This window comes from Limanda limanda, chromosome 12 (genome assembly GCF_963576545.1).
Source record: "Limanda limanda chromosome 12, fLimLim1.1, whole genome shotgun sequence".
NCBI lineage: Eukaryota > Metazoa > Chordata > Actinopteri > Pleuronectiformes > Pleuronectidae > Limanda > Limanda limanda.
In genome coordinates this window covers 15,461,066-15,582,961 of record NC_083647.1, presented here as the reverse complement: position 1 = coordinate 15,582,961, position 121,896 = coordinate 15,461,066, and the positions used below count along the sequence as shown (strand labels likewise).

The 121,896-nt window shown below is 41.7% G+C and overlaps 4 protein-coding genes across 9 annotated transcripts; 3 read left to right on the top strand and 1 right to left on the bottom strand.

Moving 5' to 3' along the window:
• The first annotated feature begins 296 nt into the window (after positions 1–296).
• Positions 297–19,483, top strand: impg1b (interphotoreceptor matrix proteoglycan 1b). Its single transcript, XM_061082139.1, has 17 exons — positions 297–363; positions 4,000–4,200; positions 5,552–5,718; positions 5,833–5,861; positions 6,197–6,231; positions 6,361–6,404; positions 6,543–6,683; positions 8,461–8,519; positions 8,715–8,914; positions 9,008–9,406; positions 10,622–11,169; positions 11,569–11,658; positions 16,400–16,619; positions 17,117–17,327; positions 17,991–18,176; positions 18,278–18,464; positions 19,349–19,483. The coding sequence occupies exons 1-17, from the start codon at positions 297–299 to the stop codon at positions 19,481–19,483; spliced, it is 2,919 nt and encodes a 972-aa protein (XP_060938122.1).
• A 2,334-nt stretch (positions 19,484–21,817) lies between these two features.
• Positions 21,818–54,874, bottom strand: myo6b (myosin VIb). 5 transcript variants are annotated; one of them, XM_061082678.1, is made up of 34 exons: positions 54,758–54,874; positions 52,102–52,171; positions 51,564–51,637; positions 51,006–51,135; positions 50,508–50,613; positions 50,095–50,150; positions 49,910–50,007; positions 49,655–49,819; positions 48,286–48,366; positions 47,038–47,046; positions 45,900–46,080; positions 44,538–44,682; positions 42,998–43,155; positions 42,592–42,683; positions 42,067–42,139; positions 39,573–39,700; positions 38,725–38,820; positions 38,299–38,469; positions 37,234–37,272; positions 36,946–37,039; positions 35,826–35,956; positions 35,504–35,581; positions 35,197–35,326; positions 34,138–34,228; positions 33,089–33,239; positions 31,828–32,036; positions 31,644–31,722; positions 28,712–28,901; positions 28,388–28,394; positions 26,746–26,760; positions 26,178–26,281; positions 25,231–25,365; positions 24,106–24,324; positions 21,818–23,528 (listed from the first exon to the last, which is right to left on the bottom strand). In XM_061082678.1, exons 1-34 carry the CDS (start codon positions 54,872–54,874, stop codon positions 23,329–23,331), a joined length of 3,822 nt encoding a protein of 1,273 aa, XP_060938661.1. In that variant the 3' UTR covers positions 21,818–23,328. The 5 variants fall into 5 exon arrangements, with proteins under 5 accessions (XP_060938661.1, XP_060938660.1, XP_060938657.1 ...); XM_061082677.1 differs by lacking the exons at positions 26,746–26,760; positions 28,388–28,394 and having other exon boundaries at positions 28,741–28,901; XM_061082674.1 differs by lacking the exons at positions 26,746–26,760; positions 28,388–28,394; positions 47,038–47,046 and adding an exon at positions 28,594–28,644 and having other exon boundaries at positions 28,741–28,901.
• A 6,511-nt stretch (positions 54,875–61,385) lies between these two features.
• On the top strand, positions 61,386–64,444 carry colec11 (collectin sub-family member 11). Of its 2 annotated transcripts, none has more exons than XM_061082621.1 (7): positions 61,386–61,489; positions 61,985–62,152; positions 62,233–62,304; positions 62,729–62,800; positions 63,126–63,179; positions 63,295–63,390; positions 63,567–64,444. In XM_061082621.1, exons 2-7 carry the CDS (start codon positions 62,005–62,007, stop codon positions 63,956–63,958), a joined length of 834 nt encoding a protein of 277 aa, XP_060938604.1. In that variant the 5' UTR covers positions 61,386–61,489; positions 61,985–62,004; the 3' UTR covers positions 63,959–64,444. The 2 variants fall into 2 exon arrangements, with proteins under 2 accessions (XP_060938604.1, XP_060938603.1); XM_061082620.1 differs by having other exon boundaries at positions 63,549–64,444.
• A 3,172-nt stretch (positions 64,445–67,616) lies between these two features.
• On the top strand, positions 67,617–89,555 carry LOC133014921 (doublecortin domain-containing protein 2). The gene is made up of 12 exons (XM_061082138.1): positions 67,617–67,903; positions 68,085–68,133; positions 68,999–69,075; positions 69,209–69,340; positions 69,836–69,988; positions 70,124–70,172; positions 73,844–73,976; positions 76,077–76,177; positions 77,648–77,762; positions 78,257–78,276; positions 80,778–80,847; positions 89,482–89,555. The coding sequence occupies exons 1-12, from the start codon at positions 67,617–67,619 to the stop codon at positions 89,553–89,555; spliced, it is 1,260 nt and encodes a 419-aa protein (XP_060938121.1).
• The last annotated feature ends 32,341 nt before the right edge of the window (positions 89,556–121,896 follow it).

The following is a 121,896-nucleotide window of genomic DNA, read 5'->3' as shown; positions in this document are numbered from 1 at the left end:
GAGCCAAAACTCCAATCCGTTCTTTCCCCGTCTCTTCTTCCTCGACCTCTCCTCCCTCCCTCGCTCCCTATGCTCATCCATCCATGCAGCCACCTCGGATGTCAACAGGGATCCAACAGCAATGAGGAACTGAGGGCTGCTGAGGAGTGGAGCTGGAGATCAGATCGGAGCGGACTGGACCTCACCCTCTCCGTAGTGGACCAGCCATAGAACAGTTCTGGATCTTGTTGTTGTTTTACAACCATCACTTTACAAATGACAACTTGGGGCTGGAAAACCACATAAATTAGCCCATCATGCTTTGGAAGTCGGGACTATTCTTCACTTTGTGCGTGTTTACCCTCCACGCAAGTCAAATCAAAGGTAAGAATCCAGGCTGGAATCCAAGTTTTTATAAAAAGTTTGAGTAGTCGCAACTTTGTGAAGGAAGTTAATACAATCTAACTCTTTAACGCTGCACTTTGGGTACAAATGCAATTCTGTCAATCTCTGCACAGCTCTGTCCCACCTGGGATCAAGAGGAAATTATAAGAAAGTAAGAATCAAGGACACTGTGCACATTGCTTTCAGTAAAGTAGATGAGAAATCCTCCAGCTTTTCTATCAGTGAAGTTCTGCTGGACGACAGAGGTGGTGACTCACTTCAAGGGCAACAGCGTTTTCCAGTTTAAAGTGTGTTTGAGCGACCTTGCAGTTGGGGGAACAAAAATTGTCTGAAATCTACGAAAGCTCGTCCTCAAATTCCGTTTTTTAGAAAATGTCAAGCAGCCGACGAGCCCCCTTTTAATGTTGTGAATATTCACCATTTGAATTTAATGGGCGATGACATATAATGGATGTGCGCTGGGAAAGATAGCATCGTTTCGCCAGTGATAACATTTGCGTCCGCACGGGTTGTCTCGTTCAGTGTGATGTGCCCGGGTGAGCTCATTATCCCGAAGGAAACAAAAGCCATTCTGTTTCCAGTGTCGCAGGACGCTAATCTTTTCTGGCTTGTAGTTCTGCTGTGAGGCCTTTTTTTTTTTTTTTTTTCTGCGCCCACACCGGGCATTAGGGGCCGTGCGCTCTGACGCCCCCCCCTCCTCCCGCTCAGGCCCCCGTGTATGAGCAGTCATTCTTCAATCTCCCACTATTCAGATGTTTTCTTGATTCCTAACGAAAACAATCAGGACTTGGCTTAATTTCAGGCCAAATTCTGACCGACTGGAGGGGGGGAGGGTCAAGTTGGTGAGCGGTTCTGCCTGACAGACGCTAAACAGGGATGGCTTTGCCCACAAGTCTACGTCGATGGCCACACATTCTTTGTATGTTCTTGGTCTTCAGCCAATTTTGGATTTGAGGGAAACAATTTTGTTCATTGTTGAGGTTATTACTGATATGTAATTCAATGATTAACAAAAAACGTTTCCTGCAAAACGTGACTGAATCTGAATAAGTGTTTTGAACAGTTTAAAATTTTAAGTTCGTTCGTCACACGTCAGCAACACAAACCTGTATGAGCAGTATAATGCAATGCAACAGCCACCAAATACTAAGTATCTCTAAGAGGTTGAACACTTCAGTCATCATCATTCTTAGTTCAGTGTGATGGCAACATAGAGATGTCACTCTGACACTATGATAAACACACAAATCATAATCATTTGCAACAATAATACATGAGTAGGTTAATCATACAGCATGGTTAAACAAGACAATATGAACACACAAGCTCTGAGAGAACACATCAGTGCTAACTATGTGTAATTACACTCTAATTATACCTTCACATACTCTTACTTGTTAGCTCTGTCCATTATCTATACCGCTGATGCTTTGAGGGTTGTGGGGGGGGGGGGATGCAGCCAATCCCAGCTGAAATCAGGAGAGCGGCTGGGTGCACCTTCGGACAGATCGCCAGCCAATCGCAGGCTTTACATACAGAGGACAAACAACTGTTCACACGTAGGTTCACACTATTAATTCATTTAGACTCTCCAATTAACTCTAATCCCAAACCTGCATGTGTTTGGCCGGTGGGAGGAAGCAGGAGCAGCCGGGGAGAACCAGCGCTAACAGATGCAAACTCCGAACAGAGAAACCTTCTTACTGTGAGGTGACAGTGCTAACCACTGCATTGCCGTGCTGCCCGTCCTTATCAAGAACTTTAGACATTTTTGATTAAACCGACAGACAAAAAGAGTTTCTCAGAAGACTATGGTGATATTTTCAAACTGATCAACACTCTGAAGCCCAAAGATTTTCAATCTAAAGTGATTTAAAGCAAATAAACCAAAGAAAAGCAAATTCAGTTTAACTTCTGTACTATTACAGTTCAATGGTGCAGTTTTAATGAAAATATAACTATGTTGTGTGAAGTGTTGCGTTGCATGAGCGTGTCTGGGTGTTTGTGATATTGTTACCACCTCCTGCAGATGCGATAGCACACACACTTGCAGCTGTGCAGCGTGTCCTCGTGTGACACCCTGTGTCTGTTGCCGTGTGATGTCGTCACTTGGGGTTCGGCCTCCGCTCAGTGTTACTGCGACGTGCTGAAGATCAGATAGCGCAGCTCAGTTGTCTTTATGTACGAAGATTGCTCTCTTGTTTATCTCCTCCCTAAAAAAAAATCTTCCCCGGCTCAAAGCTCCGACGCAGATATAACTGTGATTATATTGTTTACGCTCCATTGCTCTTTCTTATTTTTTCCATTACCTTTCCTCCTCTCTCATCCGGAGGAGGCATGGTTTGTTATCTGAGCCTGCTGACCTCCGGCCGGTGTTTCGGGGCTCCTAAATCCTGGCTTATTGTCTTAAGAAGCCCTCTGAGGTTTTGCCACCTGGCACCACAATGAGGGCCTTTCTTCTAAAATAGCTTCATACAATGGGGTGACTGGGTTAGACAGCGTCGACTGGCACACTGTGTAATGGTGTGGGGTTACCCCGGTGAAAGGCCTTACCAGGGCAACTGAGTTTGTTGTCTTTATTAAAGTGATCAGACAATTTGGTCAGCTCTCATCATGTCGGCAGCATCTCAGTGACATGGAAACAGGTCTGAAGAGAAGAGAGAGCTTTTTTGTCATCGCACAAGTTTGTTGCGCGGCACCTACAACGTACATGTACACATTCCTGCACACACATCTGTCAACGTTCATGATGAATAAATAATAGAAGAAAGATAAAAGCATCCTATCGTACACAAGGGCATTGTAAAACATATATAACACATATATATATATATATATATAAAACACAGGAAATAGTTCCACCTGAGATATTCTGATGATGCAGAGGTGGTGGTAACGATGCATTATCACCTGTATCTGTTTTTAATCTCTTTAACGTGTGCTGTGCGTGCACCTCATGCATGCGTTTCTGCACATTAACACCTCGACGCCGCCAAAAACAAACTCGTCCTGGAACTGGTCATGGGTTAAGTTGCCCAAGGGCGTCTCATTGGCTGATCCACAGGGAGGAGAGAGTGTTGCTCCTTCGCTTTCTCAACACATCTGTGCCCTTTTACCAGTGTTAAAAACCGTATCCGTCCAAGCAGCAGCTCAAAGCTCTGGGCCCCAGGTGTTTTCACACCACAGTGAAGTGTAAAGCTCAGATAAACTCATCGCTCCAACACAGTGGTGGTGGCAGAAGAAGCCAGCAGTTAGTTTACAGTAAGAGGCAGATGCCATGATGTAACTTGTTGGATTAAGTGACTGTCACATTAAATACTCCTTAGTGGAAGCTGGTGTTAATTGCCTGATACCTGGATGCACACTTTAAGAATCGAGCTGCTTTCAGACCTGCTCTGAACTCTGGACATTTTCCGGAGGGCTTGTATGTGAGAACGCATATGTCAGAGTCAATTGCTCTGGATACTTTCTGCAACTTTTCCTGAAAAACCCTTTGTTAAATGTCCGGAGAGTGTCTGAGTGAGTCTGTTTAAGTCAAATTTTATTTTCTGAAAAATGTAAAGATAAAGAAAGGTCCCTTCTTCCTAATCTTCTAACATCACGTTTGTCTCGCAGACCTTCAAGACCCCAGTTTCTCTGGACTCAGGGATGTGAAGTACAGACACTTCCTGGAAGCCTCTCGACCAATCAGACACTCTGCACATGTCGGACATCGGACCAGGAGGTCAACACTGTTCAACACGGGGGTCAAGGTGTGTCCCCAGGACACAATGAAAGTGGTCTTGGGCAGCCATCGGGCCTATTACAAGCTCAGAGGTAAAAAGTGATGTCCACTGTTACCATTTCTATGTGAATTTTTGTTTGGTCCCTCCACCAAGACCCAACAGTCCCCTTGATTTAAACCAAACCACATCAAACTTCATAAACACTTAGATATCAGATTTGTTATTCATAATTGAATGGGTTCTTCAAGGACATGCACCACATCCTTCAAAATGCAAACATGCAATCCAACCAACAAACAAACGGAAAGGGGTGAAAACCTTCTTGACGAAGGTTATAATCAAAGATTCCTTCCCTAAACACCAACTTTGTGTTGATAAGAATCAAACTTTTAAGCCCCTTTTCCACTGGTTGAAAAAAACCCTGTAACACCCACTAGCATCTGGCTTTTGTCTGCCATGTGAATGGATTCAATCAGCAATTGCCCCTGGGTCAAATGACTCTGCAGCAGACACAGGTTTTAATCAGCTACGGCTCCTGTGATGGAAATATGAGACCCAGGTGACCGTGCTAATTTGGCAAGACAGCGAGGTGAGGGAGTGCCTCAGATGTCGGTGCGTTTGCGACGTAGAACATGATGCACTGGGGGGAAAAACCAGAACGGCAAACTCCTCTACTGGCAATGGGAAAGGAAGTAATTGCCTTTTTCCAAGGTTTTAACCACATAAAAAAAACCTGCGTTTACCTGCTAATTCAAGAGATGTTTGCATTTGGTAGCTGAATAAATAATCTTATTTCTATTTCTGTCTTCACAGATATGTATAATTCTCTAAATCACATGTAGATATGCAGTGTTTGTTTTGCTGTTCTAGAGCCTGGTGACGTCAATGCGATGCCACAGGATGAAACTGTTCATTGCTGACTTTATGGATGCACACAAAGAAAACAGATATAATGAAGCTTTATGCAAATATCTTTTGTCCAAGAGAGATGGGTTGTGAGTGATTTAACAGGCCATTGCCTGCCTGCTACATTTAGTTGGTAATACAAATTGTTCCACAACAGCTGTTGTGCATCGTTTCAAAATGCGGCTGATTAATTTGGTGTATTGAACCTAAGCACTTTGTCATTTTTCGAGAATAAATTTCCCACAGGCATCAATATATTGGACAATGCGGAGCTTGTTTTTGCCACAGAGGTAGATGAAGCACACTGTTGCTTCAGGGCTGCTGATTTTAATATTCGCAAAAATATCACAACATGAAATACAGTTTGACATTTACTCAAACAGGCATTACTGTGCTGTCCAAGTTACATGATATCGTATTATTCACTTTGTGATTTATTGTATCATTATGTGCTCTGCATTCATAACTGTTTTCTGATGCATTTACTCAGAAAAATCAAAGCGAGACGTGTGTAACGTTACATGATTTATGTGCAGTTTGTCAGGAGGCCATCTGGGAGGCGTTCCGGATCTTCTTTGACCGGGTCCCGAACTCGGAGGAGTACAGAGCCTGGGTTTACACCTGCCAGCACCAGAACCTCTGCATGGATGAGCTGGCCCAGAACTTCAGCAGCACCCAGGAGCATCTGGAGTTGGTGGCCAGAGTGAGTCCGGCACAAACACAGAACGATATCTTTTCAGTTCATACTGCACAACTGTTTTCTTATCCTCCTACATTGTACATCTGTGATCTTCAACATCTTGTTTCTAATTTGCAGAGAGTGGCAGAGGAGGCTGAACTTGAAGGGTGGGTGCAGACTTCCCTTTTTAAATGTTGCAATACATTTTTGTTTTCAGTCAATTACATGAACTGCAAAACCATTTAAATCTTTTAAATAATTGTCATTAATTAGCAGTGTTTTCGTTTTCTGAGGCAATGGAAGTATCAGAGAAGGTATTAACGCCTCGGATCAGGGTTCAGAACAGCTAAAGCACTGCCACATCTAACATCAAATTGAGGATTTTATACAAAAATGAAATTGGTTTTTAGCATGAGGATTCTTGATTAATACTAATTTAATCCAGAAAATGTAATCGTCTATGAATACATTGCTTATAATTATGTTCTCTTTTTGTCCCCAGAACTGTCACTGCAACCACAGATCATGGAAGGGAATGTGAGTTCAAATATTGTTGCGTCAATATTGTTAAATTAAAGCAATTCGGTTTGTTTAGGAATGCGACGGCTGTCAATACATTTGCATGATGGCTCAATAAATAATTGGCGAGTTGCGGTTTTGTCTCAGGTACCTGGACGCCGCCTCTGATTCTTCTTCCAACGGACGATGACGTGGTGAGGCGGTCGCCTTTGACCTTATATTTCAGAATCCTAAACCTTAATCTTCTTCTACCTGGGCTACAACACAATCCCCATAGTTTCCATTGCAATGTAATGTCGATTTTGTCACATTTTGCCACATACTCGCAGAATGCCAACATGATAAAGGAGAACAACCAGGAGTACATCGTGATGTTCAGCGTCACCATCGTGGACCCGGCGTACAGCGAGCTCCTCAGCGACCCCACGTCGCCGCATTACAGCGACATCACCCGGGAGCTCACAGACAAGGTGAGGGAGAGTCCTGAGGTTACCTGAGCTTTACCTGCAGACACACAAAGCCCTGTGATGTTATCGATGTGCTGGAGAAGCTTTTAAACATCCCTTCCCCGGGTAATGAAACTCTTCTGGCAAAGCAGCTGTTGCGTTTTATAGTGTGTGTTCTCGTAAACTTCAGCTCTATGCAGCAGCTGCTGGTCGTCCATTCCCTGTTTGCCGACAAAACATAATCGTTCTGTTTTCCTCTTCCCTTATTTTACCCTTCACATCTAAATCATTCTTTGAACTTTTCACATGCAAGATGACTCGCACTGAACTCCGTACGATTGCAGGCTTCTACAATATTGTATTATTAGGTGTCAAACGCGCCCTGATTGATTTAACAGCTTTAAAGTTGCAACCAAGGGTCTTAAGATAAGACTTCTGAATTACCACAAGCCCGGAATAGTCAGATCTAATCGAGTAGATAATCTGTGACTAAGAAGACGTTGGCCATAGCGATTAAGGATGACTTCTGATGGTGAAAAGCCATCGGCGCGTCATAACTTTTGACAGAAATGTGTCTCGACTTTCATTTAGATAATGTAGAATATGAGAGAAAGGTCAAAAGTGTTTCTTCAGGGACGTATCGAGAAATGTAAACTGTGTGAACAAAGGCTGACCAATTCTTAAAAGTTTACTTCAAAACGTAAATGTAATGATTATCGTATTAACACCTCCTGCTTTGGCGGATTCTGGATGAAGAATTAAGAGTAACTGCAAGTGGCTGTTATGGCTACCACCTCTCAATGCTACCTGGATCTTTTGCATGCCAGTAATTCCTCTTTCCCAGCCCTGCAGTAGTCGTCAGTGTTTTCCAGCTCTCGCCATCACCTGACTCCCACAATCCACATAAACACACCTGTTCCCAAATCCCCTAATCCGATCAGGTATATCCAGCTGCAGCCATGAAGGGCGAACGTGAAGCAACTTCCAAATATGGTCAAGGGTGGGAGTAGGTGTGGCTTGAACTCTCCATTGACACTTGTAGCAGAATCTCACACGAGTCCGTTTTTGCAAACCCTCACCCGCCCGCACCCCCAATTATCTCCAAGTCAAACCTGGACCCATCCGAACCCGTTGACACGCGTCTGTTGACCCGACACGTCACCCGTGATTAAACACACATGCTACATACACACAGTCACACCATCCAATGGGTTAATGCGTCCTTAAGTCACTGAGAACATTTTCATGCACTGGCCAGTTTGGTGTCAGTAGTGGTTATTTGAAGTGAAGGGGTAAAAGGTGGTGTTTTAGGCTTTTACGATATAATAAATGCTTGTGGCTTCAAATACGATGAACTAAATGTTAACAATTCAACCCAATTATGTACATTTGTGAAGTGTTTATCTATTGAGGATGACGTCTTAATGTTCAGCCTTCATGTGGGTTCCTGTTCTAATAATAATAATAATAATACATTTTATTTTTAGAGCGTTTTTAAAGTACTAAAAGACACTTTACAAGTGTTAAAACTAATGTAAAAAAACTACTCACTAAAAACCTACGACACACAACAAACATCACACATTGAAACGGTTCGGTAAAGGTGAATTTGAGAGATCTGTGATTTGAACATTGTAAAAGATTATTTGTTTTCCTTATTAACAATATTCAACATGCAATGTCAACAAACTTCCAAAATGTTAAAAGTTTTTTAGAAGGTTTTATTAATCTAAGAAGTAGTCATGTTCTCTAAATATCCTTCCCATTTTCATTCTCTCTTTTTTTTTTTTTCTTTGCAAAGATGCTTCATGTGTTTGAAAAAGTTCCAGGATTCAAAGAGATTCGTGTTCTGGGATTTCGGTGAGTTTCATCACAGATTCCGCACCATAATCTTTGTGTTGTGATTAATTTTGCGAAAACAATCCAGCAAATCGACTCAAAACCTAATTTAGTGACTTTTAGTGAGACATTTTACTACCAGAGTATCAAGAGAAAATACAACATTACCCAAATGTGTGCTTTGAGGGATCCTGACTGATTTGTTGTGTTGATCAGCACGGAGGATGTGTCTATGCGCTACGCTGTGGTCTTTAACGGAGAGACAGAGCTCAATGATGATCCTGAGGGTCTTGAGGAGCCTCAAACGGACCCGGACGAGGATGTAAACGCTCCTAAACTGAAGAGCATCATTAAGAAGGCCTTAAAGCAGGAGCCGTCACTACCGATGGACCTACAGACTCTTAGCTTTGAAGCTGGTAAGATTAATATCAATGGCTACTCACTTTTAACTGAGTAAAAAAATAACAGGAGTTTAACGCGGTGTAAATGTTTGAACTTTTCCATTTCAGTGACTACAATTTATCCAGTCGCTGAGCTCGGCATCAAGTCGGTTGAGAGTTTCCTACCAGAGGCCGACACAAAGACCCAGACAGAGGACTACAGCCCTGCTTACAATTTCTTACCCACTGTGGCAGCGATAGAAAACTCTCTGGAAGTTTCCACGATCGAACCAGAAACACACACTATCGTGCCTTTCCCCCCAAGCGTCCTCCAAGAGGCCAGTCCTGCCGTCCCCGACGAGACCCCTCTGATGGCAGCAGCAGATCTGGCTCAAGAGGCTGGAGACGTTAAAGCTCCAGAAACCACCACACAGGAGGAGGAGGACACAGTGCCAGAGGTGGAGGTGCTGCCGCCAACTGAGCAAGACCAGGGAGGTGAGGCTGAACCTGAAGGACGGGTGACGGACGGTAAGGCTCCGTCAGGTTGAATCTGGTCTTTAAAGCACAAGTTTTCCTTTCAATCAGAAGTGGGACAAGTTTAAGTCTAAAAAACGTTGTTGATCAAAAGTAGACTGTGGTGTTTCTTAATTACTTCATCGTCAGTGTCTGGTTTCAGATACTGCTGACGTCTGGAAAATGGCAGGAGCTAATTATTGTTATTGGCAGGAGACAGAAAAGACGAGAAGATTGAAAGAATTAAAACTGGATTGATTGGATGATACCAAACAAGGGAGAGTGGTTATGAGGGGTAATTGATAAGATAACAGCAGTAAAAAGGAGAAAAGGGTTGTATTAAAAGAGGTTGTGAAAGAATGTAGTGCTTTTCTTAAATTACCATTTAATAGCATTTAAAATGATCGGCCTAGTATTTATCCACACGTACTGGGTGGTGAAAAAGTAAATTTTTTCTATTTTACTTAAGTGTACAGATTATTCAAGTTTGGCACCATTTTCATATAAACTCCAATGTGACAATTTCATTTCACAACATACAACAGTCTCATAAAACAATTTAGCGACAAATTAAAGTTATTGGACTGATAGAGAGCGACCTATTTTTTCCTCCTATTCTGTAAGTACAGAACAGTCGCCTCTCAAGGGAAATGGAATCAGCAGCACAATTAGATTTGCTGGTTAGGTTTTGCCCATGGAGTTTTGCTCCCTGCTGAGGCAATAAATCATATTAAAACCCATTAACAAGCAGTAATTTGTCTGGCGGTCCAGTCATTACAACCTCATGCTGCGCAGCCAAACAAATCTCCCAAACTTAATTTTAAATTCTAGTTGAGTTTCAATAGATACCAAATATCGTCAGGCTTGTTGAACTGAATTTGGGGGAGCTGCGTAGTATTTAGTATAAATGTAGAGCCGTGTTACCAGTTGTACGATAATTATTGTATTCATATAATCATTTTCCCCTCTGTAAGATATAATATCAATGATGCCAAAATAGATATACAATAATTTAGGTTAGTATTGGGGTTACTAACACTAATACTAGTATTATCAGTTGTAATTTGGATAGTGATAGTCAGTTAGCCATGGTCATGTGACATGAACGTTTAGAACCACGTTTTAATACAAATGCGCTTCAACGCTGATGTAGAGTATTACTATACTAGTAGACCTGTTTACATTAGTCTTCCAAGGCATTAAAAACTCTTTCATGATATGTTTTACAAGAACCTGAACCAACTGATGGTTCCAGTGAGGAACAGCCCGAGCTACAGAATGAAGATGTTCCCTTGGAGACTACAGACCCCGACCCTGAGGAAGTGACGAGGGATAATCCTCATGAGGATACAGCCCAAGGTATTGAACCAGGATCAGCTGTGGAGCCTTTGACGCCTCCGGAGGCAAGTGGCGAAGCCCCTGAAGACTTAGATGAGTCGAACGGAGGGCACAGTGGGACAACGGACGTCCCTGCCGAGGGCTCAAACGTTCAAGAGGATGTAGGAACGAGTCAGAGCGGGACAGTGGCAGATGGGACCGAGCCTCTGGGGGAAGAGAGCGGCAGTGGGTACCCCTCAGAGTCGGACGAACGCCCACATGAATCCACGGCAGCACCAGCCATGAGACAAGCCAGCACCCCTCTGTTGACCACAGTGGACAGGAGCAAAGAGTTAGTGGTTTTCTTTAGCTTGAGGGTCACTAACATGATGTTTTCTGAGGACCTGTTCAACAAGAGCTCCCCGGAATATAAATCCCTGGAAAATACCTTTCTTGAGCTGGTAGGTACACAAGCTTTTGTGTTGGATATCATGTTTGTCCACGCTGCATTCTCATACTTGCTTTGGTAGCTGATACGAGTGTATTTACGCAAAGTTTACCGTTCAACTTTGGTTTTAGGTAATGATATAGTTAATGATTTTAAAGCAGCCCCACGTTGGTGCTTGATCTAAGTGTTGTTGCACAAGTGAGGATGCACTTTCTGGGCCTTATCCTCACGGTTGCTTTTTTTCATCGTAAAAATGACAGTTAATTATTAATGAAACAGTTTTTTAATCATAAATATAATTGTAAGTGTTTGATAAGGCTTTAACCAGTCGCCAAAATCTTGATCAATCCAAGCAGAGCCATCGGGTCAACAGTATAACCAAGAAGCTTGTCACATACTCTGTTTCACTTAGACACAGCACTCTGGCTCCAGAGACCCGCCAAACCCTGGAGCTTCCAGTAGATCTGGGCCTAGGAAACAGACGACTTTAGCCTCCATACCGGTATTTTTCTTTCCATATTGGAACTATCCAATGCCTCAGCGAGAGCATAACCTTTCTTTACTAATCCTTCCGAAATGCAGTTACTAACAATCAAGTACCTAACATTTCTAACATACTCAGCTTTGGTTCTTGGCTTTGATTATGTGTATAACATAGACCGCATGCAGTTGCTTTTTGTTGTTTTGTGCAAAGTGTTGTTCTATTGTATTGGCAAGATTGTCATGTGTTTTGCCTTAAGTCATTGAATTGTGGTAGAGTTTTCACTTTTTTAAGGATTCTTTAGATTCTGTGTGACTCACAATTCAATATGAATGTAAATTTGTAAAATCTGTGTCTGCAAGGATTTTTTACTTTTGTAATGACTTCTGTTATTAGGATTGAAATATAAAATATTGAAGAACCAAAAAAGTTAAACCTCAATGGTCAAAAGGCAATTTTACTTCTTCACCTCTAGGTGTGTTCAGAGGGTGAAGCAAAGTTACCACTGGATTACTGTGTTTGTTGTGTGTACAGAGTGTAAAAACTAGACCTGCTTCTGGTGCTTTAGGTTTTTGGCTGTTTTGGTGAAGGCCCAGCCTCTGACTGAACTCAGGACCTTCCAACATCTGCTATTTCACTCCAGTTATCCTATTTTTTTTCTCACTGCTTATTGTATAACGCTAGATTCATAGAGCTCTGGGAAAGTACACATTTTGAAAAGTTATCCTCACCCGGAGCATGTCTATTCATGCTTTCTCACATTTTCCCATTAACTTTTATTTAATAGTGCGTCTTAAATTCCCTTTCTGTCTCAGCACACCTTGACATGAGAGTATTGATTAAATTCTCATACTTTATTTGTTTGTTCAATGTGAAGCTGGGCCCAGCAGCTAGTTAGCTTAGCATAAAGACTGAAAACAGGGGATTTTAAAATGAGGGACTTTGTATGTAGTGGAAAATCTAAGTCTGGTTAGGCCTGTGTGTTTCTTTTCAACAAAGTCCAGAATTTATTTTTGCATTTGTGTTACAACATTTACTTGTGTGTTTGTGCATATCTTTGAAGCCTTAACGATAAAGGAAGTTGAGTGAATGAATGCTTAGTAAAACTAATGCAGTTCAATTAACTCTATGTTTGTAAAACAATTTTGCCGTAAACATGGTAGAGAGCAAACTATAAGGCCTGGTAAGTCTGAGTCATGGGACCTGGGTCTGCCTTAGTCATTGGTTTGTGACTCGTGGTAAGAAGCTTTGAGTAATTCTGGCCAGTTCTAGCACCAGCACGCATTGTGCTATTAATGGGTCCAATCTGCTTAGTGCGACAGCAGCCAGGTTTTGTGGACATCTGTATGCATGTTGCCGAAGACGATGAAATAAAATAGACAACTGATTGGTTGAAGTCGTTCTGTTTTGTAACATTCATGTCAAAAGGTAATTTTAAGTTGATGCATAAATGTCTCGTTTGTTGCATTTGTGGCAAACAAGCAACAGTACGGTTTCTCTGCTAATAAGATTGTTGAATTTGCATTAGCTGCTGGCAAAGCAGGTGACGACTACCTCTCTTTTAAACTGCATCAATTAGCTTACATTAAAGAAAGAAGCATCACATGACATCCCGCTTTAGGTTCAGGGCTTAGTCCGAGGTTGACATATTTTTAGGTTTGCTTAGAGGTTTGTTACGTAAAGGCCTCAGCTTCAAACTGAGGAAGTTCGATACAAATTGGATTGTGTGTTTGCTGCAGTGCAAAAGACCAGAGGGAGCGTGAACTACTGGGGGCAGGTGGGCTTACTTTTTATTAACAGCAAGCTCAAAAGTTAAAACATGTTGTACACGCAGTAAAATATGAAGAGGTAGGCCTGCACAGACAGAAATTAGATGACACATATTTTAAATGAATTACCCACATAAATACAAAGCAATAACAATAACTCTCCATCTCCAATGTTTAATGGTTGCCCAAACCCTGTTTTCTGCAGTTCTCCTCATTAATCAATGTATTTAGCTTCCTGGCAAATCTAATGTGCTCAGACATTTGAACTGGTAAGTATTATATTAACTTCTGTCTATTTTCAACATCCCATTGAGATATCTTCCTTTAAATGGGCTATTTATTCTTGAAGGGATACTTTCAAAGAAATATGTCAAACTGGTCTAAGACAGTTTTTAAATGACAGAAAAATGTCCAGAACATTAATGAAAAGACATTACGCAGCCCATTTAAATGGACATAATGACACACGTAATGTGTCAGTGGATATTGAACACCTTTTATGATACTGTATATTTCTCTCATATATATCCACATATATATGAACCATTAGTGCACAGTATAGTTTTCAGCTTCCCTGTTTTTCCATATTCCTCTATTACTCCTGTACCTACTGGTTTGTGAAGCAACCAATACATTTGGACATGGAGGTTTGAATGACTTTATTTGCCACAGTATATCAGAAACATATTTTCATGGCAGCACATAAGTACTTTGCATTTGGCGTTTCTTTTTTTTTCTGACCTCAGAGAAGGGATGTTTCGCTGGGTTTTCCAAAACAAGAACCAGTAGATACAAGTGTAACCTCTGAGAATGGAATGTGATCGTGCCAAATAATGCCATTATGGCTGTTTTCTTTTCCATGCTGTCTATATTTCTTTACAAATGTTTAGCGTATAGCTAACAGAGGAAACTACAGCATCTCTACTGCGTCAGTACAAGACCGCACTGAAGTCTATAAGGAACTTGGTCTTGGTTTTGACCTTGTGTGAAAGGCAATAGAGCCACAGATTGGTATCTAAACGACAATGAACATAAGTGGACATTCAGCATTAAGACAAATGGATGACCAAACTGCAAGCTGTGTGACCAGGGAACCCTGTTGCCCATTTGTCCTCGATGTTGGACCATCTCGTACTCCCTTCTCTCAGAGACTATTAGCTATAGGGACCTAGTAAACTGTCTGCCAGCGATAAGTGAAGTTACCCAATCAGGGCAGAGCTCCTTAAGGCCTCTTATCTCCTGCTCGACAGCCAGGCCAGCTAAAGCATCGTAATCTCTCCCTCTCACACTGCAGCAGTTTGATGTTTGACTCGTCTGTAGTGAACGTGAAGTGGCTGGAAGGAGAGTGGTTCAGATCGATGGACATCGATGCAGGTCCATTACTTCTAGCAGGTTGCCTCTCCCCCCCTCCGTCTGAATATCACCACCGTCATCAGTCCAAGTGCATAGTCTTAATAGAATTGTTTCTCAGTTTCTGAGATGCAAGTCTGAGTCTGAGGGAAAGTTTTTAAACGCAATAATGTGGAAGATTTTGAGATGTGATTAGATTAGAAGTTTCTTGGCTAAACGAATACTGTTTATAAGTTTTAAAAATTTAATTTGTAATGTTTTTAGGCTCATTTTTGCCATATTAATGTGAAATCCAAAGGCTGCAAGGAAATTCCTGCATCCACAAACACCGCCGTACTCTGACGTGCACCTCCCCAGAAATGTAATAACGTGTTGAGGTGATGCACACCGTAAGAGTTGTGATTGCTCCACTTGGAAGCGTCGCATTTCTGTCAGACAAGCCGCTATTTTTTAGTTGAGTTGAAGGAACGAACATGGAGGACGTCTTTCTTTCACTTGTTGTAGATCTTTCAGATATATTAATTACGGTTCAACATCTATCAGCTCCAACTCAAACACGATCCACTTAGTAACACTCGCCATTGACGCCAGAGAATTTCTAAACCACTGACCCAGAAACTATAGGACACACAACACATGCATAGAAACTCTACTGCCACTAGGGTTTAAGCGGTGTAATTGCAGCGCGACTCACAAACACCTACACACAACCATGAATGCTTGGCACCGTGCGTAGGCTACGAACTAACTATGACGTACTTTGGCCGCAGAAGCATGAATCAGCCTTACAATCATCGATTGACTACAGCCAGTACACCAGTGTGTCTTTGTTTCCCCCCGAAACTTCCACATTGTTTAGGTACAATAATTGTTAGCTGGTGAAAGATGTCCAAAAGATTTGTATTTGAGGTTTATCTGGATTCTATATTGTTTCTGTGTTTGGGCTTTACAGGGAAGTGTAGGTCGACTAATGCAGAGATACTTGACACGACACTATAGCATGTGTTGAGATAAAAGCCTGCACCAAACACTATATATTATAGATGTCTTTTGGACGTGACATAGCTTTGATACCATGCAAGACCCTTTTAAGTGTCTGATCTTTCCATCATGTGTTCTCTGGTGCTTCCGTGACTAGAAATAACACGTCCTGTGTTCTTGCACTAACGCTCATAAAACCTAACCCTAATTTTGTCTGAATCTAATTACACTCAGTAATGGCAGGATTTCACGCTTGCATAAAAATTTAATTCTGAACTATTCATAGCGTTCACACTGTAAAATGTGACCTGAATAATTCAAAATCAGCTGAGCTATTAAAACCAAGTCCAAGTCAGTGTGGTCTTCACTGACACTTGACACTGATAGGAATTGAACAACATTACAAGTGAAAGGTCCAAGGACTTACCATGACTCCTTTCTTACCTTTTAGGTTGAAATTAATCAGTGAAGCCTTTCCATGTTCCTGCTGCAAATAACTAATTTCTCTCACTCATCACTAACTGCACAGAAAACTAATCTTTTCAAATGAGAACATTTTAATACATCTGGAAAATTGAAAAAGAATAGTTGAACAAAATGATGAAACGGAACCTGTTGAAGTTCTGCAGAAAGTAATTTGCCCTTCCTCTCCCTCCCCACAGCTCCTTCCATACCTCGAGTCCAATTTGACTGGATTCAAGGAGCTGGAAATCCTCAACTTTAGGAACGGCAGCGTCGTGGTGAACAGCAAGATGAAACTGGACAAGCCGGTACCTTATAATGTCACAGAAGCCGTGCACTGCGTGCTGGAAGACTTCTGCAGCGCTGCGTCGAAGCGGCTTGACATCAAGATCGACAGCCGCTCCTTGGAAATAGAGCCGGGTGAGAGAGACGTCCTTGTACTGTTGATTATCTCTGCTATTTATGTAGAAGTGGAACTTGCCTCTAATCAAAAGTAAGTTCAAAGTTCTTGAAAAAGCGTTTCCTCTGTTATGTGAATGAAATATGACGATCCTGGAGTACGTGGACAAAAATCTAATATTGTGTACTAGCAGTGATTTATGCTTATTCATGCCACAAGGTCAGACACTCCACAACAGGAACCCTCACTCCGCTGTCTTCTGCAGTTTGTCGGTGACGTGCTGTATAAATCTGATGCATCCTTTTGAGTTCATGACTTTTTGTGACTTCATTAAAAACACCTTATTGGAAACAGACACCTCCATCAATCAAAATGCCCTTTAATTTCCCCCCTGAAACTGTAGACAGTGAGAGACTTGTGGACACTGTATTAATATTAATGAGCCATCACCTCTCTGCTCTCTCCATTTCTCTCCTCGTGTGGTTCATCTCTTCTCTCTCCTCTCCCTCCCCCTCAGCCGACCAAGGAGACCCCTGTATGTTCCTGGCCTGCAATGAGTTTTCGCGATGCGTGGTAAACCGTTGGACTGATGAGGCCGAGTGTCTGTGCGATCCGGGCTACCGCACCGAGGAAGGCCTGCCGTGTCAGAGCACCTGCTCTCTGGAGCCGGACTATTGTCTCAATGACGGCCTCTGTGAAATCATCCCAGGACACGGAGCCACCTGCAGGTACTTAACAGCTGACGGATGAAAAAAAACAGAGAAATGACAACATCTAATCTCAGTCTTTACCGATTGCCTGTTTTATATATATAGTTTTTTCCCAGAAGTTGAATATGAAGCAAATGTCGATGCTGTGCAGAGGATCATCTGAATCTAATAGGTTCCTGCAAAAATTGAAGCTGTTTAGAAGCTGAATCTTAACTATAAAAAAAAAGCTGAGATCACCCAACCAGTGAGCATAATGTATTGATTAGAGACGAGAGGCTTTTTTCGTAAAATGATTCTGTGTTTTTCTAGTTCTGGTTTACAGGTGGAATCTGCCATTTTTGGATTCTGTTTTTTTCAATCGGAAACAAATTAAAACTTGTGAGGAATGAAAACACATTTAGAAATGATTCTGCTTCCATAGTATGAAATGTTCATGTTGAAATACTGTAGGATGTTTCATCAAGAGATCATCATTCAACTATTTTGGGAGTTTTGAAATGGGAATCATGGAATTGCAAGAGGAAATACGTAATTTCATGTGTATTTGTAGTTGTTTTCTGAAACTGTAATTATAATTATGTGCATTTCAGGGAAAAAACAAAACTGGGCCCTTTTATTTTAGCGAAGTTTACAGTTTATACAATGACCTACCTGTGACCTATACTTTCTGCTCTCTTTCAGGTGTCCTGTAGGTAAATACTGGCACTACCACGGACACCACTGTGATGAGCTGGTGTTGGTGCCGTTGGACCCTCCGCTTATTATAACCAGCCTCGTGGGAAGTCTCTGCCTAGTTTGTGGCGTCATTGGCATTTTGATATTCTTTAACAAGAAGTGTATAAAGCCCAAAAAGGCTGTGACTGTGGTGTAAGTATGACCGCCCCTCTTTTTTGTACATTACAGTTTTTGTCATTCATTGGCTGTTTCAGAAGCATTTTTCATTCACCTCGTGTCCTTTTACATTGTAGGCACACCCTTGCTCCCTATGCCTTTGAGAATACTTTAAGGGTGAACCCAGTGTTTGAGAATGATGATGGTTCCTTAACTCAAGTGTCCACATTGCCATGTCCTTCAAGCTCTTCTGCATCTTCCCAATCCCAACAGTCTGAGCAAGAACATTTAGTCTCTCTTGAGAATTTACATCTGAGTATTGAGGTATTGTGGCGCCGAAAGTACAGATGACTAAACTGACTAGCTACTAACTTCTAACCTGCGATTAATATAAACTAATAAATTAATCAGTGTAACAAACTCCCTTCTAATATGTTGTAACCACAGACTGTAAATAAACATGGACGACATGATTGTCCTCCTAAAGGGAAGCCAAATCATTTTGATCGCCCCCTTCTGGCTGGCTGCAATATAGTTCATGAACCCCACCTCCTCCATGTTGGTGGATGGGACATGATCAAAATAAAAAGTCATAGTAAACCTCAAATACAATTTTCTCAATTTTTTTCTGGGAAGTTTGGTTTCAGTTTGTTATTTGATGCTAATGTGTCGTCAAGAGTTCAAAATGGGTATCCAGGATATTTTGACTCAATTTTTATACAATGGGAGGAAATGGAGATGATCTTTATATGCTATTGTTGTGACAAACAAATTATCCTCTTGCTTTCTTTTCTTTGTTTGGAAGTTACAATCAAAGTTACCATCAAAGGGGAAAAAAATGTATCTCTTAGTATTACAAAAACAGGATATGACACTATTATTTGCTTATTATTTAAATGCTAATTAAATTTAGATCAATATCCTTGTGTATCCTCAGTAGTTGCTCAGAGGCTTTCTTTCAAAAAATAAACACAGTTTAGGCAGATTAAAGAACAAATGATTCACAACTTTGATAACTTCTTTGTGCCAAATCAAACATATAACTCTGAAGTTGCCTGTCTGCTTTGTTTCCAGCTTATCCTGCCATAGTCCAGTGCTTTATTTCCTTTCCTTTGCATTGCATCTGTTTGTCTAAGTGCCTCTGGAACCATTATATATTATTGAAGCACACTGTTAACGCCAAGCCCGTCTACTCCATGTCTCCACAGATCCCCAGACAACTCTACACAACCAGATCAGAAAAGTTAGTCTCCGGGATTGTGGACTTCCATCACTGTATACCACACAATGAGGTGAGTCAAATTGAAGGAATCAGTTTGGATGTAACAGAAAACTCATATTGATGTGATTTCACACAAGATGTTCAATATTTTTCATAAACAGCATCTTATCTTTTGGTTTAAGACGATCTTGGTAACTGTTACATTAAATATTTTACAGCTCTATGATGCGTGCAAAGGTAAAACTTGAATGCATGCTGACCTTGCTGATTTTCTCTTTCTTCACAAACCAAATCGCTATTTTTTATGCATATAAAGTTAGGGTTGGTAATTTTGTTTCCGAAACAATTTTAATCTTATTTGTGGACATTGATTTCATGTCTCAATAGCCATTAATAGATGAAGTTAATTTCATTCATGCACCCTGACAAGCCGGAGGGATACACCGCAGAAGCAGACGATAACCAGTTAGCGTTCGAGTCATGGAAAATTTGGCGTCTAGCAGCTTTCAGTCAGTGCACGTTCATGTGTTTTTGGGTTGTATGTCTGACAAGAGGGTCGATGGGAGGTTGGGATGTATCGGTTGGATTCTATAACCTGCTCTCGTAAGCTTTTCCAGGATTACCAACCCAAGCTTTAAAGCATTCATATATTTGAATACAAGATAAATCATAGAACAAGTATGATATTCTAACCTTCCAATGATCTAGTTGTAAGTGAATGGCTCGTGTCTCATCCTTTCATTTGATCAAAATCACGATTGATTTATACAATTCAAGTGATGCCTAGGTGTATTTACAAGTCCAATCCTGTCATTTATTATTTTAAAAACGACTCATTCTCCTTCCTCTCTCCTCCAGACGTGGCTCCTGCCAAATGAATACCGAACATGTTGTCTCTTAAGGCCGTTGGATAACGCAGGTTTAGAAGAATCTGTTCTTTGACGACTCCGAACGCGAGAAACAAGAGACTTGCGTTGCTGTTCAACTGTCTATTGATGCACTGACGCAGGTACAGTAGAGCAGTGATTGAGATTATTTTTTCATAGTGATGAAAGTGTCTTCTTTTAGACAGAGCTATGGATGTTAAGGCGGACTTATGTTGTCTTCGAGTGGAACCTAATATTTATTTGATATATTGTCTGGTAGGAACATTTCCTGTATACCCTTGGCAAAGGTTGTTCTTTCCTCACAATGAGGTATTTATTATTATTTACAAACTGATACACATGCTGGTATTTTAACGTTAGACTGTACAATGTTGTTTATTTTACTGCTACTCTCAAACTTTGTTGTGTCCCAAAAAGAGAACGAATGTATAAGCTGTTGACTTTGGTCATGATGTATTGTGTATAGAAACACTGGCTGCTGTGTTGTATCTCAACTTGTCCTGTTCAAAACAACTTCTCCCACTAATCATGTCTTTTGAGTCTTTTTTTTTACACATTTTACATTTAACAACAAAGAATAAAATGTTATTTTGCATTAATAACTTTGATCTTTTATTTGTCTTTGATTGTTTTCGGAGCTTGTTGGGTCTGTCGAAGATGTAAGAAATGAAAAGTAGAATTACCTGTGGTTGTTTGCCTCCGCCAGCCAGTCCAGTTTAAGTCTATTTTTATTTTCCTCATTCATATGGAGTCACCATGACATTTGACCTTTGACCACTTAAATCCAATCATTTCATCTTTGAGTCCAGACAACTGGTCAAAATTTGAAGAAACTCCCTTAAAGACAGACTTGAGATTTCATATTCATGAAGCCAAAACCATGCTAGGCCACTGTGACCTTGAACCTTGACCACCCAAATCTAATTTGAAAGGATTCTCTCAAGACAATCACGAGACAAAAAGGGTTTTGCGGGGTCACAGCGACCTTCAGCTCCAAACTCTAATCAGGTCATCGTGAGTCCAAGTGATGATTGAGCCAGATGCAATTAACCTCTGACCTCCGACCACCAAAACCTGATCAGTTCATTTTTAAGTCCCAGTGAATGTTTGATTCAAATGTGAAGAATTCAATCAAGTCGTTCTTAAAATATCGTGTTCACAAGAATGGGACGGGTGCACAACCTGAAACCATAATGTCCAGAGAGCCACTGGCTGACGCTTGTACAGCAGCATATACATGTATGTATGTTTAAAAAAGTGTTTACAGTCAAATCAGGGACATTTAAATTAAGAATGTTTGTGTTTTTATGGAATATTCGGTGTCACAGCTGCACTGAAGAGACCTTTACGTGTTTATATCCAGCTGATCATTCGACGGCAGTGAGCCTCAGCTCTGTGACGACATCAGCCGTGCATTAGGCTTTGCTGTTTAATTAATCTACACACTAATCTTGTAAGCAGCTATTAGCATTTTGATGTCAGACCTAGTTACAGAACACGGGCCACTAACAGCTGTGTTTCTAACTTTGGAGATATATCCGGTAAGAAGAAAGACGAGTGAAAAAAAGTGGGGAGCATTCGTTTATTTCCTACAGTTTTCCAGAGCAAAGGCCAAAGTACAAAGAGGGAACGTATGACAGTGAGTCATCAGTTACAGCAGAGTCGACTGTATCTCTACAGTTTGTGTGTGTGTGTGTGTCTAAACAAAAGTAGAGTTAAGATGTTCAGATTGTTCATGACACAACCAACAGAGGAGTCAAGTAATCAGATCGATAAAATATTACATGAACAAACACGCACACAACAATTACATTATTGTCTGTAAAACAAACCCAAACCCACATTACTGCAAACAAACCTCTACACTTCTCCTCGTACATATCAAATAAACAACAATACAAAAAACGTGATCAAGGATTCAACAGAGAAAAGAAAAATAATGACGGCTAACAGAGAAAAGCACGATACTTCAAACGAAGACTTTCCTCAAAAAGATTCTCCGGAAGAAAAATACACTCTGCAACTACAGAGAGAAATAGATTTCAAAGATTTAAAAATGAGCCACCAAGGTATTTCTTCAATCTGATGTCATTACATTTGTAGTGGATAGAACAATGGTTCTCAAATGGGAGGCTACAAACTGTCAGGGGATCCGTGAACAGATTCATCCATCGAAGTAACACACTGATGAATTTTATGACTATTTTGATTTTCATACACATCATACACGTCCTGTAATAAAACATCTAAAACCAAAAGTCTTGTCAAATAGTGGTCCTTGGTCTAATTCTAATTTGTGTCAGTCAAGGGGTCTCTGAAATGCAAAAGATTGAGAACCACTGTTGTACGGGGTCCATGGATGAGAACCTGAGATAGAGAATTAAATCAAATACAGGAAAAGATTATATTATGTGTAAATATAGCATTCTGTTTGTTAGTTATATGAGCGTCTATGAGTGTCATGATGAAGTATATAACATAAATCTGAGGAAGAAAACACATCCATCATCATCCGGCCGGGTCGCAGGGGGCTGGAGCCAGACAAAGTACACAAGTGTGAAAAATGAAATTATTGCTTCTAATCAAATCAGATGTATTTATAGATAGTGAATAATAATAGTCTTTATATTCAAATGACAAAAACTTAAATGACTTGAACAACAAAACTATTTCACAGCATGTCTACAGGTTTTCTCTTTAAATCGACTTGTTTGTCCCTATCACAGACGGTTAAGGTTCCAGGTTTAAAGCTACAGGCTCCACACCAGTTAAGACTTCCTTGGTTTTGTGCAGTGAAACTGCATTTTAAGGCCTCATCACTTTCAATCACAGACTAAGAAGAAACAGTGAATGCTAACGCTGCACCAATGAAGTGTTCCACTGCAAAAAATGAAGTTATAAAAAGTGAAAATAAACCTACATTAAAAATGAGATGATTCAGTATCTTTCTCTGTGGTAACCAACAAACCACAGATGCACCGCGCTGCCCTTTACATGTGCATGTCTGTGAGTGTGTGTGTATCGGGGTCATGTTCCAGGACCACACTGGTGCTGGTGTGCTTATCTTGTGCGCTGTGGTTCACTTGAGCAGACTCTGGAGCATGGCGGTAGCGTACGTGGGGCGGGCCTGCTTGTTCTCGATGGCTTTCTTCAGATACTGAATCCCGTCACAGCGTTCCCAGATTTCTTCGAACTGCCTGGGCAGGATCTCCGCCCCCCTCTTCCTGGTCAGGCCCGTCTCCTCCAGACTCAGCTCGCACATCTCCATGTCGTCTTTACCTGGGTGGTGGACGGAAAGAATCCTGATCAACACCGTTGTTAGCCAGAGTGTACATTTATTTAAACAATATATATATATGTAAGTAAATCTCTATGATTCATATCTTTAGAAATTATTAAGATTTTTTATATATAGTTCTGACAGGGAATTGGGTATTTTGGTTATAGACTTCACCAACATTTCCAAACCTGAGATAAATCTGTGGCATCACAAGATGAAAAACATTCTGTGACATAACATACGTTACCAAACAATACCAGATCAGACCGATACATATATTATCACAACCTTTTTAACAGGTTCAACCACCTGATTAGGTAACAAAGGAAGAAAATAAATAAATAGACAAGAAAATTATTTCAATAATATCATTAGATTATTAGGCAGAGAAAGACAGAAAAGAAGAAAATGTGTTTTTTAGGTGGATTAGCTCTAAGGACTAACAGTGCCACCTGTTAGGCAGGAACAGGTCGACTAAATTGAATTTGTTTGCCCAAGGCCAAAGATGTTAGGAACCATTAGCATAAATGTTAAATATAATTGTTTCCAGGATACGACTGAAAGCTGCTGGCTCACCTGAGACCAACACAATGGGCCGTTTGTCTGGGTGAAGCTCCATCTGTCTGGCTATCCAGGGCCCATCAAAGTGGGCATACCACCAGCCCTTCTTTTTATTCTGCGGGTCCTTGAACTGGTCCGCGGGCCGGATGAAGGGAATGCGGAAGTAGCGCTGCTGCCGGTTCATTGCAACTTCCTGATGCTGGGCCGTCATCGGAGGAGCTGGGTTCTGTTCGGCTGCAGAGGGACAGCGAGACAAAGTGCGATCATTTTAACATTTGTTGGCTTGTGTATCGCCGGAATAATATTGTAAGAGGGAGTGCTTACAACAAAACATCTGTTATTTGGTTTCAATTTTGTTTTTTGCGTCTTTTTACTTTCAACAAAAACACACCGAGCCGGGAAGAACACAAAGATTAAAGCTTTCAAAACATACAAGATCACAAAGGACCCAGGAAATGCACAAGTAAACACCGCATGGGAAAAGCAGCTTTTAGCCTCTTATGAAATGGCTCTGATAAGAACCCTGGTGCATCAGCGGAGGCCAAGAACAGGATCCAGATATATGAAGAACAAAGCGCAGCCAGTGCGGCTGTCATATCAAAAGAGAGAGGCAAGTAAATATCGTGAAAGTAGAAGCTACAGGGAATCTAATGTTCCTCCTTCCCCATCAAGTTGAATGTTTGTTTTTCGAGACAAAAAAGAAGGGAAACGCAGAACACCTGTGTGTGTGTGTGTGTGTGTTTGTGTGTGTGTGTGTGTGTGTGTGTATGTGTGTGTGTAATACTCCATGCTTGGTTGAGCTGAGAGTGAATTGAGCGAAGCAGCGAGCTGTCACACAAGCAGTTGCTGAACCTGACGAGCCATGTCTGGCAGTTACTTGCTAATTAAAACAAATATTTCTGACGCAGCCAGACAGAAGGTGGCTGCATTTTTTAGCCGTTTCGGCGTTTCGACGGCTAATTGAGTGTTAGAAAACACAGGCAGGCTATTTGGGCTGAGACAAAAGCGGAGAAAATAAAGGTCACCCGGAAACCTAACGTACCTGGAGGGGAGGTGTGAGGGGAACCCAGATCAGTGCTCATATTCGCAGGTGAAGCATGTAATGAAAGTAAACCACTGAGAGGACTTTGTACCACTAACCATAATCAGTGATAGATTTGGGAGCCCTCTGATCGCTGCCGTCATCGTCGCGTTTCTTGTTCTTGGATTTCCAGGCGTGGTACACCTTCAGGCGACGGTGGAACTCCTGTCTGCACGCCGCCAGCAGCTCGATGTCTGAGGAATCAAACAGCGGCACCGAGCATGAACTCGTGAGGAAACATGAAAGTATGACAAACGTATAATGTGAGTGAAAGTGAAAAGAAAACCAAGTTTTGCGGTAATCCATCCGGTTCTTGTTGTGTCGTCTTGGTAACAAACAAACATGTGAGGTAATACTCATAGGACAGTGTGTTTTCATCCCTGTTAAAATATTACTTGAAGAGAACATAATCAGTCAGACTTTTGATGTATCCACCAGCACCAGCAAAGCAAAGGGGTTCACAAATTAGCCAGCTGTCTTCATCAGAGAGTGTAACACACTGTATACTGTGGCACTTATACGTGCGTGGTGGAGGGAGCCAGCAGAGAGCCTTCTGCTTCTCACACTGACTGACGGGCGGCTTTGCTGGGAACCACTAGTAGAGGGCAGGAGTCTCCCATCCGCCATAATTGCGATAATTTTCTCTCTCCCCCACTAAAGCGAATGCTGATGAGCCGCAGCAGCTGTGGGAACTTCCCTCGAATCGATCTTTTGATTTTCTCTGCCAAGACATCTCGTGCAGACATGTGCAGTCTCCGCTCTTTAACAGTCACTTCAGCTACTCAAAACAAAATTACAGAGAGGAAAAAGTGCCAGAGTGCAGATGGAGCACTTGTGTGTGTTTGTGTTTTCCAGAGTGGGAGCTGCAGGTGGTAAATACATTCGTAGTGAAGCAGGGTGGAGGTGTGTCACTAATATCTCCTCCACCTCAAACTGTTGGCTGGTTTTGGAGCACATACGCTTTATTTTTTTTTGTACAGCTTGAGAGTGTTTTGGGATTTCTCACCGCAGGAGGTGTTGATGACATCTCGCAGCTCGGCATACTTCCACTTGCTGAGATCATACTTCTTCACACCAGCGGCGGCTTTCGTGGCCTGCACCTGGGGACCTCTGTGGCGAGGAGCAGACGAGCACGGGTGAGAGAGGGAAAAAATATGCACGTGTCACTTCTTTCAAATTCACCGTGGAGGCCGGTCAGACAGCAGGGGAGCCGAAGAGCAGAGTCTGTCCATATTCTTTCATCCTGCTGTGTCAACTCCACTTAAAATAATGCAAAGCTATTCTGATTTAACAATTTACCAGATGCCTGCTCACTGTACATCTGCTGGCGTTGTCAGTGTTTTATTCATGTTAACGAAAACGTGAGATGACTGGAAAAAGCACAAACCCTGCATTTCTTTATAAATCAACCCGACCGTGCAGAGTTTCAGCTGCTCACACGACTGCTGCAGCAGCTCTCATCTCATGTCTCCTGCCTCCCTGCTGAGCTGGAGCTGCTAATTCAATAATACAAAGGATTTACCTCCTCTATTTACAGTCAGCATGGCTGCCACTGTCTCAGCGTACAGGATTACGGATCTACGAAGAACCTCAAGCAGATTACCCGGCCATTTAGGTTTAATTCATACTGACTGGAAAGATGGAACTGAGTCTGGCTGAGACTTGCCAGCGAGCGACAAAGAAGTGGAAGTTCAGAGAAGGCCAAAGACTTTTGATTTGCAGGTGATCGTGAAATAGGTGATTCGGGGAAGAGGAATCTGGAGGAAGGGGGAGGTGGAGGAAGAGGAAGGTGGAGGGAGTCTGAGGTCTTTAGGTCAACCTTCAGCTACAATGCCATCAATGGCAGCCAATGCGTGTGTTTATGTGTGTTTGTGTACTTCTGCATGCATGCCTTCGTGTGCGTAAATTGTATGGAGACACATGTTTGGCCCCTTGGGTGCCTGAGCTAACACTGACACGATTACAGGCTAGTGGATCAAATGTAATTCTGTTTTCCCTGCACCTGCAGATAAAGGAGCGCACAGAGAGAGAGGGAACTTCTCCCGGCATTAAACACAAACAGAGCTGTGGAAATTAAGAGACACGGATAATGAGAAAGAATCCGAGTTAAAAGTATGAAGGGTGTGGTTGTACATTCTACTGTGTGTGGGTGAGAAATGTCAGAGCTGTATCTGAAACAGCTGTTTCAGTTTTCAACTATGAGAGCCAAAAAAACGCTTTAATATAAAAGATTAAATACATACATGGAAAAGGCTATTTCTCTATTTCGATTTATTATTTCTTCTTTTGTCTTCTATTTATTTCTACATTTATAATTTCTACTTTTCTACATTATTTAATTCTGTATTTATTTATTTATACATAAATAAGATTTTATTTTTATTTTACTCAACCCTTGTGTTAGGGCAGTAAGAGTCAGGGCCCCTCAATAGCTCCAAATATTATATTATATCATATTATATTACATTTAAAATAATAAATTACCCTATGATATTTATTCTGCATTTAGACTACTGCAGAAAGAACTTGTTTGTTTGCCAATTAAAGGACACAGCTCATATCCTCATTGGGGGGGAAATTATTTCAATCATGAGCCCAAACAGTTGTTGTCAACTTGTTTAAATGTTTTCGGCTCCTCTCTTCTGGTAGATGAGCCTGTTCTGCAATTAATAAAACCCCCCGAGTTGTCCCCACCGTTGTTATTTCTGTCTCTGTCTGGATTTGTTGTCTGGTTTTTGCTTACACACACAATCACCACCAGTGTTCAACAGAAGAAAGTCATTCATCAAATGTAGAGTTATCAGAAACAAACTCAATATTGTGAGTTGCTGTGATTAAGTAAAGATCAAAATTAAAATCCAGTAAAATCACAGATGGGATTGCAGGTTGTAGCAGATGGAGAGAGTCAAGTTACATTTCTCTTGTAAATATTATACAGTTTTAGAGTAGTTATAAACTATGTATATATATATTTATATATATATATATATATCTATGTATCTATCTAGAGGACATGAGTACCTGACCAGCTACATTTGTTAACGGTGAGTGTCAGAGAGAGGGGAATCACAAACATGGTCATGCTCATCAGCTTGTGTTGTGCAACAGCACTGCAAAGGGAACAGACGAGCTTTTAACACTGCGTGCTAGTGCAGATCAGAAATTATTGTTATTATTGTAAATGGCATAATTCAAGATTCTTGCCACATACAACACCAAACATCTTAATTTGACTGGTAATCATTTTTTTCTGTTGGCTTTGCATTGCTGGTGTAATCTTGCATCTATTTTCATCATCTGGGAGATTTAATGCTATGATCGAGTTTAAGACAGACAGACAGTGAGGGGGGGGGGGGTGATCATTGTTGGTGTTAGGTGTGCTTGGACATGGGCGGTCACAGAGCGCCGCAACGATATCTTACATGGCTCTGGCTGAGGATGAGGAGATAGGAAGATCTGAAAAAGTCTCTTCGCTGGGAGAAAACACAGCAACAGGAGACGCGGTTACACATGCATGTTGTCGTGTGCTCGAAGGTGTGCTTGTTGGGTTCACAGGTGCGGTGCGGTACCTGCGCAGGCTCGGGTCCAGCTGGCCCTCCTCGGTGATCAGCTCCGCCTCGCTCTGGGCGATTCTCATGGCTAACTCCCTGTCTCGTCTCTCCTGCTCCACCACAGTGGTGCGTTGGACCTGCTCCTCCCGCTCCACAGCCAGCTGGACATCCAACTCCGCCTGAATCCACACACACACAAAGACACACGCCACAACATTTTTACTCTTATTGTGTTTACTCAATAAAATCAACAAAAATCTAGATCCTGTCTAATTACCGGTGCTGATATGAGCGCCAGAGCCTTCATAACAGTTAGAGCTCTGCTGAGCTGTGATTAGACCTGTTTATCCCGGCTGCTGATAAAGCTTTACTGATCATTTGTCTAGACACAACCGGGAAGCATAAAACAACAAGGAATGTTTAGTTTGACCCATATTCAAACTTCAGCTTTTTAATTTGTGCATCAGAGAACTTATTAATTATTCTTTCCAGTGAAACTTGCCAAATGGACTTGCTGTAAATGTATGAATCAATAGATATATGTATCCAGCTGTATCCAGTATATGCACCTTTCTCCTTATAGAAAATGAAGTGCACAATGGATCCTTTTCTCTGAGGAGCTTTAAATATGAAAACCTTTCCAGTAAAGAATACATTATTCATACTGTAGAATGGTCCGACCATCAGCCCGGATACATGATCAGACTGAACCATGAGAAAACTGAAAACTTGGATGGTTTGAACAATGATCTGCATTTTACTTTAAACCTTTCTCTTGGTTCTTTTCTCTCAGACTATACATACATATACAGTATAAACACATATTTTGAAAAAAAGTCAAAATAAAAGGATCACATATAGAACTATTGAATCAATATTTATCTCTTCTCGCAGACTTTCTATGCATATCTGTGTAATTTGATTGTTTCATAAGGAAACAGCCAAGTCTTTGACCATTACCCATTTACAAAATCAATATCTCTACTGACTACACATCTTCAAATACATCTTTTGCAGAATAAGAGAATAAGGCATGTGGGATGCTCACAAAACAATTAGATTAAAAACAGCTCCGAAAATATGAACTACACCACTGAGGGTGATAAGGGTAACAAATAAGAAGCCTCCAGTTTAGTGGTATTCCCCTGTAAGAAAGTAAACAGTAAAGTGAAGTGCACCTTTCTCAAGCTCTGAGATCCGTTTGTTCATGTGCTTCGAAGTCGGAATGTTGAAAAGACATGAACGCTGTAAACAAAATGTGTTGTATTTATTTGTTAAGAGCGTTTAAACAAAACCTTGACAGCTCTTTTTAATATTGTATTTAGATAATAATGAAGAGCAAAGAAGAGGTTCAGGGGTGAAACATGCACTTAAAAATGTTAAAACAAGCAGACAATAAAAAATGATCTAGTTAAGCGCGAATGAAAGAGATCGAGTTTGCAAAAGACAAAAGAAAAACATTTGATAAGTTGAAATTAGGAACTACAATTTAGAGCTGATTTTAAAATGACTTAGATTGGTTTGTAAGTGAACTTTACCTGTTTTGAAATGACATTCACCTGAATTTACCCAGTCGAGAACTCGTTTTTCCAATTATTCTGACATCACATGAATGCCCCAACTGCCCCAAACATAACCCTACTTTTAAAGACACCCTTTTTAAAAGTTTGCAGAGAGGAGGATTGCAGTGCCAGACGGACCTTTGACACAGCAGAGAACACATGAAGTGCCACTGAAGTTACACACTGACAGAGTTCACTTCTGCTGCTTTGAGGCTTAGAGCTGGACCGATAAACAAACTTTGTCTCCTGAGACACGTGGCCTATGACGTCCTGGTGCAGAAAGCCCACTGCTGCTGAGTGAATAAAAAGAGCAGTGGATGTAGACAAGGTGGATTGTGCATGTAAAAGACGGATGAACGGATGTCAGGAAAGGCCAGGAGGAGGACCAGGTAGGGGATGAAGTATTTCAGTTATGGGGGAAACTCAGTGGTAGAAGTGGAATCATTAATCAAGACCCCCCCGGGAAACCCTCAGGGAATCAGACCAATGTCATGACCCAGCCGTTGCCATGGGAGTCCAAAGAGCAAATTAATGTTTCAGTCGGAGAGGAGAGATTACCGCTGAGAGGAAACATGAGAATCGATCTGGTGCTGTAGCGTTGTTTTTTTCTCCTGCAGTGGGATTCGTTTGTAAGCTCAGTGCGGTGCCGTGTCAAATTCTTCTTCTACAGTCCTGACATTTGCCTGAAGGTAACTTATTGTTCTGTTGCTGCAGAAGAAGGGACAGTTTTAGAAATATCCTTGGTGTGTTGGGATGCTTGTGGAAAACTACTTGAATAAAAATGTATTCAAACTATTAAACGATCATATTGTCGTCGTGGATCAATTATGTGTCTACCAGTTTTACCGATAAATTAATCGGCTGTTGTTTTAGCTATATTCTTCTTGATATCATATGCTGGAAGGAAGTCATTCGGTGCAGCTTTAAATGTAATAAATTGAAGGGGACTGTTGGGCCTTGGCGGAGGTTTGCACCACTCTGAGTGCCGTTCTAATTTGATCTAACTGATTGAACTCTCATTAAATACTTTTAAAACCCAATCTTTATACCTGAGAAACACAGTCTGTTGCTAAGCCCACTGAACCACTCAGTTGATTTAATGTTTGGCCTTGAAACAGGTAGAAACTTTAACATTTCAGACCCTGTTCACTTTACCAGAAACAATGCGACACATACTGTGGAAACTGAAGCATTGAATTCTGGGAAACCATCTTGTGTAACTGTGATAATACTGTCCCCCTGCAGGGGAATAAGGGGTCCATTATGTCACTGGGTTTCTAAACATATATTGTGTCCTTTTCTTAAACTTTTGTCTTGAACTTTCAACCTTTCAGTCCAACAGTAGAGAAAGATCCAAACCTGTATAACTTTCTCCTCTTTCTCTCGCTTCTTTCTATCCTCTTCATCCAGCTTCCTCTTCAGCTCCATCTCTGCTTTCCTATAATGTTTATAGATATAGATAAAGAAAAACAATCTTAGATGAGACCGACAGCTTATAGTTTCATACATCTCCAATTATGTAGACTACAACATCGTCACTTACAGTCTTCTGTCCTCTTCCTCCTGATTGCGCCGCTGCTCCTCCTTCTCCCTCCTCTTCCTCTCTTTGTCCATCTCCTTCTCAATGTGCTTCAGCCTCTCGCCCTCCTCCTCCTCCTGCTTCTTCTTCTGCATGGAGGAGAGCAGCTGCTCCGAGCGCTTCACCAGCCCCTGGTACTCTGTGTCGATCTCTTTCCAAGTCATCACCGTGGTCTACGATCACAAAATCAACATAGACTTTTAAAATGTACTTGATCTAACTTTTGAATCAATTCTGATCCTCTAGCCTCAGTAGAGTTCAGAACCCTGGGTTGCTTTGAACACCATCACCACAAGGTGTTTGTGGATAATAATATCTGGTGAGATTCCCGCAGGATGCCCGGCACAGAAGTCTGAGGTTTGTTAAATACAAGGTTTGTCTACTGGCATTTAAGAGAGAACGACAATCTTTCACTCATTCTGACTTGGCACGCACCCGTCAGTTACCCTGGCACAACTTTCCCATGTGGCAAAACAAATGGAAGCTGCTGACTGACACTCCGCCGCCACAATGCTGAGCCCCCCCGCTATACTTGTCAGACAATCGTCGAGGGGAGAAGAGGTCACAGCATCGTGAAGATTCATTAGAGTGGCACAGGGAGGGAAGATGACAAGGTCTTGTCCCCAACGTATAGAGGCCTGAATGACAGCCATTGGCACCTCCTGCATTATTCATTCGGCGATGCCATGCCGGGAGCGATTTCTGAGCAGGCACGGTGCCACGCGCGTCCACTGTGGGGCTGCTAATAGGCTAACCGAGGAACACAGGAGAATTGGGGGAGGTAGAGGGTAGAGGAAGGGTCAAGAGTCACTGGTGCGTGGGTGTCAATCAGGATACCTTGAGGAACCCATGAGCATTCCGGTCACACCTGATGATTCCATCCGGGTGACGACAGCAAAATCAGAGCCCAAATCTCTGCATAATAATCAAATGGGTTTGTGATGATCTGCTGCACCTGGAGGGTCCAATAAGACTGGTGCTTATTGCACAGGGAGAGCTGGGATTTCATGAGGCCAGTTTGATAATCTAGCAAAACAGCCTCACTAAATTAAATCACTGGAGAGGAGAGTGTTTTCTCCTCCGCCCGGCTCTTCTTTTGATCCCGGGGTGATTGAAAATATTGATTATGAGAGAATGAACAAGACAGGAACACGGGGTACTTCAGAAAAAGGCAACGTGTACAATGTTGAGGGGGGGGCTACAGGAAGTAAAGGTAGTCTCTCACCTTTATCTTGGCTTGCAGGGCATCAACGGAGGAGGCCAGATCCTGGACCTGTTTGGCCATCTCCTGTTTGCCCTCCTTCAGCACGCTCACCACCTCGTTGAACCGCTCCATTTGTTTCTTCAGATTTCGAACCTTCACCATACCATCGATGCTGTGAGGAGGGAAACATGCTTTTCAGAATTTGGAGAATAACACAAGTTCGATTAAATGGACACGGATTAAAAAAGTGACAAATATCAAATAGAAGAGTTTCTTCCAATTATTTTTGATGACTCATCTTGAACTCAGGTGCGTAAACATGAATTATTCCGATCATATGTGATTTCAGGTGACCAGCTAACCCTGCTTATCATATATTAATAAAATTTGCCCATAGGTCATAGGAGCAAGCAGAGATATAACAAGGGTCAGAGTTATTTGAATGTCAGCTGAACAAAACTGTATCTATATACCCATAAAGACAAAATAAAGATGGACTGAAATGAATGATATATATATATAAATATGACGTACATATATACATAGATATATCTTTATAGTATAGATAGACAGATTGTTTTGTACTGTTAGAAATAACAACCTTCATAACTACATGTTCGAAGTGTTGAAACGTTTCTACTTAAACAATCTGCCACTCACAATTAAATTCAACTCTCAACAACCTTCCTGTGAAACCCATTATCTAAATGGTTGCTTTCACTGGAGCCATGTTTCCAAGTGCAACCCAATACGGCAAGTCGTGTGGTATTTCCCAAAGCAGCAGAGTGACACGTAATTTCACAACAGATGACTTTATAGATTGATTTGAAGTCCTTAATGCACGATGTGGGAAATCCATCAGAATTCACCAAGCGTGAAGCCATTTGAATAAAGACGGAGAGAGTACAGGGTAGAATAAAAAGGAAAAAATATATAAGAGGGAAAAGGTCGCGGAGCAGAAATATGGTTGGAGTGATGCATGTGTTCAAGTGTGTGTATGTGTGTGTGTGTGTGTGTGTGTGTGTGTGTGTGTGTGTGTTTGTGTGTATGTGGAACAGGGGCAGACTCACCGTGGCTTATGCTTCTTCTTGCATAACCACATGCGGACAGACTTCTGAATCTTAATGCAGGCCTGAGCTCTGTACCTCATCTTGTTCCTGACTGTAGAGGACGCAAACAAACAGGTGTAAAAATACTTAAATACAAATGACAAACCCATATCTGCACAACTTGAAAGAATTATATCATTTCCATACTTGTTCTTAAGGGGATTTGAGGCATTTTAAGCCCAATGTAAATTTAAAGATTCATTTAAAATTCAAAAAGCTACAGTCAAACTTTATTTTTTAAGAAAGAAATATTGCAAAGCTGTGGAAATAATAAAGCTAATAACACAGCCACACTATAATACTATAATATTACTGCCATACTGAGTACTAAGAGTTTAGGAATTCACAAAAACAAGCAGTACGGATTACCGTTTGTGCACTTTCCCCTCACCGTGGCAAACACACACGCATACACACACACAAACATATACAGGTGCAAATGAAAGTGTAATAACAAGGTTCAAGTGTTGAAGGTAATAAATGAGTGGGAACTTAAATTTCCTCAGGTCAGGTCATGCAGAGGCAATGTTCTGCTATCAACGCTGATGTAGCTTCATTTGATGCTTCCACACAAATAAGCAGAGGCAAGCCTGCACTTTGTTAAATGGTGGGAATCAATAACCTGGCACAGGGTGTAATGGTTCAAGGAACTGCTTTGAAAGAACTATTCTATATCGCTGGAGGCTGCTGCCTTCCACGGGCAGAATGAACGGAAAAGTGTGAGATATGATTTGGTACGGCTGAAAGAGCCATAAAATACTGTGAGGAAATAAGAAAGGATCTAATCACTGCAAAGTTAAAATAGTTTAAAGGTTCAGTTTGTAAGAAATTGAATATAAAATAATCCTAATGATGTTTTCACTCGTGTGTAATCATCATAATCCAACATGGCGAGACAGGTAATTTTTGTAGATTTCAGAAAATGCTGGTGCATCCGATGTGAGACCTGATCTAAACACATGGAATATGGTGTTCTACTTTCTTTCTCCAGACTGTGGCGTGTCGGGGGATTTCACATACGTTTGATGACGGACAGGCTGCACCACTGGACTTTCTTCCAGCAGCTGCACATCAACCACTTGTTGACTTTCTGCAGCAGCTCTGCGAGGTGGTCTGGGTCCGACTTCATGATCTGGTCAAACTCTGCGAACTGACACACACACACACACACACACACACACACACACACACACACACACACACACACACACACACACACACACACACACACACACACACACACACACACACACACTTGTGATATCAAGAAGTGCAGCATATGGTGCAGATAATGAGCTGGTAATGAGTCTAGAGGACCTGACTTTACCTTTCCAGGGCGGAAGAACACTCTGGTCAGTCCAAACTTAAAGTCAGCGTCATTCAGCCCCAGAGCTTTGAACAACGCCTGCAGAGGAACACATTTACATTCAGTGACACAGCAATATTATATAAATGGTAAAGAATTAGGGCACTGATCTGTTTATGTTTGTTAATCATATTACAAATATCAGTGTTTTTGGCTTCGTACAAAATGCGCAACTAAATTGGATTTATTTCAAACAGATTAACTTGTTATTTCAACCCCACAGCAGTTTAAATGTTTCCACTGAAGGAGAAACTGTTCATCAAAACAGGTTGTGTTATCCCACCTTGCAGAAGAGTCGAGGGTTCAGCCGTGTGAGTTTGTCTGGCATGTACTGTTTATACATGTCGTAGAGCTCGTGGAAGGGGGCTCTGGAGGGGAACCCCCCCTGCATCAGGTCCAGCACTGACACCATGCCTGATCAAAACAACCATACAAACAAAGAAAACAGGGTTTTAACAAAGAAACTGGATCACCTGAGGAATTACAGAAAACTACTGACAGGTTTGTTCTGTTCCTGTCAGTAATGCACATTTTATAGTCACTGTTTTAAATTAGCAGAGTTTTACCTGGTTTTAAAGCTAAATTTAGAATATGACGAATCCCCTTAGGTTATTATAGTCAGTGTCCAAACTGTGTGTTCAGCACTTACAGAAATAACTTAGTATGACTAGGAAACTAAACTATTAAGAACTGTGGCATTACAGTGCAGTGTGCAAAACAGATATACTGCACTAAAATGAAGTACAATAGATAAAGTCAAAAACATTCTAAGGCTTTTTTCAGTCAATACTGTTTTGAAACCACTTTGAGAAGCAGTGCGAAAGACATAAATTTACAGATCCTACATTGCTGATTTCCTTCCTGAACAAGAGTCCAATATTTAACTACAAATCTAAACACTGCTACTTTGCTCTCAGATGTGCACTGTCTGGACATTGTCTAGAATTTTTCCAGACCGGCTGTAAGTGAGAACACAAATGTAAGTGAGCGAGTAAGCCCATGTGAGAATATAGCAAGAAATTGTCCCAACGAGCGAGTGGCCACATTGACGAAGTTTGTTACACGCAAGCAACAAAAAAAAAAGATTTCAACTGGGGAAGAAAACAAGATTCAAGATAAAATTTGATATCTGCAGCAGAATTTATGTTGTGTCATGTCTCCTGCATGTTCTGACCATGAGCCTGAATGTTCAGGACATTTTCTGTTTTTGTGAATTCATCTGACAATCTCCTGCTGCCTTCTTCATGTGTGACAGTCAAACTCAGGAAAAATGTCTACACCCAATTTTCCAGACGTTTTCCAGAGCTCATGTTTGAAAATGGCTATAGAAATATATTTGCACCAGGTTCTTAGGTGTATATGTTCTAGATACAGACTATTATGATATGTTTCTGTGTTGTTACCTGAGCACTGCAGCTGGGAAAGAATCAGAGCTCCTTCAAACTGGTGGCTCACCATCTTCAGGTTGGGTTTCACACAGCGGATGAAACTTGAGCCCTGCACACAACGAACATTAGTCGGGGAAAAATGGATCTGTCTCAACCCTGACATCTCAGGCCGTGCCTGACTAAAAACATATCTACTCAATTATAGTCCTGCAGCATATATATTCCATGACATACTTTTGATTGGGGTGATTCAAAACGAGTTTTCTACTGAATATGAAATTAAAGAAAGTGAATTTGACTCACAGTGCTGCGAAGCTTCTCCAGCAGCAGGTTCAGCTGAGTCTGTGGAAGCAAACAGACGAAACAAAATGCTTCACGATGACTTTTTAAAAATGGTTTCGTCATGAACGTATCAGAGACGGAGGAGGGAAAACTGGAAGAACATACTGGAGAACATAACATGCTTCAAACCAAGTATGCACACAGGACATACCGTGCAAAATGAGTGATTTATGAATGAATTATGTTAAAACTGAGATAAAAAGCCAAAATGAAGGGTGTGTTGCTAACAACGGTTTTAGGAATCAAACATTTAATTAAAATGAACTCATCTGGCACATCATCTTCATGCTTGAGTCGATGTCTCATGCATTTGTGAAGGTACATAACAAGTGATGAAGAAAAGTCAAATCTGAAGGAGACGTGCTTCACATAGAAGTAAGAGACAAGACTGGAAACTGGAGTTGGGTGAACGCCGTGTACTTCCATCTCACTCTGAACACTTCACCTCATTTTTTCTTTCCCTCATTCTTTTTTTCACCACTCATCCTATTTTCTGACTCCTACTCTATTATACCTCAAGCTGACTTTATCCAGCTTGATCCACCAAGGAAGGTTTTCTCAGAGGAAAGAGGGAGAGGGGACTGGAGGAAACCTAAGAGGGGAGCGGTGAATGAGGCGCAGAGAGAGGGATTGGAAAGAGGAGTGGAAAATGAGAAAAGTTACAGAAGAAGATACGAGATAGAGAAAGACACAGAGTAGAGCAGCGTTTTTCAAACACCAATTTTGCATTCCCGGACACAACCTGCGAACATACATCGTTTTATTTTTTAAATATATTGTATGGTTATGTCTTTAAAAAGTCCAGTAGGATAAATACATAAAAAGATAAAATATATTATATAAAGGCCCCTGAAGATAATATTTTTTATTATCTAAAAACGTTTATTCTTCCTTTTCAGACTTTTTCAAAGACAAATTAAAAGGTATTATTATAATGTAAAAATGAAAAAACTTTATTTTTTTTATCAGCTTTCGGGATTTTGACAATGAGAAATGACAAGTGTCGACTTTACCAGTCACACTGACCTTGAACTTGTTGCCGACGCTGATGAAGCCCAGTTTGCCAGCCTTCTGTTTGGAGTCCTTGGCAGTGCTGGAGTTCTCAAACAGCTCTCGAACAAACTTGTCTTTGGATTCGGACACCAAGCTCTCCAGGGACATGTGCAGGGCATCATTATTCTTCTCCACAAACCGGGTCTGCGAACACAGACATGCATACGCACATTAACATTTATGTAGCTACAGAGCTTTAGGGTTAGGGTTAGGGGATAACTTCACCAAAGCTAGTTTTTATTCGTATAGGAGACCTATTTCTGTTTTGTCATTGTGAGCATTTGCTGTTTTGTATAAACTGAATATCCTAAGAGTTTTAAATGAATCACCTTGAGCTTCAGGAAACAATTCATAGCATTTTATGACATTTTATTTGTGATAATTGAAAAACACTGTCACCGTTTCATAGCAGACGGCTCCAGCAAAGTGCCGGACGATGAAGCCCTCGTCATCCCGGAGATTCCTGTGAATGGTCAGCTTGGACTTTCTTGGAACCTGAGTGGGAGAGGAAGAAAGCAAATCATATTTAATGAGTGTGCTGAAACACACAACCAAACATGCTCTGATCGTATCCATCGACATCTCTACAGCAGCAACAAGGCATCACAAACATTCTACAGAAAAATTTAACTTGTTTAATATGTTTACTTGCATGGATATAAAGGGAAACAAGTGCACACTGTCAAGATGTGTAATGTGAGTTTGTGTCACAATCATCTTGTGTCTCAAGGATTATGAAGAACCACTTTACATTTTCTTCTTGAACAGAAAATGTAGCAAGCAGCATTTTAAAGCCCTAATAGCTTAATCAGAGAGGAATCCATACATCTTTTTTCCTTCAAGTTTAAAACTGAATGGCAGAAATGTCAACTCACTGCATATTGAAGCACATTAGAATTCATGTCTTTTATTCTATTTCTATTTTATAAGTGTTTGTATTTGAATGTGGCCGCCGCAGCTCTTATCTTTAGCCTGAATCGGTGTCAAGGCTGCATTTTCATGCTTGCCGAGATACAGCCACTGACAAAGAGGGAGGGAATGGAACTGTGTGACAATCACAAAACCTGCTGTAACGCACAGCCGGAGTGAAAATAGGCACAATGGCAGAACCGCGGTGCGGCTAAATACACAAAAGAAAGTGAATAATGGCAGAAGAGCGGAGAGAAATAAAGGACAAAAGGTGAAAGATAATAAGAAGCGCGGTGGAAGAGAAGGGAGAGGGAGGGAGTGTGGGAAAGAGCTCTGACCGTCAGTCTGAAGTGGTCTTTGTGTTTGCTGTGAACGACCAGAGCAAAGTGTTGGTCGCTGGCCTGCGGGAGTCGGTTCTCTTCATCCAAAATGTCCAGGATTCCCACCAGCTTTGCCTCCACTAGGTCTGGAAACAACAGATATTTATCCATCAATCATAGCGCTAGAATTTGTGTTAATGTACAGTAAATACCGTGTATAAGAACTTCAAGTTAGTATGTCGAAATCCATAAGCATCAATATATGGTTACAGACGACAACAAATCCCATTAATCTCTGCTCTCTCAAAGTATTGAGGGAATTTGTGAGGGAGGAATAACATCAACAATAAGCTGTGTTTCAATTCAGGGGCCGCATGTAGGCTGTTCAATCTCAAAGACTCCTCAACTGATCACCACATAATCGATACTTTCCTTTAATTGGGATCTTTCCTCACAACTCTCTCTCTACCTCTCTTTTACTAGCTAGTGCCAACACAGACACACACACACACACACACACACACACACACACACACACACACACACACACACACACACACACACACACACACACACACACACACACACACACACACACACACACACACACACACACACACACACACACTTCTGTACTCAGACTAGGTAAAAGTGAACACAATTGACATACGCCTTTTAGCTTTTATTGAGCAGGGAGGTGATATCCGCTCACGAGTAGTACGACATTATTCTGTTCATTTCGCCTCCCACCATGAGCGTGATGTCGGAGGAAAATGGCCGCCTTGTCAACACGGTCTATTATAACGTACAAAGACCTTTGACTCGACATTTAGTTTCTGAAAATGAGATTTCTCGCAGATTTCCACTGTTTACTGTTTCTGAATGGGAATATTGAAAGCACTGAGCGTGTTCATCAGGACGCTCATTGAGCTTCATGTCTGAATAATTCATGCGTCTCGCTGTGTTTGGAAAATAATCTAATAGCCAAAACTAAAAATTTGCATGGCCAAGCACCTGTGCATAAATCCCGGAGATTGATGGGTGAATTAATGGCCAACCCAAACGGTCATTTGCAAGTCATAAAAGTTATTCACGGTTGTCAGTTAACCTCGCACCCGAATATTCACAGCCTTTGAAATACAAATCAAACTGCTTCACCTTGATACACTGACGACTTCATCCCATTAATGTGAGGATGCATTCGAGGACGGGGACAACAGAAACAAGGTGCTATCATCTCTCCGGGTTCTCGCGGCACAAAAGGGAACATAAGCCCTCCAAATACTCATCACGCCTGCTCCCTCCACACAGACGGATATGCCAGCATCTTGGATAATGAGCCGTTGGTATTTTTGTCCCTGTGACAGGTGTATTTTCTGTGACGTGTAGCCCAGAGCCCAAAGAATGGCCCAAATGAATGTCATGTGGGTGACCTGATATCACACCTGAACCAACCTCAGTACATTTGTGGCGTGTGGGCTCTGTAGACAGCCACGTCTCTGTCACTACATTAAAGGCAGCACTTCATCTTAATGATGTTCCCGAGTGTCACCCAGTGATGTACCCATGGTGCGAGATACATGTAGATATCAACACACATACGCCAGGACACATGTAGCTTTTTGATCATTTGAAACCACATCAAGTCGGCTGTCGTAGAAATAGACGTGTTCAAGGTTTTTTATTTTCCTCTGCTCAGGAGGGAATGTTTTTTATATTTGGCCACTGTCATCTGTTGGTTTGTCATCAGGATTTTGCAAAAACTACAGAATGGATTTTCACAAAACTTGGCACAGAGTTGGGACATGGGCAGAACAAGACAGAACCCAGTAAATGTTGGTTTAGATCTGGACATTGCATCATTGCAAGACGTATTCACCAATTTACCAGACAATATTCAATTGATCTTTATCTTGACAAATTTAGGGAACTAATATCTATGAGTTTGGGGAATTTGGTGCAGTTGGTTTGAATTTAAGGGGACTGACGGCCCTTGGTAGAGTGGAGATTATGTAAGCAACAGTACACAAAAATAACCAGATTTCCATGAAACTTGGTGGAAGGATGCTGTCTGGGTCAGGAAAGAAGCCACACAATTTTGGTGCAGATCTGGATCAGAGGGCAGATCCAGGGTTTTTTATTCTATCTTTAACATTATTTGATTTTTTTAAAAATTTTCCCCAATTTGTCAAGGGATAATAATCAAGAAATCAGGCCTATTTAGAGTACTCATATCTATGAGTGTGTAAAATTGGGTGCAGCTTGGTGGGGACTGTTGAGTGATCTACTGAATGCCATTCTAGTGATCTGCCTTGAAACTTTTCATTTTCATCAGTTCCATCATTTTCATCATTTCCATCATTTCCATCATTTTCATCAGACAGCGACAGTGACACATCTCATCAGGGAAATCATGAACTTTTGAAAAGAATCTGTCCGCACAGACATGTAATAAAACCAAAAATCGATGCACAGAGTTTGAGGGCCATTAGGGTTTCAGAGAGGAACTTACCTATGCAGTCCTGATTGTCAACATAATGGACCTCATTCACGCCCAGCCCTTCCCTCTGATACAGCTCTTGCTCCTGCACAGACCCAAAGTCAAAAATCAATGCTGGAAATACCGGTTTGAAAGAGAGGTTTAATAATCAAATATTTAGTGGCACCTCAAAAAACAAACAAACAAAAACATCAAACCCGTAATACGCGATTCAGTTAATGAGAAAGAGGCCGAAACCAGAATAGTGGAGCATTAATTTGAAACCTTGGAAGGAAATAACGCTAAGAGATCACAGGAGGAGGAACAAGCCTCGTCGTGTCCCTCGAGAAATTAGCATTCTAATGAAAGAGCGCACGGGAGAGAGAGAGACGCAGGGAAAACATGCACAGAGGGAAAGACAGAAGGAGCTTGCAGCCCCCACCACCTCCTACTGGCAGGTGAGGGTTTGGCTCGTGAGTGACATGACATGGCAGGTTTCCCAGGACTGAAGAAGTAAACCACACCGAACCACCTGAGTCCAGACGGCGGATCACCCACCTCTTTGAGAATGCGCTCGTTGAAGAACTGCTGCAGTTTCTCGTTGCAGTAATTGATACAGAACTGCTCAAAGCTGTTGTGCTCGAAATACTCTAAACACGGGAAGCAGGAACAAAAACACATTTCAATTAAATCCAAAATGAAAAACATTAAAATGCTGTGTTAAATATGGCAGAGGAGGAAATTAATTCTCTAAGCAAAGTGGCCTGGTAATGAAGTGTGTTTGTGTGTGTGTGCGTACATGAGGGTTCGTATATTAGTAAACATGCTGGACAGATAAGTGCATCTTTGGACTGAACAAACCAATGGGAGCACAAACTGCATCTGGAAGCTGCAAATTTACAGGTTGGCAAAACTTCATTGAGCTAAATCTCCATTTTGTAAACCACTGGCTGCATTTCCTTACCGAACCCAGCGATGTCCAGCACCCCGATGAAGTTGGACGAGGTCTCGAAGGGGAAACACTGGTTCACCCGTTTGACCACGTGATCGAACAGCCGGCTGTACACGGCCTTGGCCAGGGCGTCCCGGGCGTTGTTTGCTTGTTCCACCTTGAGAGGCACCCTGCAGGGGACACACAAAGTGGGGCAGACACGGTCCGAAAAAACGGGGTCATTGCCGGGCGCCTATTAAATCCCTCTCTTTTATCTATTTATTTTTAAATCAACCCAATTTCCATGTGACAGCAAAAGTTACGCCGTCTCAACGTGACACATTTTGCAGCTTAATGCGCCATTACCCTTCCGAACTTAACAGTCAAGTTAGGCGACCGCTTTAAAATGAGGGTTTCTGACGACTCTTCCAACACCTTTTATTTTGAATTATTGACGGGGGTCGACTGTTCGGGCAGGGTGCAGATCCTCAGTGGCCCAGAGTTCAACTCAGCTCCCCCAGAGGATGGAGAGGATGAATTTAAAATGATATGGTCTGTATTTTTTTTTGTTGCTATGATTGCTCTTTACTCAGTTTGATCCTTTTTTTCTTTTCCCGTCTCAATGGGGGGAAAAAACACTGTATATTACAAACAGGAATATTCCACCACATCCTGACTCTCGTGAGAATACACAGGCTCTTTTATGTCTTCTTCGTGATCCTTACAATTAACCTCAGTGGCAGGCTTCTTTTTTTTTTATCAGATACAATGCTTCATATGCACACGAGTTAGATACACCCCTCATCCCTGGTACCATCACATCCACCGCCCCCCCTCTGTTAGCCTCAGCCTCCCATTGGGTAGACTGGGACTTAATCACAAAACCCCTAAGCTCCACCTGCTCCCCAGACGCCGGGGCCTCTACTGTACCGCGGCCATGCACGCCTGCCTCCTCAGATACGAGCTGCATTATTTATGTGGAGAAAACACTTCCAGGCCAGGCAAGCATCTGGCCCCCCTGAAATATTAATCCACCAAACGTGCCCCCCCATCACTCAAACACCACATCACCACCACAAGTACAGAGCAGCATTGCCGGTACTGTGCCATATTCCCCCTCTGTACATGAGCCTTTTAACCTGCAAGTAAAACACTTTGCAATCATGCACAAAATAAAATCATTAGCTCTATCATACACCCCTCTCTCATAATAAACCATAAAATAACAGGGTTAATTCAGTGTAATAATTTAATCTCATCATCTTGCTCGATAAATACATCTCAAGACTTTGCAGGCTTGTCCCTGATAAGCACAGGAAACAACTGCTTATCCAGGAACTGTGCCGTTTAAATTCCAGTTTTTCCAATTCCAAGGAGAATTAGCCGTTTTCAGATTATTAACTCCTTGCCTTCACTTAGTTCCGTTCAATTCAGAGATTGTTTTTGTTTGTGAATGACGGCAGTGGCTTCTGCAAATATCCGGATATTATTAAGATGATTTCCTCCATTAAAACCCAAGAGAAGTTGCAAAAGGAGTCTTGAATCGTACAAGGCGGAAAACCACTGCTCTTACTTGATAACTGTTCCTTTGGCGCCCCCTGCTGTGGTGAGCATGACTCTGGTTGTGAGGCTGACGCGCAGATCGTCCTGGTCCAGACCGAGCAGATCAGCACAGTACTCCAGAGACTGGCTGCACTGATTTCTCAAAACACATCCACCTGAAACACACAGTAAATATAAAAAGTTAAGAACCCCTTCATACAGATGTTGCTGAACAATGTGCAAAATTCTTATATTGGCTTTTCTTCCAATGCATTTTCAGGGACATCATTACATACACATGTTATTTAATCTCTACAAAATGTGATTCATAATGAGCTGTAAGCACCTTAGAGCTAATTTGATGTAGAAAAGATCAGAACAGTAGTGTTGCTTTCAGACATGCACTGAAGTCAGGACATGTTCCTGAGATTATTCAGTGGGGCCGTATGTGAGAAAACAGTTGCTCCGGACATTCTCCAGAACTTTTCCCACCGGCCTCCTGGTGAAATTTACTGAGAATGTCTTGAGTGAGCTCATGTGAGAATACAGCAGTAAAATGCTCAGAGAAATCACAGCGTGTGAGTGTGTGGATGATGGATAAGAAAGAGGAGCCGTAAACGTAGAAGACGCTGCCAAAGACGACAACTTGGAAACACAACGAGATCACATCACAATGGACGCAGGTTTCGACGTGCTGTAAAGAAGAAAAAGTACTTTTCCGCAGCAGAATTAAAACATCATGTCCCACTTCCTGCTCCCTCTGCCCAGACCCCACCCCTCACCTGAATGTTCTGTCCTGGATAATCTCCTGCTACGCTCTTCATATAAAAATCCATGATTAACTTAATATCTGATGACGTTTTCTTTCTTTTTATTCTTCTTTTACAAACTAATGTGAGTGAAGTAAAGAGGTGGCACTTTCCACAATCAGAGGTCTAATATGAAGGTGAATGGGGAAATTCAGTTGTGGTCATTCTGTGTATTGAGAAAGGACCTGTTGACAACTTCCCTTTAAAAAGCTGTTGACATGTATTTAGTGAACCCTAAGAGACATCGACTGTCTAGACAGAAATATAAAGATTGAAGAAGAAATGAGAGGGAGAAAGACATTGTGGTTGCCGAGGCAACAGAGGTCTTATTGTTATCTACACTTTGGAGGAAATTGTTACTGAGTTGACAGACAAAGCTCTGGTTGAATAACACAACCAAAAAAACAACTGTACCGACTTATTGAGCCACTGATGTATACCGTGGCATGGAAGTAACATTTTTCTACTTCTACTTTCTAAAATAAGCTAAAACTAAAATACCCCTGAAGTGAAATATGTTGCTAGAACCCAAAATATTGATCATCTCAAGAATTATCCCAAATTCTTTTTTTTTCCTTCCTCACCTGAGGAGCTGCCCGTCTCTTCAAAGTCAATGTTGCCCAGATGTAAAACGCCGGCGACCACCCGGAACAGGTCCAGCTTCTCGGTGTCATCCAGGCCGATCTTCTTCATGGCCCCGCACATCCTGGTGAAGTCGCCCTGGTCGTCAAGGAGAGGATCCTTCAGAGCGCCGACCTTCAGATGCTGCAAAAGACACAAGGGTCAGAAACGGTCGCGAAACAGGAAAAAAGTGTAAAAGCTCAATTCAGATCAGGATTTACTCAAAGAATCTGTGAATATCAATCTGTATTTTATATTATCCAATGTCTAATTAAACCATTTGCCTTCAGATAATGAGTAAATGTGATTCTAAACTATAAAAGCCACACGTTAGAGATGAACAAACCCAAAAATATTTGACCAGTAAAAGCCTCCACCAGCAGCAGCACACAACAAACACACCACCCTATGAAACCAAGGCTGCTCTGCTACAGGAGCCATGTCTCCAAATGTCTGGTCAACTAACGTATTCATACTTTTAAAGAAAGGACAAAACCCATCTGAAACATTTATGTTATCTCAGGAGAAGGTGAAAACGAGAAGAGAAGGAGAAGAGAAACATGCAGCGTGAAAACATGACTGGAACAAACCACTTCAAGAATGGTCAGGGGTCAAGACTGCAGCTTAAACGCAGAGTGAAACAAGGGCTGCACAATTATGACTAATTATGAATAAAGTGATTTATAAGAAAACTTTCACAGTAACTGTATTGATGGGAACACGTTTGTCATGGTTTTGACCCAGTCACACAAATATCATGGGTCAAAGTTCACCAGAGTGGAACAACACATGAAGCCATGCTGCAAATCAAATGTTTCACTGGTGTGACCGGGCCCTGAGACAGCAAGTCTGCTATATCAAAATACTTAAAGTATCAATTGAGTCAACGGCAAATAACTGTGCAGCCCTTCATCGTCCAGTCTGCCTGAAACCAGCTGAACAAGCATCCTTTGTGTTTTTCTAACCCCGCCCGGCCGTGGCAGACACATGCAGAGAAGAGGAAGCGTCCACTACACACGGCAGCATGTGGAAAACCTTCAGGAGGAACACAGGAGAAAGAGCAGCAACACACAGCTCTGATAAAAAAAAGGAACACGTCACCTTGTTGTCCTATATACAGAAACAGAAGAGTGTGGCAGGACACACAGACGTACAACAATGTTTTAATAACACACAGTGTACTCACAACCACAGCTTACAGGGAGTCCAACAATTACTAGACACTGTTAAAGATTTTATTAACACAAAAAAAAAACTGGAGCACAGATACAATTTTTGATATGTGTTTGGGTGCAAATATTCCAATGGGAGAATTTAAAATACATGTTTTTTTTAAATATTAATACACACACACGAGTACAACTCATCTAACATTATATAGTACATGAGTAAAACCTAAGAGCCTGACCGATATTAGTAAATAACAGTAAATCTGGGATGTTATTATCAGACCCTTATTACAAAGAAATGTAATTGTGGCTTGATATATTTCAGTTTAACCATAAACGTTATGATGAATAACTACTAATATAAACAAAATGTAAATACAACCACATATATAGAACTTCAAATAAGAGAATAAACATAAGTGCATATGCTTTCTGTATTGTTGATTCTGTTAAAATAAATATATGGTTAAAGTAAACACAGACAGAAGCTGATATGTCTGTAAGATGGGATGAGAAATCTGTCTGAAAGTCAAAGAATAAAGGTTGTGATTGGCCTTTAAGGTGAAGCAGGTTTAAATCATTACCCTTCTTTGCTAAATAAACTCATTATGAGTACACCCATTAAAAAAAGTGCTGAAATCTCTTTTGTTTACCACCATTTCACCTGGAAGTTTGATTAACATAGAAGGGAGATATTATTCCGTCTTAGAAAAACAACAAGTGAAGTGAACATGTATAATTAGTCCCTGAGAGAGTGACCTGTCACACTTATTTTTCTAATTGTTTCATGATATTAATTACATGTCTCCTGCAGGCTCTGCGGCGCAACTCGTCGAGGGCCTGGCTCGTTTTCATGTCGTACATAATTCATCAAATACGCAGACTTGAACTAATTTCCCGGCATAAAATATTGCGATTGACCAGTTTTTTTTTGCATATCATTTCACCTTGGCAACAAATATTTTCGAAAAATACGGTCTGGGATTTGCTTTCACTCCCATTCTCAGTGATTGTTATTGCATATCTAAATGATTCATCCCAGAGTGTTACATTTACTACCTTTGTCTTCTTGCTCTCAAAAAACTTTGCCCCCACACAAAGACAAATGCAACACAAGTGTCAAAAACAATCATAACAACTGAGATCCTAGTAATTGAACCAGAACAGGATGTGACATTACCTCAGGACTCTTGCGACTCTGCATGATTTGTTTATCCGAGTCTTTACTGGCAAAGTACCTGGTGCATCCGCGGTTCAGATACTGCAACAGAGAAAACAAACTTTTAGAAAACAATCAAACATAATTAGTATTTTGATGAATTTAATTCAGACACAATGCCGGGGATATTTGTATTGATTTCCAACGTCGCAGCGATTCACTCTGCCGTCTTCCAATATTGCTCCACAGCTGACTGGTAGTGAATTGCACAAAGTAATTGCCTCTGTTGATGTGGGCATCACCTTGGGGATCTGATATCATGACACTATGATAAACATCTAAGAGGGAACAGCTCGAGCTGCTTGTTGTTCCGTTAAGTGTTGTTTTGCAATGCGTGCAGAAGAGAAAATCCCGTCTGGGATAAACACCTTCATGCTCTCTGACTCTGCCCCTGCTGAGTTGATAATTGCTTTCGAACGGGACAGAATTCAATTGTGGAATATTTTGTTACTGAGGGGAGTTTGATTTCACACGGGGGGAACTTTCAATTTTCGCTCAAGAAAGTACGAATAAACAGCATCTAATTATGACACATTCCTATTATCAAAGACAAATGAAGTAAGGTAAACGTTTGTTTTAGCTTTCAAAAATGGAGCTTCCCGCTCTCTTTCAAAACAGAAGACCACTGTTTCATTTGCTTTCATTGCATTAATTGTATCCTCTCTCACATTGTCCCTGTTCAGACCGGCTGGTATTAACATCCATCCTGAGAGACCCGATCACAGAGTTGAGCACGTCTGTTCACACCCGATATTAAAATGCGTCCTGCATCTGTCTCGTGTGACCACTTGGAATCGGATATTACTTCCCAGCTCTTTAAGCAAATAAATATACCTATTATTTCTGTAATCAGAGACGGTATTATGTTGTTTTTACCCTGTATCAGTTAACAGATTATCTGATGTCACTGTGTTTTTGTGTGTCTGTGTGTGTGTGTGTGAGTCAGGAGGGGCTGAAAGAATCTCAGGCAGCCGATATGAAGAAAGATTTTACCAATTTTAAGGAAAGTAGCAATCATTATGTTGCGATCAGTGTTGATATTATGACGTTGACCTCAAACAAATCAACATATTGTCACTGAGAAGTCTAAAAATACTATTATCTGATGGTGAGACTGCAAGTCAGAGACTTCAGCTGACATAGCGAAAAGAATGTGTCCCCATGCGAATGTGTCCTGAGTGATGCCTTTGGGTGCACTCATGCCTGCTCTTAGTGCTTTCCACTTGTGATCACACAGGATGGATGTAAATACCAAGGGTGACTGGGTTCATATATGTTTCTTCTGCTGAGAAACATCCAGACTCTCTGGAGTCCCTGTGAGCCCACTGACCCTGAAGCTGTCTGGAGAGTCCAGGTGCAGTTTCTTCTTGATGTCCTCAGATGCTCCGGCACACAGTCGGTAGAAGATGTGGTAGTTCCTCTCCTCGTTGCTTTGCATGCAAATCCTCGACTTCTCCAGCAGGTAGTGGGACACAAATCCTCCCACAACTGCATTCTGGAAGAACACAAAAAAGAGAATGAAATCAAGTCTTAACAGCAGATTAAAAAAATGATGAATCAACTTAGATTGGCGATCATGCATTACCTTTTCATTGAAGTGGATTTCTACAAACTTCCCAAACCGGCTGCTGTTATTGTTCCGAACTGTTTTAGCGTTTCCAAAGGCCTCGAGAAGAGGATTCGCTGGATGAGGGAAAGAATACACATCAGGATCACACAGCCTCAAAACACAACACGCACACAAGGTTTTACCTCATTATAATTTATTACCTTCTACAATTCTCTCGTCAATATCCTGACCGCTTCCATATGTTGTGGTCAGATATCTATAGTATGGGGGGAAAGAATAGAGGGAAATAAAAACAGTTTAAAAGACTAAAATACACTCTCATTAAAACTGAATACAGTTTACACTGTTGAACATTAGTACAGTTGCCTTCCTTATGACAATAACAAAACAGAAGTAGTGAATGCCCTCTTTTGAATTCATGTGATCATGTAAAGAAACAGCTGAGAAGTCATTGCTTTTGCTTGTTTAATGGCAGAATGCATCCAGGTAAATGTCGTATTGTGGGACAAGGCATAATCGTTGGGTCTCAATAAGGTGTGAAGAGTCTTGGTTTGATATGAGGAACACAATTTTGATTTGCGACGGACGCAGTATAGTTCAGGTGAGTTCATACCTGAGAACAAACTTGGTGTTTTCAGTCTTCCCGGCACCAGATTCACCAGAAACTATGATGGACTGACTCATCTTGAGAACCTTCATGTCCCTGTAGGCTTTGTCGGCTAAAGAGAAAAAAATACATTACTTTATTTTCAAGCATAATCAGGATTTCCTCAGGGAACAGATTAAGATAATACAAATATGCAAACTATATAGTGTCTCATCAGGGAGGTTGACACTAGAATAAACAAATGAACTGAACATTTAAGTAGACAACAATGTGACTTTATTGGTTTTTGTACTGCATTATTTACAAAATCTCTTTTGATAAAAAAATAAAACAATGTACTACTAATAATAATATAAAGATCCATTCTCTGTAATAAACAAAAAAAATCCATGTATTCATCTAATACTAAAGATAAACTCAGGATAATACCAGATCTTGCTAATGTTATATACTTATACTTATACTTGATATACTGAGCAGCTGTTAGCAGGTGTTAGCTCTCACCTATAGCATAGACGTGAGGTGGCAGCGTGCCCAGCGACTTCCCCCGGTACGACTTGATGTTTTCTGGGCCGTACAGTTTGGGGACGTCAAAGTAAGGATTCACAGCTATCAGGATGTTCGCTACATAAGTCTGTGCGAGATGCAAATACATGTACAGAAAGAGAAAGTTCATAAACAGTGAAAAAGAGATGCACATTAATTATAGAACAATGCGACTGCAGAGGTGGAAATGAGACACACCCTAACTTGTTAACTTATCTTTCCTTTCTCATCTACCAGCTGTCCCTCATTCCCTAAGTGACGGACCGGGATCAGAGTCGGGTGAGACCGTCTGACTTTGTGACCCTGCGCTTGGTTCCCTTCCCTCTTTACCACCTGGTACTTCTCCACCCCCCCCGGGACTTAAGGATAGAGATCCTCTCTCTCCTTCTGTCACCTAGCTTGTTATTGTATCTCCATATGATGCAATTCAATAGCAATGTCTTTAAGTGATTGCAAGAGGATATGCAAAGGTTTCTAACTCTAGCTACAATAAGACAGGCGAGGAAGAGAACGTACATAAATGTGGTCTTTGTTGTACCGCACTCTAACGTTGTTGAGAAGTGTCGCTTCATTCAAGTACATGAGGGAACCTGGAAGAACAGGGGGAAACAGAGACAATTAATAATAATCTAATTATAATAATCTGCATGTATAGCACCTTTCAAAGCACATTTACAAAGTGCTTTACAAGTTACAAAAGGTCACACGGCATCAGAGCACAGATATAAAAACTGATAGAGATGAGAAAAGAGCAAAAACATTATAAAATGAATACATTTTAACATATCAAGACTCCTAATGAGTCTTTAGGAGGAATTCAAAAGAGGAAGAGGAGTTTCCAGACAGATCTCCACAGGGATATTGTTCGGGGTGGGAAAAAAGGCCCAGTCGCCTTTAGTCCTCAGCCAGGTATTTGAAATGGTGAAGGGATTTTGCTGATGTCCTCAGGTTACGACTGGGGGTTAATATCTGAATTTTTTTTTTTTTTTTAAATAAATACTAAATCTGAGTAATATCCATAAAAAAAGAAAACGCAGGAGAGAGGTTAACTTACAGTTGTCATCTACAAGTTTGTTGACATCGTCCTCAGCCGGGAAGACTTGGCTCATTGGAGCAAGAAAGGTCTGAGAAGACAGAAACAATTTTTCCTTACTAATCAATTCACTTTCAGGACAGACACACTTGCTACATGAATCCCTGACAACTGCAAACACATGATTATTTAATATTTAGTGATTGTTTGAAACGCTTATGACAATAAACACATTTTATTAGCATCCTATTAAGCATGAAACAACAGCTAAACAAGCATGCATAAACAGGAGTCATTCATCAAGCTTAAAGATCACGCTGGTGATGTTTGGTGCGACGACGTGTTCCCAGGCTAAATTAGTTACTGATATTCTCACTCTGTTGTCTGACTTAATGGAAATAAATTCAATGGAACAAGCCGGCTGTGAGAGAAACAACGAGAAGACATGGCAGCATGATGAATAATTTGGTGGGAGAGCAACAGGAGCTGAACACCTGAGCGAATAAGTGAGTGTGTTTGAGTGTGTGTGTTTGTGTGTGTGTGTGGAGGAAAGACAATGGTGGGGCGCTGTACCAATCAAGTTATTAAAAACAACCTCCATTTGAACAAACTCAGGAAATGTACTGATGATAAACAAGACAATGACATCTCTGGTTGTTCCCTATAATTAACACTCTTTTACATCGTTTACATATTCATTAAACTCCCTATAGCTAGAGCCCTGCTTGTGTGTGTGTGTGTGTCTGTGTGTGTGTGTGTGTGTGTGTGTCCCAGTCTGAGCCAAGACCCATGCTTTATTACCACCAACAGCCTGTATGCATAAACAGAATCCGCTTTGTGTGCCAGCTACAATACCTTGGCTCAATCTGGACATGCCCGTCCACAATAACGACCATGTGAGAAATGTCCCACCGATAAAAATTGACAAAGAAGAAGAGACAGGCCGGGCTGAGGGGCCGCGCACAGAGCCGAGCCACTAATGAGTTCAACGCTGCAGTAAAACGACACTCAATGGGCCTTTCATTCCCTCGCTGAATGGAGCAGAGTTACAGTCCTGCGATGGGGCATAAACTCATAATCGTCATTCGAGGGTTTTTACGAGGGAGGTTCGCTTCATACTCGCTTCAAATCGTCTCCAGCTGAGAGTATTTTACCTTGAAAATGTGCATATTTGGAAGTGATGTAGAGGAGGGGACAGTATAAAGCCGTTTCCAGACATACACTTCAGACAATGAGGGGGAAATTGGGTTTGTCTTTCACATATGAAGAACACAGCAGGAGAATGTTCAGGTGAGGGTTCTCATCTGGATGGAGCAGGCAGGAAGCAGGACGAGATGTATCTAGCTGCAGAAAGCACAGTGTGTTTGTGAACAGCACATCAACACGAGCCCCCAATCGTCAAAAACTCTCGTATCTCACCGGCTTTTCAATTTGACATCTTCTGTGGCGTCTTAAACTTGTGTAGCTTCTCTTTTTCAGCCTGAGATAAATATATTCTTTTTCGTTTTCAGTTTTTGCCTGTTGCATGTTCAGACACCATCAACAGACTAACTTTTCGGACATTTTCCTGCTGTGTTTTTTACATAGGCTCACTTGCACATTTACCCAACATTTTACAAAGAAACTAGTGGGAAAAGTTTCAGAAAATGTCTGGAGCAACTGACTCGGGCAGTAGCATTCCAGATAAATATTCTGTACACGTCTGAGAGCAGCTTTAATGCTATGCAGTCAGATAATTGCTTGTTTCCAATTTACCTTTGATTCTCTTGGGTTCTATTTGGATTAAAATGAAGTTTTAAAAACTACAAAATATTGAACCTCCAGGAAAAACATTTAAATAATTCCCCAAAAAGATAGATTCTGGATTCTAATAATAAGACTTTAAATTAGGCAGAAATAGAAAGATGTCTTTCATAACCTTTTAACATAGAAAACTAAAGCAAACAAACGTGGTAACAAACATCAATCATACAAATGATTGACATACGTATTGAGCAGTACCAGGGCTCTCATTTAAGCTGCTTACTGGCCCAACTGAATGTAAATGTTGACATCTCAGCTGCTTCAGACTCAGTGTGGTGGTGTTATGCTTAGTGGGACACCCGAACACAATGAAACCAGACACACCTGCCAAAGGCCTGGGACCCGCAAGCTGTAGCGAGAGGTACCAAATGCAGAGAGGGAACTGCTGCAGTGCAGGTCAGCCGTGAACCTCCGAGGGCCGACGCTTGCAGGGGACGCGTGACGGCTCAGGTGTAACAGGTGGCCTTTACCTCCTAATGAGCAGCTCTCCCTGAAGGCAACACTATCGGCACACCTGCTGCCGCTCGCTTTATTTATTCATGCCGTCATACACGCGGCCTCTCGTGTTTCTCACATTTTACACTTTGCCCGCCGACGCCTTTTTACCTGAAATGGCCCTCAAGACGGACAGAAAATATATAATTACGTTTTCATTGCCTTCACTGCGCAATGGGAATATTTCATGAAACCCTCGTGCATGAGGTTATGAATAAACGCATTTGTGAATGTGGCGATGACCCTCCTGGGATTAAGGTGAACAACAACCAGTGAAAGAAACACAAGCACCAACACCAGTGTTGCCTCAGCCTCATTTCTCCTACCGGACTTTGCCTGTAAATGGAAAGCAGGGGTGAGGTTGTGTGCGATCACCCACCTTGCCCCTCTGGTTCAGTGGTTCTATGGTGAGCGTGTCGGCTCCTATGTCCACGATCATGCCCAGCTGGAACCCGTCGGCCGGGTGGGGCGCCCATACCGGCTTGCCGTCCTCCATGGCTCACCTCCAGTCAGCACGGCTACACAACTAAGAGAAGGAGGAAGACAGGGAGAAGGAAGTGGGGGATTATGAATATGTGGCTTAAAATAAACATGCAAAGCACAGTAGACCGTTTTGCATTTGTAACCTATACAGCCTGTTCCCTATGACAACACAAAATAAACTTTCTTTCCAAGGCTGCATAGGGGTGAAACAGAAATTGATGTTGTCGTTGCTTATTGGAAGACAGAGACTTGTATATCTCTTCACAGTCTTTTCCTTCTCAGTCTTTGACGCCAAAAAACGTTACATTAAAGCTTTTTAATACACTGACGTTTTGCCATAAACATTATCTCTCAACTGACATGGACACTGAAATCAAAGTAGCTCGGTCTGACTGATAGAACTTTCCGGGATATCCCCTCCCAAAAAACACAAATATGTTAAAAAATGCACAATCTAATTGATCTATGATTGGTTTTCTCCCTCATTTGCATGATGTAATTGACAGTTTTGCTTTCCATTAACCTGATATCCATTCTACTGATCCTAGAAGAAGGGATTACCCATTGGAACGGGACTGGAGTTTGTTTGCAGTCCCGAGTAAGGACAACACTCCCCCAAGCGAACTAACATGCAACACCCCAAACAATCAAATTTTGAACTCTCCTGTGCTGCCAATAAGTCAATTGCGAACACCGTGGTTTCATGTGTGTCTCATTAACGGATCTTGACAGTTAATCCGACATCCACTCAGATGTTCATCGCAAAAGTCCTGAGGTTATGCTCACGCATCCAATTAGGTTCAGGGATTGAGTTCAAATGTCAATGAGGATACGGTGCTGAGATAACTGCTGATGCATCCTTGGACGAGGACTCGCAGTTCAACAAGTGCATCGCATCAGCTCAATGTGACATCTTTAGTGTGAATACTTCTACTTTCACGTTATATCTTCTTTGTAAAACTGCTCAACAATTTCTTAAGTCCTGAACAACAGATAGTACCTTCCTCGTAACATTACTTAAAGGTTCAGTGCATATAATTTAGTGACATCTAGTGGCGAGGTTGCATGTTGCAGCCGAACACCCTCACTTCACCCTCCCCTAAACTATAAAAGGCCCATTCTAGGGCTAAAAACCAACAACATTTTGTGCAATTTAGATGAAACACACAGTAAAAACATCATTAGGATTATTTTATATTCAATTTCTGCCAATAGATCCCTTTCACTTAAATCTTACACACTCAACCTTTAATGGAACATCAGAGAGACTTTTACTGCTTTGTTATCAAGCTTGTGTCTCGTCTGGTCAATAAAGCTACATCTGGCAAATACTGTGGACTTTTGTCAGTTCACAACTGATATTTCCCATCAGGCCTTTCACTAGAAAGGCTTTGTAAGGCTCTTGTATTCTAGATTAAATTCCATCTAATGCTTAATTTCTGGGCGGAAGAAAACAGGATGACATGAGGAACCATCTCAAATAATATTGCCACTTAAAAGCAAATTATACCTTCAGAAGGAATGGTAAATGGTTTGTACTTATATGTCACCATTCATACTCACATTCATACAGTGCATTTCAGTTGGTTCAGTGCCCAAGGACCAAGCATGCAGAATAGAGCAGCCTGGGATGCAACCACCGACTTACTTGTTCATGGATAACACGCTCTATCCTTGCACCACAGTGATCCACCATACACCCTTAATAATTCACAATAGTATAAATGAATGATCTTCAGTGGAATAATAATAAAATGTTATGAAGGCCGATTTTTCAAACTGCTTCCACAGAAAGTGAACGTAACTTGAGAATCTGCTGTTATCTCAGTTTATTGCTCTATGGCTCATCTATGAGTAGAGCAATAATCTAAGGTTCACACTCGGTGCCTTTTCTCTGTGGAGGCCATCAGCCAGGCCAGGATAAGAGATCCTACATCAAAGAGCCAGACGCCACTGTCAAGGCAAACAAGAGCAAAAATAAAATCGAACTGTGAGAAGCGAAGAGCGTGAATAGATCATCTGATCAGTGCTATCACTCAGTTTTCTGTAATAATAGAAAAGGCTATGTTCGTATAGTTGAGAAAACTAAAACATGTTCCTTGTTTGCATTTGTAAATTTGTAGTGACACTCATTTGACTATCAAATACTGTACGACTGTTAATGATGAACCTACACAGCGTGTGTCTGTCTTTAAACCACATCTAAACATGCATGTAGCGAGAAAGAGGGAGGACAAGATCAGTTCTCTGTTATCTTCAACCTTCTAGTGTGAGTTCAAGGCTAGTGGGGTCCCTGAGTCTTTGTTGGATCGCTGATAACAAGTGTTTTCTCACAGTTTCCAACTTCTGGTTTACAAGATCTCAGCACAGCTCAAATCTACACGAGCCACAAAGGCCTACATGACAGCATTCATCTTGCCATAAGATCAGGAGTAATCTTTATCTTGTTCAGGAGCATGCTGTCTGTACAGTCTGCTGCAAACAAGGCTCTGCACACAACACATCCATCTTCATCAGACTCGGCTCTGCTTCCTGAGCCAAACCCTTAAAGATCCGCATGCTCCTTTTACAGCAAACCTCAAAAAACAATCTGGTATGGCACTTAAAAAGGGTGATGCCCTTAAAAGTCTGTCCTGAAAGTCTGCACCTGCGAAGCGGAGGCATCTCTCAGCCACACTGAGACCAATCCCTCATGAGTAACTGACTCTGCAGCCGCAAATCCTCTTAGCGTTTGACCCCAATCCAGACAGAGAGGTGAGACGCTACATGTGGGATCTAAGCCCTCACGTATAAAAAAAGGTCAGCTATCAGCGTATTAAATGGCGTCATGTGTCCTGGGAAACAGAAAGAGAGCCACAGTGCAGAGGAGGTGGGAAACATAAACACACACAAAGTACAGTGGAGCTCTGAGTCAAAGAAGGCCGCACACAAACACGCCTCTGGTTTCCTGCCTCTGCTTCCTGTTCCCTGGCAGGCGAAGGGGACATGGGGGGGAAAACACTGGATGTGGAGGTCAACAGGGCACAGAGAGACACACACACAGGTCCCACAGTCGGAGGTGCACTTTTAAAAAAAAAGGATGTGGCGGCTGTGGCAGCAGGTTAGAGACACGAGAATTTGAATAATTGTAAATAATTTAACATATGAAATGAACCGAATGGGAAAACATTAAACATCTGAAGCTAGAGAGCCTGGGAGATCAAACAATCTCAATAATTATCACAATATATATGTTATCAATGGAAATATAATATGATATATAAATAATATATAATATATAATACTTAACACAGCGAGAAGGTATAACACATGATTGATCTGTAGACAATACTTATCAACTGTTTACTAAATCAACCTTCAATCAAGATTTTAAACTCATAATATGAAACTTATCATGATGAGCATGAATTTTTAATGACTTTTTTAAAATCCTTGATATTATTTTTGGTCATATCTTCCAGCCCTACCTTTTTTATATTTGGGTATCTTTGTAAATAGTTTTTTATCATTTACTTTTTGACACTTTCCTACTGTTTGTCTTTACTTTTTCATTTTAAACTAGTAAGCCACCTTGTTAATGTGTTATAAATACTTATTTTGTATTATTAATATAATTGTTCCGGAGACTACTTCCCAACCAAACAGTAATTTGTTTGAACTTCCTGTAGCTTTGAGACTCATTAGAAGACAACCTCATGATCAAAGTGCATTTATACAGACTAACTCCAGACTGACGGTTCTAGAACTAAGCCCCTTAGAAATAAGCCATAATAAGCACTGTGGGACTCAGACAGTAAATAAACACTCCTACCAGGACAAGAACTAGAAGTCGAGGGCTGCAGCAGCTGCACCCCCCCTCCATCCATCCACGGAACCGAGCAAATAACACAAAGTACCTGGAGCTGACTCTTTGCTGTTCACTACAGAAGTTAGAACAGAATCGTTCAGGCACTTACGAGTCGTGTCCTTCACTCGGTGCAGATCAGGAAGTTTAAAGTCCCTCATGCGGACTTGCTCGCTGTTGTTTTTTCCCGTAAAGTCCAACTTCCTCTCGGCGTGTGTCTCCTCCTGCAGCGGGACAGCACAGGACAGGACAGCGCGGCACGGGACAGCCCGGGACAGGATGGAGCAGCAGCGTCTGGACGTCACGCTGCGCTGGAGCCGCGGTGAGCCCAGCCAGGTGACGTCACCCAGGACTGGAAGGTGCGTTGAGGTGCGGCTCGTAAGTTTACGTGTCAGGTAGATTCATGTGGAATCCATTCACTGTACATATCCTCACACCTTACGTACTTTATTTATTGTTTTACTAGTTTTTATTCCATTCATTTATCTATATTTCCTTACACTTAAATGTTATTATCTTTACACTTAACTATTGCATGTTACTTATTATTACTTACTGATGCCTAATTTTGACTCCTGCTGCTGTAATATTGCAAATTTCCCCATTATGGGACTGATAAATGATGATGTTATCTTATCTTAACATTACAGAGAGGTTAAAATATTAATAATGATAATAACAATAATAACAACAGCAACAATAATAGCAAAAAATGCATGGGAATAAAACGACACAACACTAAACAAGACAAAACAAAAAGGAAACTTAAACAAATATTAAAAACTAACTAAATCAATCAAAACCAGGCATTTAAAGGCTTTCCTATAAATATTTATATTAAATAAATCATTTAAAACCAGGTAAAGTGGTGGCAAGTGTAATCACCAAGTTATGACATGTAACATGTTCCACTATTGTAAGCTATTTTGGAAACATGGTCAGTTTAAAATTTGATACGGCATTGAAAGAAAAGATATTCAAAGCAACAAGTTGTTGGTGCATCTGTTCTACACCCAGGCAGGATACAACACACGTATAATGTTTACATGATTATTGTTTAGAGTTTAATCATTATAAAACAGGAGCTACAGTATCAATTCAGTGCCAACTGGACTACGTAACTGGCTGCAATGAAAAGACAGCAAACGCTGCCTTGACTCATGAATATTTGAAAAGCAGGTAACACAAAACTTTTGGGGGGGATTTTTTTTGAAGGAGACACTCGATCCACGACTGAAAGCAGCCTCAGGGTTTGTAAATCTAATTAGGACATTTGATCCTCCTGCATCTGACCCTATCTGATTACACACACTAGATGACAGCATGAAAACTTCAACCCGACATTTTTGTTCAAAAGTTGAAAAGTCAAAGATATTTCCATGTTTCCACTTCACCATATTAGACAATAACGAATAAAAACATTCTTGTCCAAAGCGAATCGTATAGCGATGACTTTCGTAATCAGAATTTCGTAAATTCATAACAATTAATTTACTCTGAAGTCGTTTTCAAGGATGCAAACTAATTTTTGTTATTATCATCATCATCTCATCTTGTTTGCAAACAAAATAGAACGAAGAAACAGAACTGTTACAGATTATTTGTATATTTCAAATTGATCTTGCATGGAGAATGGCTCCATCGTGTGGTGAGTTTGGGGAGAAGCAGATAAGGGCTTCTAAAGCCGGATCCCAAACTCTCGTGCAGAAAGAGACAGAGAACATTACAGAGCAGGGATACGATGCACTGGAGAGAAGATCATCACAAGGAACCCAGTGCACTCTGGGAGAATGACAATGGCAGAACTCCCTCTACAAAAATAAACTACTGTAAATCATATGAAATCATAATTTCTAAATGTTTGACAATAAGTGAAAGGATTACAATGTTTGTAGTCTAGAAAATGATGACTCAACTCTTAGGTACAAAGACAAACAACAGGAATTGTAAGAATATTACAATAAATTAACAATATACTAATATCAGCTATAGTGTACAGTCCTTATAACACAGTCCACAATACAATTTAAGTTGTTAAGTAACTTAGTTGAGTGAGAATTAAATAAATTACTACTCGTGAAAGTTTTGTAGACTTCTGGGCATCAGTGTCTCATATTCCATTGCACAGCTAAAATCTAAACTCTAATGTTCGATATCTGTTTATCGTCTTGTTTATTTATGCGCATCCATTTAGGCTACATTAATTTTTAATTAAAATGAAATCATATAAGATGACAGATACGCAATGTGGCACTTTTTTTAATTACACAGACCCTATACATCAGGAGAACTGCAGTATAGTGCAGCAGCCGAAATAAAATTAGATTCACAAAGAGGTGGACACACAAGTTCAGACAACTCACACAAACTGAAACACAAGCAAATGGATGGTAAAGTGAAGTGAAGGTATGTAAGCCATTGTAAGCCACTTTATTTGTTAAAATAAATAGAGCAATAAATGATATAAAGGCCAATGAAAAGTATTCGCTTCAAATGTTTGTAATATCTTTCCTTTCCCTGTCTAAAGATCTGATAGACTTTGCAGTTCAGTCAGTGTTTTTATCAGAATCCTCCACCGTCAATCACTCGACTGGTTTCCCAGCCAATTATCTGTGGAGCCCCAGCTGCTTTGGACTTTATCTGTGAACTGTTTATCCCACACATTCTGTGCTGCCTGCGGAGGAACATGAAATGTTTCTGTGTGTCCAACACTGTTCAAGGCTCCTGCAAGTCCGTGGACGCTGAGACTACGTTTCCCCTTCTGTCTGGGAAGTCCCTCTACAGGTAAGATGTCCATATTTTCAAATTCAGTTCAGTTTAGTCTTTTCTAATGACTTTTTATTCTGTTTAGTTACTTCTGCTGCCAATATTATCAACATGAAGCTGAACTGGTCTTTGTTTGGAGTAAATATGTCTCTGGATGTGGCTTTCATGTTGCTCGTGAACAGATGTTTATATCAAGCATGAATTCATCTAGTATGAAAAATAAGATTTGATGTATTTTCCTTATTATTAAAAGTCTGTGGCTCCAAACGTGTGATAGATATTTATTTATTTTGTTGAGGGTACTTATGAAATTATTGCTTAATGTAATGGACAACAGGTTTATTTAATAATGATATGGGATTAATTACAGTTTTGGGACTCAAATAAATGATTCCACCATATCAGTCCTAAATTCTGCATTTACTGGGTGATATCTTAAGTCAAACTTCAGATGTTTTATGAATAATTCTCAACAATTCTTAATTCTAATCTGCATTTTCTTAATTTCTCCAGTCTAGCCCGTTGACCAGTCCATGATAAAAATGAGAGGACAGAAGCTGTTTCTACATATGATACAAATGTCTGTCATGATGAGTTTCTTACCGATACAGACGACTCACGGAGAGCAGCAGTATACAGAGGAGCCCTGCACTATTCAGATCCTCGTCCCTGGACTCAAAGGTTCTTCAATAAATGCAATATAAAGTGAATTTAGCCTTTATATTTTTCTGATTGTTTTTTTCTATATTTTCCTCCAAAAGGAGAACCAGGAGAGAAAGGACTGAAAGGAGCATCGGGCAGACCGGGGAGAGTCGGGCCTCCTGGAGAAATCGGTATATTCTCTGCTCTTTCAAAAAGGGGAAGATGACGCCAGAATCTTTTGTTTCTCAGGGCAGAGGAAAACATTTACCATGAATCCAAGCTTAAACATCTCCTTATTTCTTCAACACAAGAAAAAAAAATAACTAGGGTAAAGATCACATTGCTCAGGCCTGATAATGTGCTGATACGCTAACAGGCCACCCGGAGATGGTGGAGTGTTTACATTAGGGTGAGAGGGTGGTGGGGAAAGGATTTGCAGAATCCAAGTGTTTACTGAAGACCTTAATGAGGAGCGGAGGGTGCACTCACACTTTTAAAAGAGATTAACCAGGCTCATCCTTTTCATTTACGTAACTTAGTGGAAGTAAATAGTGGGTCGAGAATTCAGTTATTTTTTTCCCCTAACTTTAATGGATTTTTTTAACTTTCTTTCAGGCAGACCTGGGCTGAATGGACAAAAAGGAGTTATGGGACGTTACGGAAAAATGGGCCCCAGTGGACTGAAAGGTCATTACAAAATGTATTAATGCACAGCAGATGTCGCTGTTGGAATTAAATGTACAATTATTGTAGTATTGTACTGTTGTTTTGACATGAGATCAACTTTATTGATCTCCCGCCAGGAAAATTCACTTGTTACACCAGCAGCTACAAGGTCGACAAGAGAAAGTACAAAATAGGGTAGAAATAGGAATATATATGAATATATGTAAATGTTATCTATATACATTGTAGTCAGCAAACATAAGGAACACTTTAGTTGGCATGTCTATATACTATATAAAGTATAGCCTATTTCATGTTTTATAAATAATGATATTTCATTTCTCAGGGGTGAAAGGAGACCTGGGGGATCCAGGTCCGATGGGCCCTAATGGAGATCCAGGTGAGATGTTATCTTATTCAGTTTGTCAAACAGACTGTAGCTGGATTAAACAGACACGTGTGTTGAAATTTGAGAGTGAGATACGTAGTAAATCCCTACATCTCTTTTCTGTCAGGTGTTCCATGTGAGTGCACACCAATGAGGAACATGATTGGAGAAATGGACATTCTCGTGGCCCAGCTATCGTCTGAACTGAAATTCATTAAAAATGGTAAGATCTTAGCCCAAGTGATTGTTTGCTTAGGTAAGATTTGTGACTCTTCTTATCTGACTTCCTTCCTTTGCTTTACTTGTTATCTTTAAAGAAAAACTGCAAATGCTGGGCATGTCAATGTGAAATTTATAGAAATACAAGTGCTCATTTTTCAGCACTGCCCTCCCCTGCAGCTGTTGCTGGCATAAAAGAGACAGACAGTAAAGTCTATCTGTTGGTGAAGGAGGAGAAACGCTACTCCGACGCCGAGGTCTACTGTCAGACGAGGGGAGGGCACCTGGCCATGCCCAAAGATGAGGGAGCCAACGCGGCCGTCGCCGGGTACATCTCTGAGGCGGGCCTGAGCAGGGTCTACATCGGCATTCACGACCTGGACCAAGAGGGCGTTTTCACCTACGTGGATCGCTCTCCCATGACCACTTTCACCAAGTGGAGGAAAGGAGAGCCCAACAACGCCTACGACGATGAGGACTGCGCTGAGATGGTGGCCTCTGGAGAGTGGACCGACGTGGCGTGCCAGCCCACCATGTATTTTGTCTGTGAATTTGACAAGGACAGTGTCTGAGTGATGATAAATATAATGCAACAAAAGTTAGGAATATATATATATCTGTATGATTTTTCTATGTGTAAATATGACAAAATGACGTGCAAGTCGTGCAAACTTGTATTTTTCCATTTTTATTTCCCACAGTCTAATTAGCTATTTATTTTTATGAACTCACAAAACAACATGAGTTTTTGTTCTCTTTTACTTTTTAGCACAGCCATAAACTCATACACTGTGAAACCCCACTGTTCCCGGCAGTATGCAGGGCAATAACCTCAGTGTAATAGTTTTTATGCTATGCAAACTATACACTAAACAATATTTGCTACAGTCATAAACAAACCAGGCAAATGAGCAAATGCAGAGGGCTGTGGAATTTGTAGAAAATTGGAAATCATTGCTTTTAATCAGAGAAATGGAAAACAAATGTAATGTTCACTTTTATATAACAAGTGAGACGGTGGTTGTTGTGCAATAAACATTCACTACTAATTTTAAAAAGAGAGTGTCTGAACATTATTGTCTTCCCCTGTGATTATAACTGTGTTGTACTGAAACTCTCTGACAAAGGGATGTGTGCTTCGTGGCATTGGCTGCTTCTCACTTAAGACATTTCGGACTTGACAGTGGCACAAATGTTACTAATACTACAAAACACTGGTCTGTTGAAAAGAAAGCAGCTTAATGAATTTATGACAACTGAATGCTAAGACAGGTTCTCTTACATGTTTGGGTTAGGGTTCAATATCACTAAACTCTACACACTGAACCTTTAAGTAGCCGAGCACAAAGAACTCTCATTTATTATCTAGGCAGCAGTGTGACTACATCCGAGTGACCTCACATTCACATTCCAGTTTCTAGCTTTAACCAAGTGTTGACTAGATGACCCTGGAGCAGCAGTGATTACAGACTTTCAAATGGGTGACACTGACTGAGTATTAACCACCGTTACTCACTGATCCTCCATGTGACAAGACCCAGAAACCATCTCTTTGGGTGACCACACCCCGCACTTCAGAGGCACTGGAGAAAGATGAATAATGCACTCACTCTAAAACTAAGAGATTTAACTGTGATGTTTTTATCTACATTTAAATGTTGGATATTTTTTCTATATTAATGTCGCTTCTAAGGAATTGTTAAATTGATCTAAGGGAGAGAATTCCCAGAAACAGAGAAACAGACACTGGGATGCGTGGATTTTTATAGGAAGTTAAATTGGTACAGACATGACTGTTATTAAAAAAATAATGTCATCTTAACACAAGAGGGTTGGCTATAATAATGAATTAATTACACTCGGTAATTGTTCAACGGTGCAATGTTTGCTGAATGAGAAAAACAAGACATTACACACCGCAGGTTCGTTGGACATTATCTTCTTTGAAAATCCTCCATGGTTCATTTGTGTGATTAATAGAAGTTGTCTTACAACCCTGGCTGCTATTGTTTTTTGGGATGGGAATCCCCAGCAGAGATAATATTGCGTCCCTCTAAGACGAGGAATTTGAATATTCACGATGCAGTTCTCCTCATAAAACCCCGAACTGGTCCCTAAAGAAATGAATAATTAATGCAGAGATGAATTATGCATTTAATTGACCAGGAGTTGTCTGGCCTAAACCAATTAGGTGCCATTGTTGGTGCAATCTCTGGTTACCTTTGTGGTAAACAATTTGGACAGCGCTGTCTAACAGTGGACTGGCAGATAATCTGTGGTGAGAGGAGCGGCCTGGGAGTGGGAGATATGGAGACAGAGCAGGAAAATAAGAAAAGAAAAAAATCACAACCTGGATTTGATGTCTGGACCCCTTAGACTTCTATATCCACCGTTGAATTATCAACATTGTGCTGTAGCAGTGGTGTTTGAGCCTGTGCTAGTACTAAATGACTTACATTAAACTATGAAGTAAAATGAAAGAAATAATTTGTAGTCTAGTTTTTGATGAGTGGAAAAAGTTAAAACGGCGCAGGTACTTAAGATATTTGCAAGAAATTTGATAGAAACACATATATCAGATCACATTTTGGAAATTAAAAAAAAAGCTTATTTGTCTCTCTCTGCAGTATTTCCCATCATATCCCACATATTTTGATAGATCAAGAAGAAGGCAGTTGGGTAATGTTTGTGCTGAGGATAAAGTAGGCTTACTTTAACCCTGCTCGGATGCAAGAAAAGTGAATTTGCGTGTGTGTATCAACGGCTTGAAATGTCTTTATTGACAGCCTCGACATATACAGCACAAAGTTGCTTGCACACAATTTGAATAAATAGTGAAGAGAGTTAAATTCCAATAAGATTAAAGGAGGTTGGCAGAGTTGTTTATGCCATAGTTTGTAGTAAATACTGTATACCCGATCTGGTGGCTGCATATTTACATTCAAATCTTTCTGTTCCCAAATGACGAAAATAAATGATTTCAGCTTCAAAGCAATAATGAGGTTATGTTAAATATAAAAACTCACCTCCAGCACATGGTGCAAAATTCAGTCTTCAACATGCACATCATCTCTGAATGATGAATCTGGTTCATTGAATTGAAGTCCAGCAGTTAAGATGATATGGGCCACTGGCCAAGTCCTCAAATAACCAGTCTGTAGCAAAGAAAGAGAGGAAATTAGACATTTCATTTAAAAGGCAGCATCACATCACCCTTATCCTTGCTTGTCATTGGCTCCCTGTCCAGTTTGGAATTGATTTCAAGATTTTACTGATCACATTTGAAGCACGCTGGGGTCTGGCCCCAAACTTCATCACAGAATTGTTGACCTGCACGCAGCCTTAGATCCTCAGGTGGAGGCTGCTGGCTGTTCCAAAGTCCAGGTTGAAAACTGAAGGTGACCGTGCTTCTGCCACCAGGGCCCCTGGGCTTTGGAACGACCTACCTGAGGAGATAAGGCTCACGGAGTCAGTGACTTCTTTCAAATCACTTATTAAAACCCATTTTTATAGTGTTGCTTTCATGTAATGCCCTGTTTGTTATCATTTTCTTTTCACCTGTAATGTTACGTGTTCGTTTATTTGTAGTGTCAAGTGACTGTTTTATGTGTTCAAGATTTCCTGTGACATAACTCTGTATTTATTAATGAAATTTGAACACATCCTTGTTTCCAACCATCTAAACGTGGTTGTCCGGCCTCCTTGTATAATCCGGCTGATAGTTATTTCTCTCATATTTACTTTTCTTGCTTTGCTGTCACTTTCTAAATTATAGGGTTATAAATAAAGTTTCTTATTATTATTTCAACACAAGCAAATGAGTAATTAAACACACAACCTGACCATTTTTATAACTGCATCAAATGCACACAAGCTAAGGTGTCATGTGGGCCTACGTGTCAAATCTGCTGCAGTTAAAGTCACTGATAAGTAAATTAATTATTTCCTGTTGGCTCGTTGCCCTGGAAACGCTTATGTTATGGAACCCAGCCCCAAATTAAAGTTAGCATCAAACAAAGGCAAGGTGCTAACAAACTAGCTCCCAGTTAGGTTGGGTTTCTTAATGCTGCTCCTCTCGTGTGGAGGAACTGGTTTCCATGTCACCTGCTATCTCCTGTTACGTGTCCGGACACACACCTGACACATATATAAAGTTGACAGCGGGCAGTGCCATCATTGTTTGTTTGTTGTTGTTGATTTGTGGACATCTTCTGTAAGCCAGGTTCCAGTATGCCGGGCACACCGGCCAGAAAAGGTGACCCACCTCCAACCAGAATAGTACGAGTCTACCGGAACGGGGACGCCTTCTTTCCCGGAAAGACAATAGCGGTGAACCCGCGGCAGGTGTCGACCTTTGACGGCTTCCTGACCTCCGTGACCCGCAGGGTGGAGGCTCCGTTCGGCGCCGTCAGGAGGCTCTACACGCCGGGGCTGGGCCACGCGGTCCGGCGTCTGGACGAGCTGAAGCACGGGAGTGTGTACGTAGCCGCCGGGAAGGAGCAGTTTAAAATGCTGGGGTAGGTACCAGGCTCATGTGAGGTGTGTGTCTGTGTGTGTGTGGGGGTGTGTGTGTGAGCGTGGGGGGGTTATTTTGCAGAGGATGAGGCCTGAACTCGTGCCTTCGTTTAGCAAGTGAGCTCCAGTCCTTAAACTTCACTGTCCCTTAAACATGTCTCCCTTCATTCTCTGTACTTCCAGCTACAGCGAGATCACAACCAAGAAGCCGGAGAATAAGAAAAGAGAACAGGTAAAACCTCATTTTGAAATGGTTTGATTATCTTTCCACTGAAAAGAACTAAACTAACTTCAAACTTAACTTTTTTGTTAAATATATGATAAGGAGTTTTTCCTCAGTGGTTTGTCATTGGGACCAAACACTCAAACCCCACAGTGCTGATGCTACACAGAAGATCAGTTTGAGTTGAACATTGAAAGTGACTCAAGCATTTCCCTCTCCATATATGAATCAGGTCGGGGATTAAAACTATAACATATTCATCAGTAGCAATTTAACATATGTTCAATCTATATCCATATATCGCTTATTCCTTGTGGAAGAACAGTGACGAGTTATAACACAATTGATCTACATCAGATTTGAAAAATGTTTTGCCATTTCGTGCCCATAAAGTTTCAAGTTTATTTACGTCAATCCAGCCGAATCTGTAAAACAAACAGTGGAACCAAATTGCATTTCCCGGGACCTGTGTGTTAAAATGATTTAAAGTAAAACAAAACATATTGCTAGGTTTAATAAGTACAGGTTTTTTAAATAAAAGAGAAGGGAAGTTTTGTGAAAGCGGATTCATTCGGCTGATGTTTGTCATTCAGGTTTGGTAATAAAGGAAATTTTTTTTGTTGAAAGGTTATGACATGTTGATGGATTGCTGCAACTTTACATGACTGCTTTCTACTTCTGTGTGCTTGACTCGAAAAATAAAGAAACTATAGACTTGTATACATATTTTGCATCCCACAGCTGGGATCTGCTGGAGCCACTCTCCCAGTTAAGGGGTTACAGCCCCTAATGCTCCTACTGTCATTGTGATCACTGTCCCAGTAAAAGGCCATATACGAGAATATTCCCTTACTTTATTTATGTGTTTCTTTAGATCCAACCTGTTGTTCACAGCAGAATAGTAGTTTCTGCTCGCTGGAAGAGAACTGCTGATGAGTCCTGCACAATAAAGTGAGTATGGATTTTGAGCTGGATCTAAAGTTCTTAAGTTCTTAAAGATGTTCTGTGTTGTGGAATGTAATTCATAAAAAATACAGTATATATATAATTCACTCTGTGTCTCATACATTGCTGTGCTTCTTAGTGTTTTTACAAACGGGGATGTCCTGGGGCCACCAGCTCGGATCCGGATCCCAAAGTACACTCTCCGAAGCTGGGAGAATGTTTTGGCCATGGTGACGGAGAAAGTGCATCTTCGCACCGGTGCTGTGTACAGGTGATGTGATTGTTTTAGGGTAGTCATTTAACAGTGAGGATGCAAGCACAGACATTAGAAATATACGTCCTGACTGTAAAGAAAACATATTTTGAATAATTTTTCCATAAAGCAAATGATGCTCTTCATTATGTTTTTCAAATAACTGCAGTTTATTGAAAATAATGCACAGTCATAAAGCGTGGCTCTAGGGACTCAGCTTCTCTAATACGGATGAAGGAATGATTAGTGGAGTCTTTCCTGTCAGTTTAAATGCATTAGCAGAGTGGAAAGATTTCTCTAATTAATAAGTGATCGTGAGGCTTGTGATGTGCTCACCGTAATTCATCTAAAGCTGCTTGATAGGTGAACACTGCCTTAATGGATATTTTAAAATATGCCTGCATTAAATGAACCAGTAAGACAATATTTGGGACATCTAACAATCTAAAACACTTGTATTTATAAAGCAAACACTTAGAAGATGTTGTGCAATTTCTTTATTTGCATTCACAGGCTTTGCACATTAGATGGACAGCCTGTCTGCGCTTCCACTCAACTGGAGAACAACCAGCACTACGTTGCAGTTGGTGCAGAAAGGTTTAAAGCTCTCCCATATGATCGCTGCGTCCCCAGGGCTTATATCAGGGAAAACAACTCAATTGAAAGGTACGAGACCGATGAGGAGAATGACTTTCCACTTCAGCAAATCAAATAACTATTAGATTCCTGTATTGATATAGAAAGGAAAGAGAAAATGTATTTTTTTCCCATCTGGTTTCCCCCCACCTTTCTTCTCTGCAGTCAAGACGTCCTGCCTCCTATTAGAAAGACAAGACATGTAAAGGATGTGGTGAGTAGAGTTGCTTTAGAGTCTTTCCCTGCTTGCATCAGGCTAACTTGTCATATTTTCTCCTCAGTTTATTGTCGTAACACTCGGTTGCATCACGTTGGAAAAGTGTTTCCTTGCGCACACAGCATTTCAATTAACATTTCCCACGTGCGAGACTTGTCGTGGGGGTGTAATTCGTTATGAAACAGTGCTATCATCAATCACTGTCTGCAGGAGGCACTGAGTTACCGTTGCTTTTCACTTTGATGGGTAATCCCCACAGAGACGGGCTGGCCCACTTGATCAAGTGCAGTGAGCCTCACAGACAGATCATATGCACCAGGGGGACTTTACTGACTGAAAAAAAACACACACACACACACACAAAAAAAAAATCTCTTATTCAAACCAGAACCGGGACAATTTGTATTGTGATTAAGTAGACGGTGAAATGCTTTGAATCCATGTGAGGATTGCGCTGTGGCGGGCCTGAGATGAACACCGAATCACACGCTGAAGATGAGAACATGCCCACTCAGCAGGTTGCGGTGGAGATGGCGGGGGGGCCTGTGAGAGATGTGTCTGACATCTGATTTTCCTAACCATGAAAGATGACAATGCTTTGGCAGATGCCTTTTTTTTTTTTTTTTTCCAGACACAGACAAATACCCCCTAACCTTGTCTCCAGCTGTGTATGTGGTTGACTTTCATTATATTCAGAAGTATTATAAATATCTTTAAGTAAGATTATGGAATCATTTTAAATGCTTATGTCTAAGATGGCTTCTGCATGTTAAAATGTATCCAGGCATAAAACAGGAGATAAAACCACATTGTTATCAAACTTTGCTTTGCTGTGGTTCGGTCCTAACACTAAAGATGAGAAAATCTGAATCGAGACTCACAAGACCAGAGCTTGTGCCATTTCACCCAGTACCATGAGGTGGAGACAGAGACAGGGCTATGGCTGTGTTTTGCATCCACCACCTCATTGTATTATTAGTCATTCACTAGACATGATGCTTCTACATTCTACTCCCCATGCCTCTTCGCCTGATCCCTCATGAATTTGTAAACATGATTTGACCAGTTAATAAGGAGCTTTCAGAGGGGAAAGAAACGTGTGACAAATACAGCCCACAGTGTCCCGATCCGTCAGTTGTTGAGCTTACTGATTATACATACATTTATGGGGTCATGCTTGTCATTAATTTCAGTTTGACCTCACAAAACAACAGCAGTCTGGTCTGAAACGCCCCGTAAAAATATCTTTTTAAACATGCACAGCGAGTGCAGTGTAAAATGTAACCTTGCTCTCGCGACCTCGACGTGCGGGAACGGCGTCTGCACCGGGCGGCGGAGCATTTCGACTCTGCCGAATGGGACATCTGCTCTGGAGCAGCCACTGAAGTCTAAAGTGACGGCTCTGCAGAGTGCAGCGTTGAAACCCTCCAGTAGAACGTGTTCCCCGTTGGAAGCGAGCACATATGCTGAGTTCGGTGTTCCCACACATGATGAGGTGGAAAGTTCCCGAGGTAGACGCGGCATAAAGAGAAGATTAATAGGGGGAGAGGGGAATGCAAAGGGACGGAGATAAAAAAGAATAATGGTGTGCATCAAAGCAATGCTTTCATATTACAGTAATCGTAATGAGCGGTGCAATTGTACTTCACACTAAGCATCCTGTGAAAACAGCACCGGGCCTCTGACTAGAGCTTTTAATAGCCGCGCTTCTCTGACATCAGCAGTGACTTGCCGCTGCTCCTCATTTCTCTGCCTCCCCGTGGATGATGTCATTGGTTTTGGGAAGCAGCGATGCCCCGTGGAAAACTACACCCACACCCCTCACCCACCCCCCCGCCGCTGCTGCTGCTGCCAGCATGTCTGCTCGCTGAGGACCCGGGCCATGGGAGTGGCTCCCACTGATACCGCAGCCAGTGTGGCTGGGAGCTGGTCGGTCCAGTTGGTTGGGACCCCCTGTTTTTCCCCTGGCTATCATATCACAGTGTCCTCTTGCTGACTCCTGTTCTCCGCCACTTGAGAGGGGCTCCAGATTACTTGCTGCTCGGTCCCCCTGAGCCCCCTTCACACTAACTCACTTGCTTCTCTCTCGGTCCCCCTCTCTCTCTCTCTCTCTCTCTCTCTCGGGCCTCCTGATACACACAGTTGTCGGCTCCCGCAGGACGTGGTACTGTAGATATGTAATGCAGAATGAAAGGGGGGAGATGACCTCAGCTTTTCCACTGCCGTGTTTCCACTCGTAAAGCTACTTGTACTGTACTCTCCTGGCTCTGCAGCACCCGCCGTCCTCTGCTTTCTCCTCCCAGAGTGAGACGCTCTCGATTTAACTGTGTTGATTTAAATAAAATCTATTGACATCTCACCACCGGGCCGTAAACATTGGAGAACAAGCTGCTCAATTTTGGGGCTGCTCGGATACATTTTGATTTGTGACCTTTTAGCCGTCAAGTTGCCTCGCATCTCTCGCAGACGAGTCGAGGTTGTGAAACTGAATCAACAGCTCACCACTGCGACAGTGCCACTGCTCCTCTGGCTTTGATCTAGCGTCGTTGTGGACACTACCGCGCTGGAGTGTGAACTCCATTTCAACCCATCCTTTTGCTGAACATACCAGACAAACTTCTGCTTTTGTTGTTTTATTTCTCTCCCTCGGCCCACCAACGGCTGCAGAAATTCAAAAGAATATCAACAGACTTTGCCTTCTGCATTAAAGAAAGCAAACAAGTGAAGAAACAATGAAGTTATTCCCCAGACTCCATGTTAGTGAGCTTGCAAACACCATTGCCAGAAGTGTATTCTGGTGGAAGCCTGAGATCACTACACTATCCCCCGAGCCAGCCCAGGGATCCAGCCAGGCAGCTGCAGTAAAGAGCACTGTAGCTGAAAAGAAACATTAAGTCTGCTCTCTCCCGCTCTGTGTATCTGTGTCTCTCATTCTCTGTGAGGGAGACATACCTCACCTTGCTACCTACAGAGGGGATGAGGAGCCTGTGAGGAGAAAATTGCCTTTTGTGGAAGCATTAATTCAGATGTGTACCTTGCTGTCTGAACATCACTCTGAACTCTCCCGACTGCTCTCTCTCTCTCTCTCTCTCTCTCTCTCTCTTTCCTTCTCTCTTTTCCTCTCTTGCTCCTTCACTCTCCCACAATGCTACTAAGTCCCCAGCACCGTTTCCCCCCCCCTCCCCTCTCCATCAATAACCTTCCACCGTCTACTGCTGAAGAATAAGTTATTCCCTACGACTCCCTCCCTTTCCCTTTAAGCTTGTTTTGATTTTCATTGTTTGATCTGGCTTGATAAATAAGACAAATGCAGTTAGAAATTCATGGCTGCCCCATTTCATCAATAAATGATTAGTTTGCCACGCTCCCTAGTGATTGATAGGTTGTGCACGGGATGTATTGGAACCAGATGAATTCAATACAGTAGGAATCACGGGGGAGCTACAAAGCACATCAGCTCAAGAAAAATTGAGGTCAATGGAAAAACGTAAAAAAGGGTTGAAAAGAAGAGAAACAAGTTTCGCCTCAACGTGTTTTGTCTGTTTTTTTTCTTCTTCCTCTTTAGAGAACAACAGCGAAAAAAGTCAATAATGAATCACAAAGAAATCTAAGGATATACGCCTTAATCTGTGGCCTGGTTTTCTCCTCTACTGTGTCTGTCCATGTAGTTTCCTCACACAGGCTTTAGTGCGGACCCCGAGCACACAGCCAGGGGCCAGATGAAGAAACACACGGCCAAGCCAGACGGAACCAAACATCAGAGGCGGGTGTCCAGAAGCACCGTTCTCCACCCAACAGGGGGTAAGCAGAGCAATTCTATAGAAACATCTCTCCTGCCCTCTCCTGTGTATCATAGACACATATATAACGATGGATGACACATCGCCACTTCCTCCCACCTGCCAGAAATCTAGCCGGACTATACCTTATAGGAATGCTGCCATCTTGTGGCAAAGACCCAATTTGGCGCAAGAGTCTGGGCAGTAGCAACGTGGAGATTGAGCGAGGTCCCGCTGATACACATGCTCGACCAATCACGAGTCAGTCTGAGCTGTCAATCATTACCTTTCACTCCGTCAAATACCAATTTAAAACTGAACTTATTGGAAAAAGACTGCCTAAAATAATATTTAGACTTTTTTAGTTTGGGCCATCTGCTAACATGGAGGAGCCAGGGTTCATGATCTGTACAGCAGCCGGCCACTAGGAGGCGATCGAGACAGTTTGGCTTCACTTTTTGGGAGCTGTCATTGCATCCATCTTTATATACAGTTAATGGCGTGTATATGTGTAGGGGTGAAGTGTGCATGCGTGGGAGTGTGCAAGATGAAAGTGTTGTGTGTGTTGGGAGTAAAGAGGAAGTCTACTGTTCTCTTTGTCCTGGAGCTTCCTTTGAATGATCAACCTGTTCCTTTTAAAGTCCAAACAGAGCACAGCTCCCAGTAAGAAACACGACTCTTTTCTGTGAATATTAAACAGAACAAGACTTCAAACACCGTCAAGGGGGCTTAAATCATAGATGAATTCAATCAGGCCATTTTGTTGAGTATGAATCCAGAAAGCACCGCTAACTATGTGGGGGGGAAACAAATCGCTCCAATTTTCTCCTGATGTGGGAATCAAAATGGTAATAAGTTATTAATCACAAATATCGCTGACAGAAGATCATAAAAGTGACAAAACACTGCTTTGGATTGATGGTTTGGAACATTTCAGCAGTTGGCTGTTTAAAAGTCGTACTCTGTTAATAATAAAGAGACGGCGTGTCTTTACTTCTCCTGTTTAGTTATTCAGGAGGTGTTGTTTCATGGCTGTTTGTTTTACCATCTGTGCTCAGTAATACACTGACTCGACTTGAAAGACTCATCCTGTGCCGCAAACAACGTTATGCGGTGGAATAGATTGGATAATTGCCACAGTTTGAAACCTGCCATGTTTTTCATACTGAAAGAGAATTTTTTTTTTTCTTTCTCGTGTCAGGATAATGTTGTCGTTTGTAGCCAGACCAGAGTGGAGTTTCTTGGCCACACTTTTTTGCACCTGACCGTGCTTATATAGTGTGGTTTCCTCTCACAGAAGTCATTAACCAAAGGCCGGTCTGTTAGATAAAAGTCATGACTCTGCTCCAGAATGAAATCACCTCTGAGAACACTTAATAAAGGCAGGTTGCGTTCACAAGCGTCACCAGGTACCGGATCAGAGCTTTTGGCATCCGATTGGTTTCCATCATTTTCTCCTTTTTTTAAACACACTGAGTCTAGTAGGAGATCCAAAAATAATACCTGACTGAAATACATAATCAAGTCTACATGGTTTTGCAGTTGTGTAATTTCCTCCTTGAGCTACAAACCGAATTTATTTTTCTGCACATTTTACCTCCGCCTTATCAGTGATTAATCTGCATGCTCGGTTATTTACTATTTTAATGAAAATACTTAAGGCCATCGAGGTAGATTCAGGCTCAATAGTGTGTTTCATTACTCACATTCCTTCCTCTATCAGATCCAGCAGCCACAGAAAAAAAAGGGAGTTTGTTTTCATGGAGAGAAAACCGCTGTGACATTGCCATATAAGCCATTCCCCACATGCATCAGGAGCAACCTGTCACTGTCAAGAGCTAACCCCCCGGTCCGAAAGTTCACTCTGACCGACCATATTTGTGGCGCGGCAGCTGTGGCTCTCTGTGGCGCTTTTGTCTGCAAGACCGTTTCCAAACAAATAAATGGATGGACAGCGACATTGATCTCTTGTGAAGTTGAACAGGGGGAAAAAAAGGGGAGAGGACAGGAGAGGGCAGTGAGGGATGGAGGGAGAGGAAAGGGGGAGAGTGGATGAGAGTGCAGAAGAATGAGAAGGCGACTGCCAGCAGATGAGGTAATTGTGATTAATCACTTTTCACAGAGGGCAGTGTGTTCAATGCGCAAAACAAAAGGAGTGAGACGGCGGGAGCGGCCGAGGTGCAGGAGGACGGCCGGCTGGAGGTGGACCTGCCGATTGATCAGGTAGAACACCGACCGCACACAGACCTGCAGCCTGTTGATGCGTTCAACATTTCATCTTTGAACAGCTCGGGCCTTTTTTTTTTGTTTCATCCCCAAAGACAAACACTGATTCCAACTTCTTACAACATGCCTCGTAGACAAGCAGAAGCAGAGTGTAAATGTCGATTACGCAACACAACAAGCTATTTAAAGCTGCTTTGAAGTGAGATGAATGGATCGGATGGAAAACGTGTGTCTGCTGCTACATCGGGGGTCGTAGTCAAACAGAGAAAATCTAGGTCGACTGAAATCTTACCGACTCTCAACCAATCAATTGGTCGCAGGAGAGGAAACATCTGCACGTGATAGATTAACTAAACAGTGCATTGAGTGCCATCTACCTGATTGAGCCTTGTTAGCCGTAAATAATTAAAGTTAGGATCGGTAAGTTGTTTCTGAAACTCTTTATATCTTACTTATTAAAATCCTCTTCATTTCCTGATCGCCATCAATGAATAGACAAAAAGCTGGTGTTTGTGGCCCTGACAGGACTGTTATAAACAAAACCCATTGAATAGACTGAATGAAATGATTGGCTGGCGTACCCGTCTGTCTCTCACCAATGTGCCTGCCTGCCCCCCCCTGCAGATGCTCTCTCTGCACACAGAGTCTTTAGCCTGAAGCAGAGACGATGGCCAGAAGTGAGCGAGAAAGAAAAGTCTTCCGGCAGTTTTCAGGCATTTGCACCTTCATGTGTTTTTGGGCGTAGCAAATTACAGTAAGCTATGCTGTTTCTGATATGTTCATCCTAAAGGCCTTGACTTTCTGGTTTTAACAGAATGCAGTCTTTGACATGGTGCCATGTAGTTTCGAGCCAACAACAGTAAACGCTAAACCAGGCGGTTCGTATTTAGTTGTGCAGGTTTTAATTTGTGAAAACAGGATTTCAGGATTTCTGCATTGTTTTTGGTGCTTGTCTATGAAAATGAAAAGTGGAGGGGTATTAAAAACACACCTTTGTTTTAAAAGGTAGTAGTTCTTTATTGGCTATTAATGTCCTTAAGAAGATTAATGCAGAGGTTTTCTTCTTATGAAAGTAACACCTCCGATTGATCGACCAATGAGAATTTGTAGAGCCACCAGTCACCAGTCCACTGCCCTTTTTACTACAGTAGCATCATCTCCTCCTGCTGAGCTTGACCTTTCTCTTTTTTCCACTTCAAACAGAATAAAAAAATACACTCCTCATTTTCTTTTCACTCTTTTAGTTGTTAACTTGTGATTCCTTACAGTAGTTACTTCTCAGCTATTTCTGCCGTCGAACAAGCTCAGTAAGTTTAAAACAACAAAAAAAGGATTCTTCTCCGAGAGGAATAAGGATTATAAATGCTCATGCGAACAAGTTGCATTAATATATAAATATGTTGTAAAATCAATACAGCAGTACAGTACAGTGTAAGCCAAGGGGGATCTTTGTTTCCCTTCCTGCAGGTTGAGGCCAAGATAGTTGAAGAGGAGTACGGAGATGAGAGCGGTTCTGCGAGTCCTTCCAAGGCCCCCCCGCATGATTCACACGGCTGGTGTCTGCAGAGGTCTTTGTCTGCAGGTTCCCGGAATGATGTAAGTACCCTTATTATAAGTTTTATACAGTGAGTATTTCACTTTTAGTTCATTTTTACTTTATTATTACGTCCAATTTTTTCATTTGCTTTTTGATTAGGTCACATAAAAATGGTCTAACCAGCAATTATGGTAATCACCGGGCCCGTAATTGCATGAGCAACACACAGACCTGCTTCCGGCAACTATATACTTTCACCTAATGTGTGTGTAACCTGTTTTTCTGTAGCCATGGTTTTCTCTGTATATTATGTCCTGTGTATTTACCAGTGCAGCCTTTCTTCAGGGCTCGGAGAGTCAGTAAAGAGCATCAGGCCACAGCGCTGCTACTGGAGACTCAGGATTAAAGACGCCTGAGCCTCAGGTTCAAGTTTTCATGTAGTATGATTTTTTTTCTTTTAAAGCTTATAGCTGCAGCCAAATGTACTGTATGTATCACAGAGAAGAAACACATAAAGTGTGTGTCTGTAATTTGTCGAGCTCCACAAAAGCATGCGGCTGTATTTGATGTCTGTCCTCACTCTGGATATTGTGAATGTGCTCGGTGATGGAGTAGGGCTGAGCTGTGCATACAGATGTTTTTGCATGGATCTGTGGTTCCTAGAAATGACACTCATTTAAATGCACTTATTTTGCTCTAATAATCCTAGAGGGACGACAATATGAAGCAGTGTAACTGTGATGAATGCACACAATAGTTGGGTGATATTACTATTCCAAGCAATTTCATTCGGCATTGAAATGAGAAGATATTGAGTCTTATTTAAGCAATCAATAACCTTGAACATTTTCTTTTAATGAAAACTATAATTTCTGGCGGTGGCAATTACACCATAGGGGAATGTTTTGGTGTGGTGATGATTTTGCTGCCGTATGCACTTTTGCAATAAAGATATTCTTATCTGGATAATTATTGACTTCTGGGGGCCAGTTATGACCTGGGCTAAAGACCCCATCAATAGCTTAATTCATTACTTATTGCTTGTAGTCATACCGGAATGTTGCTGATTCAGATTGGCTATGGATTTGACCATTAGAAAATGGAAAGTAATAATAACGATAATAATGATCCGTGCAAGGACTCAGCTACTTTTTGCAATAATTATGTTGTAAAGCAGTTTTTGATTTGTCAGCCAATGAACACTGACATGAGGAGAAGGAAGTGTTTTTGTTGCAAGCTCTCCATTGGAAGACATCATGCCAGAACACATCCTCATCAGGACTAAGTACAGTTAACACTACAGTTGTCAAAGCTGCGTCAGGTCTCAGGACATTAACTGAGCCTGACGTGTAGAAAATTAAAGTAGACATCAGAAAAAGGGGGAAGCAGCGTTCTGAGCCTCACCAAAATCTTTCCCTGCAGCTTTTCTGTTTTATCTTTTATCCGTGTTTTAACAAGACCCGCATCATATTTTTAAACGTTGTTGTCAGACTGGAAATAATGATGCTGCAGGTGAGACCTCCTTACTTAAAGTCTAACCATCATTCACGCGTGCTCTCCTCTTTTCCCTTTGAGGCCAAACAGACTGTCGCTGTCTCGTTGTCGGCAACCTCATCATTTAGAGGGCTGTGAATAATAATGAGGGATAACTGCACCGCTATGACTCATACTTTGAGCTGAGTTTCGGACAGATTTCCTCCCACTCCGCCGCTCAAACGTGCTTGTGAAATGCCCCTCGTCCCCTGTATAGGTGCATGTATATAGTAGATATTGATGACCAAATTCAATTACATGATTACATTTTCAGCCGAAGCTTTAAATGATTTATTGCGTGGAATTTAAATAGTGAATACATTTGCAGACAGTACACCGGCGAGGCAGCTGTGCACGTGTGATATTGACCTGTGTGGTCCGGGCCAAATAAAGAATAACGAGATTCAGCATCTCTGCCAAGTGGAGATGTCCGCTGGGAGTGAAGTCAGGCGATCTGGGCGGAAGAGAGCGAAGGATGGCGGGCGCGAGTCTGATGCACATTTATCAAAGCTTTTCTTATAATCACTTGACTGACTTTTGTTGGGCTTTTCCGAAGGTTGGCTTTTCCTATAGAGTGCACTTTGTTAAAAAGCTGATTGATTTCATGCTGGGGGGGGGCTCTGTCTATGTTCTGGATGTCATACACTTTGAGGTAATGTGGACAAGGGTAGATTTGCGCTCAGCGGTGTCGCATCATGTTTACAACTATCATTTGTTTAGATTTAACAATATTGGCTGATTTATCAACCAGTCAGCTAAGCATTTTTTCTTTATTAATATTGTTAGAAATGCCAATACGACGAGGGATGTCTGATCAATCGTCTTCCTCTTCGGAGGAATTTTGTGATCAAAAATCGAATCGTTATCGAGCAACCCATTGATCCATTCTTTCCTTTCCCAATACAGGTCCATTTCAATTGTCTTTCAGCTGGTTTTCCGTGATCCTATTCCCTGAAGTTTAGGTTAGCCATTTCAAAGGCCCTATTCACCCCCACGCAAGGTCAACTATAATCAACTCTAGACAATGTCACTGCCTGGCTTTTCCAGCGAGCCAGGCGGAGGAAGACGAATCCTCTGGGCTTTTAAGGACTTGCTGCATTATACCATTCAATTACTGTTCATTAGACAGTGTACAGCCATTAATCAGACTGAGATGTTCTGCTAGTTCTCAGCAGGGACGATGAACTGGGGGGAAATTTATTCCGGCTTCCTGTCTGGGCCACTGTTTAGTAGTACGGGGAGAGATGACACTTTGGAATGCACTGAAGCTCTCAGTACAGAGACATCCTAAACGGAGCTGCTACTCCACTCTGTTTTCAAGTCAAGTTCTCCACTTCATGCAGCCCTGTCTTGGCATTTTTTAAAAAACACTACGGCTTTGTCAGAGATTTACTGCATATGTGGGAGAGTATTACGAATCTGATATATCACCAAAAGGGGGGCAAGCTGACAGATTTACTGATTAGAGCTTCATATGCATTGAATATGACTAGATGATGATATGAGAAACTGATTTATGTTTTCCAGGAGGCTAAGGAGAGGGAGGTGTCTTCCAGGCTCAGCAGAATACGGTCACGGATGTCCCGCTTTTTCAAGGGTAGGTTCATCAAAGCATAAAGCCTGGTAGCAGCGGCGGCGTCGGCCCCCGCATTCCCCTCCGCAGCACCTAATGCACCCATAAAGAGACCACTAATACACTCCGCATTACCAGTTCCTCCCTCACATCGCATGTCACCAGATCCGCAACCACCTCTCAACATCTGGGAGAGCTTTACGCCATGCTTTATGGAGACCATCTGGTTGAGTGGGGTTTTTTTTGCCTCTCCTATCTCAGATGACTTATTCCATCCAGTATTAAAGGCACCTGCACATCAAGGTGTGCCACGCTGAGAGCCTGGGAGTATTCACCACTTTTTTTTTATATCCCGTGTCCTTTGTAATTTGGAACCACTCAGACAGAATGAGAAGGATATGCACCTTGTTACTATGAAAATCCTTGTTTTTCTCCACAACTTCTTATTCTAAGTAGAATTACATGGTCCGGCTTTTATTTGATCAATCTGGACAAGAACACATCTGCGACAGAAACAACAAAATAGGTGCTGTACACGTTTGATTATTGGGCGCAGAGAAGATAAAATAGGGATTTAAAACACAAACCAGAGCAGTGATGTAAACTTGACATTCTCCTTTGTTGGGGGAATATGCCTTTCAGTTTGCTCAGGCAATTTCATTCTAATTGCCTACAAAACACAGGGTTTAGTAGCGAGGCCCATTCAGTGGTTTCCCAGCATCTTCTTTTGTCCCTTGTGAAAATTCCAAAGGTGACTAATGGAACAGGATGCGAATCCCTGCAGGTGGTTATCACTGTTTGCCCTTCAATCTGAGGTTCACTCTGTCAGTGTGACACCAGGAAAATCACTGCATCCTGTGCTAACAGCAGGCTCCCTGCCTCACGCACATGTCAGCCGTGCTATAATAAAGGTACACAAATACACAGCCACGTGCATTCACCAAGGCACATTATTGAGGAGGAACGGCAGTCCGCATCGAACGCTTCTGCCATAGACGTGTGCATGATTTTTACGTACAAATATGTATTTGCTCTTGATTATCCTCATATTAAGAGTTCTAGAGGTCGAGATGCAGCCTCGTGCTCTCTAGCGCTGCCTATGATTTCCCTGCAGAATGCCAATGGGCACTGTAGGGGGCATTCGAAATACATCACAGCACATCATTGCTTGCCTACTACAGACTGACGTACTCATTTTTCTGTCCCTATCGCGTTATATATTGTTGTTGCTGTTTATGAATGGTTCAGCATCATTCATGCCTCATAGTCCCTCGCTGTCACTGTGGATCTGCAGATGACACAAATGCAAAGCATAACTGGAGACTCCAGCCACAGAGGCGAGAAGCGGGGAGTGGAAGGAAATTGGAGTGATCTGTAACAAAATCAAACCTGCCTGCCACTTGTCTCGCCTCGAAACGTCTATAGCTTGGGCCAGTTTTTATCCTTGAAAGGCATTTTTCGGCTGAGTGAAAATAGTTGACCTTTTTCTTAAAAGCAAATCTACCATTTAAGTACTTACTGCTCCCTGTCTCCTTCATACACTGTACTTTACAAGGAGTATGCCATCTTGACTCCCATGTATAAAAACAGGGGATACTACTTTGTTCAGTTTGGCTGAGATTCTCCTTCAAAAGTTATTGGCACCATGTACAATGGCCTTGTAATTTATGGGAACTGTTAGAGCCTCTGACAGAAGTTGTAAAGCATCTTGACTGATTGGTTAGATGGGAGATGTGTGCACTCATGGCATATTGTCGCCTGTATGTGCGCGCGACATGCAGGGAGTTGCACGGCTTGCTCTGTCACAGATAAATTACTCCACACAGTCAAATTAAGTTGTTGTAAATCACCCCGCGGACCCGAGACTAGTCCTGAGTGACGACCTTTACGCCTATTTGACTTTAACTCTTATTTATGTTAATCACATCTGTATTATATCGACAGTAAAACTGTGTCATATTGTAAAAGGTCATTGTTTTGCAGCACAGCATCTGACAGACGCAGAAAAACACACTTGTTTTTGTTGATTATGAAGTGTTAGAAGTATGGACATGCTGGAGAAAATATCAAGTTTTTCCCCCCAAAAAAAAAGAAACATCAACATTCCCTATTGGTATCTGATGACTGTCATTCAAATGTGTGTAATATACAAATAATTAGGGATGGATTTAACTTAAAATACCCCCTGATTTCCAATCCATAGAATGTAGTAGAGCTACAGAGCAAAGCAGTGCTCATCAACCATATGGGGATACAGCATGTTCCATGTTATTGTATTGCATTATAAGAACATGTGAGCATTACAGATGCTTGGTGTGGATATTAAAAACTTGAAATCCCGGTACAAAGAGCTCCGGTTTCATTGTATTTACGGCGCTTAAGTAAAGCCCGTGTTCTGTGGATGTAAGTCTACTACACTGCATCTTATCCTATTCTGCCTCTGCTTCATTCATCCCATGTAAAGTTTTTATTCAGGCAAAGAGCAGCCGTTTCCTTGGGGATGGCTTCGCCGAGGGAGTATTAGAGCCTTCGTTAACTGTACTGTAAAGTTGGAATAAAAATGTATGCTTTTCTTCTCAGTCATCATATAGATGTCATGAAAGGCCTTCAAGAGACGGCAGCTCCCAGTAGCGTCTGTTATTACATGTACATGGTGAAAAATAATAAGTTCTAAAGGCCGTGTGTTGAAAATCAGCCATTGTGATGTGAGAGACGCTTCTGCGTGTGATCTTAGCTGCACTCGAGACGACAGGCTCTGTGAAGTGCACCACTGCCCAGTTACACATTAGGCTTTGATTGCCAGTTTGTTCTGCGCGCAGCCTGTGGCTTTGAACTGCGTCTCGAGATGAAAGCCAACCTTGTCCACTGTGTGTCCACTGTAAGCCTCTGCTGTTGCTTATGCCGGGATGAGCATTATGTATAATTTATTATACAATCCATCCTGAGACGGCGCTCCATCTCTGCTCCATTTTAATTTAATGCCTCTTCTTTCTTTCTGCATCATGTGATGACTGTGGTCAATACATGATACCACTGAGGTATGCCTTTGTTGTGGCCAACAGAGAGACTTTGATATCTGCAGTTCCTCTGGCAAGGGGATCGTCGTTCAGTTCTCATTCTCTCTCTTTCTCGCTTCCCGTTTCCTTTAACTACCAGAGTCGGAGAAAAGTGTCAAACTGCTGAGGACCAGACGTCCGCGTTCACTTCTGTCTCCAGCAGCCAGCTGCTCGTGTACGAAATGAAACAGTGTTATAAAGCAAATAAAAATGTCTTGCCTCTTGACAGCCCCACCGTGAATATATAGCCTCTTATTTCAGTGAATATATTGCATAATTATGTATGGTTATGAATATTACATGGAGCCTCACACTGAGCGCATGGTAAGATGCCTAATTGCAGAGTTTAATTATTAAGAAGCAAAGGTCCTGAGCGGATTTTGCGAGAAGCACTTTTGATAAATTATTTTGTGCAGTTTTCTGATGAATTATTTTGGGGGCTTGTGTCTCATCAGCCGGCATAGTGGACGGCGAAACTGCTCTTGAGAGAGACTTATCTTCCCGTGGAGAGGAATTACTATGCTGATTAAATCCACTGAAATCAACTAATAACTTAATGATATTGGAGTGGATCAAAAACAGAGTCATTGCCTCTCGTAGTCGTGGCTACGGCGAACGCAGGGGCACAGCCACGGTACGAGGGCTGTTGCCGTCGACCTCGGGGCACAGCTTTAATATTTCTGTGTAAAATGATGGAGAGAAACAGGCCCAGTGTGTGATGGTATGTGCTAAAGCAAACCTCATTAAGCACTGTGTAGTACTGTAGTACTTTTATACTTCATATGAAGCACTTCAAGGAAAAAAGTCCAGAGAGGCTGACTAAACAAGGAATAATAAACTAGATCTCCCTCAAGAACTGCCAAAGCCACTAAACACAGCTGCTTGCATAACTGCAGTACTATTGCTACTGCCACTTCTTCCCTCAGCGTGTACTTTAACCGAGGCGCCCACACAAAAATATTCCTCTGTAGTTATGTATTCAGTTCAAGTGCACTTAGTATGCAGAAAAGTTTAAGGCTTGACCTCGGCTTTGTATCGAAAGCTATTTGAAAATGAATAAAACAGGCTGCTCTGCATGTTACTTCAAATATAGAACTAGTACAACTGATGTATTCCTCCATAAAAAGCTAATGGCTGTAATGCAGACAATAAGAGTCATTGACCCACTTAAACGCAGTTGTGTGTGTGGCGCTGTGACAGTGCGAAAAGTTGTTCCACCGCAGCCGTCGGATCAAACGCAGGGTAATAGCCGGATCCCCTCCAATCCCCTCCTAAAAGATGCATGGCGGTCTGGCACTTGTGAAAAGCAGTCAAGCAGGTTTTTTTTTTTTTGCGAGCCAGCACAAATATGTGAATAATTGATTGATATTGATGTGAGGATCACCTCGGTGTATCCAGGAGTTGTTTGGTTTGGAAGTCTCCTGTGGAGGGCAGGTGCGTGGGCCATCTGTCAATAACATGTCAGCGGTCTCACATGGCGAGGCACTCTGACCGGCTCAGCCGCTTCAGTGAGCAGCCGAGCAAATGTTCTCCATGTGATGGACGGAAATAATGGGCACATGCTAAATCTGTGCGCTGATGTGATGTGATGTAATTGCAGTGATTATAAATGATTGATCGGACAAAATAATAGTCGATGCATTTAGTGTAAACCATGTTACTGGTTTAAATGTTGTGGCTGATGGGTTTAGATAGGAGAGAGTTTTTCTTATTAACCTTTAGAAAACTTGCCTTTATCAGTCATTGTAAGTTAAAGAATAGATATAAAGTATTTAGAAGCATTAGTCTAATTAACTTGAAAGGGCAACTGGAATGAAACTAGAGTGGATTCCTCTGCCTATAGGTCCAAGAGTCCCTGTATGAAACCCCATTTGAATTCACTGGATCCAGATTTTTATTTAGATCTGCATCAAATAGATTTTTTTTCAACCAGATCCATGATATATGAACTAATTTTTGATCTGCCCACTGATCTGAATCTGCACTGGATGTCGTGGAAATTCGTTGTTTAAATTTTAAACCTGCTAAATAAATAATTAACTAACTAACTAACAAACACTCAAGTAGTCAAACAAAAGCAGTAGGAGACATAACCTCCTTGGTGGAAGTAATTAGTATGACTAAAATTGAGTATATCTTAACTTGAAATCATGAGTTAAGATACTGTTGAAGTGAATATATGTTTATGTAAGATAAAGCAAACAAACCCAATTTTTTAAACAGAAAATAATCAACAGTTAAACAACTGAACTTCCTGAGTTGATACAAAGCTAATCTTCATGTTGAGTTCACTCGTGTTTTTAGGCAGCAGTTGAAGTTTAGTTCCCTAAGTTAAACCAACTTGAAATGTATTACAGTGCAGATAAATTAACTGTACACTTCTTTATTCTGAACAATACAATGATGTAGATGTAGAATGTGGGAGAAGTGCCACCATTACAATAATCCTGTATCACAAATTTAAACCGTTTCATGTTCAAGTCCTTGCTCAATGGCACGTTGTCGTCGTTATGGCAATTTTATAGAAGTCTCAATCGGACAGAAGTCTCCGTGAACTTTTTGTGTCCTTTGTGAGTGAAATGAAAATTGTCGAAGGTCATTTCATACAGAGGCTCCACATGCCTAGACCCCCGCACTGAGCCTGCTCGCACACAGGATGGTCATGTGGTGTTATAAAAACACCTGCTCCACCACTTATATCATCCAGAGCCACCAGGAGGCCACTTTCAATCTCTCTCCTTCTCTGTGTGTTCCAGCCTGGTAGCCACCGACTGTCTGAAGCTAATGGCTGGAAGCATGGCTAAAAGCTCTCAGTGTGATAAGGTAATGCAGAGGGAGAGAGAGGGCGAAAGAGTGCTATATCAGTGGGGCCATATATACTGATTATACAGCGATGAGGAAATGGTCTAAAAATAAAAACAAATGGAGAATGCCACATGATATCACTGCTCACAGATTGCTGACTGCAGTGTTCGGACTCGCATCCAGATGGTTGCAGAGCAGCGATGATGGTGGGAGCGGAGACTCAGTGCTGTCCTCTCCACTGACCTTCCTGATGTCACGCTTAATAGAATAAAAGAGAGTAACATTCTGTTTTGCAGATGCATGAATGGATTATGAACATTACTCTCACAACATTGCATAATTCAGCAGTGTTATTCTCACAGGGCTCCTCCAGTTGCTCTGTGGTGTAGTTGCATCGTGCTTTTTATCTGTTGTAGTTGGTCAAATTAAGCTTTTAAAAGAAAAGTGGGCCCATACGTTGAGTAACAAACCTGACTTTATCCGACTACCTATTATCATTCCGTGCCGCAGAGGCCTTGACGTCAGGCTTTGAAAAGACTGTAAGTGATCACAGCAATATGAGAAAAAAAAAAAAACTACACTCTGTGCTTGTGTAATTTCAGCGTCTGCAGATGATGCCCCAACAGTATACATTTCTGTTGTTCCAGCCTCTCTCTTCCTTCTTCTCTCACCTTGTCTTCACTCGTTTGCTCCTCTGCAGCTTCACCACACACATTTTTACATTTCCATTATTTTTTATTTTGCCTCCTTTTTCTATCTGTTCTCTCAGACTTCCTCTCTCCCTTGCTTTCTCTCTCTTTCTCTTTTCCCCTGTTGTTTTCCTTTATCTGTTCCCAGACTGCTTGTCCTCAGTAAGATGGATGTGTGCATTCCTAGGGCAGATGGCCCTGTTGTTACTCCGTTGTACCCTGCTCACACTTTAACACCCGGCCTGCTTGTCTGGTCTGATGGGCCGTTGCCTGGGGAAAGGACTCGAGTTCTACACTGTGCAGCAAACGTGGGGCTGTGCAGCTGACCGCATGGGTGCTCACATCCTCTTTTTATGGGACTAGACTCCAACAGTCTGTGTGCCAAATACACCGATGGGCTTTTTTTCTGTAAGGATCAGAGGTTTTGTTATAGTAAGCTTCAGTAGTGCATAGAGAGCTATTTATTTTGGTGTCATTTGCTCAAACTTAAATCAGAATGTTTTCAAATTGCCTAAAGGTAACATACATAGTTATTCATGATGAGAAAAGACGGGGCACCTACTGTAAAAATGGAAAATGGAATCGAGTAATTACGATAGATGGTTTTGCTTATTGCAGCCTTTTTGTTTGATTTCTTGCTGTAAGGGAACTTTTCAAAACGGATAAATCTCGGCCCAGTCAGTATTTTAACGCTGGGTTCAGGTTCAGAGACTTGATCCTCTAAAGTCTTTTTAAATAACTTTTTGACTGAATAAATTGTAATACTCCAACCACTTTGGTCACATTTCAAAGATTCCTCAAAGTTCTGGCTAAAAAAATGCACTGCTTTTTCCTTAGTTTTAAGTTTGCATTCTTTTGTCGGTAGCCTTAAGTAAATGTGCATTTTTCTGTCATTTGTGTGACTCAAGTTTTAAATATATTCCTTTCTATTCTGAGAGAAATAAGATATTACACTGAAATGTAAGTTAAATGGAAAGATTCACTGTTATCTGGTTCAGTGTCTGTCAGTTTTCACATTGTGTATTTACAATTCAAAAAAACTTGCTTCAGTTTCCCATATGGACTTTAACCTTGTTCAAGAAAGCTTTAAATAATAACGTCTTGTTTTCTATGACCTCTTAAACACACCTACTCTCCATTTACATTGTTTATCCCAGGGTGTGTACTCACCACCATACTTAAATGAGATTGTGATCAGTGAACTTCAACTTGAAAATTGCATGTGATATTCTTTCTCACATACTTACCAAGTACCTACAGTATTTACATAACTGTCCCTCCTCGTGTTGTATGTATAGTTTTACGTTTCACTCGGGGTATGTGAGCAGCAGCTGGTCTCTGATGTTTGGTGTTGAGCTGACCGGACAGCTGTGTGTGGACATTTTTGATGTCAGTACATGTACGTTAAAAAGAACCAGCAGCACATCTGCTTCTTTGAATATTGCTACTGTCTGAAACTTGCGGTTTTGCCTACCATTATACTGCAATTGAAATTTTCAGTTATATTGAGTATTCGGAATGATTTTAAACAGGAAAAAAAAACAACAACAAATGTTTCCGCATGCATATTGTGCACATGTTCAATCATCATGAACCCCTCCTGCCTAATAACTACCTCTGATTGGGCACCATTTTGCATGACGGTAACCTGGGCCTTTTTGATTGATTCATTCCATTTCATAGCCATGATAAACTTTTATAACAGCTATCATTTACTGGCAGCATGTGTAGAAGCTCTTTGGGAGATCTGGGCTTGATTTCTACATGGCGATCTAAGGATGATAAATCACTGGCAACACATAAATTACATCAGTGAAATCACATGCGGTATTGGCTTTTTGTGGGTACATATGTAAATCCAGCCTGGGATTTTCCGCTGTGTGAAATTGCAGCCTTTGTCTCCCCTCTAACCATACACTTTCTTTCATTTCAATCTCAGCATGCGATTGGAATATTGTCCCTTAGCTGCTCCTATCATATGTAATGAATGTGCTGCCCCAAAGGTGAGAGCGGTAATTGATTAAAAACCATAATGTTTTCCATGCCCCAGTGTAGTCTGATAAGGATATCTGTGCTGTGTGTATGTGTGTTTGTGTGTGTGTTTGTAGGTGCTCTGCTTGCTGGCCTGCACGAAGTGGACATCAAAGTTGCATGTGCCGTGGCTCTGTTTAATCCTGGCTAATGAAGAAGCTGCGCGTGTGCTCGTGGGTCACTGTGGGAACGTGCGAAGCGAGGTCACTTCAAAGGCGGGATAATGGCGGATTAAGCCTAAATCATGGCCGCGCTTTCGCCGCTGTCTCCCATCTAGCCTGTCGCTTTGCATTTCAATAACAAATCATCGCAACATGATGCGGTAAAGTGTGCCCGCCCTAATTTCCCTTGTCCATTTTTCCCAACGCAAATCCTCGACATCCAGATTAATGGCTGCTGGTGGGCAGAGTGGTGGGCCTTTTCATAAACCCTTGATGGTGATGAAATATTCTTTCATTAGTGTCCATATATATCCCCATGTCCGCATGTTTTAATGCTCTGCTGTCTCTGCAGTTCCTTATTGCTTTGTGTTGTGTGCGTGACAGTGATACAGCTTTTCATTTATGGTAGCCCTATCTCATGCAACCGAGATATTCTATCCTTGGCTAGTTCGGCTCCGCGTTCAGAATTAACTAACACACCCGCAGGCCTTAGCGCTCACTCGCCGAATAGGTACAACAGAGGAATTTCTGGTTCGTAAAGCAATATCATTGCTCTAACCCTTAGAAAGGTGTGTGAACAGGAGATGGTTTGGAAGAAGGCGATACTCTGGGATATCTGTGCTCTTAGCACTTATGTGTAAGAGGATGGCACATGAATATACTGTTTTACTGCCGTTCGTCTTGTTTCGGTGTTAACCCTCACACTCTTTGACCTCGGGCCTGCTGTGCTTGTGGAGTTACAGGTATGTAGGAAGTACTCAGGGAAGTGTAATTGCTGGTGGAGTGATTGATCCCCCTGTAGACTCTCCAAGAGCCCTCAAACACTCAGTTACGCTGGTCAACAAACCAGCCCAGCAGTTATAATCAAGGGGCCTTGCTGTGGTTTCAGTCACCAACGTGCTTGTTTGTTATATAGAGATCAGGTCAGGAACAATTAAATACATTTTGTCAGTCATTTGAGTGAAGCAGCTTTGGTGATGTTCAAGGTTCAAGTCACCTTCCTCCTGAATATCATCTTGATGAATAAAGACTAATGCTGAAATCGAGGATTACATTTTTTTATTTCAAATTTATACTTTCTTTTTTAAAGGTCCCCAAAAAAGTTGGTTTCAAATCATGGAACTGTACACTTATATATAGGTAAAGGATAAAAAATGATGTCTCAGGACTATGTGGGTGTAGTTTAATATAGTTAATTTGTTAATGTGACCTATTGGACACATTTACAAATTATAAGGATCTACTTTTTGAGTCAGGTACTGTATTAGTTGATACTGCATTGAAGTAAAGGTATCCCAACCGATTCCATCTCACTTGAGGAGGACATACAAAAACACAAGTACAGCCATTAATTAAAATAAGTGCTTGTGCTTTTTTCAACTTGAAAAATATGAGAATTTCTTATTTCTTATAATAATATGTGTTATTGTTTTGTATTATTGAATATAGTTGCATTTTTTGACTGTGTATTTTGCAAAGACATCAATTGTATTTGTCACTGTTCACTGTTTACTGTTATACAGCAACATATTTTATAGACTAAGTGAGTGATATTTACTGAAACAATCGACAAACACACATACACAGATAATTGAAATAATCCCGTGTCGCAGCGTTAATGCAGTCTACTCTGTATGTTAATGTTAACATTTCTGCTTAAATTAATTCATCCAATACGGGCACTTAATCTGGTTCTGTACATACATTAACAATATACATATAGATGTTAAAGTGAATACATAGTAGAGGATTACTGGAGCTGACTCTGGGTCGTCCAGCTTCTGTCCGGAGAGAGAATTGGCCGAGCTGCGGCGCCTCATCTGTTTGAGGCTCTGTGGCAGCTCCCGTTTCACCTGGCTTCTACCATGTTTAATTGGCCTCATTATGTGATTAACTTAGCAAATTTACCTCTTACCCTCAAGGCACAGCTTTGAACACTCACAGACCACAAACCCTCCCAAAGTCACTCCATCACTGAAACCACAATGTCAGCGTTTAGGCTGGCCATCACATCCCACTGGGAAGTTTTCATTTTCCTGCAGAGATGCCTGTTTGCCTATATTAACCTTTACACCTTTGACTCAACACACCGCTTTTTTAAAATGCAGTAATTCATTCTGGGATGATTAGCAATATATCATTGTTTCCTTATAAATGCTCAGTATGCATATTATGTTGCTTATCATGCTTTATATGCTCGGCGTGATTTCTGCAAGGTCTGTAAATTGTTGTATTATGCATGACCTGTGTTGTATGGTGTGGGTAGTGTTCAGATATCAGCCCCACACTTAAAAAATGTGAGAAGTTTAATGCATTGTATATAAATCAGTTTTATTTCAGGGTACAACCAGCACATATTGTAATGCAGCCGTCTGTCAGTCCTCAGGGAATTAGAACGATTTAGGTTTTGCCCTCGGCTTTCAAATCAAGCCCGACCATGGAGCGAGTGGCAAGAGAAAAACGGTAAATTGTCCAATCCAAATTCAAAAATCTAATATTTGGAAAGCTCCAGTTGTTTGTTTGTGGGTTCATAGATATTGGTTTCACTCCGTTGATGTCCTTGGAGCATAGTATGGAAAATGAAAGGAAGATGAAAAAACAAAAGTCCATGATGTTAATGCATCCTGTCACCACAGGAAATCTCATAGGTCCTCCGCGGGGGCCTCTGACAGTCAGATGAAACAACCAGTAAAGTGCCAATTTTACCACACCACTTGCTTTTTGCCAACAAAGTCAAAGATTTGCTACCTTGTTTAGTAAACAATGGCGGAAAAGGTGATGAGGTGTGCGTGTGTGCGTGTGTGTGTGTGTGTCTGTGAGCTGGTGTAGAGGAAGAGAAGAGAAACAAAGAGAAGTTTCCAAATGGGATCCATCATTTTTCATGCACAGAGGTGACATCCCTCCGTCAGCCTATTTCGCTCCGATAGCCCAGTCCCGTGGTTCATTGATATCTGCATTAGGGACCTTTGTTAGAGGTCTCATCTAAATGCATTGAAAAACGCCTTGCTCCCTCTGTGTACCTCCCTACTGTTAAAAGTGTGTGCACGCATGCATGTTGCTTGTGCGAGGACTTGCCGACTTAGCTTTGTCTACATTAAGGTTGGTCTCTGTGGCAGAGCAATGTGGTGTCACTGGACCTGGAAGGAGGGGGGGGAAAGAAAACAGCCGGTGAGAAACCCATCAACAGTGCCACAACAAAAGCCAACAGCTCAGAGGGCTCTCAGCCCAGGAGCCGAGTGTTTTCTCTCTCTGTTGCTACTGAGTAAGTCTTTAGTGGCTGTTCATGTTCGTGCTGTAATGAATTTAATAAATCTACCCAAATTAAAAGGGTGAAAATAATGGAGCATGGCCTTGAAACTTGTTTCGAGAACAGGGCAGGAGGCATTGTGAAGGAGCTCATTTCAAATTTGTATAAAGATGACAGTGGCTTCCGTACGACGTTGGCTTGAGTACGACCATTAACCACAACACTTCAAAGCCACTTGATTTTATCCCACTAAAAGCAGCGCCCTTGATATCCCGCACTCATACAGACACGCAGTTCAAACCAACCTGACTGTACATCCCTCGCTACTATTAAGACAATTTCATTTGCTATTCCTGTCCATCTATTTCACGGAACCATACTGCGATACGGCAGAGGTGTCGTGGGGGGGGGCTAATGTCGCTGTCAATCCACCATCCCCTCAGCTACCATCTCGTGGCTTAATTTCCACACCGATCCAAGCACCCTCGAGCTTCAAGAGATCTCATTCACACACTTGAATCGAAATTGCCCCAAACTCAACACTTTGGTTATAAGCAATGTTGCTCTTTGAACAGTTTTAGCAGGTGTGCCTCCATTTTGGTTCGGGGACTTTCCAGTAAAAGGCGAACTACACACCCACCCAACCTCATATTTCATTAATATGTTTAATATAAATGTATGTCGAGCATTTCATTTGCAGCTTTTAGGTAGTTAGGCTAAATCTCCTGGCACTCTCATAAGATATATTAAGAATAGTAATTAATAAACTTGATCATCTTAAATTGACTAATAATTTGGTGCTTGAGGACATCCCCACCGTATGGTCCCATAGGGATCCCATTAAAAGTCCTACTAACTATAATCTATAGTTTAACAATTGTGCTATATGAGTCAACTATGTTGCCCTTGCAACATTATTGAAATCCACTTTGAAATGACTTTGGAGTTAATCATTTACATTAAGTTTATAGACCTTGTGGTACCTCACAATAAGTGGTCTAACATGAATGATAGTGCTTCTCTGAATGTTTACAAAGAGAATTGCACTGGGAGCATCTGTCACTGCCTGTCACTGGGTTTAAGAGGAAATGTGAGTGTTTGACACAAGCTATTACTGTTTTGTTGTTGTCCCATTTCCAGATATGGTTCAGGAAAGGACAGGCTTGTGTTAACGTTGTTTAGTCAGAGTCCTTAAATTCTTTGGACTTATACTGAAATATAGTAAATCAAATCAAATAGAGAATCAAAGGGAGCGCTTTCCATTCTTAAAGCTCATGCTGATCTGCTCTCTTTTAAATAAACTTATTGCTGCCGCACTCTTTTATCATGTGAGGCAGAAATGTCAGCACCGATCCAAACAGGCCCCGGCAAGCCGCCCAAACATGGTGAGATTGGATGTGATATCAGTGCAAGGGTCACTGACAAAAGAAATTGGGTATTATGCAGCACGTGCCTCGATACACAACACTTCCAAACCAAAGGTAAAAGCAAAGCCCTTACCGGCTATTTTCGACCCATCATTATTTCTCATAAATCCCAAACTAGCCAAGACCAGTGCCTTTGACAGCATGACTGATGAGTTTGCCGTCGTGAATGTCAAGAGAAATGGTATCCCGCACCTTATCTCCCCTATTTCTCTTTGTGAGTGAGACTTGGGCTTTTTTATGGAGAAAAGCCACGGCCGTTGTGATGAGCATTACCCGGTGATAATGAAGGGCACGCTGCTGTACTGTCAGCCTCCGCAGACGGACAGGCAGGCAAGCGAAGCGGGCAGGGACCTGCCGGCTGCTGAGAGACGTTTTCCATTCAAGCGTTCACGTGCCCTTATGTCTTTATCTGGAGTCCAGGATAGATGAACATATTTATATATTTACACTATGTCAGTGCTGTGATTGCCTTATCTACCGCTGCCTTCATTCACGGAGGGAAATGTCAAGAGGTAATCAAGTCAGATGTGCCTTTTGTCCGCGCTATTCATGGATCTCAAATTGTATACTGAAAACATTTGGGTTGATGGGTCTGAAAAATCCTGCTCTCTGATGTATTTGCTTTAACCGGAGCTGTTTCCAAACTGTTTGATTATTCATATCATCCACCTTTAAGCCACATATAGATCCATACATAATGGACAAAAAATAGAAACCATACATACTTAATGTTTGGGTTTCCACTCAGAAAGTCTTACTCCTCATTGAACAATTACCGGCTCAGAACATTTGAAATTTAACCAACCTTCACCACTATTTTTTCCGGCACTTCTGACTGTATATTATTGAAAAGGGGGAAAAAATAACCTTAATTTGATGAGCCTGGTTTCTAGTCCCGGAAGGAAGCCACATATCCCACTGAGCCCAACATTTAATGGTATTTCTTTTTTCCTGTGACCCCGCCTACAGCTTGGCATGCAAACCTGCCAGTACAGACGAAGGATAATGTGGTTGGACTTTGGTCTGAGCCGTGACTGTGAGGCAGGAAGCTTCATATTTATGACAGCTTTAAGATGCATTTATTGCCTTGTTTCCATCAGAACATTGTCTGCTCAGTCCTGACAGATTTCTTTAGAGATTACCTCCTGTTAGGTGGCAGTCGGGCCTCCCTGCTGATCTGCTCTTCCTTCTTTCCTTTCTGTTTATTTTTCTTCTTCTTCTCCTCCTCCTCACGACTTTTCTCTCTCGTCGTTTCCTCCCCCCGATCTATCCCAGTATTGTCTCTTCCCTCTCTCGGTCTCTTTTTCAGAAGCTTTCAACGTGTTGTGTCACTTTGTGTCCTCTGGTGACACTGATACAAATCAGGGTTAAAACACTTGTTTACTTTCAAGAAGGAGAGGCAGAGAGAAGCAGCGCTCTGCTAAATGTCAAGGATGATGAGGTGGGTCAGGCCGGCAGTGCAGGCGCTATTATGGCTGTCTTTGCACGGCATCATCACAAACTCTGACAGCTGTGAATCGACTGCACAATTTATGCGAGTGCCAAGTCTTCCAGTTCTGCCTGTTTCCCGAAGAAATTAAATTCACATGTTATCTTTGAAAACATCATTACCCTTTTCCATCCCATACCAGTGTCGGGAGTAAAGTGTCATCTCAAACTGAACAGTTCAAACCCAAGAATAATGGATTCTGGCAATCTGTCTTCCTGGCCAAACCACATCCACAAACCTACTCTTATCTGCCCGCTGCTGATGTCTGCTTGCTTCAATAGTTAACCAGATGTATAGGTGCTACCAGCCATTCGAAATACATAAGAAAAGTTTGATATCATTTTTTTATAACTTTAAACCACAGAATACCGAGCAGGTTGTCAACTGTTTTGCCTGCAACATGACGAGTTTGAATGTGCTCACGCCTCCACGCCTGTATGTTTGCTGAGTGCCTTGTGTATGAGCTATATGATTCTTTCATGAGCTGTGTGGTGGCTGGCCTTTCATAGGCGTGTTCTCATTGAGCACTTAATCAATACCTGTCATCTTGAACTCATCCTCTGAAGCGGGCTGCTGTTCTTTGTCTGCCCCATAATCCATCTCCATACAGCTATTTGAATTTGTATTACACACTAAGAGGCCCCCTTTTCATTCTCAAAAGACTTAACAGATTGTTTAAGGACAATCAGTACGCATTTTCATAAGCACAGGACCTGGTTTAAAAAAATCTATACACGTTGCTGAGGACCTGAGGCATTGTGGCAAGCAGGGTTAGCCAGGAACGTGCAGAGAATTTCAGATTCAGCGTTTGGCAATTTCAAATGTCTTGATTTTTCACATTATTTAGTTTGAGCAGCATGGTTTTCATTGAGTTCCCTTTTCAGGGCTATAGTCTTTGTGTTCAAGAGCATTATTTCCTGATTTCACCTTCAGATTTTGCATTGCTCTCCCTCAAACCCCTTCCCCTCGCTCTCAGATAGCACCTGCTTGCATGTAAAGTTTCTCTTGAAGCAATAACCACCCATAAGGGACACCGTAAAGCTGCGCACTCCTGTCCTTGTGTATGAATTTACGCTTTAGCAGAAGCAATGTCATTTCCGTCATCCTTTCGGCTGGTCGCACATTTCCCAACTTTCTTACTCACATTGAATCGAGCACTACATGGACTGAGCTTGAGGCGAGAGTCTGCGAACAGGTCCTTCTCTACGGTCTCTAAGGACATTTTTATGATTAATAAGGAAGCATAGAGTTTCCCAGATGGCTCCTGGAAGGGGATTGCAGAGACTGTTGGTAAAGACGAGGCATTCTGCAGGAAACTATGGAAACTATACTGCTAGAGGAAATAGGCCAGTGCCAAAACTGTTCTGTTCTTCTTTGTCTTTGTATAGCCGGGTAATAGTACGTTTCTCAGTGGCGACAACTTGTGTGTTGAGTTTATATGTTGGGATGCAATGGACATTTCGACAAGCAAAACCTCGGCTTACGAAATAAAGTAAACGTGCCGGCAATGAGGCGTGACCATGGCAGCACAGGACGTTTGTGCAACAGTTTGTGTCTGAGTGGAACAGTTTTGAACAGGAGCGGAGCAGATTTCCATCGTGCAGGTTCTGTATGATAGAGAGAAAGAGAGAGGACGGGGTTTTTGAGGGAAAGCATTTCAAAATCTGAACGTGAGATGAAGAACTAATGCTCTCAAAATGAAAGACCCTTCTCTTGAATGGAGATAGGAGAGAAACTCCAAAGGTTTTACTGCTGTTGCTGGGCTCCTCTGTCTGTCTGTTTGCTTTGGGTTTAAGGAGTCACCAAAGGTAATTTATAGACCCCCCCCCCCCCCAGGAGAGTATAAGATAAGGCACCTCTAAAGCTGCTAGACTACTGGCTCGAAGAAAAGGAAGACTTTGGATTCCACATGAGTCCGCTTTATAAAACACTGGCAGCCTCTTGTGATTGTTCTTATGTGAGTCTATCTGTGGTAAAGACTTATGGTACTCTGGGTGCAAGGCTGGAGTGATTGTAGTTTGCAAGTTTATCTGAAGTAAACATTGATAGTATTGGAAAAACAAAGACACTATGCATTTAAGTGTGTTTCCACCCCCCCCTCCCCCCCCCCCTCTACTCTACTTCTGTGTTCCAGTCTCCCAAGCGGAGCCTCCACAAATGTGCACTGATCCATGCGCTTAACACAGTTAAGAAAATAGTTTTTGAAAATTGGCCCTTGAAGAATTCAGCGCTGGTTAAGTAATTGGAGGTCAATAGAAAGCAATGCTCCACGACAGAGCTGAACCCGCAGAGAGAGCGCGAATGAGAAATAGAGAGACAGAGGGAGGAAGGGAGAGAGAAGAAAGAGAAAGAGAGAGAGGAGCCAGCAGAGTGTCAATCAGCCAGCGTTTTGCCCGCATTGCCCCTTAATTTAATCACTGTTTAATTACTGCTGTCCCCTGAGGGGTGCTCTGCTAGGTTCAGTTACTGAGCTGTTCCTCTCCCTCTGCCTCCGTCTCTGGGAGCATATTTAGCCCTTGGACACTCTCTCTAAAGCAGGCCACTCTCTCAGAAGCCTCAGCAGAATTTCAACCTTACCTCTGGGCCCCTAGCACAAATCTGCTGATGATAATGTCAAGGGCAAGCACATATGCATATGTGTGATGAAAGCTGCCTGCAGGAGGAGAGGAACCACAAACACATAACTTTAACCAGCAGAGCAAGGGCAGGAGGAGCAGCTACCCACCCACTGTTCACTCCTCCCGGTCCGCCCCCTTCCCCATGTAAGTGTCTGCACCCAGGGTTGGATGCAATGCGAGATCCAAGCGCTGTGCAACTCATCATTAAAAATCACTGCTGGAAGCGTTGGTCAGGTTTACAAAATAAGCTCCCCGGCACTGCATAATGTGCACCGCCATATCTGTGGCCAAACACAGAGCACATGTTGTGGTTTCTCTGGATTACCAGGAGCCCACTACCACAGATCCTACACAGGCAACCGCGTTGGGGGAATAACTCACATTTAGCTCTTAAGCTGCAGCAATCAATATAAATTTAGCATGGTAATGATCAGGTGCAGGGGATATAGGTCTCCTGTGCCTCTCTCTCTATCTCTCTCTCTCTCTTTTCCCCGGTACTCGCCATGGCGCCCGAGCTCCCAGAGGCCTTTGGGTAACACAGCTAAGGCTCTGCAGTGCACGTCAAACCTTAGCTGAGGATTACAGCAGGGGAAACAAACAAACACGGCTGTCTCAGGGTCTTAGCGACAGGCATAAGCAATAGCCTATGCTAGTAATGAATCCACTGAAGGCACGCAATTCGGCACACACACCCACAAAAAACACACACACACACACACACACTTGTACCCACCTCATCAGCCCTCAACCCTCCACACTTCCTTTCCTGAAGCAGCAGAGGTATTTTAGACTGTGTTAAGGATATAATGGGACAAATAGAGATGATGTGATGAGGGGTGTGTTTGTGTATGTGTATATGTGTGTGTGTGTGTGTGTGTGTGTGTATGTGTGTGTCTAACTGACTGATAGATGAGATGCTGTCTCTCCGGAGAGTGTCCGTGATGATGACTATCGCCATGGGAGGAGAGTTGGGACAGTTGTGGCTCCTGGGTATTCAGATTGGAGTGTTGACAGGTTTATTATTGAAGTTTGTTTTTCTCCCCCCATTCTGTCTTTCACTGGACGAATCGTGTCGGGGTGTGATTGTCACAGTCTTCTTCTGTAGTTTCGACTCTTCATACACAACAAGTCTGCCGTTTCTACACCAGTTGGTCTCTTGCCACTCTGGCTTCCATTGCAACATATCAGGAAGGAGGCTTACTGAGACACCAATAACGTAGATTAATTAAACACCATAACACTTAATGTTTTGCTGTCTATTTTTATACCAGAAGTTGTAAAGAATTTAACGCTTTCCGAGGCAGTATCGATGCCAAAGAGCAAACTGAAATTGGCTAGAGGATCGTGCCTAATTTAATCCCTTTTACCGGGCTCCTTGGCCTTGTTTGTGTCCAGCAGGATGCCTCACCAGACTACCAAGGCCTGTAATGCAATTGGCGACCTGCTGCCTGTGACATTAATAAAGACGGAACATGTACAGGAAATTAAACTCTCACTTTCCTACTGTAATGAGATCTTATCCATCATGATACTGTTTACCTCACAATCAGATAAAATCATCAAATTGGAGCTCAGTCAGGGCCTCATGCATTGCCATCACTGCAACATACTGGCATTACTCTTGTAAATGGATGGACAAGTGAATGGGATTTAAATAAAGACTCTATATGTTAATGGGCAGGGTTTAGATCCCCTGGTGATCCACTTCCTACAGAGACACGGGAGAAGAGGTGTGGGAGCACAGAGTCTGCACTGAAGATGAATGTCAGTGGAGTGTTGTTGTGTTATACACTTTTCTAATCTGCCTCTCCTGGCAAGAGGGAGGAAAGTGAACATGTTGACCTCAGCATGTGTCTCAGGGATCTCCGTGTCCTGGTTGTCCACAAGAGGGAAGTAGCTAGCTGCCGAGACGGAAGACAGGCCACAGGCTCGCAATCACACTGGAGAGATGTGAGATGTATTAGCTAAAAGCTATTGTCATTTGCTTTACTTTTATACATCACTGAATTTTTTTTCCACCTCCTCTTCATTACACGAGCTTATGATCTTTGATATAGAAGAGGGAGAAAGTGCTGCGGACGAGGAGGTGAGGCAATGCAAATTTGATGGCATTGGCTTTTATAGGTAATATGGGGGCACTGATCAAAGGTTCACAATACTCCAAAGCAGCGAGGTTGCACTCAGGAGGGGGAACAAGTGCTCTCCAGCCAGGCTGAGCAAATTGCAAGATCAGCTCATCAGAATTCAACTGGAAGATGTAAGTTAGTGGAGACTAATTGAAGACATATTTAAGAGGCATCCATCTGGATATGGCCAGGCTCTCTCCTGCTCTCCTTAGTAATTTCTCTGTGAATATTAATAATGTTTTTTATATAATAGTGCATGTGAGGAGGGGGTTAAGGGTTCTCTAAATGAAGCCCCTCCAACGTACAGGGCGAAATTACTCTGAGGATATCTCAAGCAGACCATCCATTTACTTGCCCTCTTTGCCTCTCTCGTGCACAGGGAGGGCGAAGGCACATTTGTGAAAAGGCGTGCATGTGGGATGTTATCAGCACCTGCTCTACATGGCTATATGAGCCAATTAAACAAGTATGGGTGTATGTTGTCCTCCCCTGCATGATTAGAATCACCATCCCTGGCTGTGTGGTCCTGTTTGACCTGGCGCATGTTAAGATTGAGTATTCCCTGAAAAATAGGTTCAGTTAATGAAGAGTATTGAGCCACACACTGATCAAGAAGTAGGCCAGAAAGGATGCAACTACAGATTAATGAAGTCGTGGAGATGAGAGCAGGTTGAATTTGCATAAGACACTCAATAAGAATTAATGATATTACATATGTAGTATGGGAAGTGTAAATTAAGTCCTACCTTACTGTCATATATGTATGTATATATATGTAAATACATACAGAAATGTATCAAAAAATGCACTTCAGGTCGGTAACATCAAGAGTAAGTACAAAGAAGCCTTTTTTTTTTTCATTGAATTCTTATTGTTCCAGCCAAAAAGCTGTTTTTCTTCACATTGTCTTGGTGTGATCTATGTTTTCAGTTTCCATGGATTCACGTCTGTGACCCTACGACATCATTCCTTCCCTGTGCTTTACGGCGGATCCCGATCTGTCAGTGAAAACACCGGGGCAAAGAACATCGTCAATATGGCATTCACAACTGCTGTTATTTCCCCCAGGACCTGGAATCACATTCGAAACAATCCTCTGGGGACGTATTTAGACAACAGACCAATCCACACGGCTGGTAACTCAAACCTCACTGTCACAGCGCTGCTTTTAACAGGCTTTAAAAGGGAAAATGATAAAGAGAGGGGTATAGTAGGATGGTTATACAGTCCCTATCACTTGCCACTATCCGGGACTTTAAAAAGAAAAAAAATAATGAGATATAATATACAGCAGGCCCCAAGCCTGTTATTGAGAGATGCATATTCCTTTTGTACTATTCCACTGAAATGATCCTCTGGTCCTTATGGCACACTGACAGAATAATATAGAAGTATTTAGCGTAAGAGAAAAATCCCCAAAAGCTGTCACCATGGTGATTCCATTGAAGGTATGATTACTGTCCCAGATGTCGGTGATGATGGAGGCAACAAGAAGTGTTATATTAGTCCCCAATGCCTGACAACAATAATACCTTTCTTCTATTCAATCTAACTTTCTCTTACGCCACTGCTTTCATATGCCTGGCTGCTCGGTAGCTGTTGTAGAAATGAAAAAAAGAAAGAAATTCCAGTCGCGCCGACAGGTGTCTGATTCATATTCACACGGCGCAGATAGATGCAGATTGCCTGTGGAGATCACCATTTGTGCAAAAATAATAGTGTATCTAAGAAATACTGGACCAGGGTCAGAGTATGGGCATTCAGATGAGATGTGTGTTTGAGAAGAAATGAAACAACAGTGAGGAAGTGATTGCTATAATGATAGACCCCTAACCAGACATCTTTCATAAATGGAAAACTTGGATTTAGGCCTAAAAGGGACAGAGAATTGGGAGAGCAACTTGCAAGACAATTTAGAGAAAAACGTTTTTTGGGGTAAATTGCTGCATCATCCACGCTTAAGATGGTTTCAGGTAATAGAGTTCATGTCAGTCAATCCATTATAGGTTGAAAAGAGTTTTGCAGACAGTCAAGCAAAAGTTTCAGCAAGTTTTCCTCCTTGTCTTTAATCTTTTTTTTGGCTGATGGTTTTACATTTGACATACTTCACTTGATGAATAAAATAAGATTTTTTACATACTAAACACGTATAGCAAGGCTTTTCTTTCAGTGCCATTTCCTTCTGGTATGTAAAATGGAAGGTCTAACCTGAGGGTATATGTACAATATGATTAGAATGGGAAGTCATTCTCCCTCCTTCCTCACGGCCACTGTGATAAAAATATTACAGAGTGATTAGGGGGGTAGAAAAAGCTTTGGTTCATTTATATTTTATACCATATGAAAAAGTAATCTGACCTAAAGACACTGTGGCTCATGCTGGATATGGAAGTAAGGAAGCCTACGTCTTCATTTCAATGGAATTATTGTATTATTTACGTCATTAAGAACCAGGGCCACTGCATAACCCAGATTCAGGGGACGAATGCACTAATACAAGGTTGGAGATGGAAATAAGGTGACAGCACGAGTACTTCCATCTTAAATCAGTCTGATCAGTCTTGCATAATGCGATGGTTATTACATTCAGGCTGTATATATGGATATCTGTGAGGGAAGATGGCATGCTGTTAGTGTGGGATCACATTAAATATAGCCTGAGAGTTTGACATCAGGTAGACGTTGGTTGAACTCCATACATTATTAGTGTTGGGATGTGTCAGTTTCAGTTTTCACTAAGCAGCCCGCGTGGCTGATGGATGTTTTGCAAACGCGTAATACAGTCAATTATCAGAGTCAATATCTAGACTCAACAAATATTATGTCAGTAAAGATTTCACAATTATATTTTTAATTATTAATCCTGCGGTAACTGATCATTTTCTGGAAATATGGAAGCAGCGCATATATGATAGTATCCTCACTTACTCCATCCACATTCACACATTCTAGTTTTAAAATGGCGTTATGAATTCTGTCTGGGCTAGATGTTTAGCTCTTCATCAGAAATATTTTCTGTACATTTTAACACCCCTGAAAACGCATATCACCTGACGATTCATGTGATCCGGGAACGCACATGCTGGTGTAAAGAGGAAGCAGATTGTGTAGCTGCTTGGTTGAAGTATATATTACCAACGAGTGGTGAAAATGAAGAGCAGGGATTTGGGAGGTGTAACTGCTACTGACACTTTGTATTTACCAGTGATAGTTGACGTATGTATGTATGTGTTAATACAAATGTCTGAGTGAGACGCTCCGCCGTTTCTGCAGACTTCCTCCGCCTGACCTTCCAGCATAATGTCCTAAGAAATCCCCCCCCATGACACGAAAATGAAAGAAACCAGATATCTCCTGATGAAAGAGCGAATGCTACTATTACTACAAAGTATTGTTGTGGATGTAGCCACTGTTTAGATTTGACATGGTGAACAGTTGCCCATGTCCAAGCCCAGCAGATACGAAGCATTAGCATTCATATGGAGTCATGTTGTTGGCAATCTGGTGAATCTAAATCCAATATTCTCTCCCCCTTTTATCTCCATTTTTGGTCTCCACCATCTCTTCGGGGAAATATCTGGCTCTTTAGCTGCTGAGCTGCCACGTTAACCAGCAAGGGGCTCACTTTCCTACGAGGAGCTGGGTAGGTTCTCTACAGTGGGTTTTTCATTTGAAGCATCTGCCTGCTCTGCCGGAATAATAACTTGCTAACAACCACACAATAAAATTGCCAGCAAGAAAGCAGCAAAATTACCTATAAAATTATATAATAATAATAAAGTCTAAGAAAAACAGACGCATCTCAGCTGCTTTAACTTTTTATTGTTTTATAGTCCCCCTCACCTATCAGCTGGCACGACCACTACAAACACCCTTGATAAAAATGTAGTCCCATTATATCACATTGAAAGACATTATGTGAATTAATATGAAAATATTAACTATAGCAGCTTTCAGGCATTTATGTGATATTTTTCATACCATAGCATTTGCAAATGTGTCACTTGTTACTGCAAATTAATTCAGCTGTAACACACAGTATGGTGCTGTTTTTATACAACACACTCTCCCAGTGTTCAGTGTTGTGTTTTAGCGTTGCTACCCCCATACACGTTTTGCTTTGCATCCCCCAGCCAAGGTGAGGCAGGATACTGAAATGCATTAACTTTGACCCTGCCCAAACATTTACATACACAAAACACAAACTGCGTCGGCTGATGCCCCCATAAACATGACACAATTGTGATGTGCCTGTCACACACAGGCCTTGTCACTGTGATTGTGTGCTATTGTGACAGGACTTGTGTGCCTCCGTGCAGTTTGTGTACATGCGTGACACGGGAGCGTGGGGGGGTTTGCATTTTTGGGTTCTTTGATGAGTGTGATCGCGTGGCCGCATTTATGCTGCTTCACTTTGACAGCACTTGTCCGGCTCCATCCTGTAGGTCGGCCGGGGTTTAATTGCCAGCCTTAAATATTCATGGGCACATTGAGTAGATAAATGAAGGTATAAGCAGACTGTAAAATTTCCAATAGGTCAGGTGTCACTGACTTCACCGGATACAATTTACTGTATGATCCGACATACGGCGTAATGCCAATTAATATGTTAAGAGCATGAAAAGGAACCCTAATGGCATTTTCCATTTATGCATTATGAAGTAATCTACAATGAGATGGATACGCTCAAGACTAAAGGTGCACTGGAATAAAATGGTGTGCTTTATGAGGGTGTTTTATATAGGTATGAATCTATATAATTCTAACATAGACTCTCACCTTCGATGCTTGCAGTCATTACTTTTTACCTGGGCACATGTTCCCTCTGGATAACCTGAATATGTTCAGGTCAAATTATAATGCAATTTATCGTTATACAAAAAGCAGCAAAGGTACTGCAGGCGGCCAGGTTGTATACTCTTTATAAGTTCAGGTTTAAGGGTTTATTAGGTGTAGATTAACACATTATTAGACTAAAAGCAGTTGAAGCACACAAACCATTTCATATGAGATTAGTTCTCACTTAATATTTGTACCCAATAGCCGCCATTTTTACAAGGTTGCCATAATTTCCTACACCTAGAACCAGCAACATTAAAGCTAGGGTTGGTTATCGTGGAAAAGCTAGCAAGAGCATGCTACGGCTATCGTCAAAATGCAAACCACACAGCTACAAGAAGCCGATTTCTCTTAACTTAGACCCTACATTTATTCGTTGGAAGTGATGCTACAGTTTGTAATAATACAGATGCTTCCCTTATTTGGTGTGTTGTAATGTATTTTGATTACTAGCTTAAACATTTCTTCAGTTTCAATTGAGCAACCCAGTTTAGTAAACAACCGGAATTAACTTCAGGACTTTAGACATACACTTAAATGAATGGTTGGTCCAAATCAATGCTTGTACTTTGAGTTGTTTCATAACCAGCCTCACTTACAAACTGGAACATCAACTACACCCTGGTGGTAGCATCTACAATGTAGACACCACGTTTACACAAGCCTGACCAACTTTGTGAGCAGAGTCAGTATCCTAGCAACACAACCAAAGCCAACCTAACCTAACTCTGCCACCCAGCTGTCCCTCTCTTGCCAAGGTTAGCACCCCTCATCTTCTGCGCTTCATCCTTCTCCTTAATGGCTTATTTGACGATAATTAACCCTGAATCCTACAGAGACAGGCCAGTGAGAGATTGATGGCCTCGTCGGCCTGCAACACCTGTTCTACTACAAGGCTCACAGTTACCAAACCATGGCCAAATATGACTGCCCCGGAGCCCTGCATGTTAATGTCAAAGACAAACACAGGTCCTCCCCAGTGGCCTGGGTGTTCTGTATAGGGCAACATTGTGACCACAACCTCTGATTACACTCATTATTCCATTCAAGCCTGGCTGCTCCGAGGGGCCATCCTGTGGTCCCTTTTGTCCCAATTAGCCACACTGTACCTTAAAATGTCTGTTCGTCTGCTGCTACACATCTTCGGGCACACAGAAGCTCTTGCTCGCCAGAAAGCATATTTCATGCGGCCAGTCCTTTCGTTAGTGAATCCATTTAGGGAGGGAAACAAGTGCTCACTTGGGAATTTTGCAGCACATGGGGACTGTATAATTGACAGCTGCAGCGAAGAGGTGGTGAAAGTTCTTTTACTTTTCCATTGGTTGCTGTTTTGCAGACCTCTTCTATATTAAATTATTTTCCTTTTGCCTGCAGCTTAGCGAAACGCACGTGTAGCTTGATCAATTGGTTTTGTTGTCAGTGTTTATCAAACTGTTTTTGCTGTGGTAGTTTGATGCTGGGAAAGCACATCATCGCGGCACTTCCAGGCTTCGCTCAAGTGCTCATTATTGCCGCGAACAGATGTGGATTTTTTCTTCTTTTTTTTCACTCTACTTGACATGTTCCTCACTACTGTAGGTGGGAATCCTGGTTGTCTTCTTAGCATGTCGGGGTGAAGCGCGGGCTTCTGTCTTGTTCGTTGCAGAGGGGCTTCGGGAGTAAGGGAATAATCGACTGCAGAAAAGTGTTTAATTTTTCATAAACAGAGGAACCACCAAATGCACACAACTAACAATGTACCCCAAAGCAGATGTAGAGCGTTTTTAATTTATGGAGAACTGAGCGAAATGGGCAGATGGAGCAAGAGGAGGTGGAGGCATGCTGAGGGACTCCACTTTTCTCTCTTCTCACCTCACAAACAAGAGAAGCCTGTGAGCGTGTGCCACAACACACGCAAACACACTCCCACACACCGCTCAAAGACACGAGCACATGCACAAATGCAGACATGTTCCACCCCCACCATTTACACGCATACACCCATCGCTGCCATCACTTCCACCGCAGACGCACACACTTACCCCCCCCATCCATTTCCAACACAACAAAACACACATGGATGCATCCCCCTCCCACACACGTGCAATGCAACCAAAAACTATCCCACCACCATCAGCGCCTCTCTCTCCCTCTGTCTCTCACTCACTCACACACGCACCTACACACACACACACCCACACACACACCGGCAAATCCTTAGGGTTCGACTGGACCCAATTGAGAACACCCAGTAATGAATTGCCTCATGCGCTCTGCAGCAAGCAGACAGGCTTCATTCTGTCGGGCCATATGTAGGTATGAATATGCATGGGAATCTGTCATACAGGCAACAAGCACTACATATATATGATGCCAAAGGTCACCAGTGTGAGGAGTGAAATTAGCTCTCTGCTGGGCATTTGGAGACATGTAAGACTGTGTTTGGAAAGCGTGGGTGGACTGTGAATCATGCTAATGTGTGGATGCAGTCCTTGGCTCACTTTTAGAGGACAACATTGATTGAGAAGTTTGGCCACTTACTATTATCTGTTTTCATTAGAGGTAGAGGAAAAATGGTGAAGTCACTGGGTGCATGCTGCTCATACGCCAAGGCCGCGCTAGAGAGGAAATAGCCCATTAATGTGGATATATATATATATATTGACTCCCTGCTACGATTGTGAGTGAAGTTGGTTTTTAAAGCCAAGGTGATACTGTATGTAGAACAAGTATTCTATCCAACAGTTGCATATCTAACAAAGAAATTTAATGTGTATGTTACATTAGTATCAGCATACACATATAAGTAGGCCTACATAATAAGAAATTAAAGTAGACAAATGTCATTATGATAATATCTCTTAAATAATCTCTTCTAATATAGAAACAGTGTCCCTAACATAGGTACAGTTAGAAAAGTGGCAGGTTTACTTTTCATCATTAAAACAAGCCACCATAAACAGCACTAGCATGGGAGCAGATTATGTTTATGTAAAACTAAAATGAAAGAAAAAGGGAGACTGCTAGCTGATAGCAGCGCAGGCAATCTGCATTTGGAGACTTGAGTCTCGACCCGGCCCTCTGCTTCTTCCCCATTCTTTCAAGAACTCTTAATAATTGTCATCCCAGTGATATCCAAGGACTCTGCATCTGGTCTGTTGGCATGAAAACACAGATTTAGCTTAAGCAACCACGAGCATCCTCTTAGAACCCGCTGCTTACTGTTCTTCAGACACTAAAATGTTAAATGTGCTGCCCCTAAATTTGCAGCAGGTTCATCAGAAATATGCTTTTATTTTGTGTTACATAGCTAAAATGAATCCATGTTTATTTATAAGGTAATTCTTAAATATCGGATACAGACTCAAAGTATCCAGTATTGGTCAGGCTGTATTGTAAAGTGGTGTTATTCTTACATGGCCCTGATCTCACTCCCCTAACATACCTGGTTTTCATCCCTTTTCTTTTTTAAAGAAACATGTACTGCACTGCAGTAACATGTGTTCATGAGCCTGAGTAGTTTTGCTTTATCAGCATAGTCTTTGGGTTTCTATTTTGATATTTTTCATTGCACAACTTGACATAGTTTTGTTCGAGTAAGTTTCTGCTTTGCTGTACATATGTTTCATGTTTCCCCACTGACTTGTCACTTCATCTCTAAACCCAAATTCTTCTAGTAAAAATCTAACGGGAGAAGATGTTTTTGTGAGCCCGGCTGCACTTCCAACGAGCACAACTATCTGAGGCTTGTTAACTATTTATTTGCAGTGACATTAGACCAGCATTATGCTTCAACAAAACACATGTGTCCCGAGGCATGGCCCAGACGGCCTCACTGTCCCGCAGTCTTTCTGCTGTAAATTCCCCACTTAAAATTTCATGATCTCCGCTCGGCAGGATACCACTTCCATCATGAAAGAGTTCTCAAACCTAATAACCGTTACTACTCTGGCGGAGCCATCAAAAACCTATTTGTTTCAACAAAAGCCCTCTCCCCCATGCAATGCTGCTGGGTAATAATGCCAGATAGGTTTTAAGGGCAATGAATTGTGGAATTACCATTTTCTCCTCTCTCTGTCTCTGTCTCTCTCTTACTTCCTCCTCTCTCTCTGTCTCCCTCCCTCTCTCTCTCTCTTACTCTCTCAAGATCATTATATTAAACACTTAATTATTCATTGGTAATGCCTGTCATGGTGAAATATTGTCCTCTGCCAATCTGAATGCATCATACTGCCTAGGCCTGCCTCTCTTTCCGAGGTTAATGGCACAGCCGTCACTTGCATTAGCTTGGCTAAATGCAGTGCACCTCATAAGTCAAAGTTCCCTAAGTGAGTGGAGAAGTCATCACCTCGAGTGCTCTCTTTCTCTTTCTCCTTCAGCATGTGGGTCAGTGAGATCATCTTCACATGGGAAGTGACTCTGGACACACACACACACACACATAGGTGTTCACAGTGGGTCTTTATTGTTTTATCTGAAGGGTGGTTTGGTCCTGACAGAGCAGGCGCGTCAGGATGGAGCTTGCCATCAGGGCTTTTTAAAGGTGAAGGGTGAATGGATCACTATTCATGCTGTGCACTCATGGACTGAACATCCATAGATGGCCCCTATAGGGTACAGAGTGTTATGACTAAATTATGAGACTGACATTAGTCATTCCATACCACATGTTCAATTTGGACGGACATAAACAGTATTAAACAGATTACAGGAGATAGTGGTGACAAGGATCTCTCAGGTCTGAGGCTAAGATTCATGGCATCCTCCTTGTGTTAATACTCCCTGGCATGCAATATTTCTTCAGCAAATATGCAGTGCTAACAAAAAAGATAGTTTGGTGCACTTAAGCAAATTGCACGTTGATTACATCTTCCTGATAACGCTAAAATGAAATTCATTTTATCATTGGTTAACAGGGTATTACACGTAATAAGAAATCCTTCCGGAATAGAAGAAAAATGCAAACAGTCACTCGTGTGCCAATAACAGGAAATGCTGACATATGAGTAAACATTTTACCGCCACTGCAGCTTTTCTCTGTGGCAAATAATACCAAAAACGATTAATTTTATTTGAAGTGAGGTCAATCTGTTTTAACCCTTGCTGAATGAAGTGCCAGAGAAATGGGGTAAAAGGATGTCGGAGATTAATACTTTGTCTTAAAAGCCAATATGGATCATTATTTTAGAGCCTTCTACTTACCTCCTTAAACATGTATGACTTTATGTCAGCACATTATGGAAGGTGCCAGTGGAAATGCTCCTTTGCTGCCCTGATGCTTACCTCAGTGCTCAGGTACCTGGAGAAAACTGCACATTGAAAAAAAAAGAAAAGTTACCGGAAAAGCTTGCAGTCCCTCTCAGCAGATTAAGAATAATGAGTGTGCTTACCTACAGTATATGCCATTTGATCTGATTCTTAAAAGCACATAAATTAATCATGCTGTGTTAATTTCCAGTTACCATTTAACTTCAGAGGAACTGTTTAATACATACGTTAAGAAAAGCATGTGAATCAGACTGGACAGGTCCTCTAAAATCAATTAAATTCATGAGGGGGAACTTTTTCTTCTACTTTCATACTTCAGATGCTCATTAAAACCGAAAGGGGAGAGAAGGTCTCAGAGAACCAGCAACAAAAAAACATCGCCGGTTCCTTTAAATCATTTGTTTGTTATTAGTTAATGACTCCTGAAGTCCAACAGCACATTTGGGCGAGGAAATTTCTGACCTTCCCTTCACAGTTGACTCTGCTCACTGTAGAGCTCATTAGTGGATCATCTAATCTCATTAGACTACGCTGGGCTAAGATGGCACTGCGACAAAGTAACCAGTCTCCCTCTCTCTGTCTCTGGTTTGGACCGGGAGCAGGAACAGGTGTGGATGCGGGCGTGCGAGTCTGGGACAAGCGGAGTCCTCGCTAACCCTTCTCCTCTAATTGCTGCGGATGCCAGTATGCTCGCTTTACGCTGCCTTTCATAACAGTTGGTGTTTGGCAAGGGGCTTTTATGTTGATTTTAGCTGATGCTTTGCTACTTATTGTGTCTCTGTCAAAAGAATATTTTTGCATCCTTAGTCGAGCTGAAAATGCGCTCGTCCCTTGTGGACGCCAACTGCTCCGAGACACATTACTGCGAAACAGCCACTCTGCAAACTTCCAGCAACAATCTGATGTTGATTTAGTGTTTTTTTGCTGTTGCTATTTACAAGAAACTTCTGCACATGGAGAAGGAGATGTCGGCACTGAGGATGGAGGGCAGCTGTGGGGATTAACGCTGTATAAGCAGCCTTGCTGGTTTCAACGGCTCCGTAGCCCGTAGGCATACACGGCTAGTTATTTCCATGTTGACAACAAAGATAATCAAACTTTTGCCTGCTGTAACACGTTAAGATCTACAATCAGTCCTATCACTCACTTCCTGTCATATTATACTTGAGCTTTGTTCTGCAGCCCAGTCTCTGTACAACAATGAGCTGCTTCACATCACTGACATTTGTTACTCTCGACCCTGATAACCTCGGCTCCGAACTTAGAGTTTCACTCCTCTCTGTTACATTTCCTCTGTGAGGCTCGTGTTCCAGATCATGTGGAGCCATATTTATTGTCGCAGCTTATTTAAATAATCACCGGCATGTCGACACACATTATGGCCCTCCGTCAAGGTAATAACACATTGCCATTGCTGTTGGGAAGCAAATATTAAACCATAGATCAACATTTAACAATGCATAATGGACTGGATCTACATGTTCCCCCCGTTTCCATTTCGGTTGCCCTTCGGCTATATTAGAATAATTTAATGCTTGGAATAAAATGAAAAAAAGCCGTTGTTATTATTGCCTTTTTTGATAAATAGTTAAAGGAATCGGTGTAACACGTATTACGGAATATGAGGTAGTTTGCATGTGACAGTCGTTTGAATATGATGTGATTGAGCCTGTTCCTTTGCCTTTTTTAGAAATAGTAGATCAGCAAACCGTGTAAACCAAAAACACACATATCAACTACATATAAATCATTCTGGTTGATTTATGTGTCTATGGTTGTGGTTTGTAGTAATGTGACATTCAGGGCATTCTGGCACATGCTTCACCAAATGTTGTTATTTCATATGAAACATTTGCACATATACTGTATGAAAGATTTAAAGCTGCAATAACAGTTTTTTTCCATCATTGGGGGCAGAGGAAATGAGCTGAAAACACTATACTGACATGATATCACCCTTTAAGTTGATATGTCAGAGCTGTTAGCGAGCAGGTGCCTATGTGCACATCCTGTGGTTATTTAGCAGAGTTATCATTCATTGGGAGCTGTGATGTGCTTCTGAGCACCTGGCAAATGTGAGCCTGTTAAGAGTGCATGTCCGTGCCCACGGTTCGTTCAGTTCTGCTAAATGCTCCATTATGTTCACTAAGTTTGTATTATCACCTGTTTGATGGTGAGCAGGTAGCAAACAGATATCAGATCGTCTCTGCTGTGACAGTCGCAAGAGTTAAGAAAATGCTGTAATTTCTGAGAGCTAAAAGAAGCTAATTATGTCCCATAATCTTCTTGGGTCACTTGTTCCCCTGTGTGTTTGGGCTTTACTGTAAAAGCTTCAGCGTCATTAGCAGAAGGCAGGGCCACAGATATAGCCACAGATAAAGTTCGTATTACACAATTTAAAGGCGACCAAAATAAAACGTCCCATTGGGTTTGCACATCGCTTGAGCCATTTGGATGATGTAGGTACATGTCAACAAAGTAAATAAGTTCTATTCTCTTCATTTTTTAGAAATTTTAATAAAAACATTGTTGCATATTATATATTTAAATTAGCTTGCAGTTATTTGGAGAACCCTGCAAGTTATGGAAAAAAATCAGTTTTATTCAAATTCAATTTTCTGAACTTCAGGCCTTAAAACATTTTAAATACGCTAAAATACAAGTACTAGTTAATTTAGGTCGGTCTTAGTTATGCTGATGTCCATGTAACACTTCTTTCCTCTTGCTGTTTTCAAAATAAATGTTGAGGATGTCTCTGTGTGTTGTTGTTCTTTCTTAACTATACAAATTTTATCACACTGAAATATAACTACAAACAAAACCAAGGTGGAACGAATCAACCACCTTATTCAGACTGTATCTCAGTACACTCAGCTGTGGTAAAAGACCATGGATACTTATTGTCTCCGGCTGTACTTTGTGAGATAACACGTCTTTTCAAAGGTTATTCTCTATTTGGCTACTTCAACTTATCTTGAATTAAGGGGAAGTCTAAGTAATTCTAGGACTCTGATATTCCTTCATATCTGTGGTGCTTGACATAGGTCTTAAATTAGATTTATTATCGTCTTTAAAAGGTCTTATAAAGTCTTAAATTCAACTTGTTGAAACCTGCAGAAACCCTCGTATTAAAACCTGAGTTTTCTTTGCTCTTTACCATTCAGTCTTTACAAAAACTATTCATTACCTAAGTTTATATTTACCGTAACATAAAGCGCAGTGTCTTTAAAATACTTAAAGCACAAAAAGTACACACCGTTTTTCCACACACACACACTCAGTCCTTCCTCATCATGGATATGTGGTGACTCCGCTGAAGGTTTAATGAACCATCAGTTGGGAAATCTTCCCCGACTGATCCTGTGTCGGTGTGTGTTGGGTGCCCGGCCCACAGCGCTGGCCCCGGGGACTCCTGCTCGGATCAGCTGTTGCGAGCTGAGCCAGCATCTGACAGAGCGCTGGGGAGCTCCAGGTGGGTCTGATTAGCTCTCCATGGAAGAGACGGGTCACGGGAAGGCGTCTCGGGTTACCTTCGCACAGGCGGCAAGGAGGCAGGGAGGAGAGGAAGGGGAGGAGAAGGAGAAGGAGGGAGGCGGTGTGTGGCGGACAGGCAAATGAGTAGTTCCAGGGCAGCGAGTGGGAAATTAGACACATGTCGGCCGAGGTCTCAATTTTCCCGCTATCAGCACGACACCTGGCCTCGTCTTAATTGGTCAGGATACCTCACCTAATCCATCGCCTGTCCTCCTCAGTGTCTGGAGCCCTCTAAGCTCGGCTGGGCGCTGTGGCGAATGGACAAAAGCTCTGGAAGAAAGAGGGGCCTCTCTCTTTGAGGCCTAATCCAATTAGGTAACTGTTAGGAGACCGTGAGTAGAGTTTCACGTCCCTTTAAAAGTAGACACGAACTCCGGCAACCTCCGCGACCTCAGAGAATGCCATCTTGTTAAGAGTCGCAGCGGGGACCCCGATCCCCCTCTCTTCGTCCCTCCGACCTGAGGGGGGGGTGTGTGAGAGCGCGCGTGTGTGTGTTTAAGCAAGAAACAGAGAGAGAGAGGAATAAATGGTCCCAGCTCACATGGCAGCTAGTCTACATCTCATCCAAGTCTAAAATAGATGGGTATCTGAGGGCTCTCTCCTGATAGTTGTGTAATGGAGCTTGTGTTTGCTTTCAGTTTAAACTTAATTAACTCTTTAATACTCTTATGTAAACACAGCAGCACAAAATAAAACAAAACAACTCAAGAGCCACTGTAGCATACAAAAGTACAGAAACTGCACTACGGGGAGCGATCTGATTTATTCATATTTACAGAATCCTGATTGCCTTAGGTGATATCTGTGCCCGTAAATACATGAATATGTATCAGTGCTTTTTGAGACGTGTTACTGCTTACATATTTCCCACACACCTCCCAATTTTATTCGTGCTAAAAAGCGTTTCGGGCGCCGCATTAAAAAGCCACTGTTTTCCATTTGTGAAAAGCATCTAAGTATCGTAAACCTGTGATGTGCCCTGCCCAGGTGGCACGGCCTCAGAGACTGCCCCTAAATGTTTGCTAAAGGTGGGGGGGAGAGAGATGCAGGCCGGCCCTCCCAATATACCCCATAATGTCCCTGCATAGTGATCAAACAATGAAATTTAATCAGTGGCCTCCGGTCTACTTCCCATAAAAATGTGTTCTCTAATATAAAGTTCATTTCTATGAATATTAGAGCAGCATATCATCTGTTGAATATTTAATTTGATCTGCACCTTTTAATAATGCAGAATCAAGAATTGAGCATTTGCCCCTTTTCCTATAGATGATGACTTTGTCCACTATTGTATACGTATATCACATATTGCATTACACCGCGCTGTTGGTAGTTAAAAGTGGCATCTTCTGCCATGGAAATTATGACACGGCTTAGGGCTCATTTGCCGTCGTTGATATGTTGTGAGTCCGAATGATGAAAATTTACGTAAATGAAGGTCAGCTACACATTGCTTGGCACCTGCTCCTCCTGAATGTTTATTTGAATCAACTTAAGATTCACTTGTTGGCCTGAGACCTGAAGTGAAAGACCAGCAGCAGGAGATATAAGAGGTGGTGTCAGAGATGAACATACTGTGTTTGTGTAAGGGCTGTGCAATCTCTCCACGGCGTTGCTTATCGGCTATAATTGTTTGAGATTATAAGGATGCAAATGAAGTGTGTAGACATGGCAACCCTGTTGGAAAAAGCCTTGAGGCGGTCTCCTCTTTGTTTCCTTCCCCTCTCAGCCATGTTCTAATTGTATTATCCCCATCATTTTAGTTATTTGCTTCTCGCTCGTTTTCTGTCTCCCTCCCCTGAATGTCTTTGTAAGGCACAGTCATCAAGGTGATAATTGCATTGCCAGTCCCCAGTAAGAGACATTCTTAATTATTTCAGCATTAGGCGGTAGTTATACAGGCAATTAATGCTTGACTTCACGATTATATACTTTGTTTGATTGCCTTTTATCAGCAGGACACAATGGGCTTATTTGCATCTGACAGGAGGAACGCCGCAGTTTCCTACAAAAGATAAGTGATGTGACATTCGCTGTATGGCTCCCATTCACATGCAAACATCACATGTTGCGCTGAAGTGCTTTTAATCACGGAAAAAAATACACCGCACATGAGAATACTTGCATGGAAAAGCGTGGACGCTGAATGAGCTGTCAAGACATGAAAAAGCCATTGAGGTCAGTCTGTGCTTTTGAAGACTTTGGTGCCTGCTTCAGAAGTCTCCTCCTTTTTAAATATCTCCCGGTCATTAACCAGCGGAGCTTGGTCCGAATTGTTTTCACCTTTCTTGGAACACGTGTTCCTCGCTCGTACATGCCCGGCTCTTTATCTCCAGACGAGCAGTTTCACCCTTTGTACTTTGTGGCTAGTTGTTGAGTTTTTTTCTCTCTGTATCATTCCTCGAGTGTCTCCGATCTCAGTAAAAGTAACACACTTAGAATATGCTGCTAATAAGTGGAATTATATTTTACATGCTGCTTTATAATTCGATTCAGTCCTAATTACACTGTGGTGTACACCTGGCACTGGCCCCCACTACCACATTCCTCTGTCTTTAAAGTCTTGGCCTGGGCATCAAAGCCGTCTGGTTTTGATGATATTTTGGCACTCATCTGTGTTGGCTGCAACTTAAATAGGATTAGAGTGTTGCATGTTAAAAAGGCCTCTGCTCTTCATCTCGGCATAACAGGATATTATAAGTATTTTTCAATGTCAAAACTTATAGGGGGAAAAACGGTAACATGGTAAAGGAAATTGCAAACAGGAAAGGCCTCTAAATATGCAGTATATTATCATGTAGAAGTCTTTTTTTGAAATTCCTCCATGCTGAGCTATTGCACTCCCTTGATATTATAGACAGATGCAGTGGACTGGATTTAGCAAAAACCCCTTGAACAGACCAGTACACCGACGGTCCGGTCAAGTGCACCTCTGGGCAGAACCTTAACCGAATGCTGTTTGCCTGCCAACATTATTACAAGCTAAATTGGGTTCAGATATTGCGAGACAGCACACCAGATGTCGGATTTAATCCGAAGTTTTTTCGTGGCAGATGATCTGATATTCAAAAGAGACGAGTAAAGGGTAGAAGCTGATGTTCAAATGAAAGGAAATTCAGGACACAGTGTTTACAGATGTGCATTCACATTGTTTGCTAACTCCCAGTTCATTGCTTATTCTGGTGTTAATTATTATCTGTATCTGCCAAGACTGGCTAATTTGTGCGGTAATATTGATGAAGGTAGATGAGGCCCATTGATGTTGCATGGATCACTCGATCTTAGTGAGGAGAATTGAAATTATTATTATTTGATGTTGATTGTTGGATATAATAGCCAATATATATAACTATAAGGATGACCTTTATTGTGCAATTTTCCCAACAGGATAAAGGCTTGATTTACGACATAAAGGAAGTGTATCTGTTAGAATATAGAAAGACGCTAACATTTTTGTTTTCCCAGGTAGCTACCAGTAGCTTTCCCCATACGGCGGAAAGATACTGGTGATGATGCAACTGTGAAGTGATGCTGCTCTCCTCAAATCACAGGCTCACAGAGAGGGTCAGTAAAGAGACTGACAGGGAAGGTAAAAACTTTTGGGATTATATTTTAATGCGGATGATCTGTGGCTATAATCTGAATATGGAGAGAGCTCTGGGACTTTAAGTTGGTCGTGTTTCAACTAAATCCATAAGCAGTTAAACTTGCCTGTACTTAATTCAACCAAGTGTTTTACACCGGGTGTTTATTCATTGTACTGAGATCAAGGTACTAGTTGAAGGAGTTGCACGGCTCGAAGCAACAGCCATGTTGCTGATACTAATAGAACTTTCTTTTGGTAGTCAGGGCTGCAGGGTGGAAAGCGGACAAACGTGACGGAACAACAACTAACTTGTTGTGCCCCTGGAGGAACAGAGGAATATTAGCATCCTAATGAACAAACATCCGTTCGTTGTTTACCCTTTTGTTCTGAAATGGTCCAGAACTATTCAGTAAAATATCTACCACTATAACTGCAGATTTAGTAGATTATATTATATTGTTACTTTATTATTGCTACCGTTCTGATAGTATTCTAGGCATGCAGTGAGTAACTTGAGGAACAAAACTGAAAAAAACTAAATGAAACTAGAGAGAAAATAACACGAATAAATGAATAAAAAGGATCCAACAAAGACTTTTAGAATAAGTGGAACTTGTGTGATTTATTATTTAACATTACACAGTGTGTGTTCTGTTGATGATATAAAGGGCTAAAATGCATGTGCTTTTTATTGACAATCATCATTTAGTCTGTTAAAAGATTTTCTTCGCATGAGCTGCTGTGAAGGATTAACGGTGCAAATAGTCGACACTGAACCAATCAAGACTGAAATGATTTAACCCTCATTAACATGCAATACATAGTATCTGCAACAATTAATTTCATTCATTATTGATAAACTAGTTCAAGTAGCTTCCTGCTGTTTTTGTTTTGTATTGAAGTCATGAGTCGATGAATGGCTGCAACAAACAGATATTTCTGATAAAATGAACATTGAGAGCAAAGTGAATCTACTGATCTGTAAACATGTCGCCCAGACTGCATTAATACTTGACATGTTCTTGTAAATATAGTACTTTTGTCAATGCCAAGCTGTGGTTTCATTAATTATTTTTTTGGGGGGATGAACTGACCTGAACTTGTCTCAGCAAGTATACAGCCCCAAAGAAATTCAATTGTCAAGAGACAAATCCGTCATGCAGCCGAGAAGAGCAAAGGAGGAAGCGTGATGCTGTTATAGAGTGACTGTCGGGATGACGTGGGGGGGAGGATGGATGGAGTTTAATCTCTATTTAATGTGCTCTTTATTTCCTGTTTCCAACTGAACGTTAATACACTTCCCTCTAAAGCACGATTACATCATTCCCTATCTCTATCTGTTTGTGTATAAAGTAACTGTAACCACAACACTGCTCTCCCGACCTTACATTAACCCAGACCATGATAATTATCTAAACCTCAACATGCCTGTTCTGTGCCTAAACTTTTCTTTCCTTCGATGTGCGTTATTAAAAATGTGCATAAGAAAGGGTGGATGGAAAATCCCCCTATACATGTCACTCTAGGCAACATAAACAAACTATATTGTTGTTGCTTCCTTGTCCTAAAGATAGATTATTGCGCATCATAGATAATTGTGGAATGGAAAGAGTGGAAAAGTTTGCCCCCAGCTTGAAAGCCTGAGTTGAGCCCAAAAACTGGGGGAATTATCTCAAATCACCATGTCCAACAATATCTCTGTACTTTGCACACATCTTCAAGTTCAGGTTCGTATAGAGATTATAATTGCAGTTTTTCCTCAGTCAGTAACATATATATATATAGATTTTGTGTCACTGAAAGCAATAACTGCTGAGTATGAAGAAGCGGTCGTCTCCTGTGGGTTTACAACAGAACTTCACCTATTTTCCTTCTCCTGCTGCTCACCGGCTTCCTCGCTAGTATTTTATAATGAGAGTGTGATTATTCTTTTCACTTTTTACTCATTCTGGTCTTGAGGGGCACTTCACTCTAAAAGAGCAGTGGCTTGAGTCACAATAGCCACTATTATATCTGAACCCCCCCTGCCTGATATCTACCCAGAGATAAACTCCATTCACACTGGCATCCACACACACACGTCTGTAACAAACACATGCACAGCAGTCATTGCCCATGCAGCAGGACATACATCAAGACCACCGTGTGGACATCAAAGATCAAATTACACCTCCCAGTATGAGACGCATTGATAACCTCGATGTCAGTAGGAATCCAATCAAAATCTAAATTGTGCCCCACTAAAACGGCCCCCTTGATTAGTTCTCCAATAAAATCCATTTCCTGCCCTCATGCCTATTTTAGGCAGTTTATTTCCCCTGTGGTATCAAGCAATAGGCCCTACCCAGGACTCCCGTCTCACCAGGCCCGGTGTGAATGCTTGTCTGTCTGGAGTGCTGTAGCCGTACAGTTAGCTTTTACAATATTCACCGCCGGCTCAACCTTTTGTGTCCGGCTTGTGCAAAAACTAAACGGGCAAGGATTCCTGACCATTGTGGGACTTTTTCTACTTTTTTTCTTTTTTTTCTTTAAATCTCACAGTGCTGAGCTGGAGAGCTATTATCTTGCAGACAGGCAGAGAGGAATAGCACAGATGTAATACAGAGCCGTGGTCTCTCTATCACAGGAATGCTGCCATGAATCACTCACGTACAGAAAGTCTTATCTGCTGATAAGTGGTCTTATATTTCAGAAAGATTCAGCACACAGTCTGTTTCTGTAATATCGTTATTACACGCTGCAAGTTTTATGTAAATTCAACTGTAGCACTGGTAATATTTCTCTTTGCCGTGTTTTCCTTTTTATTACACTTACCTCTTTGTCAGTCCTCTGGTGCCTATATCTGTGCCCTGGAGTGTGTGTTTGCAGGTATTTGCCACTGATGATCCTCTTTATTTCTGACCCTATAAATTGCTTTTAAGCACAAAGTATGTACTGGAAGTGACCTCAGAGCACAGGAGAGATGGTTCAATTGTCTGAAAGGGAGAGCCTGGACCTTAAAGTAGTAGGAACTGATTGCTGATTGCAGGTACATGTGTAAGCACTGCTATAGTCGGGCACATATAAGCATTATACTTATTATAATTATGGACATTGGCTTGCCTTGTGGTTAAAGGGGCACTCCACCAATTTTACATGTGAAATTTATCATGGGAAATATGTGCCTGTTACAGTACACTGTCCTCTGACTGGAGAGGCAATCTAAAGCTTGGATTACAAACTGGAAGTGAAGAAAAGAAAGTGTGTGTTTAGGAGGCCAATGAGTTGCATTATGGAAACTGAAAGATCATCTTTGGAACTTATGTAATGGGAGAGTTTAAGTCTGGACATGTCAACCATAGCTGCTTCGGTTTTTACTGTTGTCATTCAGATGTTGCCCTATAAATCCATTACACAACTAGGGTACATCTTGTATGTTATTTAACTTGTAGGACATGTTGTTCATGAGGGAGGTTTTCAAGTGGTTAACAACTCTCTGGGTTCTAATCGACCTGTTACCTGCATGTATGTAACATGTCTTAGTCTGTAAATAATCTTCAGCAACACTGTTTTTTCATGCATAGCACTAATATAAATACTAACCACAAATTAAACACAAAAGGTTGTGAGACCCATTTTAACAAGGAACAGGAATAAACATGTATAGTGTCCTATTGACCTTTAACTCTGCAGAGGCGAGGTAATAAAGGGTTAAATGGCCCTAATCCTCCATCTTTTATAGAGGAGTGATTTACCATTGGACTTGACAAAAGGTGATTTGTTTACTCATAGATCCGCCCCTAGAGATATACGTCCTGCCGCCTGGTCCAGATTCAATCTCTCTGTCCGGTGCAAGTGTGCGACAACTTGACAACTTGACAAGCGGACGTAATTGTGTGTCACGCATATAAAGTTTACTAAAATGGAAATTGACCATCCCGGGATGTTTTACAGCAGAATTACCTAATTTACTGTATTGACATTATTGACCCCTCGACAGGCCGGAGAAGGGATTCTGGTGACCTCAGCCAGTAAACAAATGGGGGAGGGATCAATACGACAAAGTCAGAGTTCACTCGGCTCCCCTGGCTGCGTTTATTGCAGAATGAACTCCATTAAAAGTTTCCAAGGCCCAGAAGTCAAACATCATTTGGCTCCGGTGTCAGAAAGCGTCTGCGGGACGAGTCAAAGACAAGTCGGCGGTAATGGAGTTTGCTTTGGGGGCTTTAATTGCAGGTG

Bases quoted from the DNA above. Each gene is read 5' to 3' on its own strand.
- impg1b (XM_061082139.1), top strand. From the start codon at position 297: ATGCTTTGGAAGTCGGGACTATTCTTCACTTTGTGCGTGTTTACCCTC. The intron at 6,405-6,542 runs GTGGTGAGGCGG...ACATACTCGCAG, and splicing joins TTCTTCCAACGGACGATGAC to AATGCCAACATGATAAAGGA. The intron at 6,684-8,460 runs GTGAGGGAGAGT...TTCTTTGCAAAG, and splicing joins CCCGGGAGCTCACAGACAAG to ATGCTTCATGTGTTTGAAAA.
- myo6b (XM_061082673.1), bottom strand. From the start codon at position 54,874: ATGGAGGACGGCAAGCCGGTATGGGCGCCCCACCCGGCCGACGGGTTC. The intron at 37,040-37,233 runs GTGAGTCAAATT...CGTTGTGTGCAG, and splicing joins TGGAGAAGCTTCGCAGCACT to GGCTCAAGTTTCATCCGCTG. The intron at 34,229-35,196 runs GTATGTGAAATC...CGTCCTCTACAG, and splicing joins CAGCCTGTCCGTCATCAAAC to TCAGGAACAAGATGAGGTAC.
- colec11 (XM_061082620.1), top strand. From the start codon at position 62,005: ATGATAAAAATGAGAGGACAGAAGCTGTTTCTACATATGATACAAATG. The intron at 62,801-63,125 runs GTCATTACAAAA...TTCATTTCTCAG, and splicing joins GGGCCCCAGTGGACTGAAAG to GGGTGAAAGGAGACCTGGGG. The intron at 63,391-63,548 runs GTAAGATCTTAG...CTCATTTTTCAG, and splicing joins ACTGAAATTCATTAAAAATG to CACTGCCCTCCCCTGCAGCT.
- LOC133014921 (XM_061082138.1), top strand. From the start codon at position 67,617: ATGCCGGGCACACCGGCCAGAAAAGGTGACCCACCTCCAACCAGAATA. The intron at 77,763-78,256 runs GTTCCCGGAATG...TAATTTGTCGAG, and splicing joins GCAGAGGTCTTTGTCTGCAG to CTCCACAAAAGCATGCGGCT. The intron at 78,277-80,777 runs GTATTTGATGTC...TATGTTTTCCAG, and splicing joins CTCCACAAAAGCATGCGGCT to GAGGCTAAGGAGAGGGAGGT.